The following is a 125,632-nucleotide window of genomic DNA, read 5'->3' on the forward strand; positions in this document are numbered from 1 at the left end:
ATTATAAGTGGAGTAAAATAGAAAAAACACAATTCCGCCATCCTTGTGTGCGTCTAGTTTCTAGGGCGCAGAAACTGCAACAAAAATGACATCACTTTATTCTATGGTCAGTACTATTACTACAATACCAAACTTATGTAGTTTTTTTAAAAACAATTTTCTGCCATCATCTTTGCGCAATAACTTTATATTTCCATCCACATAGTTGTGCGAGGGCTCATTTCTCGTGGGAGGTCTTGGAGCTTGTGTTAGCACCGTTTTGGAATACATACAGCTTTTTGATTGCTTTTTGTTGCATTTTTTTTCCTGGAGAGAGAATGACCAAAAAGCAGCACATTTCTGGTGTTTTTTTTTAAAAACCAGACTATGCGGGGTAAATGCGTTACTTTGATAGATCAGATTTTCATGGACGCAGCGATACTAAACATATTTCTGTTTTATGATTTTGATTCTTTTATTTAGTCTAACCAATAACCTGTAAAAGCACAGTTCATTAATTACAGCTTACTGGTGGATAATCCGCAGTGTTTGCGCCACGTGGAAACATACCCTATATGTTATATAAACCTACCCTTATAGTGTTCAGTCAGCACACGGTCTGTAACAGGGATTGTGAAATAGTAGCACAATCACTTTTGTTATTCTTTTTATTAAGTGAGGTTAATGACGAGCCGACCGGATTAATTGTATCGGCAGATTTCCAAAAAATACAATACAACGGCAACTGGATTACATTATTCTCCATAACTGGAAAACCTCACTTAGCAGAAAAAACTGATATATTTGAATTCAGCGCACTATGGTTACTATAAGCTGCCTATCTGCTTATCTGTTACAAAAATTGTGTTGCACAGTGTAATCGGTTTGATTCCCGTGATCCAGTGAGAATCTGAAGGACTATTGTTCAGCAGAAATGCATAAACCGACTGAACGACGAACAGGAAGTTGTTCGCTTCTCATTCAGTTTCTGCATGCAGAAAACTGAACGTAGCGTTGCGTCTAAACAGGCAGTTGCTCACTTATGAATGACCGCCTTCTTACTGTGGATGAAGGCAGATGGGCCGGAACGATCCCCGGTTCGCTCTACCTCCAGTCTATCGGAATGCTAGTTCCTGTGTAAAAGCACTGGGACGACCTGTCGGTATTTGTTGCCCAACAGATCATTCAATGTAAAAGCGATCCCACACATGAATGGGCTCAGGATGCTTTACTGCTGGCATGACGCAGGACTTGTGGCATCACTCACCTTCTATTCTCCAGACAGTCAGTCTTCCAGATGTCCCAAACAGTCTGAAGGGGCTTCAGAGAAAATCTCTTTAAGGGATTAAACTGCCTAGGATGGGGGCACAGTATTTTCTCTGACGAAGCCCTTCAAACTATTTGGGACAATCAGACTGTTTGGGTCTAGAAAAAAAAATTTAAAGGGCCAGCACTGTAAATATTGAGTCTTTGCAGCCCAGTTGCAATCTGTGACCCCTGCTAGGCCACTGAGCACTATAGAGACATCTCTTTATTTCTATCTCCAGTAACTTGAGGTCCTGGATCCATTGCTGGAATAACCAAGGGACAGAAATCTGATCAGATGTTGTAAATTGCCCAACGGTCACCACGATTCTCACAACTATGCGGACACTTTACAGGTTTTAGAACATTATTGAACTAGAAGACAAAACGTACATTTCAGAAATAGATTCTGTAGCACCATAACAACCAGCCCAAGTTGTTATAGGTTCATATGTATCATAGCTGGTATTAGAAGGGTCAAGTGATGTCAAGGACCAAAAGGTGTCTATCGTGTTTCTCCTTTTTACCCCTTTGCTTCTTGAAGCTCTCCACAAGTATAAAGGGAGCTTTCAGACATGGCAGTAAATGCCATCCTACATGTTGATTGCCTAATTGAAAAACCGCATATGCAACACATGCACATTTTGGTGCCGCTCAGTCCATGTTGGAATTTTCTGCCATGGCTGAAAGCACTTTAATTGTACTGGATTATACGTCTTAAATATGGAGCGACTAAAATAATGGTGCAAAGACAAAGCAGATTTCTTCATACATGAAGTGACATATAGCAGCCGGAATGACATGAAAAGTTAGAGGACGCACCTTACAGATGTTCAATGTGGGTGGTGGTGACAAGGCAGATGTCAACTTCTGCTCAGATGCATCCCATCATATCTTAACGATTCCACTGCATTGCAGATGCGTTGTTTTGTCATCTAGTGTCACCAACAGCATCCACATGAAACATCTGTAAGGTGCAGTAAAAACCTAGTAACATAGTATGTTAAGCTGAAAGAAGACAAATGTCCATCCAGTTCAGCCTGTTCCCACCCCCCCCCTTGTTGATCCAGAGGAAGGCAAAAAAAACCCAATGAGGCAGAAGCCGTTATAGCCCATTTTGGGGGGAAAAAATTCCTTCCCGACTCCATAATGGCAGTCAGAATAATCTCTGGATCAACGTTTGAAAGTATCCTGCAATGTCATAGTACTGTTAAAAATTAAATAAAAATCTACTCCCTTCATAAGCACCTTTATCAAGCAGTCTCACTGCTCTTACAGTAAAGAACCCCTTTCTGTGTGGGTGATGAAACTTTCTTTCCTCTAAACCGTAGAAGATGCCCTCCTCTTGTTGCAGTCATGGTTCTGCGTATAAACAAGTGCCTTATATAGTGGAAGAATAATGTTCTCGTCCCTCGCCCCTATACCTCTTTTAATGCACCCCAAGACTTTATTGGCTTTTGCAGCAGCTGATTGACATTGATTGCTCCAATTAAATCTACAGTCCACTAGTACCCCCAGGTCTTTTTCCATATCACTTTTCCCCAGCAGTACCCCATTCAGTGTATATTGGTGACATCCGTTTCCCCTGCCCATGTGCATAATCTTACATTTATCAATATTAAACTTTGCCTTTTTTCTACCCAAGCCCCCAGCTTATCTATATTCATTTGTAGCCGTACATTATCCTCCTTTGTATTCATTTTCTTATATAATTTTGTGTCATCTTCAAATATTGATATTTTGCTGTGCAGCCCCTCTATCAGGTCGTTAATAAATATATTGAACAGAATGGGGCCTAATACTGAACCCTGTGGCACCCCACTAGCGACTGTGGTCCAATCAGAGTACGAACCATTTATTACCACCCTCTGCTTTCTATCTCTGAGCCAGTTCTTTACCCAGATACACACGTTTTCACCCAATCCAAGCTGTCTCATTTTATATATCAGCCTATTATGTTGCACGGTGTCAAATGCTTTAGAGAAGTCCAGATATACGAAGCATGAACGGTTAATTTTCCAGTAATGAAAGAAAGCGCTATAACAAGGATTTTCTGAAGATAAGTTTTTAATTGCAAATCATAAATGCTGATCTAATAAAATAATTTTGCTCTAACATTTTATTAGGAAATAAATAAATACAAAGGCAAGACCAGTTATGGGGATGGAAAAAAAAAAAGGACTAAATGTGGAGGAATTGGTGGGATGGGGGAGGGCAGTTTTACACATCGGAGAGCTTTGGAGGGGGCAGATAGTAAATGCTGAAAATTAAAGTTGTATAATTTTTGGAATTACATGTGATGTATAGTAAAATGCCAGATTTATATTATATACACAAGAGGAAATGGAAAAAAAACATCATGATATAGAATATAATAAGGTTCTGTAATCATCGGAAGAAAGGGCATCTGGGCCAATCAAATCAATGCCTTTTACATGGTTGCCCAGGCCAGTTCTTTACATTAAAGTGCACTTGTTGCCAGCCTACAGTGGAGGCAGCCATTCTGGGGGCTACACCAATATCCCACCCATTAGGAAGTATTGACATTAGACATGAATGAGGCGACAGGCTGCATTCTCATCCCGCTTGTAGAACAGCTGCCTTCATTGCCGACAGGTCACATGTACATTTAAAGCGGAACAAAAGAGGAAGAAAAAAAAAATGGGGGGACTCTTATTTTGTTATGGCGTGAACGGTGAACATGAACACAATGCTGGCGGGTCACCATGCCCTGCTTGAATTGTCACTCTGTAGAAGTCCAGTATCCCTGAGTAAGGAACCGCTGCAGTGTAAGGGGCTCTCAGCACCACAGGGAAGATCTTCATCTAGAAAGAGGAGAGAATACCTTCCTTTCTGGCCTTCAGATGATACTTTCGTTGAGAGAAGAAGTTCTGCTACAATAGTTCTGTAAGCCACTTAATGCCTGAGGGAAGGCTGCCTCTTCAGTAATGGTTCATCGTAGACCCAGCACTCTCCATCCTCGTGGAAGAGCTAAGAGGAGGAAACACCATTCATTATTTACCGAGCTGCCGACTACTAAATGCTGCTCTGTGCTTATGTGTAGCCAAAGAGCGCCCGTCACGGATGGGTCCAAATACTTCGATTCTCATGAAATGTTGTTCCTATTCATCCTGGAAATGCATGATTAGATTAACCCCTTAAGGAGGCGGGCCAAGGTTTGCTTCAAAGGAGTTGTCCAATCTTTTTTTTCCTTTGAGTTAACCCCCAAACCCACTGATCCCCAACCCAGTTATTAAAATTAACTGACCTTCCCCACATACCCCATTACGTGACCTGTGAGGTCAGTGGGTCTTCTGTCCTAGTGATATCCCATCTACGGGTCACTTGATCCTGTAGTGGATAGGCTCAGCACTGCATATGGCAGGTGACTGCTGAGGTTTCATCGTGAACAGGAGTGCATAGTTTGGACAGAAAATTAGTATTTGGGTTTTATTGGAAGTTTAAACCAATAAAACCAAAATTTTTGAACCCACACTAAATAAACAAATAAAAAAATGCAAATGGGAAGATGAAATAATTCCTCTACAGCGCCACCTATTGGAAGGCAGCATTCCTGCAATTCAATGTCAGAGTCGAAATTGTGAGCCAAAGCCAGAATCTTCTTTATTTGCATATATTTCCCAGAGGAGCATGCATCCTGGTCTCCTTACACCTTCTAGGTGCTCTCCCCAAGGAGAAGCCATACCCTCCCAGACAAAAGTTTTTAACAAGTGCAGCTGCACTTCTATCAGAGTTTGGTTTTTGGCGGATATACTGTAGCTTGGAAGACACATGTGGATCTTATGCCTTTCATGAACTTGACTATGTGCCCATAACAAAGCAAAATATGGACCCATCGTATTGTTATGCCATTGCTTAATAATTTAATGAAAACTCCTCGTAAAGTGGAATTCTGCTTTATCCTCTATCATATAATTAGTGGAGATGACGATCTGCTTGCACTTACCCGAGTTTCCCACTGTACTTCTTTCTCTTTGCGCTCCCTTGCTTCCGCCCGTTGTTTCTCTTCCAGGCGATGCTTTGACTCCGTTGCTTCATCAATATCTCTGATTTTCAAGTTATAGGTTACATCTTTCCATAACCTGAGAAAAACGCAAATACAAAATTGAAGGATTAGTCTGGAATGTCAATTAGTTTCCAGGGATCCGAGAACTGTACTCATAAGTCATTCTTAACGAGAAGCCTTGTGGATTAGTCAGCTATGAACACCGCCAAGCACACCTATTTACATTTGTAATTTTTCTCGTTCACTTTCATTACTATTTCTCCACGAAAATAGGACCCTGTCTTACATTAATTTTTGCCCCAAAAGAGGCACTGGGTCTTATTCTCGGGGGATGTCTTATTATACTTACCTAGCAGGCGCTGTCCGGGTCCCTCCCGATTGTTTCCGGAGTTCTGGCACACTTGCTTGCAGTCCCTAATCGCTGACAGAAGATCGCTTCCTGGTAACTGGGTTCATAAACCCATTGACTGGTTAAGACACAGCGCTGAGAACCAATCACAGCCATCGCACTGGTTCATCGAGCGCAGCATCCACTGGCTCTGATTGGTTCTCGAGCGCCACGGCTCAGCCAATAAGATGCTGTGCTCGATGAATCAATGTGATGGCTGTGATTGATTCTTGAGCGCCGTGGTTGAGCCAATAGATGCTGCAATAAGAGAACCGATCACAGCCATTGCTTGCTGGAGGCGGGGTTTATGAACCCCGTTACCAGTAAGTGATCTTCTGTCGGCGGCTGAGGACTGCAAGCAAGCGTGCCAGAACTCCGGAGACAATTGGGTGGGACTCGGACAATGTAGGGTAGCTAGGACTTAGTTTTAGGGTAGGGCTTATATTTCAAGCCACCCCCACACAAAAATCTGAGTAGGTCTTATTTTCAGAGAAACACGCTAGCTGTCAGTCAAACGAGCAGCTACTTCTCTTGGCTTCTCCATATACATGAACATGTTTGGATGTGAGATTGCGTTATTCAATTTAGGCGAATTGCAAAAAGCCGCTGTCAGACAGATCTGATGGTGGCTTATATACAGGGTGAAATGTATGATTAGGTGGTGAATTTCAATGTGCTGATCCTGTTTTCCAACGCCATTATCTGTCAAGGTCCCCATGCACAGTCAGCCAGCCATGCAGGCGTTGCCCACTATGTATGGGGGCCCTTAAATCTGCACATTCTGTCCTTTTTCGTTAACCGAGATGACTGGAATAAACAAAAGGAATAGCAGCCCAATGTGATACCATCAAGCAAAAAGATTACCTTCTAGATTCGTATTCTAGCTGTTCTTCCAACTTCCGCACCTTTTTCTTTACTATAGGCATTTTCTTGGTATCTATAAAAACTACATTCTCCTGTACAAAAGAAGATACAAGATGTTGTAAGACTAGTCCAGGAAATACAAAGGACACACAGAAGAGAGCGGAAAAAGTTTATACTGGATAAGCAAACATGGCTACTTTCTAACAGAAACTGCGCCAATCTCGTCCACAGGGTGTGTTCAGCATGGCAGCACTGCCCCAATAACGGACAAGAATATTGCAGTTGTGAGATAGCTGTGAGTCGCACCATTTCCCCGCATTGATGACAAAGGAAGTCAAATACCCGTTTGTATTATAGTCACCATTATCTTAAATAATGAAAATAAAAGAAAAAAAGGTGCCGATCCGCACTCATCCGGGTGACATTCAAACCAAAAGCAGACTGGGGATCACTAAGAATATACCAGCCAATGTTCACTCTATAGGACTTTATGGCGAGTTAGGACAGAGAAGTATAACTATAGGAATGCACCAGCCAAAACGTCTATGGAAGTGCGTTGCATTACCCCATTGGCATTTTTTGCATACATGACGCCATTCCACTCTCCTTCCACTGAATAGAACGATTTCTTGTCATTGGGAGAGCTGCAGAAAACAGACACGTTAAGCTTCATTATTTAAGACCACTTTCTAGTAAATGCACAGCCAGTTTGTCAGAAGCCTTAGCGCTCGTTCACACGTGTGGGGGGTTCCCTTCACATCCTCCGGCACAGATTTCCATTAAAATCCATGACGAAGCCGCGCAGTGCCATTTTATCCCAGAAATTGTGAAGGACCCCATTAGAGCCAAGGGAGTCCAGTTGGCACTTTTGTCTTGTGACGGAAAGCGCTTTCCATCTTCCTGGTCTCAGGACGGAACAGGAAAACAGAAATTGTGATGTGAACGAGCTCTTAAAGCTCACCACTCCAGACATGTCTATATTAGTAAATAATGGATTCCTCGCTAAATACAATCGTTCTGGAGAACCTTTAGAACTCTGTGCCGTCGTTCCTTTGTTATTCCTCCTGTAAATATGGGACTAGGTTGGATGTTACCATTCTCTTTTCTAAAGAGGGGTGACCCTTGCCAACTGATACTATCTAGGTCAGTGCTTACAACCTCAGGAGTGTTGGGACACACCCTACTGACAAAGTGAATGGTAGCGCCCAAAATATTCATAGACTTCCGGTGGAGTAATAGAGATGCAGCTCTAAGCAGTGATCGAAAAGTTTCTTTACTTTTTGTTTCCCAATACAATAAAAATTCTACTTACTGAAACAAATGTGTCCAGAAAGTGCTCTAAGGCAAGAGTAGGATACTTAAAGTGTAAGCTGGTAAAGGCGAGGGCCCCTCATCCTTTTGTCTCATGGTTTTCATTTAAGTTGTTCGCCACTTACCCAATTGGGTCTATATAAACATTAAAAGGGGTATCCCGAAGACTTAGAGGGGTTTTCAAAGTTATTTTTTAATACCTTTTTGATGTCCTATAAACATGTCATGTAAGTTTCTAAAGTAGAAGCCATTTACGTGACGTTACTGATGACGTCCTATTGACTGAGGCGTTCACATGAATAAACCACCCAAGTGACCACTGCAGATCAAACAAACCAACCACCGGAGAACCGGAACAGTGGCGGGGCAGCAGCCTGTCAATGGAGAGTAGAGGAGTTGTTTTTTAATATACACTTAATGCCCCCGCTGCATTGATATATTGGAAAACCCCTTTAAAAAAAAAAAAAGAGAGCGAAACATTTAAAGTTTTTACCCATCAACTGAATAGGTGAAAACTGATCGGATTGGTGGGGGTCCCAGCAGTAGGACTCTCATTTATCTGAAAACAGAGGTCCGGTTGGTCTCCAAGGGAATGGAGCAGAAGTCGTGCTGGTGCGCCACCGCTCCATTCATCTCAATGAGTGCTGGAGATTGCAGAGTTCAAGCCCTATACTATGGAGATACTCTCCCCTACAGGACTGGCGTCATAGACAACTATGGGTGCCGTCTTACAGCCCACATTCCTACAACAAGCGGCTGTTTTATACTCACAAGATCTCTGCTGTGATTCTGTGCTTCTTGCCACCATAGAAGGGTTTGGTATGGAACGTGATGATGGCGTTGTATCCAGTTTTGGAACAGTTAATGTTGCATTCTCCTCCCAGCTCCACCCAAGGCACAGTCAGTATGGACCTGAAGAAAGACATTTCTTTATCCACCATCACTATAACAGGTGACACAAGGCCCAAAAGCAGTTTATATCCCAGTTTAGAATTACTTTTACTCACCTTCCATAACCATTGGGGAACGTTAGGATGTAGTGTTCATCATAGTCCAAACAGGACACACAACCTAGAGACATACAACGTTATAAGCACTAGAGACACAATCTTTGGCTTCTTGCAGTTGTGCCATTTGCATCCTTTTAATCGAGAAATAACAATATTGTTTTTGGGTTACCTTGTCCAATATTATGAACTCCAATGGACATCCCCAAGAATTTGGACTTCGTCCATATATGGGCATTGAACTGTATCCTCTTGTTATAACATTCGGCATAAAAGGCTGAAACTATGTATAAAAAAGAAAAAAGTGTAAATGTTAAAAAACAGGTAGATCTACAAGGTCACTAAAAGTTGGATTGTGATTCTGTTGAAATGGTGACTTTAAATGGACTTTACCACATGATTGACCCATTAAATTCGATGCACAATCTATAAAATCAGGTAAAATGATGCGTTCGTCTCCAGTGAGTAAACGTTTCTCTGGTCTTGCATGAAGCCAACGAACCTGCCAGAATTGACAGAATATACTCCGTCTACACCTCAATGCTTGGACTGTGACACAGTGAACGTGCTGGAGGAACGCAGCCAGTAATTACCAGAACCAATCAGGAAGTAGTCTTATAACACATTGCCGCTATTTATAAGGATGCAATGCATGGAGGAATCCAACCCTTGTCCGATTGCCTTCAACAAGCTATTATGATCGCCACAGAAAAGATAATCGAAGTTAAATTGAAGCTTACTTGGCGGGTGATGCGAGACCTGCTCGGCTACAAAAGTCACATTATTTTTGGAAGCCCAAGGAACTGGTCCTTCAGAAACCGGTTCCTGCAAAAGAAAAAAAAAAAAAAATCAGATCAGGATGCATTTATACGCCAATTCAACTATGACAGTTGGGTGATCAGGAGGCTGTCCCACAAATATTCATCGACTCCGTCAGATCCAGCAAGACATACATTTCCATTACAACGATTTTTAAAAGAGGACTCCTGGGTCTGGATATGGCTATTACATACTTGTTATGGCGCTACCTGCGGTTTTGATTTCCAGTCATGTATCCAGTGCTGGTGGCCACATATGACCATTAGGTGCGTCCCATTGCCCGGATCTACTGGGAAGTGGCTTCTTCTCACTAACACATCAGGAGGATGTCCTAAGAATCTGGAGGCGCCATAATAAAATGTGTAATAGCAGTATCTAGACTACTAAATGACTAGTTAGTATTACTTATAATATAGTGAATGACATCATTACTAGAGATGAGCGAGCATTGCCTTTAGCAAGTACCTGCCCGCTCGAGACTACAGGTTCGGGTGCCGGCGCGGGCGAGCGGTGAGTAGCGGCAGTCAGCAGGAGAGAGAGGGGGAGAGAGATCTCCCCTCCGTTCCGCCCCGCTCTCCCCCGCAGCTCCCTGCCCGCTGCCGGCACCCGAACCTTCCGTCTCGAGTGGGCAGGTACTCGCTAAGGGCAATGCTCGCTCAAGTAATTGCCTTTAACGAGTATACTCGCTCATCTCTAATCATTACATGTAACTCACTGGAGGACCTGTGATGAAGGTTGGAGTTGGTCAAAATATTGAAGGACCTGTGATGAAATCACTGACGTGATCAGGGGCGGAGATCAGGGGCGGAGATCAGAGCCCTGGTGATTCAGCTGCTTGCTGAGTGGAAATCATGGCTGGGATTAAGGACCCGTGATGTCACAGTCATGTGATCAGGGGAGGAGCATGTAACTCACTCACTCACGGACAAGTGGTCGTTAGTATTTTGGTTCCTACTGAAAAATTATGTTTTGTGTGATCTTACAAAGAAATTTATTAATCTTGGGATAACGCCTTTAATGATTAGTTTGCACCGAAACAAATGAATCCCACTCACAAAGTCCTCATTTTCCTGTCCCGGCATGTCCCAGTTACACAGGAAGACTTCTCCGAGAATGGGGTTATAAGGCTTCTTTGCGACAGATCCCTTCCTGCCGGCGTGGAATGCAGACAGGTACCATCGGACCACCTGAACCATCCTGTCTTTGGGATCTTTGTGGTCACCGATACTGGAAGAAACCACACAATTCATTACTGAGCTCACAATTAATGCTACACACGTCCTTTCCATTGTGCGTTCACCAGCTTCACAGTTCAATGTGGACTTGTGATCTGTGCAACCTATACTAGGCTAGTGATACAACAGAGCTAGGTCCCTGTTCATACCATATAGCTTTTACACAATGATCTGCAGGCTGTCAAAATGCAACTGTAACCGTATGGGAAAGGTTGTAAGTGTGAACACGACCCTGGGGATTCTGTGTTTTTATTGTATCGTATAAAGCAAATACCTTACAAACAAGTCCGGATGTGCAAAGAAGTCAGCATACATCTCCAGCAGAGATCGCCTCTCAAGGATGAACGTGGGAAGTACAACCTGCAGCAAAGAAATAAAATAGTAGATTATCTAAATGTTACCATATAGACACACACAGTAAGGTGTAGGCCTCTTGTCACATCTGCCAGGGCGGCTCCCTTTAGTGGTTTTCCACCTTTTTCCTTATAAATTCTAACGCTCCTCACAGCCCGTTTCCCCACATACTTACCCATCTGCCAAAACTCCTATTTGTTCCTGGGGTACGTCATGTGACCTGTGACGGCACCATCGGCTTCCTGGCCCCGTGTTCAGGTCACATGACTAGGAGCAAATTCTTAGACGTGTACAAGTGACGTCATTGATTACGCTCTACTTGGGGCTGTATATACAAACATGTCACTGCTGCAGTCAATGTACATAAAGATCAGCCAAGAGAAGAAAGCCGTGGCGAGGGAGCAGCGGGCGGTTAGGAGGGGAGTACTGAGGATATTTTTCTTAATAACCATCTCTCTCCAATTGCCATCATGTTGCAAAATAAATAAGCATACGCACACACTATATATTTTATTTTATTTCCCCCGAAAACCCCTTTAGGATCCTCTATTGCTGATTCCATCATATCCCATCAAACCAACAAACATCTCAGTGGAACTGCATGGACGCCACTCACTTACGTCGTTAGTGTCCGCCAGGTACTACTAAACTATAGCGCAGTGCGAGATCTGTAACACGTTTATAACAAAGCACCGTGCGCATGTGAACGGAGCGTAAAAAAAAATCAAAAAAAAAAATCGCAAGTGTGTGGGAGCCCTTACTGTGATTGCTCAGTCTCACATACTTAGAATCATTCATAGGATCAATCACTGTATGCAGCTTCCTACAATTTGGCAGAGAACAAAGCTTCTATAAGCTGGGATGGTTAGTACAGCAGTTTTGTGCTCAGGTCTTTAAAGAACAAGTAAACTAATTTTCTGCCTCCTAGTTCATTATATAGAAGCTCTTGTAAAGTACTGCAGATCCATTGATGTAGGGACTTTTACAAGCAATGCTCCCTGGGAAAAGTATACAAAATAACTCTTCTTCAGACGGTAGAAAACTGTCTCTCTGGTGCCACCTATAGGTAGTTACCTGTAAGTAAACATCAAATCCATTAAAGAGCTTTAAAACATAACTCAAATTTATCAGCCAAACCAGAGACACTCACTTGGCCAACCACACTCTGTACTGATGATGAGATGCCTTGTAAGACCCTCTGGATCTACGCAAGAACTAGTACTTTCAGTACTGCAGCCCCAGAGTCCTCCCGATGTTTGTTTAGGAATGGCTATCACTTGACTGCTGCAGCCAATCACAAGTCACAGAGGTCAGGTGTCGTTCTCCTGGCATCACCACATAGATGCTGGGAGCCATGATGCCAGAACAACGACGCCCAACTACTGCGGTCTGATTGGATGGAGCCGTCAGGTAGTAGCTGTTCCCAGCGACCACAGAGAAGACAGCTGGGCTGAATCGCTGTGGAGAGGATAGGTAAATACGGACGTTTTTGTTATTTTAACACATTTGCAGCAATATTAAATTTAAAAAAAAGAAAGTCTGCCAACTGGACCGCCCCTTTAATGAGTCAGACACTGGCATACAGGCGCAAGAAGAGAGTTTTCTTCTTTCAGAAGTAGAACCAATTACATGATCCTTATACAGACCACCACAGAAAAGACAAGGTCACCAGGAACGGATTATCATTTTTGTAAAAATTCAGGATTGGTTTCCCTTTCCCGGTTTTTTTCTGCCCTCCTCGAGATTAAAGGGTTAACCGGCATTCCTTCCCAGCCTGATTCTGAAGGCCGAGTCTTATCAACCATATTATGCAGCTGCATGTCTATTTAGCACTAGCAATTAAATCTTCAATTCAACTGGGATCATGTAATCTTATGATAATACTAAATTAAGCCAAGATCAGTGCGAGGAGAATCGGCCGCTGAAGTTGTCATCAGCAGAGGCTTTGGCACGAACGCAAACCTTCCATTAACAACGTCTGCAAGGAACGTGTTTACAGAACAGATCCTGTTTTTTGTCCGACTTGCTCTAAACAAGTGGAACATACAAAAAGTCTCGACATTTTTTGATGACTTGTTTTGAGGGATTGTGTTATGATGAACTAACAAAAAAAAAAAACCTTCTCACCTTAGTGAGGTCCATACCCAAGCGGACCTGGGACAGAAGGTGCATGATAACGCTCTTGTGCTCCTCTACCGATTCTCCTTCCCCATCATCGTCGCGGTCATCCTGAGGGTCAAACTGATCTGTGGGAAGGAAACAACATAGAAGCAACCCTGTTAGACGTCTATTAGATTCCATAGTTAGTTACTGCATCATCCTAGCAGATGAAACTACCCTGACATGATGTAAGCGGGTGCTGCGGCCTTTATAAGGACATTGGGTCAAGAGGTGTGTCGTCTCACCTTAAGGAGAGCACCCAAAAAGTATGTGGAGACACCTAGAGGGTGAGTGGGTTGGGGGATGGAGTAGTCTCTTCCCAAGGTGAAAAGACACCTGAAAAGTGAGTGAGGAGACTTACAAGGTCATGCACGCTCCTCTGGGTAATTTATGCAAATAAGGAAGATGGAATACCACCTCTGCAGCGCCACCTATTGGATAGACATATAAGCCGATGCACTATAGTGGACTGCAGCTGTCATTTCAGTAAATGATGTTACCCCAAATCTCCATGCAGCCACAGAAGTTATCCGGCCATCAGCCACTGCTCACCTGCATCATTGGTCCCATTTGACATGGAGGAATTGAGGGATTCTGTAGTGTCCGGCCTCTTCAGACTGGTCCCCGTGCTGCTATGTGTTAGGGCTGCTGCGGACTCTGATGAGCTGTGCAAGAAAAGGCATTCAGATGGATATTGAACTACTATTCGAAACCCAAGAAATCCGTAACACCCCAATCGTTATGGCATTCTGAAACTAGAAGTCTCAGCATGCCTGCACAACATTGCAGCTATCCCTATGCTAAAGTGCTGGCTGCCAGCATGATAATCCATTATTTGTAGAAGCCAACACAGACGATCAATGCCCAGGAGGACATAGAATAATCAGAAACGAAATACATCTGACAAAGTGATTTTGGCGTTAAGGGAGACCAAAGACGAGGCGGAGAACAGAAGAGCTTGTGTGTAGCAAAGAGCAAGACAGCAAATTAGGGGAGATTTAGGAAAAGTAGCGAAATTTCAATGTTGCTATAATCTAAGATATTAGAGCTTAAAAGGGTATTCAGATTTCAAAATGATGGTTTATTGCTAGAATATTCCACTACTTCATGATCTGTAGGGGTATAACCTCTAGGACCACCACTGATCCTGAGAATGAAGGGTGCAGCAGTATTTTAGCACAGCAGCACCAAGACCCCCACCCCCTGTACAGGGAACCGCAGCACAGCTCCACTCTTGTGAATGGGAACGGGCTGCAGTTCCCTGTACAGGAGGAGGACTTGGATCCACACTGCAGTGGAAGAGAGGAACTGAAGTAGTGCTGCACCCCTTCATTCTTAGGATCAGCGAGGGTCCCCATAAGTCCTAGCGATATGCTGTCACTTTAGGAGATGGGAATGCCCCTTTAACAAGGGGTTACATGGGGTCAAAATGAGTTCTGTAAACTTGCTCAGCCTGCTGCGAAAAAAAAGTAAGAGAAGCCATGCTGGTCTGGGCGAGAATGTGTAAAGTGGGTGATAATAAATGGTACCTACTCTGAATGGGTCGCTGTTACCACAGGGGGCAGTATTGGGCTCTATTCTTTTTAATATATTTATTATGACCTGGTAGAAGGATTGTGCAGTAAAATATACAACATTTGCAGATGATACAAAACTATGCAAGGAAATTAACCCAAGAGAGGACGGAAGGCGGTTGTAAGAGGATCTGGATAAGTGGAGGGCAGAAAAGTGACAAATGAGGTTTAACACTGATAAATGTAAGGTTCTGCACATCGGCAGAGGAAATACATGTCACCATTACATACTAAATGGGAACCCACTGGGGAACACTGACATTGAGAAAGGACTTGGTTTTTCTTAGTTAACTGTAAGCTTAACTGGAGCAACCAGTGTCAGGCAGCTGCTGCCAAGGCAAATAGGATCATGTGGTGCATCAGAAGAGGTCTAGGTCTTTACAAGTCACTGGTCAGACCACACATGGAATATTGTGGACAGTTTTGGGCACCGCTACTCAGGAAGGAGATAGAGCTAGAGTGGGTAGAAATAAGGGCAGCTACAGTAATAAATGGAATGGGCGGACTACAATACCCAGAAGGTTATCAAAATTGGGATTATTTCGTTTAGAAAAAAAAAAGCTGTCTCAGGGATCACCTATATTCGACCTTGTAATACGGCCTCCCTAACCCAAGGCCGGCATGTTCACCAGTCTACAGCAATGGAAGCAGCATTAACAAGGAAATGGAGAGAGAAAGAAAACAAGGGAGTGCTGCAGATCGCAATCACCAATATGCCAGCGTCTCCGTTAAGGCAGGGAGATTAATAGCCGTGACATTTTAATGTATGAAGCAGGCCGTGCTTCGTTATAAAAGTCATTAGTGGGAGGTCAACGTGTCAATACACCTCCGAATATCGTAATATTGATCCTTACCAACTAGATAGAAGTCTGGCAGCAAGAACAAAAACACAGAAATATTTAGAACAGGACAGAATACAACAAACATACATAACACATACGTAAGTGGGACAAGTACAACGGAGGGAGGGTCAGCAAGCATTGGGGGGCAGATGGAAGAGAGTTCGGCTGTAGACTACAAAGTCTGTTTGTAGTCTGTTACCATGGAAACACATGGGTCTATATAGGTGCTGTAAAACCATCACACATAATAGGAAACAAACAAATACTACAACAAACTAATAGGCATCTAATATCCACTTATTTCTTTCGATTTCTTGCGGTGAACGGTCTCCTTATTAGCGTTTTAAAGGGAATGCGCAATCAAAAAATGACCTATTATATTTCAGTAGCATCCATTGGGATGACTAATCTATCACATCCTTAAGTCCGTTGTGATACTCCTATGGCAGAACAGGAAAAAATGGAAGTTCTAATGCTGATGTGAACTCAGTCTTATTCGGATTTTAAGTTCCTGTTTCTGATTTAGATAAGCTGTTCTTCAGTACAAGACGCAGCTCTATCGATGAGACGAGGAGGAGGACTAATAATTAAACTACCTTCAGTAATAAAACTTTCATGTGCTGAACCTTTTAAGTGGTTTACTGAAACTTAAAACATTTCCAGACAACGACATATACAAAATAAAACCTTTCCCTCCTCACCTGCTCCAGCGGCTCCCCGTCCAGGTTTACACCGCTCAGAACCTGGAAGTAGCCAGCAGGCGATCCCGTCCCACACACTGTGCATATAACTGCCCAGCCAATCACAAGCATCGGCGGCCATGGAAGAATCACCACTAAAGCTTGCGATTGGCTGGGTGGTCTCATGCACAATGTATGGCATGTGACTGCCCACGAGGTTCTGAGTGGGGAATATTGGGGTTCCAGGACTGGAACAGGTGAGTGTTTCCCTTCACTTTATAGATTTCTGAGGTCACGGGAGAAAAAAAATTAAGTCCTGGAAAACCCTTTCAAGATCACAACAGATACACCAGGGGCCGCGGGACGCCGTACTAGCAAGCTTGTTTACCAGGAAGGTTTTCTTTGTTATCACGTTTAAGGCCTCCTTCCCACGAGCGTGACGGGCTCCGCCGCGTAATATTACGCTGTGAAGCCCGTCACGGCGCCCCCCAGAGCCCCTATACTTACCTGCGGGAGATAGCGTGAAATCGCTTCCCCGCCCACCGCCGCCGCGTCACCGCCCGTCACCGCCCACCGCCGACGCGTCACCGAGCGTGTCACGTGACGCGGCCGGCCGTGTCACGTGACGCGGCCGGCAGCGTCATATGGCGTCATATGACGCGCGGCGGTGGGCGGGAAAGCGTTTTTTCACGCTATCTCCCGCTGGTTACAGCGGGAGATAGCGTGAACGGACGGCTTCCATTGACTGCAATGGAAGCCGTCAGTGCGTACAGCCCGTCCTCACCCGCAGAAAATAGAGCATGCTGCGGGTGAGGACGGGAGAAATCGCGGTGCGTAATTCCGCGGTGGAATTACGCATCGTGAGCATTGTGCTATTAGGTTCAATAGAACCTAATAGCTGCGGGCAACGCAGCGGATTTTCGCCGCGAATTACGCGGCGGAAATCCGTTCGTGAGAAGTAGGCCTAAGACTGGATGTTTATTTACTCCTTTGTGCTTTTGTTTGTAATCGGAGTAATCAAGGTCAGATCACTCAGCGGAGTTTGTACTTTATCATCAAGGTTTTAGTTTGCATACAACTTTCTAATAATTTACTATTTTGCAGGTATTCTTAAAGGGAACCTGTCCCCTCCCAACAGCACCATAAACTGGGCCATTTACACTCAATTTAATTCAATTGATATTCCTATGATTAACCTGTTAGTGACTGCCCATACACCTTTTTATGGCAGCCATGAGTGGGTCTTCTTCCAACGCATGCACCTTTTTATGACATTGCATCGAACGTCTGGCATGGTTTACCATAAGCTCAACTGTCAGAAGACCGTTAGGCCGGCTTCACACGAGCATGACGGGCTCCGCCGCGGAATATTCCGCGTCGAAGCCCGTCACGGCGCCCCCCAGAGACCCCATACTTACCAGCGGAAGATAGCGTGAAGACGCTTCCCCGCCCACCACCGCCGCGTCACGTGACGCGCCGGCCGCGTCACGTGACGCGCCGGCCGCGTCACGTGACGCGCCGGCCGCGTCATGTGACGCGCCGGCCGCGTCATATGATGCGGCGGCGGTAGGCGGGAAAGCGTTTTCACGCTATCTTCCGCTGTGTTACAGCGGGAGATGGCGTGAACGGACGGCTTCCATTGACTGCAATGGAAGCCGTCAGCGCGTACACCCGCGGCAAAAAGAGCATGCCGCGGGTGAGGACGGGAGATTTCACGGTGCGGAATTCCGCGGTGGAATTCCGCATCGTGAGCATTGTGCTATTAGGTTCAATAGAATTACGCGGCGTAAATCCGTTCGTGGGAAGGAGGCCTTAGACTCCTGCACCAACTGCTGGAATCCCAGTTAGCTGCTATGCGGGCCCTTTAACATTTCTCCATCACCCATCAGATCCCTGCAATGCAGTTACGGGTTGCAGTGATTGCTATGGCACTTAGAAGCCTAACAATGACGCCTGGACCAACCATCTGCAGTGGCCTTGCGGGAGGCAGGGTCTAAGTATGCTTGCAGAATACATGGCAATACTTAAGTACTGCCGTGTATTCTACTAATAAAGAAAAAAACCCAAAACACAATAATTAACACTCTCATTACTTAATCTGCATGGTGAACACTGAGGAAAAATTTAAAATGGCTAAAGTTTCTAATTTTGGGTATCCTGCTAATTTTCGGTATGACAGCAAACATCAACTGGCCGTGAAAAAGGCTGGGCCAATACGCGCTCGTGTGAAAGAAGCCTAAGGCTGTACTGATGTATCATGGCATTAAGGGAAAGTAACAGCAAGATGGTGCCTGATAAGCATCAGACAGGAGGCTGAACTGCAGGGAAGACAGTACAATATACATAGGAGACGTCCAGAGCATGACAGGCAATCAGGCGAGGGGTGCAAGGATGAAAAAAATGTTTTAAGGGGAGTGCTTCTTTATGCTGCGTTTACACAGAACGATAAGTGCTCAACTTAAACACGAGCCGTTGACCAATGAGAATCGTGCGCTTCTCATTCACCGTTCAGTTTCAGCCAGCATAAAGCTCAGCGCCGGCTGGTGTACTTATGCACAACGAGTGGACGAGAACTGCGCGATTCTCAACGCTGCCCGAGTGGGGACAACCTGGAGATGACGTCACCGGCTCGTTCACTCGGGTAATCTAGAATCGGGAGATTCTCGTCCCGTGTAAAAGGGGCATTAAAGATAGCTGCTAGCCAACTGTTTGGCCTAGAGACATATTGTCCCTATAGCCCGCTTTAGGAGTATTAGCAGAAGTGGAGTAACATTATAAACAGCGGAAGAACCAAACTTACTCCATGCAGCGCTTTGGGGAAGAAGTGGTCTGGTAGAATTCATCAGCGTCGTAGAACTCATCCTCACTGCTGGAGTACGAGAAGTCCGGCACGGTGTTAGGAGACAGATTGACATGGCTGGGGGTCGTCAGACTACTGCTGGGAACAGACTGACCGCTTCCTACAAGGATAAAAAAAATAAACATGAAACCTCTACAGGAGAAATAATGCACAAACTTCACTAGTTTTATAAAAAAAAACAACTTTCTTATAGGATGCATTAACAGTCGGTCGTTCTCTTGTATCCCGTTAGAAAGGAGGAAATGATCGAACATCTCACCTGTGCTGTTGGGGGTTGGCGTCTGATGACTGGCAAGGGTACCCACTACTGACCCAACAGCCAGTGAGGATGGACGTGGCTCTCCTTTACTAATCTGGACAGTTTCTGGAATACAAAGGCAAACCAGTCACTGAACACGGCCATGCGGAATAATCCAATTTATTTTTTAAAAGACCTAATGTAAAGGGAAGGGGTAAAAGACGTTTTGCTTAAATCTATCATTTTCAGGGATCATTAAAAGGGTTGTCCGGGTTATACATTTTTAAAAAATTTAAATTAGTCCCACCATGTGTAAAAATAACAGAGCCTATTAGCCTGTGCCCACTCCCCGCTGTCTCCAGCGCTGCTGCAACTCCGGTTCTCCCTGTGATGCTGCAGAAGCCTGTGTGTGGGGGACATCAATGGTTGCTGCAGAGCTGAAGTCTGATTGGCTGCAGCAGCCTGTAATGCCCCATTTATAGGCTGACTGTACCCCAAGATGGTGCCACTAAAATACATAACTGTAAGCTAGCCATCATATGGCTCTGGTTACGGGGAAAAAAAAGGAATTAAGGTACTTAGTGCCAGAATAAAATATAACAAATACTATAAAGCATTTATAAACTATATATTTGGGATCTTTATAACTGAACTCAAAGTTTCTCAAAACATTATATGGTGGCATTAAAAATTTACATTTTTCCTGCTAACCACAAGCTGCGGCTCTTGGAGGGCGAGGCTGACACTGGCGGTGTTCTAGAGGGGTTAAGGCCCTAAATATGCTGAACCGTAAAGACGACCTGTCAAGTTGTAAAGTCAGTGAGTTGACTGAAAAGCCAAACAGACGCAGCTTTGCTGACTATTCCCGATTTCCTTTTCTTCATCCCATTTGCCTGTACGGCCTCCTCTTAAGTTCAGCTCCCAGTACCATGAATCTGCCAAGCGGGCGGTCCTCACTCACTGTCAATGGGTGAGCTTTGAGAGTCTGATGTCACCCATTGACTGAGTGGTGGGGTCTGCCCACTTGGCAGATTCCCAGCATCAGATCTGAGAGGCCATATGGATGGACGGATAAGAGTATGAAAAGTGGTGAAAGTAAGCAGCGCTGCAGCAGCAGAGCTTATGCAGTCATCCCTGCAGTCTTAAGGACATGAGCTCCTCCTTAAGGAGGTTAATACACACTAAGACAATTCTTACCTGGCATTGGAACAGTCTGTGTTGGCATAATGCGGATCACTGCAGGCTCCAATGGACTTGGCTGATAAATAGAATCCACAGGATTTATGGTGCTCTATGAAGATATAAGCAGAAATGCAATTTAAGAGAATGACTGGGAAACTGAATCTAAGACGAACCAGTAAACTCCAGAGCAGAACCATCTAGAAAAGGGAATTGTTCATCAACCAAAACAATACAAAAATTGTGATCTACCAATCACGGTACGGCTAATCCATTTCTAAAGAGACATGAGAAGAAAGTAGGATTGTTACACGGACATACCTCTCCGGAGACGCCATTCTCGTCATGCAAGTTTTCTTTAAAAAATGCATTACAAGTTATTTTTCCGTTATTTAGGCAGATACTTGGAAAAATAATCTGATATTTGCAGCCATAGCGCAACAATAACGCAACTCAAGGCTGACGCCATCGCTGCAGTAATTATTTCATGAGCAAATAAAAAAAAAAAATGGTGAAAAAGCAAAAACTGGGGAATGATTCAGAACTGTACGTTATCAGGAAATTAAGGCACCGCCTTCATTTTGGACACAAGATAGACCTTTTTTTATTAAAGGTTTGTCTACTGTAGGAGTAGAATTAATGGTCTAGCTTTTTTTTTCTAAAACAGCACCACTGTAGCCCCCAGGTTGTGTCTGGTATTGCAGCTCATCTCTACTGAAGCAAACATGGGGTAGCTGCAATACCAGACTCGGCCCACGGACAAGAGTGGCACTGTTTTGGTTTTCAATTTTTTACTAAACCCTTTTTATAAGAAAATTGGCAAAAGTTTCTAAAGTAACGTGAGGTATACAGCAGTAGTATATACACCCCTCGTTAGGATGCAATTCCTGGCAGTCACATGGCGTGAACCTGGCCCATTCGTTAAAACATGCAGCGTTAATTTAGCTTGAAATGAGTAATAATGCACAGAGGATGAAATGTAAACTCCACGGAGAGGTTAATGGCAGGGGCGCACAGGATGGCAGGCGCAGACAAACAGAAGAGGAATGGTGCACTTAATGGGGAGAGATTTACATGAAGACGACAAGAGAACGGATGCGTTGGACGGAATATTGTGACATCAGGGTGATGCAAAAGGAAACTTCCCAAAGTGCAGATGTGTTCAACTGAAGTCCCTTGTGTTATAAACCGATCGCTACTAATGAGATCCTCTGTGGTTTCTATGTGGGGTTATCCCCATCTTATAAAGTGATGGAATATCACCAGGACCCCAAGATGCTGAGAATGAAGGGGATGCGGCTCTGGTGTAGTGCTGCACCCTCTCCTAATTACTCCCTGCACAGCGGTGCCCCCGTCACCCGCAGTACCAGAAACCACAGCCTCCCCTTACACTGAAGTGGATCTGTACTGCAGTTCTCTGTGGCGGGAGGGGGGGCTGTCTTACACAAAAACTGCAGGAACTGCAAGAATGAATCAGCGCTGTGGCCCCTTCAGTCTTGAAGTGGGACCCTTACTGATCATAAATTGATGGTATATCCTAGCAATCCTTTTATTAAATAGGAATAACCTTTTAAATGCGTTTTTGGACTTTTTCTTCTTGTGGGGAATGATAAGGGCACTAGCTCCTCTTAAAGTGGCCCTCTGATCCCAGATGAGCAAAGATTGCCGCACACTTCTCTGATGCACGCTGTGTATTAGTATACATTGGCAGTCTAAGACACTACATGCCGCTATGACTGGCCGATGCAGCTCAGGTGGGTGGCACTGGCCAACCAAAGCAGCATGTATGGAGTCTTAGACAGTATGCATCAGGTGGTCTCAGAAGAGCTGTGGCCATCTTTGTGTATCCAGGACTGAAGGGTCGCTTTAAACAAAAACACACAGTTCTCAGCTTTTAAAAATTCCCACCACTCTGGTCGTGGAAGCTTCTGTAGTGGTCACATGCCATTCGTCATTCATGTGATCGCTGCAGCCACGTGATGTTCATGCAGACATGACTGCTGAGGCAAAGTGGATGCTGATCGACACGACTGCTCTAAAAACGCTTCTAGGACCTGAACGGTGGGGATTTTTAAAGTGTTTTTTTTGTAAATTATATCTTTTATAACTTTATCTGCCATCCATCTCCACAAGTTTAAACAAAAACAAAAAAAAAAACACCCATAAGTGAAGACACACTGACAAGATGAAAAAATAAATAAATTAATTTTAAAAAAAATTCAGAAAAACAGAATTTTGTACCTCCCCGTACCCATGTTTTTTCACACTAGATAACCCACTCTGGTTTTCTGTAAGCAATGTGTTCCTCAAAACCCAGGCTAGATGCTCTTGATGCGCAAACTGGTCTCCCACAGCAGTATGTATACTGGCCGCCTAGCCAAAGCAGAGAATAGGGGCAGCTCCTCCATGAAGAAGTCTGAATAAGGGAAGTGACCTGGAAGATCTCTGGTGGACAATGACGGAGCACACGCGATGACAGATCGGTCATGATCACTTGTGCATACAGGGACAATGAGCAAAGTCCCGCAGATCTCCCATTGTTAAAAAGTCAGAAGACATGGCAACAGCTTAGCACTAGTCATGTTTTCAGTAAGAATTCACAGAGCGCTCTGGTTTTCAGGGTTTCCCCTTAGATGCATATATGCATCCGACATGTTTAACGGATCGAATACAATAGTAACAATTACCATTGTATGGGATCATCTTATTCTATCTACATTGTGCTTGGGAGGTTTCACTCACCATCCCATAACATAAGGTGAGGCTATTAGACGGACATGCATCCCCCAATTCCTGATACAGTAGTAAGAGTGACCGCTATCTTCCAGATGAAGACGGGACTTGTGAATGCACTGCAGAAAGTGCTTCTGTTACACACTGAATGCACTCCTCTTCCTGAATCACCCAACTTCCCAAAAAAGTGGACTGATTTGTGTACAATTCTCTAGGTGCTGTACCAGAAAACACCCGGCAACCACAGCATTAGATGACAAGTAACTTCAGTCTTTCACAGAAGAAACCAAATTCTTTAGCAAAGTGAGCAGAATTAGGATTTATGAGAAGTCATACAAAAACCCTCGTATTTCAAAATCGGGGGGCAAACTGAAGCTCTGAAGTCTGCAAAATTCTGCATGGAGCTCCAGACACAATACAGGCTGTAACTCCGGACCAGTGCACAAGAAATAACGCAAGGCACTTAGGAGTTACTCTATTTCATTAAAGTGACCCTCAGGTTTCAGGACATCATTTTATCCCGGGACCAGAAGGTACGCTATATACCAAAAAGGAATTGGACGCCTGAGCAAGAATCAATAGTATTTACTTCCATATGTTAATACTTAGTCGGGCTCCTTTTGCCCTAATGACATTGGATATTCTCCATTGTATATTTTCTACTAATGTAACAGACTGCAGCTGGTACTTCCCTCCATTCATCCTGCAAACATCAGGCAAGTTCTTTCAACGAAGATGAACACTGTTTATATTTCCTGACCAGACTTCTACTCTGTACAGCCGGTCCAAATGTGGAACATCCATATCCTCAAACTAAAGTAAAACAGCGTTGGATTTGTGACTGGGCCACATAAAGTAGCCTCAGACCAAAATGGAACCTGCGCTGTACTTAACTGTTGGCACAACACACTCAGGCAAAAAAGACATTCCCCAGGCATCCTCCACACCCAGGTACCCGTATTTGATTTTAAGATGGAGTACCGTGATTCATCACGCTCCTCACATCATTGTAGATGGACCAATGAAATTTCTTTGAGAGAACTCAGACATTTGCAGAATGAATGGAGGGAAATACTAACTGAAGTGTATCAAACTTTAGTAGAAAGTACACCATGGAGAGTATCTGATGTCATTAAGGCCAAAGGAGCCCCACTAAGTATTAACATATGGAAATTAATGCCACTTTTGATTCTTGCTCACGTGTCCAATTACTTTTGGTGATATAATGTGGATCTTCTCAGCAGTCTCTCTGCTCCACTGATTTCAGGTGGCAAAGGTGGTTACAGCCATCTATAGACTAATTACACATAATGAATTGGTAGTCCAATGTCCACGGGCAGAATTAAATTGCGGACAATCCGCAGTTCAAGATGCCCATAGACAATCATGGGCGCCCGCAGTTGAATTTAAGAATGCGGATTTGATTTGCGGACCTTTTAGTCTGGAAAGCAAAATCGCAACATGCTCCATTTTGCTGTGGGTCCCGCATGGACGGCTTACATTGAAGTCAATAGAAGCAGTCAGATCCATGGCCCGCCTGCAGCTGACACTGCGGATGGGCCGCGGATCCCACGGGAAACCTAGAGATTAAAAAACTCCACTGCGCATGTGCGGCGGTGCGCCCTCCCACATCCGCAGTGGAGAAAACGGAAGATCCGCACAGCCACGCAGAGGATCAGAACGGGTAAGTAATGTCCACTTAATGCGGGTAGCGTGTGATTCAGCTGCGGGCTCCCGCCCATGGACATGAGGCCTTAGGGCTACCAATGCACTGTATCTGTTCTGTAATTGGCCAGTGCTGGCCAAACGCAGCAGCCATCTTGTTGTTCTTGGAAAAAGGTGCTCAAAAGTAAAACACACTTTAAGGTCTTGAAAAAGATCAGAAAAACAGCTTTCTTCAAAAACGACAACTCTCTACAGGTTGTGTGTTGTATTGCATTGCAGCCAAGTTGCAATACTACATACAACCCAAGGACAGATGTGGCACTGTTTTTGGAAAAAGCCATGTTGTTTAAAGCCAGCTACATATGGGTGGCTGATGGTGAAAGATCTGCTTGCATTGTACCTGACCTTATACATTAGTCTAATGTCAACTGCATCCATCGAGTTCGGCAGTATAGGCAAATGATCTAATGTATAGACGATGGCCCAACAACTCCCCCTACTGTTGTCATTGGGGAAACAGAAGGATCGGACATCTAGAATTTTATCTTCAGCATTTATTTCCATGGGAAATGAGATCTGCCAGGTAGCAGCCCATCTTTCTTTGAACATGGATGCTTGGCCGATGCAAACATTCACATTTATAAGGAAGTCTTGGAAGACAGAAGTTGATGCCTTGAGGTTCCAATTCTAATTTTTATGAGGATAAGGATGGAGGACAAGGCCTGCACGATATCAAAGCCTTCCAGTGCCTGATTTTCGATAGGGCCACAACCGGGCCACTTGCTCTTTGCTAAGCGATTACGGACTTCCACAAATATATCCAACGTTCTCCTTCGTCATTAAGAAACAGATTTCTGTTAAAACAGTTAGTGCCAATGTGGGAGAAGTGATTACTCTAAGAAGCAGGTGAGGTGGAAGCATCTAGAAGAATGATGAAAAAGACCAGGTCTTCCTGAGATCAGGTGATTTTTCTGCAGAAATAAGGGAAGTAAACCATTAGGGATAAACTTACTATAAGTCCATCTGCGTGCTTGTCCTCGTTAGTTTGGTCCTTAAGAAAAGAAACGTTAACATTGTAAACATGCAGCAATGTTTAAGGCCACACACAACAGCTCCTGAAGACTGTGGTACAATAGGACATGCCAGCGCTTCATGATCGGTGGGCTCTGACCGCTGGGAACCCCTCGATCCTGAAAGTGTAACAGCACTGATGTACCACTGCAGCCCCTTCAGTCACCCCTTGCACAGCGGCACCCTAGCCATCCACTGTGTAGGGGAAGTTCAAGTCAACGGGGCCATCTACAACGATGGGCAAGAAAAGACAGTAAAGGAGTCACTGCACTCCTTTTTTTTTTTTTGGAGGATCCCAGAGGTTGAACCCCAACAGATCATAAAGTGATGGCATATGCTAGAGATAGGTTACCTCTTTAGAAGGGGGTTCTACAAAACAGGGTTGGCCTACAAAAAGAATTCATCCCCACGCTGGGACATAACTTTGTGATCTGTGGAACCAACATCAGGGACCCTCACCAATCAGGAGAATGAGGGTCTCAAGCGTCCCTGAATGATAGGGAGCAGTGGTCTAGTATGCATTGACGATCCCATTAATTTGAAAAGGACTGCCAGAACCCGAGTACAAGCACTTGGATATCTCCAGCAGTCCCATAAAAATGCATGCATCAGTAGTGCATACGCTTGACCACTGCTCCTATTCAATTGTGGAAGCTCAGGATTCCAGTTATCCCGATCGATGAGATTCCTAGAGATGGGGACCCCAGCGATAAGATAGTTGTCTATTCTGTGGATAGGGGGTGACTTTTGTGGGACAACCCTTCAATGTCTAACTCCACTTAAAACATCAATCATGTGACTGAAGTTAACCCCCATTCTTTGACTCTGTCCTCTCAGTCACAATCCCAGGGGTCTATTAAGCAGGTATATGGCAAGTTGTCTGCAGTGGTGGTATGACAAAATGCCCACAGCCATAAATGCCCACAGGGAAAGTTGCCCACAAGATTTTGCATCATTGCAGCACGACAAAGTTAAGGAGCTGTGATATTCGAGGTGCAAGGTGAGGCTGTTCACATAATATGCCATCTGACTGCAATTTTGGGGGATCTAGCACAAAAAAAAAAATTAGGATCAGTGTTTTGCAAATACGTCTGTACAAGTCTATCATTATCATCAGTAGATTGAGTCTGGTGTCAAAGCTCACTGCTCCTGCCCAACTCCTCAACCCCAGCCCAGAAGGTGGCAGCACAAACTGACCCCAGGGAAAGTTAGCAAGTAGTGTGATGCCCTAGGAGTGGGCAGAATTTTGTTCTAAATCTTTTTATTTTAAACTCTCTTCCCCTAACCCCTGCCGCTTGGCAAAAAGGTGCCAGTGGAAGGATGGGGTATGCAGCGCACAGCTCCAGAGGTTTGGTGGTTGGGAGCCAGCCACCATTGCCCAGAGGAATATCAGGCCACCGGCTGGCAGGTTATTGTGTTAGCTGGAAGGGGGCCTTCTACATATATGGAGGGTGCAGCAGGTGGCGATCCTCACCTTTCTGTAAGTATATAGAATCCTCATGCTGCAGCCCGGGAACAAAACTGCAAACTGGAGCGAGAGATTTCACAATGCACCTTATTCATCCCAGTGTGTGGTTTGTGTGATGGATTGGAGAGGGACCTGGTTTGCTACAAATTAACGCTGGCTAAGGGACAGGCAGGTGGCCTTGAAACAAAGAAGCAAATCTGAGGCACAGTATTACATTGTTACTACTTCTGTACAGGACTACTAGCGGGTGAAAGATAAACTTGAGATTAGCTAATTTGCAGTCAAGGATTCTATTTCCTCATGTGTGCAATGATAGTTTATTAAGATATGTCTAATAACTCCAGTTTAGGCCTCCTGCACACGGGCGGAAATTCTGCGGCGGGATTTCCCGCAGAATTTCCGCCCGTGGAAGCTGCCATAGGATTGCGTTAGCAAACGCAATCCTAAGCAGACGGCTGCGATTTGTCCGCGCGAAATCTCGCGCAGCAAACAAATCGCGGCCCGCACAGAAATCTCACTCCCTGTCCGCCGGCTCCGGTCTGCGCATGCGCCCACTGCCCGGCAGCTGGCACATCAAACAGTCGGAGCCACGGAAGCAGGCGAGTATGCGCTGGTCCCTGCAGGGGTGCGGGACGGGTCCCACTGCGAGAATAGTAAGCAGTTATTTTGCCCATGTGGGCAACTTTCTGTGTGGGTATTCATGGCCATGGGCACCATCTGGAGTAGATGACCCTATCTGGAGGTGAAAACTATCAGCGGTGTATGAAAGTAGCAGACCTCTAATACTAGTAACACAACAAGCATGGCAAAGTGCAGCCTGCCAAACTAACAATTACAAATGCCTTTCCACCGATCCTCAGATTGAGCCTTCAGAATGATATAGTTTTATACTATCCATAGACCAGTCCACAGAACTACCAGCAATATAAATGAACGCACCATAAAAGTAACCAGCGGAAGGAAAGCAAATTACAACATATTATGAAAATCACTGCAAGTACAAAGTGCAACTGCACCCATCGCCGTCCTTTACGAAGAGAATCAAACATACAAACGCCACATAATCAGAACATAAAACCCTCCACTAGTAATGTGAGCAGCACGGCCCGATAACCAACATACTTCCCTTGACAGAAACAAAGCAGGGGTTACAATAAGTGACCATTATAAGAGGTGAGCGATACAATAGGATGGGGGGGGGGGGGGGGCACATTTCACCTAGAATGAAGATGGTCACTGACGTAGAAAGGGATGTGGTTTTCTTAGAGATTAGAAGGATCCAACTTTCATTAACAAAGTGCAGAGTCAAGATCCCTGCTGCAATTAATGAACGTTAAAGGGTAAATATCATCACAGAGGGATTAGGCGGAACGTGTACTTTTCCAGCCTCAGTCCGGAGCCAATTTTTTCACGTTGGAACCAACAGGACGATAACTAATGCAGTTTTAATTAGTAGATGGAGGGTAATAATCCCATCTTAACATGTGATGCTTAAAAGTGGAAATCATGGTTTTCATGAAAGTTAAAGGGGAAGTACAGCGGCAGCTGTCAAAGTATATATATACGAAGTCACTTCCTTTTGGGCAGTACATATGAGAGATACGTTTGCTTTCATTGAACAGGACCGGTTGTGTCCCCTTACCAGGACCGTCTGCATACGTTTACAGCCACGTGCACGCCGAATCCGCCACTGGTTTTAGCTTTCTCCCAGCCCCACTGTAATGGTTCTGGTGGGCCATCCCCATCGCCCAGTGTTGCTGAAGTGGTCCATCGTCTATTGGGGCTGGGCAGTGGAGGAATCAGCACAGATGCAGTTGTAAAGATACGCTGCACATGAAACTGGACAGGAGACATGCAGCTGCTCCGACTCCGTACATATCTACCATAGTAAATGAAATTCCACCAACTCCTTCTGGGTTTAAAGGGCCACTGCCGTGATTTTTTTTTCCTTTCGTTATGTAGCTATCCCCCCCCCCAATATATATATAATTGAGCTAGTGCTATCTTGGTTAGTGAGTTCCATCTGAAACTTTCTCCTAAGATGGTCATGTGACCTCTTCAGACCAGGTCTACTTGGATTTGTGAAGTTTATAGTCAACATATCATTTTTTGAGGTGGTTGCAGAGCCACTGATGATGATCACACTCGGGATCCTAACTCAACCTCCTAACTGTATACTTACAGTTTGTAGCTTTTTAGGTGAATATAGAAGGTAATGATAATTAAACTTCCCTCTCAGCAGGCAGAATAGTTTAGCCTCTAACTAATGTATCATGGGATAGAAGTGAAAGTAATAAATGTCTCCCAAGGTAGTGCCTGATACGCATCAGACAGGGGCTGCAATACACAGAGGAGATCTCCAGAATGTGACAATTAGGTGAAGGACATAGAGGGCCATTCCAGCAAAAACATTTTTGCATCCCTAACACTTTCAATTTCCACCAGTGTACATTGCACTCAATAAGACCGTAAGCAGTGAGCTCCCTCTAGTGGTACCTGCAAGTAGCCAATATGTTCTCTTTTAAAAGCAGTAGTCCCCAACTAGTGGATCAGGAGCCACATGTGGCTCGCTACCCCATACTGCAAGGCTCTACATCTAGATCCAGAGTTAGAACCCTATGCACTGACAAGTTACATTGTTACTGATGTGCTTACAACTAAATAAGGACGATTTGGATAGCATAACAGGAGTGACAAAAAATGGTAGAGAGACTTATTAAATGTGGAGAAACTTAAATTTACTTTAATTGTGGCCCCAACCATCAAAGCTTCCCGTGGCTTACAAGGTACAAAATGTTGAGGACTTCTATTTTTAAGTGCAACTGTGCTTTCAAATACTTTGACATGTGATAGGGACACAGCAAAAGTCTTGATTGCCGGGGGTCGGGGTGATGAGACCCGCAGTCACTAGAACACATCAGCCAAAACGCTCATCCGAGCGCAATCACAGCTTGCTAGTAGAAGACAGGCCCATAGACTTTCTATTAAGTCCATCTTCCGCTAACAAGCGGTGACAGCACTTTCTTCTAGCCATCCGTGGGGTTCTCGCAGCCTAGCCCAGCGATCAAAACTTTTGACATGTCCCTATAACACGTCAAAAGGTTTTGGAAAGTACAGTTACACCTTAAGTCTACATGTATTCAGGGCATTCGGAGCTCCGTCAGAAGACTGGAGCTCCAACTGCTATAAAGATATAGAATTCTGGACCTAAAAAGGGACAAGGTAGAAAAATAAATGGAGATTCACTTTAAGGGAATTTTCCATTGATAAATTGTGTCTGATTTCACATATAAAACAGATCAATAAAGAGCAAACGATGGAACATACAGCGCTTCACCAACAAAAATGGTCTACAGATGTCATGTGTTGCACAACAATTGACAAATCAGTGAAAATATATCCTAAAAAAGGTTAAAAAAAAAAAGGGGCAGACATAGGACAACTTACCTTTGCAATCTGCAGCAACACGATGCAATGTTTAATGGATTCTACCATGCTCTAGAAGAAAAACAAACATATTGTCCATTAGGGTTGCAGTGTAGTTTTCGCAGTTACCTTGCATTCAATGAACACCACTTCCCGACTACAGGTATCCATGCAGCTCACGGTGGGGCAGTTAGGGGGTTAACATTATTGCAAGTCCTAATAAATCCCTTCTGGGGAAGGTAGACAACCATCATCCTCTTCTCCATACAAGCAATAAACAGAACGCTATGCAGATGACAGAGGATAGAGAAGTAGCAAAGAACACGATCATAGAAAGAGAAGAATGACGGCAGAGACCGGTCTTCAGACCAGTCCATAACAACCCTTTACATATTTTTGAAGAAGTGTCCTTGGTCGTAGCCAATACTAAGCTGGCCATTTTTACTATCCTCTGTATTTGGACTCGTCAGGAATACCAGTGAGGGTGTGCGCTGCACTCCATATTGATATACAGGGCTGTGGGAACCCTATTTATCTTGCTGCGGAGCGAGCTGATGCAATGTGTCATCATGGCAGAAACCGGTCACATGGTCCATCCAGTCCACCCTTATATTTCCTTTTCATTTCTCTATTATGATAGATCTAAGAGCTGGCGGTCCTTTTAAGCCTGGAGTAAACCCAGGAGTCCCATAAACTAAAATAATGGGCTCGCAGGAGCTGGGGCACCATGTCCAAGGATGCCACTCACACTCCCCTTTCTTCCCGTTGCCCTGTCTGCCTGCACACTCGCAGCTCCATAAGCAGATAGTAAACAGGGAATGAAAAAGTATGAGAATGATCACCTCGGACTCAGCACCCAGCTGCAACGAGCCCATAACTTTAGTTTACTAGGCCCACAGGAGCTGGCAGTCTCAACAGGGTTATCCGGTTAGAATTAACTTGTTTTATTGCTTTAACCCTTTTGGCTCTGATTTTACAAAGCATATTTACCAATCCTCAATCCTTAGTCCTGGTGACCCAGCAATGCAGCCCTGCGATTCCTCTAGTCTCTGTTGACAGCAGAAGTCAGGTGGCTGCTGCCTACCAATCAGAGGCCACAGTGTCACTGCCTATTCGCAGGCATCAGCGCCATGATGCCAGGAGTTTGGACCAGTGACGCTGTGGCTCTGATTGGCAGGCAGCAGTCACCTTACTTCTGCTGTTAACAGAGACTAGAGGAATCGCAGGTCTGGATCGCCGGGGCTCAGAATTTAAAAAGTTAATTCTAACCAGACACCTTCTTTAAGTTCACCTCTGTTCAACCATATCTGTTTCAATGGAAACTTTGCATGTAATCGCAGGCTGGGCTACTGCAGCGGATCTGTCCGGCGAACAGCGAATTGGCGGGACTCCTGGGTAACAGATGCCTGCTGATCTATTGATTACCTAACCTAAAGCTAGCCCATCAGTAGATTAACTGCAAAACCCCCTTAAAATGTATCTCCTATCTGCAATCCCTTGGCACAACCCTTTACATAATGGTTCCACAGTGCATACTAGCTGATCTGTCCTAACCAATAATGCATGCTGGGGTTGGCAAGAGGACAATCCCTTTATGGGTAGGAAATAGAATTCACTTTATTTCTATTTTGGGGGAAACCTGATGATGTTTAACAACGCACTACATCAAGACTAAAAAAAGCACATGAACACATAAGAAAATCAGCCAATGTGTATGGGGATGACCTGATGGTATGGGGGAAGGCAGGATCAAGGAATTTTGGATTTCAACATGCCAGATCTTTGGTTCCCAAAGGGGATAAACTGCTGCCAGGAGATTCTGGAGGAAACACGCTTACTACCCTCTCCCCATTGAAAAAAACTAAAATTTAAAAATCTAATTAATTATTCATGTAGCTGAAGGTATACAAGTGTATTCTCACCCAGCCAGCAGCCTTCTGTATACTGAAACAGTCCATCTATGTACGATTATCATTTCCTTCTGCAGAAGACCAGCTTTGGCTTATATTCCCAGTCAAGCGATCATCGCTCCGTGTAAATGGGCCTTTAGACATAACGATTATTGCTCAGAATTCGCTCAAAAGCAATCTTTTGAGCGATAATCGTTGTTTGCATTCTCAAGGTAAGATAAGCACTCAAAATTCACTCAAACGACAGTTTGAGTGACAGTTTTGAGTGATTACTTTGCATAGGCTCTTAAGTAGCTAATTAACTACTTAAAGGGGTTGTCTCGCGAAAGCAAGTGGGGTTATACACTTCTGTATGGCCATATTAATGCACTTTGTAATATACATCGTGCATTAAATATGAGCCATACAGAAGCTATTCACTTACCTTCCCTGCGCTGGCGTCCCCGTCTCCATGGCTCAGTCTAACTTCAGCGTCTAACCGCCCGATTAGACGCGCTTGCGCAGATGGGTCTTTTCCCTTCGGCTCGGTTCGGCAGCAGCGGCGTTCTGGCTCTGCCCCCTTCTACGCCTCATCGCGTAGCTCCGCCCCGTCATGTGTGCCGATTCCAGCCAATCAGGAGGCTGGAATCGGCACACGTGATGGGCGGAGCTACGCGATGACGCGTAGAAGGGGGCAGAGCCAGAACGCTGCTGCTGCCGCACAGACCCGAAGGCAGAAGACCCTTCTGCGCAAGCGCGTCTAATCGGGCGATTAGAAGCTGAAGTTAGACGGAGCCATGGAGACGAGGACGCCAGCAACGGAGCAGGTAAGTGAATAACTTCTGTATGGCTCATATTTAATGCACGATGTATATTACAAAGTGCATTAATATGGCCATACAGAAGTGCTGAACCCCACTTGCTTTCGAGAGACAACCCCTTTAAGAGCTTATTAGTGTATAAATGAAAGCTCCTGCTGTACACAGAAGACAGCTGGAGCTCTGTCTTCTGTATATAACTGCTGTGTTCTCGGAGCGCTCAGCTGGTACACAGCTAAGCGCCCCGAGCAGAGTACGCAGAAGACAGCTGGAGCGCTGTCTTCTGTATACAGCTCCTTTTTTCTCCGCGCTTTCAGTTTGTGACCCGCTGAGAACTGCCAGCGGGATACCAGATGAGAGAATCTTATTAGCGCTGCTGGCTGAGATATCAGCCTGCGCCGCTGATAAGTCATTGCTCATTTCTAGAAAACTAGAAGTGAGTGATGAACGAAAAGTGCACGATGTCCGCGCGTTTAGACGCAACGGTTATCGCTCAAAAGATGGCTTTTGAGGGAATTTTAGAGCGATAATCGTTCTGTCTAAATGGGCCTTAAGTCATACAGTCCGCTTTTCCTTACAGAAAGAGTGCCAATCTCATCCACAGGCTGTACCAGTTCTATTCTAGTGAATGAAGCTAATGGATTTCTGGTGAGATGTGATATATATATGCCAGAGGCCTTATTACACCACTGCTAGATGTAGTACAGCTGAGTATGTCACCACACCTGGGCTAGGGTTAGATGGTGACAAAATAAAGTTTGCACAACCTGTTTGTGACTCACTGTCACACGACTATTTTAATAGCCAAACTGTAGCTCTGAAACAGAGAACTGCAGGCAGGTCACATGGACTTACATTCACGTCTACGGCGGGAAAAAAAAAAAGAAAGGCACTTGTGACTTACAACTGTGGTGTCGCAGTCATGGTAGGTTGCAATGCACCACCATTGACAGTCATTAGATGTGATATCACAATGTGACTCTACAACCTTCATGTCGCCATGTAGCCCAAGCCTGGAGATTACCAACTTTTTTTTTTTGAGCCACATTCAACTCAAAGATGGAGAGAAATATTTAGGCTAGTGCTACGCGGCATCTACAGGTGTGACACTTGCCATGGAGTGAAAGATTGCACCATGGGCCTGCTACATCACAATCTAATGTAAGTGAATGCGACCATGTCATGAGTAGCAATTTGCTGCAAGACGGCAGGTCACAAAAAAGCTGAACCCGACGACTGTATTGACTTGCATTCAGATGCAATGTAGCAGGGCTATAGTGCAATCTTTGGCCACAAGACACTAGTTGTGCCAAAGGCTGCCATGTAGACGCAAAAAGTATTCCATCTAATGTTATGCCATCTGCATTGGCACGGTTCGGTGGTTAGGATACATTTGCAATGTCAGTGCATATGGTTAGAACTCAGGACCTCCAAAACAGCAAGGGGTCACGAGACACATGTGGCTCCTGAGCAACTGGTTGGGGACCCCTGCCATAGTGTAACTGGGGGAGAAAAAAAACTGGAATACCCTGGTGTGTATTGAAGGGTATTCTAACCACATTTATGTGTCTGTAACAAGGATATATGTCTCCTGACCCGAACTCCGACTATCATAGATTCCTATAAGGGACCGGCGGTCAGACCAGGTCACATGTCCGTATTACAGATACATAAATGCAGCTTGCATACACTGGTGTCGCAGGCATTATACTCCTAGAATCCTATAGAGAACTCCAACGGGTTAAAGTGAAGCAGATGGCAACTTACACATGTGGTATCCTTGAGATTTTCAATTTTCTGTGGAAACAAACATATACAGTGGGATTATTCACAATGACTTCCCAAGGTCTAGAGCGGACTATGCCGACAGCCAATTATCAGGACTATGCCAACAGCCAATTATCAGGACTATGCCGACAGCCAATTATCAGGACTATGCCGACAGCCAATTATCTACATAGCTGAATATAAGACTACAACATGTTATAGAACAGAAATTACTGGTCGCGCCATGAAGCGGCATCTCCTGATGCAAGAATCAGGACTAATTGATACATAACTAGTCCCCCAGGAAGATCCTGCATGCAGAGAACAGCTGCAGATCATTTGCTAGTAAATTCCCCTCGGATGCGTTTAACTCCTCCTTAAAGGGATATTACGACTCTGGAGTACATATATTGTCATAATAAGTATATGAGCTTACTACTGCCCCCTGCTGAGAAGCCACAGAAAAGCCATGCTCTACAGAGGACAAGTCCTCTCCAATGGTGGATGCAGCAAATTGTGGGAGATGAAGGAATTCATGAGAATGCAGACAATTCCCAGAGATGACAATGTATATGTAATTGTACTTGTGTAGTTCGACGTTGAAGACAGGAGTCACATGCACATCACGCTTAGGACTTCCTCCGTACCGAGAAGTAGAGATTTTAATCACATTTGTTAGAACGGGGTCTAATAAGAATGGATATTTGGCACAATGCGAATGACTGTTCTTCAAAAAACTAGTCAGGAAACCCGTCCATCAGAAGCACAGGCGGAGATCCGAACTTGGACTTGCCACTGCCCACCACTCCGTGGATCTCCACCTGCATCTGTGGAGAAGCTCTGCCCTGTGTAAAGGTACCCTTTAAATAGTTAACCATTATCTGTGTCTACAGGGGGCTTCAGGCCTCAGGCAGGGGCTGTAGACACAGGAGGAATGTATTATTTACCAATCTGTACCAGAATTCTAGATTTAAAAAAATAACATATTTGCACAAGTTTTAACTTTGTAAACATTTGTAACTTTGCCCTTTTTTACGTTGCAATTGCCACTTTTCTAAGAGTGGGAAGAGTTAAGCAAAAAGTGCGCTGCCTCCACAGCACGTACATTATAGCATACTGTGTGAATTATGGCAGCTGGCATAGATTTCACAGTCTGGTGCACCGGCTGACCAGACATGCGCCTCTTAAAAAGTTTGGCACACGTCACTCCAGGGCATTCTTTACTTAGACCAGAGTTTTATACGTCAGTTTAAGTAAATTTCCCCCATTGAGTACCTGTGGCTCCATAGTGCTTTATATATTGTATTATGGAGAAGTTCTACCGAAGCAACACTTCTAGGGGAGAACTCCTTCATAGGGCTCACACAGGCGTGCATTCGCTGTGTATTACAAGCATAATACGCAGTTAATAAGCATGCAACATGCGTATTTATGGCATATTTTAAATACCCACAGTCTATAATGCATGTAATATGCACCAAAATAGGACAAGCTGGGGTTTTTTTCACGCGTGTGAGAATACCACAGGTCTGAATGGCCTAATGTAGATCAATGGGCTCCTGGCAATGCGTAATCCGCCTGTGTGGGTGAACCTCAAGACCGGTTTTACAAAAGCGTATTACAGCCATATTTCTGTGTTTGTAATATGGATGAGTGTCCCAGCCTGACCTCAGGGTTTACTGACCCGAGCGCAGAGTATCACAGGGACCCATGATGCCCTATGTTCGGGTCACTAGACTCAACGGTCCGGCTGGGACAGACATTAGTTTTACGGACACAAAAATGCAGCTATAATATCCTTGGGTGAAATTGGCCTTCGTTTTGCATGCGACGGTGCAAGCTACAATGCATTCATTTAAATGGAGCTGTTCACACAAGCGTCAAAAGACAGCATATTCAATGCTGCGCTTTGACAGCGATGTATGTTCTATGTTTGCCCCTTCTCAGCCCTGTGTCGCCCATCGAAATGAATGGGCGGCGGTTTCAGCGCTGCTAAAAACGTGGCACAGCTTGGTACAATGTTTTTGGCAGTGCTAAACGAAAGTGCTAGCTTCACTACTTAAAAAAAAAAAAAAAAATCAATACTCACCTAGCTGATGCTGTCTGGGTTCCTGCCGCTGCACTCCGGAGCTCCAAGCAGGCTTTCAGGAACTTATCACGCGCTGGCTCAGTCAATCAGAGCCAGCACTTGATGAACCAATCATAGCTATTCAATGGATGGCTGTGATTGGTGCATCCAGCGCTGGCCCCGCAAGCTTAGCCAATCAGAGCAATCTCGTGCTGGAGACAGGGTCTTCAAACCAGTCACTAGCAAAAGATGCTCTACCGGCGATGACAAGCACCCAGACGCCTGCCCAGAGCTCTGGAAAGCAGCGGCACGGACCCGGACGACGCCAGCTAGGAGAGTATTAATTTTTTTTTTTTCAGTTTCCTTGGCTGCATTTTCGGCAAAAATGCATGACAACGCTGCTAAAACTGCAGTGTTAAAAAACACTGCGTTTCTGTAAATGCCTGTGTGAGGGAGGCCTTAAGTGTCTGACAATCAACCTGTGTAAAATGACCTCTTAATCTTCCGAATCAATGCTCCATATTCATTCAAAGTCAATCACAGAAAACGGCCATTACTTACTGAGTGAGGAGTGCATATAGCTGCATCCTCTCACCATGCAGGTAGCTGACTACCAAATGAGGGCTCATGTATCTTGGCCAACATCCAACCAATGCCTTGCATTTATTATCTATCATTCACATGCAGCGTGGCTTTAAGACTCCAATGGGAGCCCAGGGTGGCAGTACCAATGTGGTTCACTGATGGATATGCAGGGCAACCCGCCAAATTATCATGGCGTCATTAATAGGTTGCTGGTCTGCACGGTGAACTACATATATCAGAATGGTCTGGCACCCTGTATCCACTATGTGTGGGAGTTTACACCAAGCATCCACCCCCCTCTATATCAAGAGGCAGTGTGAGTGGGTGTCTTATCGGTGTCCTGCACAGGTGTCATTAGCTCCCTCATTTGGTAGTCAGCTACCTGCATGGTGAGAGGATGCAGCTATATGCACTCCTTACTCAGTAAGTAACGGCCGTTTTCTGTGGTGGTTTTTCATTCTTGATTTCCCCTTCTGTGACGCGTTATATTAGTGTAGGGACCCACTACAACGCAAGGAACCCTGAAGTGGTCAGTGGCCTCATGTATCTTGGCCAACATCCAACCAATGCCTTGCATTTATTATCTATCATTCACATGCAGTGAGGCATTAAGACTCCAGGGGGAGCCTAGGGTGGCAGTACCAATGTGGTTCACTGATGGATATGCAGGGCAACCCGCCAAATTATCATGGCGTCATTAATAGGTTGCTGGTCTGCATGGTGAACTACATATATCAGAATGGTCTGGCACCCTGTATCCACTATGTGTGGAAGTATACACCAAGCATCCACCCCCCTCATTATCAGGAGGCAGTGTGAGTGGCTGTCTCATCGGTGTCCTGCACAGGTGTCATTAGCTCCCTCATTTGGTAGTCAGCTACCTGCATGGTGAGAGGATGCATCTATATGCACTCCTCAGTCAGTAAGTAATAGCCGTTTTCTGTGATTGTTTTTAATTCTCTATATTTCCCCTTCTGTGATGTGTAGATTCATTCTAAGTAAATGCACCTCATGCAAAAACCATTACAGAAAACAACTGACCTTCCTCTGTTCATCATCCTTGCAGTTTTGGATTTTTTCATCAAATACCTGAAAGCACAAAAGAGATTTCAACTCAACAAAAGGAGCACTTTGGTTCATTCAGACACTAAAAACCAAAACAAAACCCTAACAACAAAGCAAAAAGCAAAAGTAAAAGTACAAAAAAAATAAAATAAATAAATGGTGAACACAGAACTAGAAAGTGGGAGGCCGAAGTTTCTATTGGTCTGCGATGGCATCACCCTGTAAATACACGGAGCGCCGGCTGAGAGATGATTGTTTAGCAGAGCAACAGGAGAAAGATCATTGATATTCCAGAGCTACGAGCCGCTCCGCGGCCGTCCTGCTGCTCCATTAACTGCTTATAGGCCCTCGGCTCGGAACAGAAGCGACTGCTAAGAGCTTACCAGATAATGTGTGATGGAAAATACTTCTTTAAACATTAGTACATACACCAGTCACAAGACCAACTATAGCCGTCTTATACCTTATTATGGACAACTTTTTTTTAACCCATTAATGACCAAGCACTGCAAATACACAGTGTGGTTTTGGGCTTTAATCTCGGCCGATAGTATATATATGGTACAGGATAAACGTTTCTGCAATGTAACAGCAGCAAGTTGGGTCCTTGGCGGTCATACATGGTTTTTAACTGCTTCTGCCTTCTTTCTTACAGGCTACATAGCGCTCAATAAAAGCAATGTAGAGAATGCAGGAAGTGGCACTGTCATTTGCTGCACAGTATCTGGCGATCACATGATCGAGGGCGACCCCCTCACATGTGAAAGCTGCAGAGTCTTAGCAGACCCTTGACCTGCTCTGACAGTGACTACTGTCACACTAGGGGGAGGTTTGTAACTGGGGCTCATATTGATGCTGCAGTTATAGTGGAAAAGTATGAACTAAAAGAAAGTTACAAAAACAAGTTTAAAATATATTTAAATTACAGAAGAAAACGAAAAATAGAACACCCCATAGCTGACGCCAATGTAAACCATCTCTGTATCTGCCCTGTAAACCGAGGTTATACAAATTATATTTCAAAAGCAGCCGAAACAAAAAATTATGAACCCATTCCTGTACTTTGTTTTTCGTTCAAAAATATTTTATTCGTTTCTTTTCAATAGAAAACATACATTTGTCTTACATGTACCGCTGAGAGATAACATGTGTTAGTGAGAATTGATAAACTACAGTAAACTCTTTCTGTGACAAATTCGGGCATGTTTCCTTTTTCCCAACTTAGACAGATTTTACTGTCCTCGCCATACAACACTTAAACCAAATCAACAACAAGACTGACAAACAGGGGACAAGGGGACGGGGGGGGGGAGGTTTGAGGTTATTGGGGGGTGTGGGGGTAGGGGGCACTGAGGAGCGTTTTAGTTTGGTCGAGCTTAACTCCGAGGGGAGCCACACCCAGAATCGAGTCCCCTCAGGAGCGTACCTGATCACCTCTATAACTGTCCCGTAGCCACCCACCTGTACTTTGTTTTAACGTAAAGATCATAAATTTTAAATATATATATTATTTTTTTTACATATTACCCCTAAATAAAGAAAAAAACAGGGGGGGGGGGGAATCCCCCCCATAAAACCACCCCATCTGTAAAATTGCAAAGATGCGTCTGGCCCTTTAAGACCGAAATACCCATGGCTTAAAAAGGGGTTAAGAAACCTATTTGAAAAATCACAGAAAAACTGTACATTAGACACAATGTGACAACACAAGCTGTAACATCTGGGTTGAGGTACAGCCATAGCAACTACAGAGAACTGCTGTACCATAAATTGGAACATGTACAAAACGAACAGCATTTGGATGGTATTTTATAGGAATGTCATCATGGCGTAAAACGCATTATTTTAAATTTTACAGCTTTTGCAGAGGATAAAACGCTCCCAAGTACGGCGGCCGCTGCGGTGCAAAACTCAATAGAAGAATGTATAACAGGCGATATTACACCCGCTCTCCCACCCCCCAAAAAATATAGGACATACTGCAATTTTTAGATCTCTGACTCTCAAATCAGAGAAAAAGCGCTCATGTGTATAACCGCCCTCCCTGCTAGACTGCTCACTCACTGAAAACATGTAATTTCCACAGTTTCTGTATTTTTCCGTCACTATAAACTGCTAAATTCGGTCTTCCTAGACAAGACGAACCAACAGCTGAGATCAGATTACAAACTACTCATAGAAGTATATGAAGAGGATGGGAGCAGACACACCAGACATGCTGCTGTAGCTAACAGGAAGTGTTTTACTGTCTCATGGTTACTGGAAGGTGATCTACACTGCTCAGGACTGCTGTATAATGTCCTCCATGGTGCTGCTGCTTCTCTGTATATGTGAGCGATAGTGATAGGGCAGCAGGATCGCCTCTTCTTTCTGCGTGTGGAGTGTATGAGAGACATCATAGCAGCTAGTCTCCATCCACCAACTTAGGGAAGACTGAGAATTAGAGATGAAGCTTGTAGAAGGGAAAACTGCTGACATAATGCAGGATAAGTCCAGGAGCCAGCAACGAAAAAAAGAGTTAGATGAGAGAATATATAAAGAGAAAGAAAAAAAAAATTTAGAGGTCCTTTAGACCAAAGCTGCATCAGGAGAGAGGTAGACATCCATACATGACCTTCCCCAAATGTTAGGGCTAAACCTACCTACTACCGATGGGTTAAAATCACGGTCAGAGGATCCAAAATGATCTGTGGTTTGCTGTCTGCAGCAGCCGGTTAGTTCTACCAGTCTCCCGAATGGGATTAATTGCTCAGCGGAGGAAGTGGTCTAATCTAATATACGGTTTCATTGCTCGGCTCTGATTACGGGTTGCAGTTAAACACTCAGCTTCTCCAAATACACCTGAAATCTGACCGTCTGATATAAACAGGGAAGGAGCTGTAATGTGCTATATACGGTCATAGTCAAGGTCCATAACACACGAGCCACTGAGTCATTTATGGGGCTGAATGCGTCACTTGTGTCCTCAGGAACACATAATAGCTTTGAAGAAAAATAAAGAAAAAATAAGAAGATGCCAGTGAATAAAGCCGAGGTCTACGGGGCGTTCACGGCAGATCAAAGAGATGCAGAACGTGCGCCATTCACATGACTGTACAGGTGCGGCTCTATACAGAACAGGGAACTATATACAGCACAAAGATTCATTAAAAACGGTATCCATGCTGAAAACCACCAGACCAATAAAGAATGAATAAGAAATTTGCATCCAAGTGTGCACTAACTTTAAATATTACAACATTAACCCCTCGTGCAACCCGAACGCTGTTGAAATGGCAAAAGTGACTTGACAGAGAATGCTGGGTGTTGTAGATGGAGGCTAGAGAAGGTGCAAAAGTAGAAGGACCAAAGATAGTGTGGGAATGGCCGGGGCCAAGATTGAAAGTTATCCACAGGGTAGCAGATAAGGGATTGTTGGGGGGTGGTCTTACCAATAACAGGGGTCACCCTGAGTGGGGGGCATGTGTGTTGCTGCACTCATTTCGACGGTCTTATTAGAGATAGCAGACTTCAAAGCGCTCGGCAAGCATTCGGGGACTTTCAGGGCCCCTGTTTTTGTGCTGTGTGGGGTTCCCAGTGGTAGATAGTTACGCCATTATATCTATGTAATATATACTATACAGTTCAGAGAGCCAAATAATCTTTATACCCAGGATTGAAACAAGGAGACATCTACTACACATAATATGGAGAATCCCTTCTTAGATGATAAGAGCAGCGAGAATATGGAACATTCTGCCACATAATGCGGTGATTGTAGATTCACTGAAAAAGTTCAAAAGGGTTCTGGACGTGTTCTTGTACGATATAGGAGATGATCTGATGGTTACAAGATTATTGGAGACGGGAAAGTCTGAGGAAAAGCTTTTATTGTGACAGATTAGAAAAAAAGTTAAAAAAAAAAAAAAATCACTACAAGATTGCAAAGAATATCAGCCATGCGGTCTGCAGACGGCGCGGGTCGGGGTCCATCTCTACGGCTCTATCAGGTGTTTCTTCTTAGTTTCTGTAATTCTGACAGAAAAATAAAGCCAAACGTTTATTTTGCTGCCGATTTCCATGAGATTCTTCTGACATCGTACACATGTTAGCCTCTGCTACATCAGTGTCCATTGTTTATGGAGGGCAGAACAATGTAATCAGCTACAATGCTCTGCCCAAAAAGAAAAAAACTAATTGAGAACTTAGTGGATACTATTAAAGTCAATGTCAAAATACTGTACATTGGTCAACTATATGGCAAGACTTTTTTTCCCCAAATCAATGTTTATTTTTTATCTTTTTGATTCTATTTTCTGTATAATATTATGGAGGCATCTTGTCCGCACAGACAGACAGAAGAAACCCCAATCAGGAAAGGAGCCATGGACTTCAGGAAAGAGTTCTGGGCATGCTCTGTAAAACTAGGTTGGATTTCCAAAGGGCAGATTGTAATCAACTCAGAAAGAGAGTAGGAAGAATCCAATGGCTGGATGTTCTTAAGGACAGAAATGTCCAAGAAGGTTGGGAAATATTGCGAAATGAGATTCTCAAAGCACAATAGTTAGCAATCCCTAAAAGAAGGAAGAATGGGAAGCATTTAAAGAGACCCGGATGGATGAACACAGAACTTGCACACATGTTAAAAAGGAAGAAAGATATGTTTATCAAATGGAAAGATGGGGGGAATATCTAAAGAAGAATATAATCTGGTCTGCAGAAACTGTAGGGCAAGTATCAGAAAAGCTAAAGCTAATGAATTGAGGCTTGCAACAGAGGCCAAAAGCAATAAAAAAAAGGATGGGGGTGGGGGGGTATGTCAAAAGCAAAAGAAAAATCAAAGATGCTATTGGATGCTTACAAGATGAAAATGGTGAATTGTTTAACATAGATGTTGAGAAGGCCGAATTTTTAAATTCCTATTTTGTATGTTTTCTCTCAGAAAGTACATGGAACATCAATTGATTTCCCTGTGCTATTGGAGGAATAAAAGAATGCAGGCTAGTTCATAAGCCGAGAGATTGTGAGGGAACACATAGCTAATTTAAATAAATTCAAGTCTCGAAGTCCAGATGAATTACATCCTAGGATACAAAAGGAAGCAGCGGAGGTAATTGCTGAACCACTTGCCATAATCTTTGAAAATTCCTGGAAAACAGGAGAAGTCCCAGAAGATTGAAAAAGGGTAAATGTTGGCCCAATCTTCAAATAAAAAAAAAAAAAGAAGGTGGATCCAGGAAACTACAGGCCTGTGAGACTGACTTCTATTTTGGGAAAGATCTTTTTACAAATTACTAAAACGGCATGCATGCAAGTACTTGGAAAAAAAATTGAGTAATTAACCAGAGCCAGCATGGGTTTGTAACAAACAAGTCATGCCAGACAAATCTAATTTCCTTCTATGACAGAATCACCGACTGGGTTGATCAGGGAAATGCAGTGGATATAGTATATCTTGACTTTAGTAAAGCATTTGACAAAGTAGCGCATACCATACTTATTGAAAAAAAGACCAAATATGGAATGGACAAGGCAACTGCTAGAGTGGTCATAAATGGCTGCACATCCCTCAAGCAGTTGTGAATCCACTAGAGCAGTGTTCCCCAACTCCAGTCCTCAGGGACCCCCAACAGGTCATGACAATGTACATCTGGGCAAGAAAAATGAAAAAAGCACATACAGAATAGGGGGGAATTGGGCCATGCAGCAGCACATGTGAAAGACTTGGGTATACTAATAGACCATAGTCTGAACATGAGTCAATAGTGTGATGCAGCAGCCAAAAAGGCAAACACAATTCTGGGATGTATTAAGAAAAGCATAGAGTCTAGATCACGTGAGGTCATTATCCCCCTCTACCCTTTGGGACCTGACCCGAGCGCCTGCAGGGACATGCGCGTACTCACCCGCGCCCGTCGGCTCCGGCTGCTTGATGTGCCGGCTTGCCAGGCAGCCGGCGCATGCGCAGACCGGAGCCGGCGGCGGGTGAGTGACATTTCTGTGCGGGGCTCGCAGAGCATGCCGCGGGTTGTTTGCCGCGCGATATTTTGCGTGGACAAATCGCGCCTGTCTGCATAGGATTGCATTTGTTAACGCAATCCTATGCAGGCTTCCAGCAGCGGACATTCTGCGGGAAATCCTGCCGCGGAATTTCCGCTCGTGTGTAGGGGGCCTTCCTCAGTTATACCTCATCTGGAATACTGTGTCCAGTTCTGGGTCCCCCACTTTAAAAAAGACAGACAAACTGGAGCAAGTTCAGAGAAGGGCTACCAAGATGGTGAGCGGTCTGCAAATCATGTCCTATGAGGAACGGTTAAAGGATCTGGGAATGTCTAGCTTGCCAAAAAGAAGTCTGGGAGGAGACTTAATAGCGGTCTACAAATATCTGAAGGGCTGTCACAGTGCAGAGGGATCAGCCCTATTCTCATCTGCACAAAGAAAGACTAGAAGCAATGGGATGAAACTGAAGGGGAGGAGATACAGATTAGATATTAGAAATAAATCTTTCTGACAGTGAGGGTGACCAATGAGTGGAACAGGTTGCCACGGGAGGTTGTGAGTTCTCCTTCTATGGAAGTGTTTAAACAGAGGCTGGGCAGACATCTGTCTGGGATGATTTAGCGAATTCTGCACTAAGCAGGGGGGTGGACCCGATGATCCTGGAGGTCCCTTCCAACTCTACCAGTCTATGACTACAATCATACTGTGTCCTGTCCCAGTTAGACTACAAACCAAGTCTGCAAGCGGTGGTCTCCATTTTAGCAGGTTTCCATTGATTTCTGGCATTAGGGCCAGACGGAATAGAGTGGATGACTATGCTATTCATTCCAGACAAAGTGCCAGCAACCTGCTAAGGGTACCCAAAGGCCGGGTTTATATGAGCGCATGATTACCGCTGTGTGTGCTTGTAATACACAGTAATTTTGCAGGCAAATGCATTGCCATAGGCAGTTGCGCTCTCATTACTCTGCATTATGAGTGAGGTCTAACCTATGCAGAAGTCACAGTGCAGGGTGGCAGAAGATCCATGTTGTGACCCTGTCTCCAGCTTTCCATTAGACGTGTTATGGAGCCCTATACAACGAAGGCCCATTTACATGTAACGATTATCACTCCAAAAATTCGTTCAAAACGATCAAAAATGTACAATCAGCATTACGGCTAAACGTGACGCTATGGTGCACTATTTGTTCTCTTTTCGTTTGTCACTTAGTATCAGCCTGCATAGAAATCAAGTCGCTGGTTCGCTCACTTCTCGCTACGTCTAAACAATCCCCGCTCACAGTTTTACATAGCACTCAGAAAGGGAGCGGAATCTTCCTTTTTTCTATGTGTGTTGAGACCGATAAGAAATCCTGCTCTGATGTCTGCTGTGTATAGGAGATATCACAGCAGCTAGCCTACACCCATCAGCTCAGAGAGGACAGACGAGATGGAGCCTGCAGAGGGGAAAACTAGTGAAAAACGTCATAGAATAGCCAGAAATACTGCTACGTACGTTATATACACACACGTATATTATGTATACACACTCTGAAGAAAGAAAGAAACTGAAGCAACAGATTATATTGCAAAAAAAAAAGGAAAAAAAAGTTTGCTGGTGTCATGAAAAGTTATGGAACATTTTGATACTATGAATTCTTTTAAAATATGATTAATACTAGGAGTAGTCAGTTTCAACCATTAACCCCCTAGTAATCGGCCTATCGTGGTGATCTCCCTTCGTACATTCCAGGTGCCGGCTGTTTCTTACATCCGACACCTGGCGGCAACAGCTGCGATGAGCCACGTGGCTTATCAGTGCTGTTAACCTTTTAAATGCCCCTGTCAATTCTAACAGCGGCATTTAAATCCCCCAAATGATGTTTGGAGGTCCCTACGGCCCCCCCCGCGATGAGATTGCAAGGAGCTGTGCAGGTGTCATGGCAGCCGGGGGCCTTCTGAAAGGCCCCAGGGCTGGCTTGGCAGAATGCCCATCAAGCCATGCCGGTGGAGGGGCTTAATAGACTGCCTGCTCGATCGCAGTATAATGTAATGCTATAACATTATATTATACCGCAGAAGTGATCAAATCATTGCAAGTTGTTTTAAAAAAAAACAAAAAATACGAGTGAATTGTTATATTTACCCCCCCCTATCCTCTCCCCCCCTCCCCCCCCTCATTTCCCAACTAACCCTCCTCCCTACCCCATCTCTCCAACCACCCTTAGTTACCTTAAATGTAATGTAAATCATCTGTTAAGCAAATCTTTATGCTTAAATCAACAACTCGTTATTTGCTCAATACATGTGATAAATGTTTGACTGATGTTATGTAATCAAACTTGTATTGTTTAAATGCCAATAAAAACCATTGAACAATAAAAAAAACAAAAAAAAAAACAAGAATAAAGTTTTACTAATTATTTAAAAAACAAAACACCCTTTTGCCATATTTGTAAGAAATGATTCTAAATAACAAAACAAAAATACGTTTCGTATCGCTGCGTCCGTAAAAGTCTGATCTATCACCACAAGATGAGCGTAGTCAAAAAAAAAATAAAGACCACCAGAAATGCGCTTTAAGTCACCCTGTCTCCAAGAAACAAAATGCAATAAAAAGTGATCAAAAAGTCGTATGTATTCCCAAATGATACCAACTCAAACTACAGGACATTTTGCAAAAAATGAGCCCTCGCACAACTACATGGACGGAAAAATAAAAGTTATTGCACGCAGAAGAAAAAAAAAAAAAAAATCTTTTGAAAAAAAATACACGATACAAGTTGATATAGTAATCGGACTGACCCATAGAATAAAGTTCTGTCACTTTTGTTGCAGTTTTGGTGCCGTAGAAACAAGACGCACTGAAAGATGACAGAATTTCAATTTTTTTCTCCTTAAAATTTTTCAAACGTTTATCAGTACATTATAAGGTACATTAAATATCACCATTGAGAAATACAACTTGCCCCGCAAAAAATCAAGCCCTCATACAGCGACGTCGATGGAGAAATAAAGGCGTCACTTTTTTTTTTTTTTTTTTTTTTAAAAAGGGGGGAGGAAAAAACAAAAATGGAAAAAAACCATAAAAGCTTGATCACTACGGGGTTAAATATAAATTTCAATGCATGATCATAGCAGGGAGGCACAGCAATATAAAAAATAAAAAAGGTTTTACTGATGGCGTTAACGGGTTACCTTACCTTTATCTGCTCTATCAAGATCTGCAGATAAGCATCTGACTCGGCAAGCTTCTTATCAAAGTCCTGAACACTTGGAACAAATCCAGAATCCACACCCTGAAAAAAAAAGGGAAACCATAGTGTTAAAATTAGTGCCGGAAAATCAGAGTCACAGCTGGAGTATAATAGACGGTAACGCCGAGACCAACCAGAACGAAGCCGGTCAGCGTGTTACTGCCGATCAAGAGCCGACATGTAAGATTACAGCTTAGCCACTGTAATGAGGCTTTAGCAGGAAATGGATACGAGATGGTAAACTGTCTGTGAACCACAATACATCAAGTAGGACAAGTCATTAACACAGAGCCCCATGTGCCAGCATGGAGGTGCATGCACACAGGATACTGTAAACCGATCAATGCCAAGGAGGGGGCATAGCCTATTCCTTGGGGTGGGGAGCCTGAAGTGCGCACAAGTGTCGGACGGGGTGTAACCACAAGTTCAATAAGTAGGAATAGACAACCCATCTTAGCAAACAAAATAGTGTTTTGTTTTTTTTTATGCAGCTTAAATCCACGTATTGGAAAGTCCGAGCCGCCCGCAGTATGTGATCGCCGCATATACTGTATAAGTCAATATGAAATATATGTAAATGAACCTGCCTAAAAAGGTACAAGAAAGCAGCATACATTCACATGGTCCTGGCATTTATATGGCAATGACGAGGAAAGTCACACGGATACAATGTCTTTCATCAAACTCCTCCGAATCCTTCACCTACCTTCTAAGAGCCTCCAATGAGCAGCTTCCTCACCTCTAAGGGGGCCGCACACAGCAGGTTTCATTGGCAGCACTGTTGATGCCACGTCTCTCACATAGGGAGGGGTGCCGCTCCAGACTGCTGTTCTGCCAGCTCTTGGAAGGAAAATGCCCTACATCCTCCGATTACATGGCTCACGCTGTAATTTTCACAGGGACAACACCCTTATGTGCTACCAGGCGCTGCGTTAGACACACACAGACCTGTGGCAACAGTGAAACCAAGGGCCTCCTTGGCAAACACTTGCTGCGGTTACTTTACTTGCATTGCAGAGATGGGGTCCCTGAGACCTGAGGATGCATGAGACCGGACCGCGGAATACATGTCATCCAATGAGAAGGCACAAATCAACCACCACGAGACGTCCGTGAAGAGGCTTTGTAATGGATTCAAGTCATGTGTCACAAATGCCAACCAGTACGTCTGTAGACGGCGGGGGGTGTAAGGGGGAGTGGGGGGGGGGGGACGTATCTATAAACACCATGCAATCATAAAATGTGCTAAATATTAAATGAAAAAACTAGTCAGACATAGTACACAGAGACCCACCATCTCCGGTGCCCCCTTAATATACAGATACTGGTATACTGAAGTCATCCAGAGTTATAGTAACAATGTAGCACAACAGACAAATGCTTCAAGAAAAGAAAACATTCCACATAAAAGTAACACTTGGGTGACTCATTCTAAAACAAATCAGGAAACATAATAGGATAACTTCAGCATTTCTATATACTCTGAGGTGACAAAGACTGAAGGCAGGACAAGGAACATTAACCCCTTGGGATGTAGTGTGACGTCATGGAGACGTGAAATGTGTATGGAGCAGCATAGGGAGCAGATCCCGCTTCATATAATGCGGGTGCCGGCTGTCTTTGACAGCAACAGCCGCGTTGAGAGTGAACATTGATCGTGGCTGTTAACCCTTTAAAAGCCACTGTCAAAATTCTGACAGTGGCATTTAAATGCCCTGATCAGTGTTCCGGGGTTCCCCAAGAACCTTCCCACGATGACATAACAAGGTGCCATTCTGTTGCTGGGCAGCCTGAGCATTTTGAAATAAAATAGGATCTTCTTCATTTCATGGTCACATGATGTAAACTAGAACCTTCAATATCTTTAAAAAAAAAAAGTTTGTTGAATTTTTTGGGAGTAACGCATTTTTGCATGGCTTTGGGATCAGAAATGGTAAAAAAGCAAACATTATATATATATCCCCCCCCCCCCCCCAATCACTTAAAATTGCTTCACATCCACTGCGCCCTTCCTGGTTGCGGTTGACCAGGACATGTGACTGCTGCAGCCAATCACTGGATTAACGCCTATTTGGTCTGGTTGAACAGCTCATTTTTTGGTGATGGTTTGGCATGGAATGACCCAGTAGTTCTCTATGAAAAAACCTCTGGGTCCTTATCATTTAAATAATGCGTTGGTCACCAGCTGTTCAGCGTTCTTGTTCTTCCCCAATCTCATCACAACAAAAATCACTTTTTTTTTTACTAATATTAACAGCTTTATTATGCCTCTCATTCATAAAAGCAAACAAGAGTCTTCATCCATCATCATTAAGGTCAAATGACTGGATTATTCCAGATTGACATCTACTCCTCCTCTAAAAGACCGGAGCGCTACGTGACGGGCCTCAGCATAAGTGGTACTAAGATGCGATAAATGCTGTATATATTGTATACTTTGGATGGGATAGATCTGAATTGTATATCAGGTCATTAGAGCGGGGCACTTGATAGGTCCTTGAAAACCAAGCTGCATTTCCTTTTTCGTTGCAGTGGCGGGGAGAGCAGACCTCGCTCGGAAGTGGAAAAGAAAGGATGTAACAATCCTATACAAGATCCATAGATCAGGCAATGTGAAAGGTAAAACTGTTGATTTCTTAAATTGGAGGGGATCTCCCCATCCTGCAACAATGTAACGTACAAAATCAACGAACTCACAAACTCAAAAGGAGAAAATGTATAAGAGGTTTTGAAGGTACATAAGAAAATGTTAAGGTTACCAGTTTTATACATCTATATGGTCCTGCGAGACCTTTCTGCTATTGTTTATTTTATACTAGTCGCAAAACTTTAACAAACACAAATTAAAACATATGTAATTATACAAAAAAAAAAACCCAAAACAAAAACAACCCTCTTTTTATAGTAATCGTTACATAAAATCATTGCCGTATGGCATGCAGGTCTTGAAACTACCATGGTTAGGCAATAAAGACTGCATGCCTGGCAAGAGATCCATAGACCCGCTATGACCGGATAACATCACGCCGATATAGCTGCATGCGGACCGTTGAACTTTCTACACAGTTGGCCACAAAAGGGAGCCAATGAAAAAAATTAAAAAGATATTCTGTTTCTTATTAGAAAACCTTAAAGTACAAAACTTCACACTTTTAGCTCTTTATTAACAATGCTCCAAGAAAGTTGACAAACATTTGCAAGAGACATTCTACAAGTTCTCCAGGCAACCAGAGCGCCGCTCTCTCCGGTCATCAGTATTAACCCTTTCCAATCCACTGTCTGACCTCTGAAGACATTCTGATTTAAGGCTGTACAGCTCCGATGTTGGTAGACATCCGTCGGGGTTCTCTTACTGTATATTGCCAACTTCTCTGCTGTCGGAGCCTATCCAAAGTGTCACCTCATGCAGTACTGGCTTTAGTCTGTAGAGAGCGCTGTTGTATAATGGCAGAAAAAGAGTAAGCCCCCCTAGGAAAACCAGAATACAAATTGGATTGGAAAGAGTTAAACTTCTGGCTGGAAAGAGGCAGCAGCCATCAGAGGCCATTTTAACTACAAACCATTTCCTTTCGCTGCCGGCCAACATGGTACCATACAGAATATTGGTAAGTCATTAATACTGTGCATTCATATGCTGTTCAGATGGTGCCCTCGCCCCACGGCCATGTTCACACACTATTTTGCACTGGTTTTCATCTCTACAAGGAAATTCGTGAGCAGGAAAAACGGAATTCCCTGGCCGAACAGATCCGTCTTACAACTGAACCGAAGAGCGGCAAGCAGACCTCATTGGCTTCAATGGTGTCCGTCAGATCTCCGTTCAGCTGTCCGGCACTTTACCAGTCCTTCATGCAGGGTTTTCTCTTCCGGCATTTCCTTCCAGATCCGCAACGGGATCCCCTTACGGAGGTTCTGAACGCAGATATGAACTTTGTGCACCACAGGCATGGCTAGAAGCAGCAGGACAGGAGCAAGGACTCGTTCGCCATTTAACCCCTTTCTATCTAGCTCAACACTGGATAGAACATCAATCAGTTCTTGCTGCCAAAATCCAAAAGGGGGGGGGGGGGACTGAGGGATGAATAAGACACTTGTAGTCTCAGATGTAGAGACCAGGTATCGGTGTGATGTCTGGGCCAAGAAATAATTGCTCAGGTCTATTATAAAGCCTCAAAAGTGCCCATAACGTACAAATAATGTACTCCTGGAATGTACGAAGAGCAACGCCAAAGAGTACAATACAGGGGGGAGCAAACAATACCGAAAATAGGAAACGAGTTCCAAGGGCTCGTTCATACCTGCATTAGGGATTTCTGTTTGAATTCTGTTTTTTACTGCAAAAACGAAACATATGAAATTTAAATGGAAGCAAGAGTTGGGTTTTTGTTTATGTAGGGGGGGGGGGGGGGGAACAAACAAAAATAAATTTTGTAATAAAACGTGCAGTCTGCAGCAAACTTAAAGCGTCTCATCTTTTTGAAAACCCGGCAAATTCAATGGGGATTAAGCGGAAACACTTAATTGTTTGAATTCTGTTTTTCTGCTCCAAAAACGGAAAAAAAGACCGAATTCAAATGTAGATCCTGAATGTAGAAGTGAATGAGCCCTAAAGCACTTTTCAGTCCAGACACAAACAACTGCGCACAGAACCCCTCTCTCTTCCTACATTATATCCACCCCATCCGCTCTGTAGCGGCTTTTTCTTTGCCCTTATAATGAGTAGCGGTTTTATGATAGGTGAGCAGTATATCATCTGCTTATACAACGATGTGGTCTCCAGTCAACAACATATACACCGATAGCACTGCGTCCGTCTCACCCTGTATGGACAGTTCTATTGCAGCATCAAGGTACCTTTACATGGGGCGATTGCCGAAATCGTTGCTGGAAACTGCAACTTCGGACGATAGTCATTCCGTGTACACGCACTATCCACAGGGCGACAAATCCCCCACCTCTCAGAGTTACTTGGTTGTTAGGTCACCTACAAACCAAAGGGACTATCAGCCTGTGGGAACAGGCAGACACTATGTAGTGGTCATGGAGTAGCGGTATTATTTGGGCCTTGTATATGGTATTGGGAATATTGGTCTTTCTATGGTGGGTTTTATTCAGTAACAGTGTGGCGGTATCAGTCAGACACTACGGAATAGTACTGGTATTATTTGGGCCTTGTATAACGGTAAGATTGGTATAGTGTGTTTTGTTCAGTAACAGTATGTAGATTACAGTGTGGTATAATAATTTCTTCTAGCTTAGCAGCAACTATGATAGCTGGACAGCCAGGCCTGCAGGGGACTGTAAACAGGACTTCTGAGTACTGGAAAGTGTACTACTCAGCAGGGACAGCTATAGAGGTGTGTCTGGAGGAGCTAAAATCTCCAAATTCAGTCCTTTGCTGAAAGTTGGGGCAGAGCTGCTGCTGAAAGCCAGAGCCAGGCTGGCTCTGAGAGGGAGAGCTGGAGCTACTCCTCAAGAGGGCAACTAAGAGAAGGCTGAAAGCTTGAGGTCTGTGAAAACCAGGCTGTGGTAACGCCATGAGTCTGATGGCGAGGGATGCCTCACAGGAACCATGTTGGGTACACGTAGTGGCGCTAGGGCACTGTGTTGTAGTAAATGAGGAAATTACTGTTCAGTTAGCGACATGACAGGCAAGTATTTATGTTCATAGCACAAAGTGTATGTGCTGCCAGTGGCTGCTGTGTTTTCATTGTATTTTGGTGTTATTGCTGAATATTCAAAAAAAAAAAAAAAAAAAGTGTTATTGGGACTTTTACAAGGACTGAGTGAGCCACCGTATCGTCACTAACCCCACCGATCATAGAGACATTGCCTCAATGGGAAAAAAAATAATTTTATATCACGTATCTATATTTTTTTCCCCAGTGGTGGTAGGAGTGCTACATATGCATTGAAGCTTGTGCCATTAATCGGGATCACTGAGCAGCTCCTGGGTGCACAGTTTACCGACTCCCCACGACAGCATACCTGACTTTAGGCCACTAAGCAGTTCTGTGGGGAAGCCTCAAGAAGGATCTCTGAGCTGCTTATCAAATTGACACTCCAGGAGCATCCCATAATTTTTTAAATTGCATTTCCAACTAATGTAGATGCCATCTTTAGCCCTGCTACTGCCTCTTGTTCTCTCTTAGAATCATAGAATGGTAGAGCTGTAAGGGACCTCCAGGGTCATCGGGTCCAACCCCCTGCTCACTGCAGGATCACTAAAACATCTCAGACAGATATTTGTCCAACCCTTGTTTGAACACTTCCATTGAAGGAGAACTCACCAACTCCTGTGGTAACCTGTTCCACTCATTGATCCCCCTCACTGTCTAATATCTAATCTGTGTTTCCTTCCTTTCAGTTTCATCCCATTGCTTTTAGTCTTTCCTTGTACAGATGAGAATAGGGCTGATCCCTCTGCACTGTGACAGCCCTTCAGATATTTGTAGACCGCTATTAAGTCTCCTCTCCGTCTTCTCTTCTGTGGGCTAAACATTCCCAGATCCTTTAACTTTTCTTCATAGGACATGATTTGCAGACCGCTCACCATCTTGGTAACTTCTCTGAACTTGCTCCAGTTTGTCTATGTCTTTTTTAAAGTGGGTTGCCCAGAACGGAACACAGTATTCCAGATGAGTTCTGACTAAGGAAGGGTAGAGGGGTATAATTACCTCACGTGATCTAGACTCTATGCTTCTCCTAATACATCCCAGAATTGTGTTTGCCTTTTTGGCTGCTGCATCACATTGTTGACTCATGTTCAGTCTGTGATCTATTAGTATACCCAAGTCTTTTTCACATGTGCTGCTGCTTAGCCCAATTCCTCCCATTCTGTATGTGCTTTCCTCATTTTTCGTTCTCAGATGTAGGACTTTGCATTTCTCCTTGTTAAATACCATTCTGTTAGTCGCTGCCCACTCTGCAAGCTTTTCCAGATCTTTTTGAATACTCTTCCCTAGTGTTAGCTATCCCTCCTAGCTTTGTGTCATCAGCAAATTTGATCAGTTTCCCATGAATTCCCTTCTCCACATCATTTATAAAAATGTTGAACAACACTGGGCCTAGGACAGAGCCTTGTGGTACCCCACTCGATACATTCTTCCACTTAATGTGCAGCCATTTATGACCACTCTGAGTACGATCACTCAGCCAGTTTTGAATCCACCCAACAGTTGACCAAATGTGGGATTGACAAGGCATCTGGTCATCTTAGGGCACTTTTACACGGAACGATATCATCCTAAGGGTGACTTCAAACTTACGATAAAAATTGTCAGATTTTTGCATAATGCAAGAGTGAGTGAAAACGAAGAAGTAGGAAACCAATGATTTTCAATTATTTAATTCCCATGTACGGTATTTTCACTTGCACAATTTGGAGTGAAAAAACCAAAAAAAAAAACCACAAAAAATGCATGTCCTATTTTTCCCTATGGAGTCTCCTTTTTTATCGTATCGCAATTGAGTTTTTTACACTAGAAAGTCCTATTGCCTTTCTTTCAAGAAATTCATGGCAAATACATGCGACAAAAATCACAAGTGGCAGAGATTCTCTTGCAAAAAAGTAACACTGATGCTCAAAGATCGTGAGAACAAAGATGTGATTTTCCAGCGTTTTTCCCCTCCCCCCCCCCCCCCCACTCCACTCGCTAGTGTGAAGGAGCCCCAAGGTAATCGCTCTGTTTAAAAACACGTGTAGACGGAACGATCCTCCCCAATCATTGTCACAGGAAAGGCATCTGCACCCAATGTGGTTTGCCTCCCTTGGGCCCAAGGACAGGCAGCAGCTCGTGGCCCTTGGGTCATCAGTTAGGAATCACTGCTTTAAATGGTAACAGGAGCAACGGAATTAGAGTTTTGCAATACTGCATTGTACAAAGCATCACATGATATAAAAGACTTAGCAATGTGGGAACGCGAAACGAGAAAGTAGGGGTGAAAGGCCGACCCAGGATTAAAGGGAACCTGTCAGAACATTCTTGCCGTCATAACCATGGGTGGCATGGAATCCTGACAAACCAGCAGATTATAAAAGACTTTGTGGGAAATGTAGTAAAGTATCAAGCGAGCTACAATGAAATGTACCACATTTAACCCCTTGAGTGGCACGCCCGGAAATTTTCCGGGACGAGCTCCACTGCTCATAGAGACATAGCCCGGAAGATTTCTGGGCTATGTATCACTATGGGAGCTGCAGAGCACAATGCCACAAGCTGTGACATTGTGCTCTGCCTGCACAGACCCACAGAGAACAAAGCAAGGGCTTTGAAAAACCAGCAGAAGATATTGCCGATATGCCGGCAATCTCCTGCTTTGTTTACAGGTTGCCATAGAGACCATCGGCTTGTCAAAAGCAAGCCGATGGTCTCTGTGGCAGGGAGAGTTTGGTGCTTGGCTGTCAGAGGACAGCTAGGTACCAGCTCTTACAGCAGAGATCAGAGAAAACCTCCGATCTCTGCTGTGTTAACCCTTTACATGCTGCAGTCTATGTGACTGCAGCATGTAAAGGGCTGTCACTGCAGCATGTAAAGGGCTGTCACCATCGGACCTTCGGAATGTGATCAGGGGGTCCTGATGGGTCCCTGTGGAAGTCCCCTAAAGGAGGGGGGGGAAAAAAAATTAAAAATAAAAAAAATTATAAAAACACTTGTCTCCCTTTACTTTGTAAAAAATCCAAAATACAATCACACATGTGGTATCCATGTGTCGTAATCATTATTTAACCCCTTCATGACATGGCCCCTTTTTTTCTTTTTTCCCCATTTTTTTTTTCCTCCCCCTGTTTAAAAAAAATCACAACTGGTCCCGCAAAAAACAAGCCCTTATATGGCCATGTCAATGGAAAAATGAAAAAGTTATGGCTCTTGAGACGCAACTGCAATATTTGTTGAAATTCAATGATTAGACCATTTTAAAAAACCTGCCCTGGTGGGCACAACAGGGTGGTAGGAAACCCGCCACTCAAGGGGTTAATAGACGCATGCCTCATAAGAAATTACGTGCAACGTAGATAAGTCTGTGCTCCAGAAAGCAAAATCTACACCAGCTGTGTGCTAAAATCACCCACTTTAATTAAAAAGTGATAGGGAAAGCACAAAAAAGAAAAAAAAAAGGCAAATCTTTACACAAGTACAACCTGGGCAAAAATCTATGACTTTTACACCAACACATCAATACATAAATTCCCCCCTAGGTTGCATTTTGGTATGGGCAGCATGAACTTGGCAGGTTTCCTTCCATCTGCTCCATGAATAGACAACTATTTTTCATAGACCATCAGGAACCTGACCTCACCACGTTGGATGTCAGGAGTGTGTAGTACGGCTTTTGTCTCCAGGTTGTTTTAGGTCCAACATTTGGTGCAGATTTATTTTTGGTGATCAATTTTTCTAATATCTAGTTAAAATGATCAAATTGCATCTCCCTGCAACCACTAGAGGGAGCTTAGGAGTTCATAGTATGACAATATGCGGTAAGCTCCCTCTAGTGGCAGTTTTAGGCAGCTGGGATTTTGTCTTATTTCTGTGCAGGGGATTTGGAGCTGTGTTTTGGATAAATGGCCCACCGATCACTATATAAACATAATGACATTTGAAAATATGGAGCATAAAATTTCGGACATTCACTTTAATTCCAAACTTTAAAAAAAAAATAGATAAATTGCTTTGCGGTTTAAAACAAAGTGTTTGAATTGGATCAAGACAGCATCTAAACTTGATGCAAATTCCAAGCTTTGCCTTGTACGCAGATCCGGCTATTAGTCCAACTAAATAATGCATGGTGCGGTGCGCCGTGTAAATGACTCCCCTCCTAAGGACAAGCTGCTCTCTTTATGGTTCGCACTGCAATCCATCCATACGGCGGTTTATTGCTGCAAAGCTGCTTGGCTTGTGGACGGGAGCGACGATATGTGGAACAGCTGGGAGATCTCAGACATGCAACATGGATTTGTGGGGAAAGAACGTAAGAAAGATTAACAGCTAAGACCCTTGTATTCAGCGGCGCAGGATGAAAGCTATTTTTATGAATTTATGAGCCCCACCCACCGGGAAGTCAATAGAAGTGAAGACAAAAACAAACACGTAACTTCTTAATTTCTCACTTCCTTATAGAGACATGTACGGAATATTTCAGCAAGACGAATGCTTATCCATTGCATGAATGAGCAAATTGGACAATCATAAAATTGTCGGTTGGTTGGCTGCACATCTCCCTGTGTGAAGGGGAAATGTGGAGCCGACCAATGACCGTTCCACAGGGACTGGGACTAACGATCTTATGATCTTTGGTCCCCATAAAGCTGATCATCTGACAGGTGTGAACAGCAGTGCACAGAGCGGCAATCAATATGCTTTGTTAATGGGCACTGATTACAGGGCGCCGATTCTCTGCCTGTGTAAGTGGGCTCTAAAGCTGAATTCACCGCTGCAGTGTCCATTTGGGGAGCTCCCAGCATAGATCGTCAAATCCAACCACAAGTCCACAGCAGGCGAGGCCAGAGCAGTGCATTTAGTCTCCATGCAGAGAGAATAAAATATTTTTTTTTTACTGCCAGAACTTAAATGGGTCTTCCAGGCAAACAAACATAAAGGCCTCATGTCCACGGCAAAATAACATTTAAAATCCGCAGCGTTTCTCCTGCAAGCGTGATCCGCGCCCCATAGGGATGCATTGGACACCCGCAGGTAGTTAAATACCTGCGGATGTCATTTTCCCCTGAGGCGCGGTTTGCGTGTGCGGGAAAACACCCGCAGCATGCTCCCTTTTAGTGCGGGTCTCCCGCAGGCTTCCATTGAAGCCTATGGAAGCCGTCCGGATCCGCGGCACACCAGCAGCTGAATTTCTGCGCTCCAGCGCGTGAGAGCAGAAGTTCAAAAAAAACAAACAAACAAAAAAAAACAATATTGAGTGCATGGTGCATGCGCGTGGCACGCTGCCGGCGTGCCGAGCATATCCGCCGGGCCAAAGAAAGAAGATCCGGCTGCAACAGAGGGCAGATCCGCAGCGTCTGGACAGGTGAGCAATTCTTTTTGGACCTCATATCCGTGGGAAAGGAGGGACCCGTTGCGGGATTCTATATGGAGAATCCGCAGCGGGCCTGATTTTTCCCGTGGACATGAGGCCTTAGAGCTCTCCTCCGTATGGGTCAGCAACAGCTGGTCACTGGGGATCCACCACTAGTCATCCCCAGTAATCAACTGAGTGCAGCAGGGTCAGATGTTGTCATAGGGGGTCGGAGCGGGAAGTCTAAGAGTCAGTTTCACACCCGTAGAATTTCTGCCTGTGCACGCTGCCATAGGGTTGCATTAGATAATGCAATCCTATGCAGACAGCCAGATTTGACTGGGGAGAAAAAAAAAAAAAAAAACGCACGGTAAACAAATCGCGGCATGTCTTATTTCTGTGCGAGCCTTGCACGGAAACGTCATGGCTGATGTGCCGCCTCTGTGCATATGCGGCTGTGCGCCAGCAGGTACATCGCACTGCAGAAACAGAAGACGCCGGACGGGTGAGTATAAGGTCTCTGCAGGGGCACGGGGCGAATCCCACTGCGAGAATTCTCACCGCGGGATCCGACCCGGCCGTCTGCAGGCGGCCTGAGGGAGACACAGAGCTGGAAATCTTCACCAGTAATACCATTGTTTTGGGTTTTGTTATAACGCCATTCAGGATTTTGGTAAAAATACCATGATAATTTTTCACCTGGATCAGCAGGATGACCACAACACCGAGTCTAAAAAAGGTCATTTCTTTCTATTGTGCAAACACATTTAAAAACCTGTTTCTTTTTTACTAACAATTGAATCTTGGTTGTTACATTCTAAGAGCGCATTCAGACGAACGTATATCGGCTGGCTTTTCACGCCAGCCGATATACGGCGTCTCTCTCTGCAGAGGGGGGAGGATGGAAGAGCCAGGAGCAGGAACTAAGCTCCCGCCCCCTCTCTGCCTCCTTTCCGCCCCTCTGCACTATTTGCAATGAGGAGAGGCAGGGCGGGGCTAATTCACGGAACTTAGCCCCGCCCCCATCTCGCCTCTCCTCATTGCAAATAGTGCAGAGGGGTGGAGAGGAGGCAGAGAGGGGGCGGGAGCTCAGTTCCTGCTCCTGGCTCTTCCACCCTCCCCCCTCTGCAGATGAGGACGACGTATATCGGCTGGCGTGAAAACCGAGCCAATATACGTTCGTGTGAATCCAGCCCACAAAAGATTGTGTGAGGATTTTTTTTCTTTTTTTAAAGCTCTCTTTAACCCATTAAGGACCAGGCACTGTAAATTTACGGCGCCTGGTCCTGGGCTTAAAGCACCACTGGTAGTAAAATTACAGCGGCGCTTTAAGCCTCCTGACTCTGCAATCAACTAGAGGCAGGACCTGTTAGTGACAGCTGATAACATGGAGAAGGCAGGAGGGGTTTTTAACCCTTCCTGCCTTCCCCGAGTATACAGTGCTCAATGAGCACTGTGTACTAGAAAGTAAAAGTACAGTGTAACTTTCACTATGGGAGCCCAGAATACAACAACGATATACAGAATACAATATACATACATGCGAAAGAAAACACAAAGCCAACCAAACCGTCGCCATATGCGCCCTGTAAACCAAAACCATACATAGTATAAATCAAAACATGTGAAACAAATAGAGGAACCCGTTCCCATACTTTATTTTAGCATAAATATACTAAATAAGAAAAAATAACTATAAATGTTTTACAAATATTTTTTGAGCATTTTACCCCCAATAAAACAAAAAAAAAAAAAATTTAAAAAAAATTTAAAAAAATGGAAAAAGAAAAAAGAAAGTCAGTGAATAAGGTATTTTAGAAAATTAGCTCTATATGTCACGGGGGGAAAAAAAAACGCTGTAAAAATAATTTTAGTGGCTAAAGGAAACAAAATAGGGCAGTAAAACCGCCACATGGGTAAAATCCCTAAAAGGTTGTCTGGTCTTTAAGGTACAAAACAGCTTCGTCTTTAAGGGGTTAAATTAAAGGGGTTGTCCCGCGCCGAAACTGGGTTGTTTTTTTTTTAACCCCCCCCCCCCCCCCCCCCCGTTCGGCGCGAGACAACCCCGATGCAGGGGTTAAAAAAACAACCCGCACAGCGCTTACCTGAATCCCGGCGGTCCGGCGTCTTCATACTTACCTGCTGAAGATGGCCGCCGGGATCCTCTGTCTCCGTGGACCGCAGGGCTTCTGTGCGGTCCATTGCCGATTCCAGCCTCCTGATTGGCTGGAATCGGCACGTGACGGGGCGGAGCTACACGGAGCCGGCATTCTACACCAGCGGCCCCATAGAAGACTGCAGAAGACCCGGACTGCGCAAGCGCGGCTAATTTGGCCATCGGAGGGCGAAAATTAGTCGGCTCCATGGGAACGAGGACGCCAGCAACGGAGCAGGTAAGTATAAAACTTTTTATAACTTCTGTATGGCTCATAATTAATGCACAATGTACATTACAAAGTGCATTATTATGGCCATACAGAAGTGTATAGACCCACTTGCTGCCGCGGGACAACCCCTTTAAACTATTGATTTTTGGGGTGGAGGGGAAGGGGTCCCTAAAGGAGACTTGAAGATGGAATTATTTAATCAGTACAGTACACTGCATTACTTATGTAGTGCAGTCTACTAAGCCTAAGACAGCACCCTATTAGACCGCTAGAGGCAGGGCCTAATAGGTCAAGTTACATGGCAGACAGACGCCATTGTCACACTTTTGGCTGCCATAAGAACCCATTAGTACCATGCCATCACACTGTGGGGTACCGATGGATGACAGGCGGAGCCATCCCTCCGCATGTCATCTGCTTACATGCTGCAGCTGCTATTGATTGTGGCATGTAAGGGGTCAAACTGATCGGAGGTTTCTCCTTTCCCTATGATTGGAGCAGGATCTGAGCCAATACCTGAAAAAGGCGTATGTGCAAATTTAAAGCTCTATAGTGAGGACAGTAAAAAGGTGTATTGGCCGCCACCAAGGAGTTATACCAAGATCTACGAAGCTATCCTCTATCCACAGGATACGGGATGACTGGTCTGGGTCTGACGGACCACTGGGACCCTTGACAATCAGAACAGGTCCTGCATGAATGCAGCAAGGGTTATGTATTCACACCTCTTCTATATTCATTTCAATGGGAAAGCTGCAAATTACTAAGACTGAGTATTCTGCAATTGCTAGTGCTCCAATTAAAAGGAATGGAATGAAGGAGTGCATGCACATAACCTCCACACTGTTCATGCGGGGACCATCATGACTCAGTGTCTCAGGATAGGTGGGGATTGCAACCACAAATCTTATTATACTCTATCCCGTTGATGGGGACAGTTTTATATTGCTGCACATCCCCTTCAATAAAAGGCATAAAAGGGGATCCTGGAGATCAAATTGTAGTCACCAGCAGCAGTCATGGCAAACTGAATCCGGCGGGAGTGAAGCTTATGCAGAGCCACTAATTAAGGATCCGAACAATGATCTAAACAGTAATCCAGATAGAAGAAGAGGTAATAGCAGCAGTAGCCACTACCTCTTTCTCTAAAGGGGGATCTTGGCGTAGGCCGCTAGAGTAGCTTGAAACCAGAAATAAAATTTAAAAAGATGGATGATACAAGATCAGTGTAGAAAGAGTTAAATTTGAAGAAAAACTACTCATATGGAACATAATAGTTTGTAGAACTTCTTTTGGAAACCCCCAGTGAACATGATGGTGATGATTAGACGGCACACTGAAGCACACGAAGTCCCTGTTCTCAACTCAAAACAACCCCAAACTCTCCTGCTGGCACCGTGCCAACCCCCTTCTTGTAGCTGTTCAAATCTATAATTGTAATAATTGGCAAGTTGGTAATCTGCCGGGCATCGCTGTACAGAACGTCCCTTTGCTGGTGTTACAGTCTCCACTCAAGGTCAGTGGTTGCGTCAGGGATAGAAGAGGCAAAACTCAGTGATCAGACCAAAGAAAAGGCAACATTTACAGGCATTTCAATTGAAAATCCAACTCCACAGTCCTTGAGTTGTTCTCTGGGGCCATGTTGTTAAAGGGACCTGTCACATTTTATATGCAGCATATTGTACAGCAGGAGGCGCCGAGCAGATTGATATATAGCCTTGTGGGAAATGATTCAGTAGAACTTGTATTTTATTTGTTTAAATCCCTGCTCTTTCTGTGCCTAGGAGTCCAGTGGGCGGTCCTATCAGTGACTCACAGCTATGCCATATGCAGTTACACACTGCTGTCAGTGTTAGGAGTCCAGTGGGCGGGCTATCAGTATCAGTGACTCACAAGTATGCCATATGCAGTAATACACTGCTGTCAGTGATAGCTCCACCCACTGGACTCCTATCACTGTGACATCTGTGTCTGTATAACTATATATGACATGACTGTCAGTCACTGATAGGAGTCCTGTGTGTAGTCCAATCAGTGACTGACAGCTATGTCATATGCAGTTATACAGACACAGATGTCACAGTGATAGGAGTCCAGTGGGCGGTCCCAAGCACAGAAAGAACATGGTTTTAAAGACAGTACAAGTTATACGGAATCTATCCCAATAAAGCTATATATCAATCTGCTCAACTCCTCCTGTTGTATAACTTGCTGCCTGCAGATCAGACAGCATGGTTAAAAAAAAATTAATAGAAAATCCACAAATGGCGCAATGGCCTTTAACGACTATATAGTGTGCCAAAGATCTAATCTACCTAATTGAAAAATCTCACCTGTCTGCCTGCAGCACCAAACTGGATTGCTACAATATGGACAATGTTATATGCTTCCTGGACTGTCCACAGTGACTGTGGACTCAAGGATCAGCTGATCAGCAGGGACCCCAAGTTGCAGAACCCTGCCAATCAACTACTGATGGCCTATCCTGGGGACAGATCAATAGTAAAGGCCTATTTAGAGGCAACGATTATCGCTCAAAATTCGCTCAAATGTCAGTTTGAATGACAGTTTTAAGTGATCATTTTGCATAAACTCTTAAGTAGCTACTTAAGAGTCTATTAGCCTGCAAATTAAGCCTTTCGCTGAATGCAGATAACAGCTGGAGGTCTGTTATCTGCATTCAGTTCCTTTGTTCTCGAGTGGGATAGCAGCTGAAAGACTACTATCCCACTGAGAACTCAGCGTGCGGTCCTGATAAGACACATCGCTGACTTTAAGCAGGCTTTAAGTCAGCGATGAACGAATAGTGCACAAAGTGCACGATGGGCGCAAGTTTAGATACAGCGATTGTCGCTCAAAAGATGGCTTTTGAGAGAATTTTGAGCAATAATAGTGGTGTTTAAAATGTCAACCCCTTTGAGTGAGTTTATATTAACGGTAGTATATATAGTGGGACAACAAAACCGGGGTTCCGCATTGGGCAGAGTTATCTGCTTCTGGTTGGATGGCTCAAAGGAACAATCCCATAGACAACTGATTGACCACAAAGTCAAAGCCAAGTAAGCCATTCTTGATGGGACAGTCCAACAATCTGAAGTGTATGGAGGCAACTGGACAACCCTCTGCGAAATGATAAGGGCAAGCTGCATATCAATGGCTTGCTCCTGTGCCTCCTCAGGCTATAAGCCACTCTCAGAGGTGGGCATTTTGCCTTTAGTGCATTCGATGCCTGATGGGGTTTTCCTTCTAGACCACGTGTTATGTGCACAAGTAAGGAGGCCCTGGCCTTTATTCCCCACATCCTGTTTTGCTAAATAAACCATAGCAGCCCTCACTTCAATGGGTTTACTCAGACAGAAGACGCAAACACACATTGTTTGAGCAGAAGAGTATGCATAGGTGGTGGCAGCCATTCGCACACAAAGGCAGCTCTCAGGGCCCTACTACACCGAGCCATTAGCCTTCAAGAGGTCATTTGAATGAAGAACAACCCTTCAGTGTAGACACAGCCAACGATGTACTGTAGGTATATCGTTTGGTGGAAACGGATCCTCAGAAAAGAAAAGTCTGCTTCATATTACCTTCTGGGCTTGTTCACTGCTAAACAATAGACTTCGGCCTCCTGACCACGGACAGATATTTGCTGCGGAATCCACGGCGGGCGTCCGCCCCAACAGCGCCCATAGCATGCTATGGGAAATCGATTCTTCCTGCACACTTGTAGAAGCTAATTGTGGTTTGTGCACACGGAGGGGAAAGAAATAAAACAAAAACACATTGCAGCATGCTCCATTTTTCCGCAAATTCCGCATGGAAAGCTCTCATTGAAGTCAATGGAAGCCGTCCGATCCGCGTCTCTTCCGCAATCACATTGCGGAAAGGTTGTGGATGTCGCGTCATTTTCATATACCCCATTAGGAAATACTGAGTTACTAGAGGGAGTGGGGGGACAGTATTCAGGGCACTAATCACAAAACGTGTCACTTAGGCCACACCCACACACTTTTTACCGCAATTAGCGTGGCGTTCCGAGTGCTGCGCTAACCATGGCACAACGCTCCCATTGATGGGGCCTCACAGACCTGCGCTCGAATGCAGTGTTTGTAACGCCGGGATTTTCGAGCGCTGTCTGTTCTATTGTACGGCGTTTTATGCACCCCATCACCCATCACAATAATGGGGCGAGTTAACAAGCCCTGGCAAAGCGCTGTACAAGATGTTCAGAAATCGCAGCTCGAAATCGCAGTAAAATGTTGAGAGCGGCCTGAGTTTCCAATTAGATCTGCCGATTTCTCGTCTGAGCGAGCGATTGATAGTGTTAATGCAGATACATCGTTAACTCATTCAAACGAGAAATCGTTAATTCGTTCCCAATTGCTGTGTAAGTGAATGAGAACTTCTTAACGATCGCTATTTAAACCGAACAATTAGTGAACGAGTCAATGATGATCTTTATGCCGACGTCAAATGGATGAAGCAAAAGCAAACGTTTTATTGTTCGATCGTGTTAATATTTTAGAGTCTTCAGTCGCCCCCTTCTGCTTGGACAGCTTTGCCCACTCTTGGCATTCTCTCAGCTTCGTGGGGTAATGACACGGAATGGTTTTCCAACAGTCTTGAAGGAGTTCCCAGAGGTGCTGGGTAGAGATGAGCGAGTATACTCGGTAAAGGCAATTGCTCGAGCGAGCATTGCCTTTATAGAGTACCTGCCCGCTCGACATGAAACGTTCGGGTGCCGGCGGCGGGCAGGGAGCTGCGGAGGAGAGCGGAGCGGAACGGAGGGGTGATCTCTCTCTCCCTCTCTCCCCCCCGCTCCCTCCTGCCGACAGCCGCTACTCACCGCTCCCCCGCGCCGGCACCCGAACGTTTCATCTCGAGCGAGCAGGTACTCGATAAAGGCAATGCTTGCTCGAGCAATTGCCTTTACCGAGTATACTCGCTCATCTCTAGTGCTGGGTAGATGATGGCTTTTTTTCTTTCATGTTGCAGTCCAACTGATTCCAAACCATCTCATCAGGGTTTAGGTTGGGCGACTGTGGAGGCCATGTCATCTGGCCCAGCACTCCAACACTCAAATAGCCCTTATATTGCCTGGAGGAGACTTTGGGGTTATTGTCCTGTTGAAAAACAAATGATGCTCCCACCAATCACAAACCGGATGAGCTGGCATGTCATGCGGAATGTCTGGTAGCCATGCAAGTAACATAGTATGCAAGGCCAAATGAAGACAATGTCCATCCAGTCCAGCCTGTTTAACCTCCTTGTTGATCCAGAGGAAGGCAAAAAAAAAAACAGAGGCAGAAGCCAATTAGCCCTTTTGGGGGGGAAATTCCTTCCCGATTCCCTAATGGCAATCAGACTAATCTCTGGATCAACCCCTAATAGTTCCAACCTATCTGTATACCCGGAACAACAACCCGCCCCGCTGGTCACCTAAAATTTATATCTTGTCTTTCTAGAGTGGAAGGATAATACATCTAGTCTCCTCTTAAACTCCACTATGGATTTTGCCATCACCACATCCTCAGGCAGAGAGTTCCACAGCCTCACTGCTCTTACAGTAAAGAACCCCCTTCTGTGTTGGTGATGAAACCTGCTTTCTTCTAGACGTAACGGATGCCCTCTTGTTACTGTCGCAGTCCTGGGTAGAAACAGATCATGGGAGAGATCCTTGTATTGTCCCCTCATGTATTTATACAGTTATTTGGTCGCCCCTTAGCCTTCTTTTTTCCAGGGTAAATAGTAATATATAAAGTGTGCCTTGAATTTTGTAAACATCAGCAACAGTGTCACTAGCAAAGCACCCTCAGCCTATCACACCTCCTCCATTCTTCACGGTGAGGACCACACATCTAGACTCCATCCACTCACCTTTTCTGAGTCTCATAAATAGTGTCAGGAACCTGAAATCTATACTTTGGTCTGATGAGCTAAAATGTGAGATTTCCACTGCTTTCATGTCCATTCCTTGCATTTCTTGACCAAAACTATTTTCTTCTTGTTGCTCTCTCTCAGTAATGAATGTGTTTGCAGCAATTTGACCATAAAAGCCTGACAGTCTCCTCTGAACAGCTGATGCTGAGATAGGTCTTCTACTTGATGTGAAGCATTTATGGGGGCTCCAATCTGAAGTGATGTTAATTTGTATTTCTGAGTCCGGTAACTAATGAACTTCTCTACCGCAGAGGTAACTCTTGGTCTTTCTATCCTGTGGCAGTCCTCAGGACACCAGGTTTAATCATAGTGTTTGAAGGTACACTCGAGTAGTCATGAAAAGCATCCAAGTTGTTGAAGTTCTCCAGACTGACTTTGTCTTAAATTAATGACGGACAATAGTTTTTCTTTACTTCGTTGACTGGTTCTTGCCATAATGTGGAGTAGAATAGGTCTAACCGGGAACGGTCTACCAATCCTACATCTACACAACTGATGGTCTCAAACACATTTAGGTGACAAGGCATACCTCTAAACTGAAAGCCATTCTGGGGGACTACCTCATGAAGCTGATGGAGAGAATGCCAAGAGTGTTCAAAGTGGTCATCAAAAGCAAAAAGGGGGGTAGTTTAAAGAATCTAAAACATATTCTGGTTGAACACGTTTACTACTAAATACACACGTGTACATTCATAGGTTTCAACTCTTCGATATAGAACTTAACAAAAACACGAAGTCAAAAGGTGAAGAAAGCGAGTCCAAAGTTTTGACTGGTCCAGTAACATCTGCTACAATACTTGCCCCCAGTTTTTCCAGTAGGGTGGTTGTCATCCCCTCTGTTGTCTCACATGGAGTGATATAATTAGTGTTTTCCTAAATGAGTCATGTATGCAGCGTGTTGTGTTTGCTGCTCGGGTATTTGTTTTTACATGACTGGATAGATATTACCAGCTGTAACTTCCCTTATGTTTTCTGTAAGTCTAAGTACATTTTCATAAATTAGGTAATTGATATTCTATAATCAAAATCAATATTACGGCTATAATTTTGGAGCATGTTCCTTAGGCCGGGCTCACCGGAGCGTATACCGCAGCGTGCAGGGAGATATACGGGCGCAGTACGCAATTGCATATACTGTCTTGGAGTCTATGATTGCGCAATATGCGTCAAGAAAGAACATACAGCTTTTTTTCGTGTGCCTAGCAGCATGGCGGCCTACGACAGATTGGTACAGCGTATTGCGAGCGCGAACTAGGTGATGCAATACAGCTATAAAGATCATACAGCATAATGTAATGGAAAGTACCTAAGGCAGTAAGGCCGGCTGTCCACGGGCGATGCAATATACCGCCGCGGGGAGCACTAATGTCACCACGATGAACCTATGATTTGTATACACGAGCGGAAAATCGCCACGATTTTCCACTCCTGTACATCAGGCTGCACTTTCCGTAGTTCTATAAAAAACAAAACAAACAAAAAAAACAAAAAACCTTCACTACGTTACCCGTGTGCGGGGTACCCCAGTGAAATATTGCCTGCGGACAGGAGGCCTAAATGAGGCCGGAGAGCCGGCCGTGTCCTCATGTGCTGCTCCGATACGTCATTGCTTAAACACCAGTGTAGAGAACTGATTAATAAACAGATCAACTTCCTATTTCACAATCCCATGACTGCGCCTCGGAGCCAAATGTATCAGACAAGCAGAACAATGCCTGTAGGCTACCATCGTGGTCACCAGCCGCCGACTACAAGTCACAGCAGAGACAGGAGGGGTGTGAAGAATTTGCCATTGTTCTTTGTGGTTTTACTAGTCTGACAAGATGCCGGCCGCATCACACGGCACATGGACGAGGCCCGCTAGGATAACTCACGCTATATGCGTGTTCCTTGGGTCTAGAGACGTTACATATAGAAGTCTCCCCCTATGAACAATACCCTATCTGGACTTCCAAGAGCACTACAGTTGTACCCCTTATAGAGGAGCCAGTTCTCTTTCTCGCTCGCACTCTTGCAGCCCGTTTAGACAGTTCTCCGTGAGATTCGCTCACTTCTTGTTCAGTGTTTCATACAGGAACGTGAACCGCAGCGATGAGCGTGCGAGCAATTAAGCTTTTTTTTTTTTACTCCTGCAGAATCTTAGGAACGAAAAGCGCACAATTCTCGTTAGTCATTCGCTCGCGTTCAAACCGAATGAACGCTGACTTCCGCTCGTTTTAACGATTTTTTTGACATGCCAGATTTACAAAAGCCGTTAGACTATTTTATTATTTCCGCCCGGTCACATTGTTTTACTTTTAGTGTAAATTTGTACCATTTAGGTGGTGAAATTGTTTAGACCACATTCATAACGTTCAACTTTTTCAAAAAGTCGCACAAAAGTTGCACAACTGATCCCATTCCCGAGGAGGTGCATTTCCAGCACAAACTTTCACACCGAAGAGAAGGTATCTGCTCCCAATTTCACATTCGATGTACGAGTTTTTGAATTTGTCTCATAATAGATTTTTTTGTACAGTTTTTGGATGAAGTACCGGTCATAGATGATAAATCTTCCGCTCAGTGCTTAAACAACGCTTTCACAAAGGCCGACAATCAGCTCAATGTTTAAAGGGGTTGTCCGAGACTGAACTATTCCGCTCAGGATAGGTTACCCATAGCTGATCAACGGGGTTCTACCATCTGGGATCCTCCCCAATCAGTTGTTCTCCAGGCCGGTATGTTCAAGCACTGCGCGGATTTCTGCAGCAAGCAGACAGCTCCGATCACACTGCAGTGGCCAGGCTTGGTATTGCCAGCAAAGTTTCCATTCACTTAAATGGGAAATTTGCCTGTAGTACCAAGCCTGGCCACTGAAATGCAAAAGGAGCTGTCTGCTTCCTGCAGAAAACAGCTCAGTGCGGGAGTGCACCAGCCTGGCAAGCAGCTGATCGGCGAGAATCCAGGACGGCGGACTCCCACTGGTTTTACTATTGATGACTATCCTAAGGCTAGACCATCAATATTTTGAGCAGCATAGTTCAGTCCTGGACAATCCCTTTAAACATGGAGCCGATTGTCGGGCTTTGTGAAAGCATTGTTTAATAAATCTCTTTAAGAGCAGCGACCGACATGGCATGTCGATTGGTGCCCGTTTACTGTTCACACACAGAGGACGAGCGATCAGTAATAAGAGGATCTGGCCCCATACTGGGGTCCTTGGACAGCGGCACATCCTTTTACACAGGGAGATATAAGCATTAAGAATGCTCGTCGGTGGCACAGAACAATCAGCTGATGAACGAGTGTTTGCGCGTTTGTCAGCGGATCGTGGGCATAGTTACACGGCCCAGGGAGGAGGCAAACATTGATGCCCAATCATTGGGTTGGGTAAAAGGCCCTTAAGCTTCTGGAGGCTGTGAAGGCACATCAAAAGGGCTGTTCACCAACTAAACGTATACAATTGGCTAGAATGGGATGAAATATGCAACTTTTCTGTATTTCATAGCCATATGGTTTTTTTTTAGTTACTACCTCTTCTTTCCCTGTAAATAGTGCCACCGCATCATGGTGCCCTGGATGGGAGTGCTGATGTCACAGGAATGGGTAGTGATGCTGCGGCCTCTGATTGGCTGCCACGGCCACCTTACTTCCAGTCTGAGCTGACAGCGGGATCATCACGGGGAAGAGCTAAGTATTTCCTTTTGTTTTAGCACAAACCCAGACGGTTAAAAAAAATTTTTGAAAAATTAAAATAAAAAAAAAAACAAAAAAAAAAAAACACAACAAATCCATATATGCTTAAAAATTGCATCGATTTCTAAATGTTATTTCCCTGCACATTCAATGTATGCGCCATTCTAATGCTCATGGCTGTATGCGTAATGCGCTGTGGGTCCCCCCGTAGTCTTTCACCCATTTTGCAGCCATATGCTCTGCCGGCAGCAGAGACCGCGTATGGCACTGCGCAGTTATCACACGCACACAGTGACAGAAAAAAAAAAGTTGTCCTTATACAATGTATTGCATATAGCCAGAGTATCATACTCGGCCCATCCATGTGTATAGGGCTCACACCGCGTATACAGAGAATTAGAGCATGCTGCGTTTCCCCTTTCCCATCGATACGCAGTGTCCACACGCCGATGCGCATGGATCGATGAAAGTCCATTGACTTTCATTGCCTCCATTCACCGTGTATCACGTGTGCGTCGGTGAAAACAGTCGGGAGCCCTACATGTGCATGAAAAACGCGTTGCAAACTACTAATTTGTTCCAGGAGTGCTCACCTCTAGGACACTTGAAGGGAAAACAGGACTGGATGTAGGCTGCCTGCACACGGCAGGGCCGCAGTCCGTGCGTGCGTGCGTGCCTACCTGCTCTGTTGCTGTCTTTTCTGCACTGCGGCTGGACCAGGCGGTTCACCGTCGCACATGGATAGTACAGATTTGCTCAGTTTTTTCCCTCCAGTGGCATTGCTAGCGATGAGGTGGAATCCGCGACCTGTCCGCAGTGTTCATTGCGGGCGGGCCACGGGTCAAACGGCTTCCATTGAGTGGAAGTCGCAATTGATTTCCGTTCGTGTGTAGGAAGCAGCAGCGGATCGCAGTACGAAGTAACAGGCGGTATTTGCTGCAGATTCGTGGTGTGGACACCGACTGCGGATTCCGCAGCAAATATTTGCCCGTTTGCAGGCGGCATTAGGCATTTCCTTCTGTATGTATTATAGTAGTCTTTCTAGGCACAGACCCCCAAGTACAACCTGTGCGGACGCGTCACAACTCATACAAACACAAAACAAACAAAGCAGGCTACAAGGTAACCTCACCGCCACCAGAATGCAACGTACCGGTACCAGAATGCAACGTACCACCGCCGCCGCCGGTACCAGAATACAACGTACCACCGCCGCCGCCGGTACCAGAATACAACGTACCACCGCCGCCGCCGCCGGTACCAGAATACAACGTACCACCGCCGCCGCCGGTACCAGAATACAACGTACCACCGCCGCCGCCGGTACCAGAATCTCCCTAAACCTACGCCAAGTTCCCCTCGCACAAGGATACAAAGCCCCCAGACAATCTCATCCCCCCTCCTCTATAACCCCACAGGGCACTTCCATCCCCAGGAACACTAACGACCTGCGCCCTTGTACGACCTCCTGCAAGTCCCAACCCCGTCCCCCGTTAGAGGGGCCCCTGCAGCCTGCATTTTCCTGCTGCGACGTGCCGCCTGACATGCCAGCTGCTGTTACTTACGCTGCTGCAGCCTTCCCCAGCCATCACACAGCCCTGAGATCCTCATCAGCGACATGCACGCTTGTACTTACAGGATGAGCATCCAGCTACTTCCTCTGCTGACCTGCTGCTGCTCGCCTCCCACCAGCACACCATTGGACGGCTGCGCTTACATACCAAAAACATCAGTGCCCATTGGGCTTCTGCAGATCACATGGCTCTGTTTAGCAATACACTGGGGAACATGCCAGAGCTGATTGCCATCATGCTCTGTAGGCAGCCCTCCGCTGCTAGCAGTGTTAACCCCATTGTGGCTGAAGACATTGCTGCGTCTTCACAAGTTCCACAAGTCTCATCTGCACGTCTTCCCAAGCACATCTAAAGGATTAACTCTTCATTCTGCCTGACCAACAAGGCTGACAATCTAAAATTCTCTCTCATGCAATGAGGCCAATAAACCTATCCGTATGATTTTGGCAAACCTGGAGAATCCACACAAAGATGGGGCGAACATATAAGAGGATCCCCTCAGCCGCATCCGAAGTGGGGATCCCAGTCCTGCGAGGTCGCACTGCGCTACCGTACTGCACCGTACCCATGCGCCACTCTGATTTTACACAGAGGTTCTCTCCCCCCATACAAGTCAGAGTATTACAATATATACACCAGTCGGCAGCAGTTAGAGTAGTGGATAAGAGTTTCCAAATCTCATTTAATCTGCATTAAATCAGTGCAGAAATTGACCGGCGGTGTGGATTTTATATCAGCAGATTTTCCCCCAACCACTGGTCCACAGGCCGGGACGATGGGGGTTTCTTGCCGGTCTGCGGCGCAGTGTCGGCCGCTCACCACGTTTGTAGTGTATACCAGCAGGGGCCGTGGCTCCCCTGCCGGTATTCACTAAGCAGAGCTACTAGCGGCACAGATCCCGGCCACACTGTGTCATCAGTGTACAGCCAGGATCCTCCTCCCCCTCCCCTGATGTCTCCTACTACTTGGTTCCGCAAGAGCAGGGGGAGGTGGTGTCCGGCAGCACACTGACGTCACAGTGTGCAGCAGGATCATCGCTGCTAGTAGCACGCTGGGCTGATAAGCAGCGGCGCTGCCACGAAGTGGTGGGGGTAAGTACATTGGTCCCAGTGGGGGGCACTGTCACTGCTGTGGGGCGTCACTAGTACTAATAGTGTCCCCTATATCGGCCCCGGAAGTAATAGTATTACTACTGAAACCCCGCCCCCATATGACCAAGGCCCCACCCCTGCCCCACCCTGTCCTGCCAAGGAAGGATGGTTGTGCTTAAAGCTGGTCCCTGGTGCAAAAAAAAAGGTGGGGGACGACTGTAATAAAGAATCAGTCAAGAAATGATGTCAAACAAGAACTTTTTTTTGTTTTGTTTTCCTATTGTTTGACATTGTTTCTTGACCGGTTCTTTACTAATAACCTTCGGTGGACACATGCTGCAGTAATACCACAGTGTGTATTCAGTTGCGGATCTGCAACAACTTTCATTGATCCATGCACATGAGTGTGTAGATGCTGCGAATAGACACGTGCAAGAAATAGATCGCAGCATGCTATATTTCTTGGCATATCCCGCAGTTTGAGCCCTATACCTGTATGGGACCTGTATGCAACGCTGTCCAAACGCAATACATTGCATATTGGCGGTGAGTTATACATAACCCCGCTATGAAACAGAGCGAGGAATTAAAAAAGTAAAATAAAATACAGAGTCCCTCTGTGCACGGCCGTGTGCGTGAGATTCACAGTCACGCACATTACACTCGCTGCCCATGCGCTGTCTGACGGCTGAGCTGCCATCACTACCACCAGTGGGATGCTGCGGGACACCCACTAAGTGTATAACGGACACGAGCCCTTGGGGTTTGGTCACATGCCAGAATTCACCGTTCAATTTTCCACGTGAATTTGACCTAAAAACCTCATCAAAAGCCGAAATTTTCAGCTGCTGCATCGGCAGATTCGGCCCTCTCAAATAGAAAAATGTATCACATTTCTTGACATGGCGGCGCTGGTTTCTACATCGGAATCCTGCATGTGGATTTAGACCTGCGCACGGATTCGCTATAAAGCAGTGCCAGAAAAGGGCGGATTTTGTTACGGTTTTTAAAAATGGAATTCACAAGGCAGATTTGGGCAGTGTGAACCCCATGAACTACGTTATGGGGCTCAGAGGTTAGGGAAAGGGCCGTGTTTCATACTCATTGGGCGCCCTGTTCCAAAGCCATGCCCCAGCCAATTGGCGCATGCCAGCATAAAGATGAAAGGGGCATGTCCCCGCAGAAAGAATAAGGCTGGTGGCACGCAGTGCTGAAACGGGGCATCCGGCGAGTATGAAGCAGCTCTCGCTCTCCCTTACCTTTGACCCCGTAACAGTTTATTGGGCTTCTAGGGGATGACGGGCTCCCCATAAGCTGCAGCTGTACTCTGCAGTGCGGATGAGGAGTTGGTGAAATCTCAGCTACCTGATTTGTCCAGTAGTAGTTGCACATTTTCTACACCTCCGCACAATCGGCTGCCTATAGGCGACATCTGCACACCCGTACAATGTCCTGTAACCCGTGCCGATAGGTAGATGTGTGGGAGGCAAAGAGTTTAATGTAACCTGGTTGGCAGTGGGGGGCCAGGGTCTTCATAACCTAAAGAAAAGCTGTAAAGGACGAGACCATCTACCATCCAGTGCAGGGGGGCGCGGATCCACACCACTCGCATTTACACATTTCTGCAGCAAATACATAAGGCAAATCCACAGAACATGGCAGCAACTTTAGTGCAAATTTGGATTTCAATATGGATTTTCATGCAGGTTTCACAGAGAAATTCTAAAAAGGCACGGAAAAAAAAAAAAAAAAAATTAAAGTGTAGAAAAGTAAATCCTTAAACAAAATGCTGATTTTTTTCACCACCGAAATCAACTGGGAAAACCCCACAGCTATTCCTGAGGTTTAGAGGGTAAGGGGCTCATTCACATCAGGGGTTATGGGTTCTGTTTTCCATAATGGAGCAGGTAAATGGCACCCAGTACCCGAAAAGGCACCGCTGACTAACGGGGCCGCCATGCGGTTTCCAGACGTACATCTAGACTTACGGAATGAAGTAGAGCAGCATGCTGCGGTATTTTGTCCCAACAGAAATTAGCAACGGGGGTTTTAAACGGAACCTCCGACGCTGATGAACGAAGCCGGCTTCACACGACCGGATGCCTATTCTGGAATCTGCAGCAAATCGCATGCACTGTAAGGCACGGACTTTCGTTTTTTCCTTCACTCGCAGAAACGAGTTGCGTATGCCGTGAGCCTTGTGACCTAATCTGGGTAATCCCGATTACTCTTCATGGAGATTATTCATTATATACCACCCTGACAATCTCAGCTCTGCCACTTATCTTGGTTTACTCATTGGTTAATTAGTTACTTTAACTTGTTTTCATTTCACAAGCTATTTAACCACTTGAGGACATTCTTGTTTCTCATCCCTCCCCCCCCCCCCCCCAAAAAAAAACCAAAAAACCCCCCAAAAAACTTACAATGGTAGTAGTTAACCCTCGGGAGGCACCATGAGCCCTACTTGACCCCAGCCTTGTACACTGCAGTCCTATCATTGGAGTATGGCCCCACACGGGGGAGTGTAGCCTATAATGTACTAAGAACTATAGCAAGAACATGACAACTTCCTTCTGTGGGTCAGTACCATCACAAGGGCAAGTTTTTCTCTTTTTGCTGTGAGATTTTAAAATATAAAGTATTTTAAAAAGGTTAATATTTACATATTTTATATACACACACAATTTATATTTTTTTCCTGAATTATTTGCCGCCTTCTGACTATGATAACACTTTAAAAAATATATAATTTTCCATTGATGGGGTTGTGCAGGACGGCCTGTGGTTTCTATTAGCACCATTTTGGAGTGCATATGAATTTTGGATTGCCTTCTATTACACTTTTTTTGGAATAGGGGTGACCAAATGAGCTTAAAGGCCTCCATCACACAGGCAACCGGCAGCGATATCGCCACGAGAAAATCGCAGTGATATCGCCGGTATGTTTTGTGCAATATCGCTGTGTTTCTCATGGCCACATCACAATTTTGTGCCGCTACAAAGTCATGACTTTGTAGCGATCTTTCGCTGGGATTTTCGGGGATGGGGGGTGTGGGGGGGGGGGCTTCTGTGCTAAAAGCAGGCAAACGCTCCCATTGACCGCTGTACAAAGCAGCTCCGCCCGAGCACTAATGTTGCGCTTACAGACGAAGCGTTTTTAATATCGGCTGTGTAGTTTTCTGGTTAATATCAATCTTTGTAGATTATTTTGCATTTGGCTTCATCCAAGGGCTCCTTACAGGCGAGGGCGATATCAGGCCGTGAATCCCACCCACATATCGTGCTCCCCCCATGTAAAAGTCCCGGGAATGAGAGGTGGTTTCACGTGAAAACCCCTTCGCATCATTTCGGGGAAGGAGCGATCCTCCGACACAGCGGTCATGGCCGCGGCAGAGGATCACAGAGTCTTCCCATTGCTTTCAGTAGGGCCGGCGCTGCTGCTGTCAGCCCCAGTGAATACAATGGGTGATCGCGAATGTGAATGAACCCATTCAAAAGAACAGGGCTCATATCTGTGCAGCTCTCTACACATAAATCAAGTATAAAGGCAGCTCTAGGCAGTTTTTACATGGCCGATAGCAAGCGGAGCTCGAGACCGCCAGGACGCGACTCGCATTGCGCACAAGTCTAGGATGAAAACCCATAAGGAACGCATCATATGCGTAAGATTCCTCTTTGGAACGCCACATCTGATAAAGAATCTGAGACATACGAGTCACATTCTGTTCAGGCGGCGGGAAATGGATACGTAGTGAAGAACTGGGATCGGAGGCTTTGGAATCAGAAATACAAGTAGAGTCGGGCAATTTGGCCAAAAAATAAAATCTTGCTTGTTTTTTTCCCCCCCTTCAAATCTCTTCTTGATTTTAATCTCAATTTTGTTAGTTTCGTTTCTGAACATTAAGAATACCAAAACAACAGAAACTAAGCCGGCTGCACAGAACAGAGTCAGATCTCACATGCAGAAGCTCACAGCTACAGCAGTCTCTGACCAGCGTACCTTTGCTCTCTGTATTGCGGATGCTCACCCTCAGTCATATATTGTACGGATTTGTTGTCTCAAATTAAAAAAAAAAAAAAAAAATTATATATATATAAAAAAAAATTTATTTTTTTTTTTGTTCTTCCCATGCCATTGCTAGGCAATCATACGGGTATCTGCGGCCTATCCGCAATGTCCATGTGGTATCCACACGAAAATAGAACATGCTGTGATTTTAAATTCGCTCACAGAAATCGCAGTAGCTGTCGGATAGGTGAGGAATACCGCGGATCGTCCGAGCGAGTGACGATCACAGATTTCACAAATGAAACCCGGTTGTGTGTGGGCAGCCTGATTAAGGATTGGCCGTATATGTGGCTCCATTATGTAGAAGAATGGAGGGATGAGCTGTAGTTCCACAACTCATTCATGCACACCCCCCGTCACATCCTCCATGTACTGTCTGTCCCCCAGTTACAGTCCCACTCCCCAGTGCCCTGCACCTTCCTCCCCCCACCCCCGGTGATATAAGCCCCACCCCTGGTGATATAAGCCCCACCCCCAGGGGGCAAGGCTAATCTCAATTTCACCATTCTGATGAAAATTAGAATTATGCCTTAGAAAAATGATGATTAATCAAAATCCGTTAAATTAATTGTGCAGCCCTCAATACAAGATAAAAAAGAGGGACCAACACGGTCGACGACCCCGCTTAGTTGGGATTGGACAACCGTCTAACATGTCAAGTAAGGATGTTCGAACATTTTGTACCGCACATGAAGTCAGCCATTTCTACTTTAGCCATCCCTACAGCTTCTGCCCAGAATATGACAAGCGCCCCCAACAGGGACTCTGTTCACCTCAGGGGGTCATCAGTATGGCTTATGTTGGCGGTTATCTAATGTGTATGGCCCAAGACGACAGAGGAGCTGGCAAAATCTGACAAGTCACAAAATTCAATGTAATAACATACATTCAGATGACAGTCTATAATAACATATCCGTCATTTGTGGTTGTAATACACGGACAGCATAACAAAAATCATCCATGGAAACCAAAGCCCGATGTATAAACCACCGCAAGCATAGAAACGTCATCAAGGAATTAGAAAAAAAAAAGACACAAGAACACCTTAGAGATATATCCAGAGAATATGACAACCCTGTGAGATATCAGATATCTGCTCCTCGCAGGATGGCCGATTGTGTGAGCTGGATTAACATTGGATCATCACCTACATATCTTACCCAGAGGTCTCCTCTGCCGGGACGGGCTGTGCTGATATGAATGTACGGTGATAACCAGTATATGACGGTGCCGTCCAGCCTCACATGGCAGTAGAACAGAGCTGGATGTTATTATGAAGTGCAGGTTCCCTTTTATGGAGGCTGTTTTTCATCATACATTTGGCAATGGCCAGATATTACTACTCTCAGAGGTGGTTTACTTCCTCCTAGTCAAGAATTACTCTATCTTCGCTGGAAACTAGCTCTCCACACACTGCCTATCAGACTTGTACAGTTTATCAAAACAAGCAGCGCTGCAGGGTAAAGTATAGAAGAGCAAGCCTCAGGATGGGTCATCCATAGCAGATTCCCAGGAGTTTACCACCCACGATCAGCTGTTTGTCAGAACCACTGTCCTAGCTTCTGGAGCCACTGTGTGTTGAATACATACAGCTCCATACACAGTGGAGTGGGCCAGAACGGTAGTGCAGCCTCAGTCATAGTAAAGCGCAGCACGCTATGCATCATCAGGGTTTGCCAGGTCTCTGACGCCCACCGATCTGCTACTGATGACCTCCCCCGAGGATAGGTCATCTTTAACCCCACAGGCAGATATACATATAAAAGGAGCGCAACAGGACATTTGTTCTTAAAGGGGCGGTCCCCCAAAGCGAGAATGTTAAAGTGTGCCATTAGGGTAAATGGATATCATATAGAAAAGTCAGCACTGTTAGAGCAGATCCCATTCTGGCAGAGTTTGAGACAGTCTTGTATTATAAAAGGGCAACCATTTCTCTGAATGGCTGTCACGTAATACTACCTGCCTCCTGCAAACAGCTGATTGGCTGCGGATTTCTCCAGGAAAAGTAACAAAATCAGCCTTTTCCTGGGGGGTGGGGGGTGGGGCTGAGAAAGGGACCCTGCTATTCTCCACAAGGGCTCCGTTTTAAGAATTGAGCATTCTTTCTGATGGGACACCTCCCTGGACGCGATTGATTTTGCCAATGAGTGGGAAAAAAATTTGCTACTTTCTTTTAACAGCGCCACAGCGGTCAACAGGTTGTATGTGGCATTGCAGGTCATCCATAGAGCCAAACAACTCATGGACAGGCGTTGTAAAGTTGTTGTTTTTTAAGAAAGCAGTCATCTTTATATAATGCCCGACAACCTATTTACGCTTACTTTAAAACCCCTGCATACAATATATGGTCCAAGTGTAAAAACACTCAACAAGCAAATGTAATTTCTTTGGAATTGCAGCTCCTCTTCAGTCTGCAGCTCGTGCTCCGTCAGCGGTTTATCAGCTCACAGAGCACTGCAGACAAAGTGAAGAGAGCTCTTATTGACTTGCCTGTGAATGGGTTATCACTAGAGAACATATCGACAAGGTTAGGCAGCGGTAACATCTCCAAACACATTGGCCAGCTTACAACTTTATACTTAGGAGTGCAACATATAGCATAGCATTGATACAACAGAGTGAAATCTGCAACAAAACAACCATTTGATGCAGTTTTTGCTGCCATGTATAATTGGCAGATATGCTGCAGGTTGCTGTTTGACCAGTAAATTTTTTGAGAAAAAAAAAAACCAAAAAAAAAAACCAAAAAACTTTATACTAGTCATTAATACCCAAAACAGCGAATGTATTTAATGGGTGACACAATAAATATGCTTTGCTTGCTGAAAACAAAAAGTGGTATTACCATCTTTACATTTATGCTACAAATTCTATGCTATAAAAAGAAGGTAACCGGTGCGGGCTCCACCTCTAACACAAGTTCTGGCACCCTCGCCCCCCCAAGCTTCAAGGAGCGGCTACAAATTCCCAAATCACCTGTGGCAGTTCCAGAAATGGCGCAGCATGCTCAGAAGTGAATGGTCGTTACAGAAGCCGTATAACCTAGCCGCGCTCGGCTGTTAACAACCTCTTGGCTGTCATATATACAGAGGCGTTTCCATCATGGCCTTGTTTGTTTGAGAGGGGAACACCCATTTAACCCCTTAAGGACCAGGCTGTTTTGTACCTTAAGGACCAGACACTTTAGGGATTTTACCCATGTGGCGGTTTTACTGCTCTATTTTTCTTTTCCTTTAGCTACCAAAATTATTTTTGCTGCGTTTTTTTTTCTGTGACATATAGGACTTTTTTTAATATCTTTTTCACTGACTTTTTTTTCCGTTTTTTTTTAGTTTTGTTGGGGGTAAGAAGCTAAAAAAAAAACAAAAAAAAACAAACATTTTTTTTACATTTATAATTGTTTTAAAAATTATTTTTATATTTACACTAAAATAAAGTATGGGAACGGGTTCCTCTATTTATTTCGGACATTTTGATATATAGTATGTATGGTTTTAGTTTACAGGCGCATACGGCGACGGTTTTTGTTGGCGTCTGCTTTGTGTTATTCTCTTTCTTTTGTATGTATTGTTGTTTTATTCTGTTATTTTGTTTTACTGATGTATGTAATTGTGTTTTTTACTATCTGTGTCCCGCATGACGTCATATAAGACCTCTGGGGGACATTCACATATTTTTTTTCTTTATTTGACACTTTCCCACTGTAGCTGGGGCGTCCATAGGAGCCCTAGTTACAGGGGAAAGCAACCCCTGTGGTGACATTAGTCACTTGCAGAGCTGCCAGGGTCTAGTCTGATCCTCCAGCTCTGCAGTAGCAGAGAATCCCACGAGGTCACATGACGACCCCCCCCCCGCCTTCTGCTCCGGGTTATCAGCTGTCACTAACAGCTGATAACCCGTTCCTGTCTGACTGATTGCAGAGGCAGGAGACTTAAAGCCCCGCTGTCATTTTACTATCGGCGGTGCTCTAAGCCCAGGACCAGCCGCCGTAAATTTACAGTGGCTGGTCCTAAATGGGTTAATAGACCTTTTGGGTATGAACTTTATGCCCAAATTTCTACCAGTATATGAAATTCCTATCCACCGACACAACTTCTATTTCTCCAATAGTCAGACAATTAGACTCCGGGAGAAAACAGAGGGGTTGTGAGTTGCTGGAAGCAATAATATAACTTTGTGTTGCTTTATTTTGCTTACAGTTCAGGATGGAAGCAAAACCCTTTCACCGGCAAATTGGTCTGATTAATTCAGCAGCTTTTAAATCCTAAGAGCGTGACCACATGTTGGGGAATCAGTCCCTGAGGGCAGCAGGTGACACTGCGTACCTGTTACCTTCCACACCGTGTACATGCAGACCTCTCTTCTTCCGGTTTCTCTGTACTGTGGATGGTCCGCACGGCTCACTGTCAGACATGCGCAGTAGATTTTTTTAAATTTTTTTTTAAACTCCTGCTTTTGCCGCGGAATCCGCAGACCGTTTGACTATCATTGACCTCAATGGAAGCCGTCCGTGCGGGAACCGCAGGAAAATGGAGCATGCTGCACTTATAAATCCGCGAGCGGAAACCGCAATTGGTTTCCGCTCGTGTGCATGAAGAATCACTTTTGCATAGCATGCTATGGGCGGTATTTGTGCGGAATCTGGAGGTGGTCGCTTAGGATCCCAAACAATCAGCTGATCATCCACCCTGCTGTCCGGTAGAGCGGGCCAGACGTTATCATCAACGGACAGGGGAGGAAGTGGAAGTGCCATTAAAATCAGTGGGAGCGCCTTGCTGCTATTCCACTTCCTGGCCAGAACAGGAGCAGAAAGTATAATAGTAGCGTAACACTCCCACGGATTTCAATGGGAGTGAAGTCGACGCTCCTACTTCCTCGCTGTTTGCTGATGACCAAGTCCAACTTTCTGGACTGGACAGCAGGCAAGACGATCAGCCGATGGACAGGCATCCGGAACGGTGGACCCCCATCCATCAATTAGCACAAGAAGCTGGGCAATCATTTTAAAAAAAAAGGCAGAAAACCCCCTCTAAACAAAAACTGAAGTCCTTACCTGTATTTGTAGCGTGTGACGCAGGATGGTTTCTTCTAATGCATGAATCCACTTTTCTCTCTCATCTGCATCTCGGGCTGTGAGAAGGAGAGAAGGCAAAAAGCGATAAATATATGAGTGAGGATGATGCCAAAACGTGCGCCTCACAGGGCCTCCAGGTAGAAATAACTACTTCAGATACTGCCCCCTCGCAAGAACTGAAGACAATGAAGTCAATGAAGCTAGCAGAACATTTACAACATGATGCAACACACAGTCTGCTGTTTATGTGGAAGAGTCGCGGCGCGGTCCCTCGGCGCGCTTTAATCTGATGCGCGCAATTACATCTTTTATTTATACCATGAAAAATGAAAAACAAGGTTTAAAAGAAAAAACAAAAAACACAGACACTATAATTTGTGAAAGCAGAATGCTGCAATATTTCACCAGCAATCGGCCACGACTAAATCACAAGTTCTCCATATGAATCCCGAACAGCCACTTTATTAGAGAACCCCACCCAGTAACTTGTTGGGCCGCAGCGATTCAGCGCAGCATAGATTCCACTAGGTCATGAAATCAGCAGAAATATTGGCCCCTGCGGACAGGAAGCTTCTTGTTAGATGTAACTACTGACATGTTCTGACCAGCTGACAGGAAGGGGTCAGAGATTCATGCTGCTTGTGCCAAATTCTGACCTCCCATCAGCAACAGAAATCTGGATTCATCTGACCAGGAGAGGTTTTTTCCTGCTCAGTGATTTTTTGTTTTGCGCTCTACTGCCCCTTTGAGTTTTGTCTTTGTTACTCTTCTATAGAAATGTCGCTGGAACTGGCCGCCTGCCAATATAGCCCATCCGTGCTAAGGGACGGCGAGTTGTGCGTTCAGACACGTTACATGGAGCAGCCAGCCACAATTTTCTTGACTGCACTGCCTGTTCGTAGGAACGATGCCCGACATCCTCCCCTAACCCCTTCTCGACGAGTCCTTTAAATCCACGAGATCCCCTTTCGCTGGATGTTCCCCTCGATCGCGCCATTCTCTGCATGCTCTCCACGTTGTTGTATGCGAAAACCCCACAAGGCTGGCGTTGTATGAACTCCTGGCCCAGCTAGCCTATCACCAATGGCCCCCAAATAGCTGGATTTTTCCCTAATGTAGATTCACACTGACACCAATTCACAGAAAATGTGCCCACTTGATTTTACGCTGCCCTCCGGGGTCACGGGTCTAAGTTCCATACAGGGAAGAGACATTTGTGAAAGGGCCGGTGTCTAATAAAATGACCATTCCGTATATTTTATAGCAAAACCCGATGAGAACAGGGGGCGATGGACAACGGCTTGTCATGACTGCTGCCACACTGCCGCAATGAACAAAACCAACTGAGATGACTGGCTCAGCCATCCGAGCTGGAGAGATACATCGCTGTGGAGGAGATCTGCACTACTATCAGATCTGCAGATCAGACGAGGGACAAGCCATTTTCGCAGCATCTAGGCAATTCTCCATCTTGGCCAGGCATTCGTTATTTTCGTAAAATTTAAAGCAGACTTTTAGGGCGTCTTCACAAATGGCGAGAAAAGAAAAACGCATGTTTTTCGTGCAATGTAAGAGTGCAGAATTATGGCTTCTTTCACATTTGCGATGTTGCGAGAAGAAAAGGAGAACAAAAAAACAAACCGTATGTCCTTTCTGCGATGTGCGATTTTTTATCTCCCATATTTCTCTATGGAACCTCCTTTTTATTGCATCGCAAACTTGCCATTTTCATGAAATGCGATGTGTTAACATTAGAAAGTCCTACTTACTTTCATGCTTAAAAAAAAAAAAAAAAGTTAAAAATCACGAGCGGCAGCAACGATAAGAAAGAGCAGCGCTGACTCTCAAAAGGCAAAAAAAACAACAAAAAACACGATTGCCAGTGTGACGGAGCCCTTACAAGTTAATCTACAGCTAATGAGGTAAGCCAAGGACTGACGATCACCGCTGAACGCTGCTGCCCCTCATTTCAGCAAGTGGGGTGGGACCTCCATCTATCAAAACCTCAGGGATTTTACTAAAGTTCAGTCGCTCCAAGTAATTAGGCGATGTGCTGTTAAGTAATTATGTGATGTTCGGCCGTATAGAATAAAATGTGAATCCAAACTTTATGCTGAAGTGTAATTGAATTCCCTCTGTATCAGGTCCAATAACGCACACTCATAATTAAACCCTTTAATGTAGACCTTTTATTTACACTCCCGTCAGCAGATATGCCGCCAACGTACAGCAGTGCTGGCAGACTGCGCTTGCCATTTATTTATATAGGAAATGGAACTCGGGTCTTTTTGGATTTTTTTCGCTGTCCTACTTGGTTTTTCTTGGGTATATAGATGCGCGCTGCTCACCCCTCTTGTCTGTGTAGAAAATGGTGTGCAAGTCTAACTTCAGGACAGCAGTTCTGTGATATCAGCATTTAATCTGATTTTTAATACACAGTCACTTAGGTTTCTTGTTCTTGAATCTCCAGCCGGACACCCAGTCGCCCCGTTGACATCTAACCACCTTATTTGCAGTCCCTGCCGATAGGGAGATTCACTGGTGCCTTCTTGCATTCAGCTCTTGCAGGCTGCTTGTGCATCGGGGTCTTGGATATCAGCTTGTGAGCATCCACCAGGGAGCCTGCACAGGAAGTTACTATCCATGGCCATTCCCTACTGGATTTCCCACTTTAACCCTACTACAGTTTAGGACTAGCTGTGTTCAATCAGCAGAAAAAGAGCATTACAGTTTTGGAGCTACTGTAGCTCTGATAATGGGGGCATATCTGGGACAGGTAGACTTCCCATGGGGTGGATGCCACCGGAGACAGCTCTGGTTTGTGCGATTTTAGTGGAGTAGGGATCGTTTAACACTTCTCCTTGCTTTTTATATGGAAGTCAGGAATCTGTTTTGCGAGGGGTGTGAATAGTCTAACCAAGGGGACCATATTTTTAGGAATTTTTCATGTTTGTCGGCAAGAATGGAGGTTAGTTTTTCGTTTATCAAGTACCAATCTAGTCTACGTTTGACTTCTGTGAAGTCTAAAGAGGCTTTGCTCCACGAATGTGCAATTACTTGCTTTGTGGCCAGGAAGAAGGATATTAGTTTCCTAGAGTCGGGAGGAATATTATTTATGCGTTTGCTTAAAAGCGCTTCCCGAGGATCTCTACGGATGTTATGGTCTGTAACTGAATATACTAGGAAGTAGACTCTGATCCAGAGCCTCTTGACCCGGGGACAGGTCCACCATATGTGAAGCATATCTCCTGAGGTTGAACAGCCGTGAAGACAGTTGGGGGAAATCGCCCGGGAACTGCGTGAGCTACTCGGTCTGGGGTTAGGTACCATCGTAGTAGGACTTTAATGGATGTTTCCAATATTAATATGTTTCTGGCACTACTGTTGGTAGTTTCCCATATCTGGGCCCAGTCTTCATCCGAGAGGGTTTTACCGAGGTCTCTTTCCCAGCGGGCTACGTATGGGAGTTGTGTTCGGATGGAGGAGTGCGTTAAATCTGAGTGGATCTGTGAAATAAGGCCTCTTGCATGTGGATTTTTATAGCAATGCCTCTCAAATGGTGTTAAGGTTAGCAGTGCATTTGTGTTTTTGAGGAGGGAGGATATAAAGTGTTTAGTTTGTAGGTATCGAAAGATTTCTGAAGTTGGTAGATTATGTCTTTCCTGTAGGGTGGGGAAGGGAGTAGGGCCTTTTATTGAATATAGATGGTATAATTTAGTGAGGCCCGAGTTTGTCCAGTTTGCGAATGATTGCGGGGATTCCATGCCGGGTAGAAACATTGGATTATGCAGTAGTGGTGCTAGGGGTAAATGAGGGGATAGCAGTTTTCCTGAATATTTCATAGAGTCCCAGATAGAAAGGGAGTGCTTAATGATGGGGTTATTGATTGGGGGTCTGTGTTTGGGTGGGATCCATAGTATGGAGTCTGTCGTCAGAGGATGTATTTCAGTTGCTTCTAAGGAAACCCAAAGAGGGGTGTTGTAGGAGGAGTGTAGTAGGGCCAATTGGGCCACCTGGGCAGCCTGGTAATATTTTAAATAGTTCGGAACTCCCAGACCTCCTTTCCGTCTGTGTCTATACAGGGTAGACCGTAATACTCTTGGAATCGATCCATTTCACACAAAATCGAAGAGATAATAGTTGGAGAGTCTTAAGTAGATATCCAGGTACTCGGATCGGGAGTGCTCGAAAGTAATATAATAATTTAGGAAGAAGTGTCATTTTCAGGGCATTGACTCTCCCTATCCAGGATATGTGGTAGCGGCTCCAACTTTCCAAGAGTGTTCTTGTCTTACGGAGGAGAGGGATGTAGTTTTGATTATATAGAGATGTATAGGTGTTAGTTAGTTGGTAGCCCAGCGAGCCTGTTGCCCATTGGAAGGGGAAGTTCTCCCGGAGTGAGTTTAATACCTCGGGTGACAGTGTAATATTGAATGCTTTAGATTTCGTTTGATGGTTAGGCCCGATATTGACCCGAATCTGGACAGTTCCCCCATTAGGTTGGGTAGGGAAGTATGAGGGGAGGTTATAAGCATGAGTATATCATCTGCGAACATTGAGAGTTTGTGATGTACTGATGCGATTTCGACTCCTTTTATATTTAGATTGTTGCGGATTTTGATGGCTAATGGTTCTATGGCCATGATAAAGAGTAAGGGGGATAGTGGGCAGCCCTGGCGAGTCCCTCGACGAATTGGAAATGTGTCAGAGCAGAAGCCTTGATATCATATGAAGGCTGTATACTTTAGGTGTTATTTTAAAGCTAAGACTCTTATCGGTAGTTCTTACAAAAATCAGACCGACAGCCGTTTGAAGTGGGGTCGGGCATACTAAATTAACAACTGTAATTTCAGTCAGTGTGAGTAGAGGGAAGGGAAACCAGCAGGCAGCATAGGAGCTTTGTGATTCTCCTGTATACCTCCCTGTCCCAGGGAAGGCATGACATGAGTTTTTCTTCATGTTTCTTACCTCCCCACCCATCAGAGTGTATATTGATCTACAATTGTCACATATGGGATTTTCCCCACAGAAAAGAAGTGAAAAAGTGAGGACTTTTACTCATCCAGCCACTCCTCTACACTGTTTAACCCTACAGATGCTGCAGTCATTGCTGACTGTAGCATCTAAACAGTTTTACAGAGGAAAAATAAAACATTAAAAACACTTTTCCCATTCCACAAGGTTTTAAATATTGACCCCCCCCCCAAAAAAAAACACTACACATAAAATTAGTTACTCCACACATTTGTAAGAATCCATAATTATAAGAATATTACATTTGTCCAGCATGATAAATTCCATACATAAAAAAGGCTTTTTCAGTTCATCTCACTTCCTCAAAACATGAATAAAAATTATTAAAATGTTGTATATACTGCAAAAAAAAAAAAAGTACCAATAAATACTTCGGGTCTTATACAGCTCTGTGGACCGAAAAATAAAAATGTGGCAGCATACAGAGTTGGTTTTTGGTTTTTTTAACAAAAAGTGTTTCTATTGTGCCATTCGTACTAAAACATAATAAACCCCGTATAAATGCGGTGTGGTCATAAAAGTAATAATGATCCGTAGAATAAAAGACAGCATATCATTTAAACCACACTGTGACCGCCATAAATATAAAAAAACTCAAAAAACAATGGTGCCTTTTTTTTTTATGTGGGGGAATGGAGAAAAAGCAGTTATTCAAATACATAATACCTACCCAAAATGGGTTACTATGAAAACTAGAACTCGTCCCGCAAAAATACAAGGTGTCATACAGCCACATTGGTGAAAAAAAATGATATATTATGACCACTAACAAAAATTAGTTACAGTATGTCACCAGGGAGGGGTTAAAAATGCACTTAAAAGCGATTTGAGTTCTGTGCAATTATTACCTGCATTTGCATGGATTGCCCTTTACAAGATTTCCTGCTTCTCCTCTTTCTAACTTTATATATAACCCGAATGGAGGTACTAAAAATGTAAGCTACGTTTTCACTACCACTATATGTTAATACTTTAAATGGGTATTCCCAAGTAAAAAAAACCTCCCCCAGCCCCTTTTATGCGCACGTCCGTGCCATCTACTCCAAAGGGAAGAGCTGGCAATCTGAGCCAGTCCCATTCACTTCAATGAAAAGTTCTAAGCGAAGGTTTAGAAAGGGAAGCTGCAAGTGACATCAAGAAACGGATCACCGACTAAGTTTATGTTCAGACGGCAGAATCGGACACGGATGTTGCTGCATGGGTTCTACCTCTAAATACCGTGGCAAAATGCTGCAGCCGAGCTGTGAACCCCCAGCGGGCATACAGGATCTCTCCATGTTATCACCCCCTTACACATCTACGATATCTGCCCTCCCATTGTCACATGTAGGAATCGGGGTGGTCTTTTCCTGACTAGACCAGTGAAGTGGTGAGCAGTCCCATCGTGATCCTCCTGCACCCAAGGACATTTGTCGACTTTATGACTCAAATGTTTACCCACATGAAGATTGCAGAAGTTTTTGGTCTATTTAGTTCTTGTGAAGAGGTGAACTTTGCACTTCCTGATCTTTTGTTTTTAAGAGCTTTTGTGAGGCTAAGTTTACTCAGGTGAGACTTTAAAAGTATTAAAAAAAAAGGGAATTTTCATTTCTACCAAAACATTACACTTCGATGCAAAATTGCATGAAGGCGCTCACCAAAATAAAGTGCTGGTAGGCATTTTCAAAAAAATACCAAGTGTCTATTAGTCAGAAAATAAACCGATTTGGGGATAGGACTGTTTTATTGGGAGTTGGTCAAGTGTGAAAATGGTCCTGCTAGTGAAATATTTAGAAGTCTGTATCAAATATTAGTTTTAGGACATCATGAAAATCTGACCAACCCTGGTACCGATAATCAGCAGGTGACAGAACATGCCAACTCTTCACGCCAATGAATGCCGTAACAGAAAACTCTGCATATAGTCAGTATTACCCCGACCATCACTTTGTTGTAAACAATCCCCCTGCTCTGTTAACTAGGATTAGCAGTGAAGGGTCCCATCTAGAGATGGACGAACTTCTGAAAAGCCAGTTTGCTAAACTTTTGCAAAAAGTTTGATCTCAATTAGTTTGAAGCGAACAGAGCTCACCATACCCTGGTGTGTACCACCGTCTGAGGTGGGTTTCATCCCTGCATTAAGGTTCGGTTCAGGGTTTCTTGTCTTTCTGCTCAGTTTTTGGAGGATGTACAACTGAAACAAACCGATCAGTTTTTTCCCTATTGATTTCAATGGGTTTGCAAAAACCTGAAAGCTTTCCGTTTATTTTCAGTCCGCCTCAGTTCCGTTTTTTTTTTACTGAAACGAAGACGCAGCAGACTAAGGCTATATTCGCACAAGCGTTTTCATGTGGCCATGTAGCAGCGTTTTCACGCCTGGCCGGATATCCTGATCATCTGAGACATTGGATTCCAATGTATTCATTCACATGGTTGATTTTGCGCCGCGAAAAATCACCCGTCGTGGCAAAATAGCACACACGCTGCCGATTCCGGTGGGTGCTTACACGCGCTGCCGGAAAAGATAGTTCTATCTTTTGACCGCTATACGCTGGCAGTCCCATAGACTCCAATAGGAACTGGAAACATACGGATGGGGAGGCAGTTTAGCAGCGTTCAACGCAGGAGAAAGCTTACAGGGGCCTCTCTTCAGGCATTTGAAGTCATCCCGAGGATTTTTGCTGAGTGAAGGATTTCTGGGCTGCGGCGTATTTTTTCACTAATATGTCGCACCCGGCTGTGTGAATGGAGGAGAAAATACTAATTAAGCCCGGGACTTGATCACGGAAAGTTATCCATTCATGCGAATTAACGGTGCATATGAGTGAATGTAAAAATACATACCATCATGTTAAGGAGCCCTTATGGATTAGTCCCATTTAATGAGGGCAATCTGTGAGCAGATCTGTGGCAGAAATCCACATTTCCATGGCCAATAGGTGTCTAAACCCCATGCAATAGCTGTTGGCCAAAATAGATCTACTTCCCGTGGGAGCAAAAGATCATTCAGGTAAAACTCCAATATGCCCAATCCACCCCACACAGATTGCGGATCCCGATGGGTTTGGCCCACTTTCCTCCGACATTTAAGAAATGCTTTAGGCTAGAAGAACACCACATCTGTAACATATACCTGCTGGAAAGAAGTCCCAATATACATGTCGAACAAGCCCATAGACTTCTTTATCTTAAAGCTTGTCCTTTTTGGATAAGATCGTTCCCAACAAGTCAGGATACAGTTGCATCAATGCATATGGCCCAGTATACTTCGTTCAGTGAGAGTCCACAGTATACAGCTGCATAAGCCTGCGGTATACATTCATTAAATCGTTAGCACACACTGTGCTGCCGAACATAATCTCCCAATGTGGCATGTTCACCGCCTAACAGTCCTGTCTGGAGAATAACAAATTCATGGAGGTGGATAATTGACTTCTATCAATGAGCCGTATTGAGTCTGCGGCCCTCGTTTAGCATCCTGTGATTAATGACAATGGTTTCTGGCCCAGTGTGAGCGTCATTATACTAACCCAAATACAGAAGAATTAATTCATATTACACAGCAGCGCATTGATCAATCTTCTGGCTGCAGAACGAAAGAGAAAATGGAGAGATGTAACATTACACAATGGGGCTCGTGTATGAAGCTGGCAAGGAGAGGAAGTAAGAAAATGTCCGAAATACATCATCCATCATCCTCCCTATTCTGCCAGGCTATTCTCTTAGTGGCAAAACTAAGTTTTCCGAAAAACAGACCAATTACGGGGTTCGCCTCGAGTTAACCAAATTCAAAGCAGGACATGTTAAAAAGCAAAAAAGTCACAAATGCTGTTTGCAAACTATTTTAAAACTATTCTAACAAAAATAGGGGTTGTCCAGATCAGAAAACCCATTGTCATGGGGGGTTGGGGGTAGTGGGAGGGGGTAGGGTCCACCCCTCTTGGCTGGCTCAGAGCAGCTATAATGAGCATCTTTAGCTCTATAGGACCAGTCCTGTATTACTCAGATAACCCTATAATCCGATTGGGCACTGTGTAATGCTTCATTTGTCCTGTGGGGGTGCTGCAGAAACTTTACACCAAGGGTCCATCTACACAGGGTGCTGAATGTCCACAGTGTTTCCAGTAGCTGTATAGCGCATGAGATTTTACTAGAAGACTTCCCCATGCCACAAGAACTCCCCCGTTCAAACGGACCCGCGTTGTAGATTACAAATCCACAGCGTGCCAGTTTATAAGAGATGCTTTCAGGTTGTAAGGAACAAGGGCAGATAGAAACATGGGACACATTTTAGTAGACATGGGCGAGACAGATGGCAGCATCGTCCGGTATACAGAAGCCACGTGACGGCGCATCGCGTTCCAAGAACAGCGTGTAACATCCGTTTTCTTCATTTGCCTGGAGTAACACCCACTGACATTTATAGTCAGTTGAGTGAGACATGCGGTGAAGGTACAGATGTAGCAGTGCTAACGCATGTTGCATTAGCGTGCTACTTAATGAGAGAAACACGGGCTACAAAACAAACAAAAAATAATAATTATAAAACAATCATGGCTGTACAGCTGCGATTTTGTATTCTCGCAATGTAGCAGCCTACAAATCACTACTAATGTGAAACAACCCATTGGAAACCATGGGCTTCACGTACATGCGATGGGTAGCACAGTCGCATCGCGAGAACATCGTGCCTTACACTAATTGCATGGCCAGTGCTCAAAGTAAATACCAGAGTCCGCACTACACAACTAGCATAGCGTGGTTTAAAGGTGCCGGGTGGTCCGGGCTATAGATGTGGCATGCCATCCTTCAAAGATGGTGCTGCTACATCTGTATCACAGGTGTGAAAGTTCAGCACTCATGGGCAGTATAAAACTTTTGATAACTTCTGTATGGCTCATAATTAATGCACAATGTACATTACAAAGTACATTAATATGGCCATACAGAAGTGTATAGACCCACTTGCTGCCGCGGGACAACCCCTTTAACACCACAATCATTTATACTTCACCAATTACCAGAACAGATGAGGAAGGTTAATATGACACATACTATACTCCTGATCAGCAAGAGGTGCCTTCTGAATAACTGGCTGCTACCCAAACCCCGGGGATAAATGATGTCTTACAACAATTAAAACACCTCCTGAAAATGGAAGAACTGAGATGGAGCGATGTGTGGAATCTCAAGCCCCAAAATCTTTCAAAAAGTGGGGGGATTTCCTGGAAAAATTTCTTGGCCACGGGGAAATTATGGAATGTATGTCCCAGTTCACCAACACTACTTGGTATCATAATAATGATAATATGGACCGACTAGGAATATTAAAAGTAACGTGACTGACCAGGGAAGGGAGGAGGGCGCTAGAGGGATACGAAGCGGGATAGTTATATTCAGTTGGATGTTAGATGCTTATTAAAAAATGTTGATTAATAAGGGGGTATGGAGGGGGAGGGGGGGGGGGGAATAAAAGGTTTGAAGACATACAGACAACCGAGAGTTGATCATCTTTACATAAACTATAGAGATTGTTCCGTATTGTTTTATAATCAAACACTGTAATTTATCTGTAAAAACAATATAATATGGTTTTGAGTTTTATTTATAATATGCTCATGTTTGTATACCATGAAAATTTCAATAAAAACCAATTAAAAAAAAAGAAAAAAAAAAAAGATTATTTTGAGAAGTAGCAATACTTTCACCTTTCTTCAGCAAGTTTTTTTTTCTAACGATAATAAATAAGAAATAGAAAAAAGTTAGGAGACCTCATGACCTGAACGCACCTCGTACTGCAGATTTCACCCTTTACAAACCTGCAGCAAATCAGCAGCAAATCCGTGAGAGGTCAGCCTGTAACATGTGGATGCATCCGGTGCGGACACAGCCCGGCAGGTCTCCTGCATGAGTTACTCATAAGATGAAGGACCCGTTTGCCCTGCAAAAAGTGGAGTTTCCCTTCACGCGGACTTTAATTCTCTATCAATATGATGCAGATTTACGATGCAATCTTGGGTGGTTTGGCTGAATCCAGATGCTCGATGCAGTAAAGCAGGGAGGAGGAGGGAGAGATCAGCCACAACACAGGCCAAAGACTGCAAATGATACATTGTAGAAACGGGGAGTTACATTGTATCCATTTGAAAGGTGTTTTCATAACATGATATAAAGTCCTGACAAGAACCCAATCTTGGATGCATCTGTTTTTCCAACTTCTACCACTAACATGTAATTTATTACATAAAAATCACCAAAAGTAACCATTCAAAGAGCAAAACACCACGAGAACCCCTTAATAGCAACACATGAATGATTGTAAGGAGCGCCTGGTTCTATCTGTACATTCAGCTATATCAGGGCTCATCTCTAGTCGCTGACAAGCAGCTGAATATTAATCAGCAGAGAGATCTCAGGACTCCATGAAGGAAAAGAAGTGCAACTGTCTTAAGCAGGTTTTAGCCTTCTCACCTACAAATGGTAACGGCGCCTGCAATCCCTCCATACACAGCAGTGACTCATCTGACATTATGAAGTACCATGCAATACCCGGGAGGTGAGGAAGTTGATATCCGGGCATGATAAGTGCATTTAGCAAGATTTCACATAAAGTAGCGGGATTGCATACATTTGCTGCACGGAGTAGATTACAGGAAGAGTTCCATCTTACCCTTTCTACGGTTCAGCCACAGCATGCAATGCCGAAACATAGCAGTAACAGAAGGCATTGATTTGTGAAGTTATGATCGGAAATGGTTAGTAAAAGCAGAGAAATGGTGACAAGGAGTGCGGATGAAAGAGAGAAGAAAAAGGAAAAAAAAAAAAAGACACTTGAAGAAGTCTTGAAGTAAAACTCCACCTTTAAAAAGGCAACAGCAGGTAAAGTAAGACAAGATAAAAAAGCCAGCTCCTGGCTTTCTTGGCACACAGAGGCTCCGCAGACACTTTCCCCAGCAAGCTCCTCATGTCAAAGGCGAGCAGAGTGGATACGAGTCTGACATTGCAGCGTTGGCATCCGTGAGTCAGCTTGTGAAATAGGAAATGCCTCGAGTCCTGTGTTCTTCTCCACTGCAGGGCACGCTATCCCATCCCAGGCATCTGTAGTCAAGGGGCAGCAGCCGAGAGACGTGGCACAAAACACTAACAAGAAGGAAGATTTTTTTTTTTTTTGCTCACCCTGAAAATGAAATGTTTTCTGATCCACGGTTATAGTAAAGGTGCTGTCGTCCTCATCGTCAATACCAATCACGGCCCCCTGTGGAACAAAGAGCAGATTGCTGAGCAGAGTAGCAGTGACATCAGCAGTACATACGGTATTACTACAGCACTGCAGTACAGCAGCCAGGAGGGGGGACCGGGCAGCGATGGGAAGGAATTTGCAATTATCTTGCTGGCTTCCTGAAGCATTGAGTAAAAGCCAGGAGGGCAGCAATACGACACATGACCACCTTCCTGGGCATAGCGCCACAGAGCTGGAAGCCAAGTGCAAGTCATACGGCTGCAACGTGGTCTCTTAAAACGTCCACAGAATGCATAGGTTTGATTAGATTCTTATGTCTGCAGGCCCCAGAGCAGCACTCCCCCAGCTTTACTAGTCTCATGCGTTATATTAGACTAGTCATGAAACAAGAAAGCATAGAGAGTCTCGGCATAAGAGTGAGTTCACATCGGGTGTCTGTAGTGGAATTTTGTGGTGCAGTGGTTACAGCGAAGGAATCTACGGTACAAAGTAGATAAATGGGAATTTTAGCAAACGCTCTTCACTGACAGCGCAACAAATCCACATCACATTCTAGCCATACTGCAGTTTTTCGAATCCCCGGCCGCTGGAACACCACAAGTTTTGTTCAATTCTATGCAAGAAGTGAATTCCGTGACTACGTCTGCAGGTTATATATGCCGATTACACTTCTGCCCCAGCTCAATCGTCTACACTCCGCATGTGACTCTGTCCTTCCTAGAAAGAGGTGCTGGTCAGGTGTACTGGATAGCCGGGCGGCAACCATAGGCTCTTTTTAGACAAGGCGACTCTCATTTGCACAAGAGAACGAGAGGGGACGTCACCACTTGCTCGTCCGCTCTCATGCAGCCCGTTTAGAGAGATTTATCGTTGACTCGTTCAACAAGAATCGTTCAGTCTTTCACATTAGCGGATAGGAAAAACCGAGCAAGCCTTTTTTAAATGGAACGAGAAGTGAACGAGCCAATGATGATTTTTTTTATGCCGCCATAAACGAACGAGAAACGAACAATTCTTGTCATTCATTCATTGGCTTAACCAAACTATTATTGCTAGTTTTCTCTCATTTGAACCATTTTCCGAATAATCGGTCTAAAAGCACCCTTAAGGAGTGGTAAGATTGGCCATCAAAAAAACGCGGGTTGCTTAAAGGGGTTCTGACATGAATAATTTTTTTATGCTTTAGCAGCCATTGTCCCCTGGTGTGCCTAATGGACCCAGGGAACCCAGGGTTTAATGGCTGCTAAAGCATAAAAATATAACACTTACCTTGTCTTCTGTTGTTGTTGACATCGGGGGGTCAGCTCCCGGCAGGCAGTCTTCTTCCTCCAGCAGCCGCGCCGCTCCGGGATCGCGCGCATGCGCAGTAGAGAGGTGCCCTCTGACAGGAGTCAGGACGGGCTGCGTCTCCACTGCGCATGCGCAGCACTCCGGAGTTCAGCCGGACGGACGGGCCGCCCACAGCAAGCACTGCTTGTGACGTGCTTGCTGTGAGCGGTCCGTCCGTTGACCTCGGAAGTGCCTGACGGACGGAGCAGAGCCAGGAAGCGGTCTTTTTGACCGCTCCTGCTCTGCTTTAAAGGCACAGAAGATGATGCCGGCTGGAGGGGACATGCCTGGCGATCGGGCCAGGCCAGGCAAGGTGAGTACAATTTTTTTTTCTTCATGTCAGAACCCCTTTAATATTGCCGTGATATGTGATATTTTGTAGGCCATGTTTCCTTTCCGATGCAACTTTTACAGTAAGAAGTCCTACTGTTTGTCCCTGGCTGCATTAAAAAAAAAACCCAGACACAATACATCACCTAACTGGCGATGTCGGCTCCGCCGCACTTCTCCTTGCAAGTCCCTTGCACTTGTTTGCAGTCTTCTGTCGGTGTTTCCTGGATTGAAGCTTCAAAAACCCCACCTCCAGTAAGCGCTGGCTCTGATTGGATTTTGAGCCCTGCGGCTCAGCCAATTACTGCAGCGCTGGATGAACCAATCATACCCAGCGCTTCCTGGAGGCGGGGCTTTTGAACCTCCAATCCAGCAAGTGCTGACAGAAAACTGCAAACAAGTGCGAGGAGAAATACGGCGGAGCGGACAGCAGCTGTTAGGTGACGTATTGCGATTAATTTTTTTTCAATGCAGCCAGGGCTTTTTTTTTTTTTTTTCGGGGTAGGGTTTATGTTTCAAGTGGCTCCGAAAATCCCGGCAAAAGAGCACTACAAAAAGTCACGCAACTTTTTAGTGACACTAAGTCGCCGCGAGAAAAGCAGCCATATCGCACAGAAAACATGAGATATCGCTGTGATTTTCTTGTAGCGATATCACTGTCGCCGCTGTAAGAGGCCGACATCTGAGTATCTTCAGGCTCGAATGCAACATGCTTGCTGCATATGGTAAATCCGTATAGCCTATATTGGCGCACAATACGCACCAAAATAGGAAACACTTTTTCTTTCACGTGTGTCATGCATGTGAAAAACCCGGAGGTGTGAATGGCCCTATAGAAATCAATGGGAGTTTAGCACAGCATAATACGCGGTGACAATACGCCCATGTGGGCGAGCCCTTACTGATAGCAGCTTCTGAGTACTGCAGGTCTGTCCGATGGAGGTCAACAGGACCAATTTTAAAAACATGGCATTCTGTAGTAAAAGTACAATTGTGCTCAGATGTTAACACTGAAAAGGCCGTGGCGCCTTCAATCAGCTGATCCTGAGTAGTGGACGCATCGATCAGATAGTGGTGGCCTATTCTGCAGGTAGGCCATCAGCTTGGACCTAAGCATTAATGTCAGCCGGCCAAACATCTCAAGTGTATATAGGGCATCTTGCGTCCGAGGCAAGCTAGCCAGTGTACGGGAATGGGGCAGGGAGGAAGAACACTCTTTGGCTCGCGGCAATCTAAATTGTACAGCAAGTCTTACACACAAGTGCAGTGGATGTAGCCAAGGAGTCGCACTAAGTCTTTCCACGTGGAGACCACTTTCGGTGGCCACATGTGGATTTGCCCCATTGAAAGGGGTTAAACTTATAGATCCACAAATCCATAGAAGAACACCTAAGTTCTGTCTCCTTCTGCCGTGGATCAAGTGTCAGATCCACACTTGGGTAATCCAATGCAGATCTGACAATCAGCCACACAAATATTTATACATTAGGAATGTCTTAAATATTAGAAACAATCCCCACAAATACACAAACGCTCAAATATATAATGCAACTTGCCGAGAGCAGTGTAAAAAGCTTCCTGAGAATCATACTATACAACGGCTTCCATGGTATGACTTGATTCAGCAAATAGTAAGATGGAAAAATACCTCTGCAGCGCCACCTATTGGAAGGCAGCATTACTGCAGGTCAATGCCAGACTTTTTAAACAAGCCTTATAACAATGACCGGAAACTTAAAGCCAAGCCAGAATTTATACACAGACAGCTGTTTTAGTGTTTTTGGCCATCACTGTGCAACAAGTTTCTGGCTTGGCTAGTGAGAGGCCCATAGACGTGGGTCAGGAAGGGTAACATCACTCCTTATAGGCGCTCTCCTTAAGGTGTGAGGAGACTTATAAGGCAAACCATACTCCTCTGAGAAATATGCCAATAGATGTTATTAGGCTTGTCTAAAAAGTGTGACACTTACTTGCAAGAATGCTGCCTTCCAATAGGTGGCGCTACAGTTATTGTTCCATCTTCCTATTGGCATATTACCTAGAGGAGCATGGATGGCCTTAGAAGTCTCCTCACACCTTCTAGGTGCTCTGCTGAGGGTGCATGCACACGGGCGTATTTTTGCTGTGGAATCCCGATCAGGCGTCCACCACCAGGTTCCGCAGCAAATACCCTCCATAGCATGCTATGGAAAATTCATTTCTCATGCACACGAGTGGAAATCAATGGCTGTTTTAACTCGCAGAGGAAGGGAAAAAAATTAGTTAAAAAAAAAACAAAAAAACACAATCGCAACATGCTTTACTTTCCTGCGGTGTCCGCACAGACGGCTTCCATTGAAGTCAGTGGAAGTCGCCTGACCCGCGGCCCGTCCACAATTGACATTGTGGATAGGCCGTGGATAAAGGCAGGAGTTTTGGGGTGGGGAAAAAAAAAACCAAAACACTAATGCACATGTCCGACGGCGAGCCATGGGGACCATCCGCAGTACAGATGAAGAAAACCGAAAGCAGGTACGCATGGACGCCGATGCTGCCAGGGCCCGATTCAGTATGCAGAATCAGACGTGCATGTGGCCTAAGGATTCGGCAAAGCACCGACTGACAAGGATAACTTAACTTAAAGGATAATCTGATAAGCAGAGAAACATCTACTCAAGAAAGGAGTTATTGACCAAGTCTGTAGCATATCAGTAGTCATTGTGGCTTATTATGAATATACAGAGATTCGACAATATAAGAGGAGGGGATAAAAGGAAAAAAATTATTTAACCCATTAAGGACCAAGCACTGTAAATTTACAGCCCTTGGTCCTGGGCTTTAATCCCAGCTGGTTGTAAAAATACAGTGGGGGATTAAAGCCAAAACTTAGTCACATCTGAGAACCCGAAGGAAAAGGCAGAAGGGGTTTTTAACCCCTTTTGCCTTTTCCTTTCCCGAGTACATAGCAGTCAAGGAGCACTTGGTACTAAAAAGTGAAAGTGGAAGTGTTTCTTCCACTATGCGAGCCAGCGGTCACGTGACCTCCCAGAGCCCCCTGTTAGAGCAGAGCTGCAGGGTCCCAGCAGACCCTGATCAGCTCTGCCAGTGACTATTGTCAATACAGGGGGGATGCTTTTCCCTGTAACTGGGGCTCCTATGGATGTCACAGCTACAGTGGGAAAGGGTCAAATAAAAAAACAAACAAAAAATAGGGCAGTTAAACCACCACATGGGTAAAATCCCTGAACAGTGCCTGATTCTTCAGGGGTTATTTTGAACAAAATTTGCTAATTCTTCTGTCCCAGAAGAAACTGTGGAAGTGAAACTCTAGCTGGGCAGAGGAGGGCTCTCCATGCTGGATTGTTTTTACACCGTGTTACTTTGTCATCTGTGAGTATAATAGAAGCAATGTGCTGCGCCCCACTTCCATCCCATGCTCTACCTCTGTACTAGAGATGACGGACGGGTCTAATTGTGAGGAAGGCATCGGCATAGAAGATAGGTGCATGTGTCTGGGATCGGGGCGACGATCACTTCCCAAATAACACTTCATTTTTTGGTTTCCGGTGAAGCACATTCCACAACGCGGGACGGCTGGCGGACACTTTCTTTCTGCACCCAGTAAACCTTAACCAGCTGAGGGGGAACATTATTTGCTTTGCATTTATTTTGACTGCTGTCTTTCAGCAATACTGAAACCAATACTCTGTCAGAAATGTGACCCAAGGGCCCAGTGCCAAGGATCTACGCAGGCAGATGACCAGCAGTGCTCATTAGCTTACACACACATTGCAACAGATGACTATTAAACAACTATCAGCCTTTGTAAAAGGCTCTTAAAGGCCCATTTACACATAGTGATGATCGCTCTAACGACAGTTTGAGTGACAGCTTTGAGCGATCATTTAGCATAAACTATTACAGTAAGTAGCTACTCAGCTACTTAATAGCTTATTAGCGTGCAAATGAAGCCTTAGCTGAATGCAGTTAATAGCCGGAGGGCTCTTATCTGCATTCAGCTCCTTTGTTCTCCAATGGGATACAATGCTATAAGCACTCCCCGTGGAGGACTCAGCATGCGGGCCCGATAAAACCGCTGATAAGGACCATTTTCAGGTTGACCAAAATTTAACAATCAGCTAGCAGTGCACGATGGTCGCACGTTTAGACGCAACGATTATCACTCAAACTATCGCTTTTTAGCAATTTTTGAGCGATCATCGCTCTGTGTCAATGGGCCTTCACGCTGCAATTCCACAATTCACTCCTCTGTCAAACAAAAATCTGCATATGAAAAAAAGAAAAAATTTTTTTAGCCTTGAACATGAACAAACAGTGTTTACAAAGTCCCCCCCCCCCCCCCCTCTTTGAAACGCAGGTAAAACCATAAAACATACAACCGCAAACTCAGCAATAAAAAAAAAAACAACACTACCAGCACTGCTTTCTTTGGACGACCCGTACTTATTAGAAAAATGTATTGACAATTTGGACCCTTTTATACAGAATCTGGATCGCGAGACACAAAGAATCCGTTCATCGCTCAGTTCTAGAAAACTTAAATTGAGCAAGGAATGAGTCGTGCACGAAAACTTCACGATGTCCATGCATTTAGACACAACAGTTATCGCTCAAGAGATAACTTTGAGCGAATTTTGAGCGAGAATTGTTATGTCTAAATGGGCCTTAACAGATCTGATTTCAGTTGGCCAAGACCCTGCAGCTCCGCCATGGCAGGTGGCACCCAGTGTGCACATGATCGACCGGTTGAATAGCGGAAGGGATACTTCTGCTTTCTCCATTCACTACATAATGCTCACTGAGGAATATGTATCAGACAAGAGAGAAGGCAGAAGTGGCTAAAAACAGTTTCTGCCTTCTCCCCCGGATCCTTGGCTGTCAGACAGTCGAGGATTTGACCTGCTCTATTACAGAAGCTTTAATCCTGTGCCATATTTTTATTATCAGCTAGTATTAACCCTTTGCAATCCAATTTTAGCTTCAGGATTTCCTAGGGGGCTTTATCTTTCTGCCATTTTACAATAGCGCCATCTGCGGGCTAAATCCAGTACTGCAGTATGCAACATGCCGGAGAGGCCCCCTGACAACAGAGCGGCCAGTAATATACAGTAAGAATACCCTGCCGAATGTCTTACGAGATTGGAGCTGTACAGGCTTCAATCAGAATGTTGGAGGACCAGTGGATTGGAAAGGGTTACAGCCCAGGACCAAGTGCTCCAAGTTTGCTTGCTCCTTAATGGGATTAAGGGTTAATAAAAATAAAAAGGAGCTGTAAATGCAAACTCACAGATAAGAGCATTCCATGGAAATTTCCTGCAACTATTAGAAGTGCTGACAACGTTTCCTCTACGGAAGAAACCAAGTGTTGTTGCGGTAACGATGAACGTGCTGCCACCTAGATAGCGCTGAAAAGACGTATTAGTGCAGCACACGACGCAGCTTACCCCCAGGATGTTGGCTCGCCCCATTGTCAGGTATAAGGGGTAATGGAGGACGAACATTATCAACATTTCATACCGAGGTGAACTTTCCCAACAGTTATCAGCTAGAGCCGAGCTTCTGTACTTTAACCAGCGGCATGATGGATGACATTCTGAAAGCGGGTTATAAAGTAGTTTGTGATCTCTAAAACTGCGTGCAAAACAGCTGGTAGTTCTCTACAGGTCGGGGAGAGGGATATCTTTAGGGTCTACATGGGGTTGGAGGGGGGAGGGGTGGAGGTAAGAGTCGCAACTAAAGAAAGAAAAAGAAAAAAAAAGGAAAAAAAAGAGGGGAAAGGTCAGGTTGCTTAAAGATCCCAGAGGCATTAAAATGACTGGTGCAGACTGATTACTGCACCCTTTCAAGACTGGACCTTGGATTTTGGGCTGCTTTACATACAGTTACTGCTTTACAAGGGCTTTCGTCCTGGGGGCTGCAGGAAACATCCTGGTCAGATGCTTTTGTCACAAAGAAACTCCAAGCTCTGCAATGCTGCTCTGGACTAATATCCGGCTCTAGAGGAACACCGTAAATAACTATCCTACAAAAAGTAACTGGACACCTAAGAAATAATCAAAAAGTACTATTTACGTAGGTTACTACTTAGGCCAGCTGTCCACGGGTGATGTGGTATCCCGGGGCAAAGCTCCGCCGCGGGAGCCGCCGCCGAATCTCCGCCGGTCAGCCCTATCTAACAGATAGGTTGACCACGGAGAATTGCAATGATTCTCCGTTCGTGGACAGGTGCCGGCGCTTCCATAGTAATGCTATGGGAAGCGTCGACCAGCGAATAAACTGCTGTGGACAGGGGACCTTAGTGGGGCCTACCATGGTCCTAATGACATTGGATACTCTATGTTGCATACTTTCTACTGACGTCTGATACACTTCATCCTGCAAATGTCTAGAGGGTTCTCTCAAGGACACATCAGCCCATTTACAATGATGCAAGGACAGTTGAGCAATGGAAGAAGTTTCTATGGAGTGATTAATCACACTACTCTATCTTCACATCAGATGGACGGACGGACCTGGGTATGGAGGACGCCTGGGGAACACCTTTCACCGGAGTGCGTTGTGCCAACAGTTAAGTACGGCAGATGTTCTATTACGATCTAAGGATGCTTTATGTGGCACGGTCTCGGCATGAACACGGCGGTGTACCCTGACATCCTAGACAATAATGTGCTGCCGACAATGTAGTAATACTCTGTGAATGGTCGGCCATACCTCCAACAAGACAACGCGCCTTGTCACACATCCAATGTTGTTTTACAATGAGGAGGTGGATGTTCCACAATACCCGACCTGAAGCTACTGAACATCTTTGGGACGATCTGCAACGTCAGAGGTCAGGAAATAAGAACTGCGTCCATCTTTGAGAGAACTTTTTAGACCTCTGCAGAATGAATGGGGGGGGGGGGGGGCTGAAGTATATAAGATGCTAGTAGAAAGTTTATCCAATGTTATTGGAGCCCCACTAAGGATTACATATAAATCAATACTACTTTTGTTTCTTGCTCAGTTGTCTTATTACTTTTGGTAGGATGGTATAGTTTTATTTTGCTTGCAGCATTTTAAGGCCTTAATCACACGGCCGGGTTGTGGTCAGCATCTACAAGGACTGTCTCTTGCTCTGGAGGACCCATGATGTCTGAGTATTAACATGGATGGGCCATTGATTTCAACTGTGCAAGCAGACAAAACACTGGATTTTGTATCCTGCTCCGCACAACTGTGGTACTGGAAATGCTGCAGATTTTCCATGGGTAATTTCCCTGCGGTGGGCATAATGTTATCTCCTGCGGTGGATTTTTAACATAGAATTCCATGTAGAGGGATAAAATTGACTGTCAAATCTGCAGCTAATTGTATCTATTGTTGATTACCTTCAAGAAGAATCCATTCCAACAGTCTGGACTCCTTGCTGTACTTCTGAATGTATCATGCTGGTCAATATAGTTCCTGACTATGGTCATTAATCATACATGGTCAGTCCTTGGGGACCATCCATATTGCATATGCCCCATGAACGATCAGCTGTGAAGGAAGCGTTGAGCAGACAAGCAGAAGGCTACTTAGAGTTCACCAGCCAATATAGATACCGTTTTTCCCTGAAAATAGACCCTGCCCGAAAGGGGTGGGGCTTGAAATATAAGCCCTCCCCTAAAAATAAGCCCTAGCTACACTACAGGAAAGAAAGAAAAAAAAACAGCAATACTCACCTAGCAGGCGGCGTCTGAGTCCCTCACGCTGGTCTCCGGTAGGCTGCTGTGTCCTCAGTGTTGAGACAGCAATCTCTTTCTGGTGACTGGGCTTTGAATACCCCACCTCCAGCAAGCAAGTGCTGTGATTGGATCAAGCACCAGCCAATCAAAAGCCAGCACTCGATCATTAAAGGCTGTGATTGGTTCATTGAGCACCGGCTAAGATAGACTAAGCCAGCAGCGCTCGTGATCCAATCAACACACTTGCATGCTGGAGGCGGGGTATTCAAAGCCCCATCACCAAAAAGAGTGCTGTGCCAACACTGAGGACGTGGCAGGCTGCCGCAGTATAAGACCCCCCCTTCCCGAAAAGAAGGCACTGTGCCTCTTTTGGGGCAAAAATTAATATAAAACAAACCGTGTCTTATCATCTGGGAAACACAATATTAAGAGGAGATCTGTGTCATAAAAGCTATTCAAAAAGAAAAGTGACATTGTAAAGAGTGCATGACCGGTGACTTACTCGGAGACGAACGCAGCCGCGCCGGGATCCTCTCATCATTTTGTCTTTTGACTGGAAAAGAAATGAGAATTTCTATTATTTATCGAGATTACATAGCTTCTACATTATAATCTCAGAATCCATTAGGTTTATCTTTCTCTAGTGCTGCTTTGCCACCCTCCCCTTTCAACATTAGCTAAGGTTACATAGAATTCTTAAAGTACTCTTCACAAGGGGAAAATAAGTCTACAGGATCAAAAATACATTATAAAACAAACACAAACAGCAGTCTAAGGCCGGGCTCACCCCAACGGGTCAGATCCTGCTTACGGATATTGACAGTGGAAGACCTGTGAATGATCACGTAAAGGAATTGTGAATGGTCACGTATTACCGCGGTTTGTAAGATTGTGTAATCGGCAATTCAAATCCGGTCATGCAAGTCTGGCCTAACAGCACCAGTTCTCTGATGCATTGTAGTGAAAGCCCAAGAGCAACAATCATAGACAGCTGTCCCGTGTAAGAGCACCCTTAAACTGCACTTTCTGTATACAGCGATATGCAGAAGCTGCAGAAGACAAATGCTGCCAAATTTTTAATCATACTATTGCAAAAATGAGCTAGCCAGCCCAAAATATATGCATTTAAGTGAAAAAAAAATCTGACTCCCCCCCCCCCCCCCCCCCCCAAAAAAAAAGTGTCCATAGCCTTTAAGTTGTGGTGGATTTTCCATTTGGATTCCACCAGGAAAATCAGCAAGAAAGTATTATGGTCCATTACATGTGAATGGAGTTTTCAAAACACATTCCCATCTAGCAGAGTTTTTGGATGGAAACAGTTAATGCTGCCTACAAAACTTACTGGCATTTAAAAATGCTGAGCCCTAAACTCCAGAGGAAGCGACATCTAGCTCACAAGACCACTCCAAACTTGGGAAATAAATGTACAACCCAGCACTTCCATGCATGCAGCCTGTCTTACATTCAGAAATCCTTTCTAAGCATGTGGAGATGGAGAAATATTAGTAAGGCCGCCTGCAGACGGGCGGGATTTCCCGTGGAATTTCCGCCCGTGGAAGCGGCCATAGGACATAGGATTGTGTTAACAAACACAATTCTAGGCAGATGGCCGCGATTTGGCCGCGCGAACCCCGCACAGAAATCTCACTCCCCGGAGCCGCGGAAGGAGGCGAGTGCCACGGTGCTCTCTGCAGGGGCTCGGGTCGGGTCCCGCTGCGAGAATTCTTGCAGCCGGGTCCGACCCGGCCGTCTGCAGGCTGCCTAAGGATTAAAGTCCGGATTATCCATGGGTGCAGTCTGATAGGAGCTGTGAGGAGGGGCGGTGGTCTGTTATGGGGTTCAAAAGTGGCGGAATGAGTAGTCCAGGGAGCTGTTTAATACTCAGTGGGTGCCCCTTACTTGCGCTATGTCCCCATGAAGCAGCAGTTTGAATCTTTTTACCTATACCGCCCATAGAGATGAAAGGGAGATGCGTGCGGAAACAATCAGCTAAATTTGCAGGGAAACGGCGCCTGGCGAGTCTGAAATGCAGCTCCCCATTCTCTCACCTTTGAGCCCCATAATGTAGTTTATAGATGACAGTATCCTTTTAAATGAGGGTTTCCAGGACTAAACTATTACCTTTAGAATAGGTCACAGCCAATAGTTGATTGGCAGGAGTCCGCTGTTCATACAGCTGATTGGCAGGGATCCTGAATAGGTCGGGGCGCTCAGGTGGGCGCCATGGCCTCTTCGCAGGAATGTGATGTCATCAGTCACATGGTCTGAGAGCAGCCAAGTCCCACTGAGCTGTTGTACCAGGCACAGCACTATACAATCTCACGAGGACCACTGTCACTTCAGCCAGTTGATCACTGGGGGTTCCAAGTAGTGAAACCCGGATTACCTACCCTGAGGATAAAGTCATCAGTATTTAAATCCCCGAATATCCCTTTAAAAGCATGAAATATAAGTGTCAATAGGACTTTAACAAGTCATATCTCTAGAATGTGCCATAGCAATAAAGGGGTTGTACCAGAACTACGAGTTATTCCTTACCCACAGGATATGGGATAACTTGCCGATCGGCGGTGGTCTCACCGCTGAAACCCCTGCCAATCTTGAGAATGGGGTTCCATCTCCCAATATACAAGTCAGAATGAATGGAGCGCTGGCCGAGCCAGTGTGGTCGTCACTCCATTCATTTCAGGGGAGTCACCTGCTAATCGATATTTGATGACCTAACCCAAGGATAGGCCATCAGCAGTTTACAGCCGGACAGTCCCTTTAAAGTAACATGGGTGCAGTGCCAAAAAAGCGCAAGTAATAGAATCACCGAAAAAGCATCAAAATGCTGTGTGAGAAGCCGGGCCAAGGCATTAGCTGGGGGTAGATAGATGGAAAGCGAGCTCTCCGTGCTCGCGCTACAAGTAACGGCACAGGAGGACCACCGATGCCATCTGGTGACGTGCCAGGCTGCTACGGGCACCACCTCGTTTGACAAGGTCCATATTTCATGTCGCACAGTTTAGCTGCGGTTCACTGAGCTTCAGAATACATCCACAAATATGTATTACATATGCAAATCGCATTGAGCAAGCCGAAGCCAAAGTGGTTTATTAGCCTATGGAAGGCATGCGTAACCTTTGGGTTGGCGATGACAATGCGTTATGGGTAATCGCACATGAACAATTACCGCGCTGGTCATAATCAGGGGAGCGCTGATGCATAGTAATGAAGGAGAGACGGAGAAATGTTAGCTGGGAGTCTCTAGTCGTCATTATGCACCAGCGCTTTAGGGGTTATTCACACGTAGCCATCGTCGTGGTATTTTTTTTTTAATTACAGCCACCATAAAAACTGCAGAATTTTGCTGCGATTTTGCAGTAGTAGCGCCAAATAAAATGTTTGTGCAACTGAATCTGCAACAAGTCTTATTATTTTTCCACTGCATCCAAAAAAAGAGAAAAAGAAGTAATTCAGATACTTTTTGTAATAAGAACTTAAGGAACTCCTCCCCCGACTCCTGTATCGGCACCATATGTTAGGGGATGGAGCTGGGGGAGGGACAGGTATCCTTTACGCCTCCTGCACACGGGCGGCACGGCATCGCCGCAAGAAAAATTACAGCGATATTGCATCGCTGGTCCGTGCGATATTGCTGCGTCTTGTCGTGGCAATACCGCGACTTTGTACCACTACATGGGAGGATTTTCAGGGGGAAGGGGCTTGAAATATAAGCCCTACCCTGAAAATAAAGCTTTAACCGCAATAAAAAGTATACTTCACCTAGAAGTGCTGTCAGCCCGGCTGCATCTTCTTCCTGGTCCCCGACACTGGTTTTCATCTCTTCTGGCCTGGGATTGAAAAATCCCCGCCTCCTGGAAGCACTAGCTGTGATTGGCTGATGCTTAGCCAATCAGAGCCAGGGCTCGATGAATGGCTGTCACTGGTTCATCGAGCACTGGCTATGATTGGCTAAGCGTCAGCCAATCACCACCAGCGCTTTTAAGAGGCAGGGATTTTATAATCCCCGGCCAGAAGAGATGAAGGAGAATAGTTCCGGGGCCCCGAGAGGAGATGCAGCCATGCTGACAGCACTTCTAAGGTGATGTATACTGGGTTTTCGTATTTTTTCCTGCATAGATTAGGACTTTGACAGTAGGATTTCCTACTGTCCAAGTTGCATCGCAACGCTCGAAAATCATGTTTTCATGTGATGCAACAATGAGAAAGGCTGCATAGGGAAACACGAGCTACAAAATGTGTGATTTAACCCATAGGAAAGCATGGGCTTCACATACACGCAATTTGTAGCATTGCAGCAACACGACAAAATAGCGCCACTGTGGCCCGTGTGAAGGAGGCCTTAAATGTAGTCTGACACCGAAGACACGATCAGCTGTACGTACGGGCGGCTCTCCTCCCGTTATGGAGCGGACCCGGCCGGCAGCTGTGTGATAAGGATCGCAGGTTTGTGGTATAAGGTCTGTGTGATAAGGATTGCGGCCAGTTTGTGGCATAAAGTATACATAAATGTATGGGCCCGTGGCAGCCCAACCCGCTCCTGACAAGCCCTGCCCAATTTAACACACAAAATTACGAAGACCGGCTCAAAAATGCTGAAGAGCTGCAAGTTTTTGCACAAATTCCCTCACAATGTGTTTTTTTTTACTCCACAAACCTGTGTAAAAGACTTCCTATTGGAGTAGTGGGCACAGAATTCACACTGCTGCCGTGTGAGACCCTCATGGAGGCAGCGCTAGAACGACACATCCAGCGAGAATGAAAGACCCCTCACTGGGCGCACCGTTGTGTCCCCCCCCCCCCCCCTCACCGGCCGCCCCCAGGTTGCCCCCCTCACCGGCCGCCCCCAGGTTGCCCCCCTCACCGGCCGCCCCCTGGTTGCCGCTTGTTCTGTAAATGCTGCAGATTTTCAACAACTTATTCCATTTCAGAAAATCTGCAGCATTTCCAAGCAGCGTCACTATATCTTACGGTGCGGGATTGGATTGTGCAGGAGAAAAATCTCAGCTTGAGGCTTCCTAGACACGGCGAGCGCCATATCCGGCCGTGAAGCTCTGCCCAATATCGCATTCGCCAACATGCAGACGTGAGGGGTTTTTATGTCAAAAAGTGTTTCCCATTGTTTTCACAGGGAAACCTCGCATCAGTAGTAGGGCCCCACGCACGCTCCACCCACCCGGGCTTAGGCCCCACGCACGCACTCAGCCAGCCGCACTAGGGCCCCACCCACGCACCCACCCACCCACCCGCGCTGGGGCCCCACTCACGCACCCACCCGCGCTGGGGCCCCACTCACGCACCCACCCGCGCTGGGGCCCCACTCACGCACCCACCCGCGCTGGGGCCCCACTCACGCACCCACCCGCGCTGGGGCCCCACTCACGCACCCACCCGCGCTGGGGCCCCACTCACGCACCCACCCGCGCTGGGGCCCCACTCACGCACCCACCCGCACTAAGGGAACGGGGGGGGGGGGGGGAGGGGGAGTGCCACACGCGCCCAACCACCAGAACTAGGTGACCACATGTGCCTACACACACGCTCTATATTTAGGCCATTTTTGTGTATAATATCAGCGGCCCACTTTAGTTTTTAGACGGACCTTGAAAAGAAGATCTGGAATCTAATTTGCTGCCATTGGCAACGGCTCTACTTTTTCTGCACTAGTTTCTTACTTGTCTACAATGTGACAAAATGCAAAGAATGTCAAACTGTGCAAAGCTGCATGACGGCGCGTCAAGTACTCCGCGTACCGTCTGTCAAACTCACATGGATTCCATTACAAAAAACCCACTTTATTTCACTGTTCTACAGCAAAAACCTGTCAGCAGCGCGGAAATGTCAGAGCAGAAGTGTGGAAACACCCAGAACCAACAAATAAGGGACGAAACAACGCAAAGCCTCGTCCTAGAACAAGCTCTAGGCTCCGCCCACGCTACACTTCAGCCCTCCGTCCGAGGCAGACATTGGGAACATTCGCTGAAGCAGACTTCTGATGGAAGCTACAATGTATGTCACCGTGTGGGCCAATTAAAGAAAATAAATCGTATGGCACACGTAAATACGACTGCGATGTCAGTTGTAACCCTTTCCAATCCAATTTTTTTGCCACGCTCATTTTTCCCAGCTCCAATTTATTTTGTGCGGGAAAGAGGTTGGTGGATTACTTGGAACAACAACATAGAAAACCACACAAATAAATTACCTAATGATTTTATTAGCACTTTTAGATAAATTAAAAGGTTTTTATTTATTTTGACTTATAATTTTTTAGCGCGTGATACTTTTCGAAACAAACTGCAGGATGGAGTCCAGGCTTCCTAGTACATGTTTCACAGTAAGGCCACCTGCAGACGGCCGGGTCGGATCCGGCTGCGAGAATTCTCGCAGCGGGAGCCGACCCGAGCGTCTGCAGAGAGCAGCGCGGGCACTCACCTCTCCCGCGGCCCCGGCTCTCTCATGTGCCAGCTGCTGGGCAGCCGGCGCATGCACAGAGCGGGGCCGGCGGCCGCTGAGTGACGTTTCTCTGCGAGCCCCGCACAGAAATAGAGCATGCCGCGATTTGTTTCTCGCGCGGCCAAATTGCGGCCGTCTGCCTAGGATTGCGTTTGTTAACGCAATCCTATGGCAGTTTCCAGGGGCGGAAATCCCGCAGCGGAATTTCCGCTCGTGTGCAGGCGCCCTAAAAGGTGGTTTCTCTCCTTCCCACTTTCTCATTTCTTTTGCTCACTATTATGTGAATAAGCGAGCTGGAGACAGCACTAAACAGCGCTGGATTCTTCATTTACTGAAAGCCAGATGTTCCTTCTCCTCTGCCCTGCTGCCCTGTATTCTCTGACAATACAGGAGGGGAGAAAGAACATGAGTGCAGTCAGTAAATGAAGAGCCCAGCGCTGATCAGTGCTGATAGTGAATGCCGGAATGTGCTTCCCTCCCCCTCTCTGCTGGAGAACACCCGACACACTTATGTGAATAAGTGAGCTGTAAACAGCACTGGACAGCGCTCCATTCTGCATTTACTGAATGCCCCCCTGTTTCCAACTCACTTACTGACATAAAAGTGTGTCGGGTGTTCTCCAGCAGAGAGGGGGAGGGAAGCACATTCGGGCATTCACTATCAGCACTGATCAGCGCTGGGCTCTTCATTTACTGACTGCACTCATGTTCTTTCTCCCCTCCTGTATTGTCGCAGAATACAGGGCAGCAGGGCAGAGGAGCAGGAACATCTGGCTTTCGGTAAATGAAGAATCCAGCGCTGTTCAGTGCTGTCTCCAGCTCACTTATTCACATAAGTGTGTCGGGTGGCCTTCGACAGCAGAGCGGGGGAGGAAGCAGTGCAGAAACAGCATGTCGGGTCTGTCCCGACATCGGAGCTATAGAGGAAAATTATGATGTCGGGGCAGCCCCGACAGTGGATTGGAAAGGGTTAAGTTTACCCGTTGAAACATGCCGCAGTTTTCGTGTACGTGAAAGTCCACATGCGCTACAATGCGGTGCTTTTCTCATAAAACGGGTCACACTTGCGGGCAAAAAAAAATAAAAGCGCAGATTTAAGAATGCAATATTGGCGCGCATTTCTTGCACAGATACTACACTCACCGGTGTAAATACGAGCTGAGGGAATGTTCACACGGAATGGAGATGCTGCGCAATTTGCGCAGCATTTCCACATTAAAAAAAAAACTTGTCCAAGTCTGATCCATTCCAGTGGATTTTAGCTCAGTCACCCTGGGCAGCGATGCGTGTGCGCCGCGCTCTGCGTGCCGTATTGGGGAGCGCTGCAGATTTTGTCAGGGGATATTCCTCATATTTTCTGCTACGTGTGAACGTACCCTGGGGTCTCATGCCCGCGGCCGTGTCTTCACTACGTATCACATATGCGTAATACGCAGTCAATGGCATTTCATTGATCGACGCACACCGGACTGTGGGCGCTACTTATCGAAACACAAGAGAAATAAATCGCCGCATGCACCATTTCTCTGTATACATACGCAGCGTGAGCCCTATACACGAGTACGGGCAGCGGACGATACGCTGCATATTGTATGCGGGCAGCGGACGATACGCTGCATATTGTATGCGGGCAGCGGACGATACGCTGCATATTGTATGCGGGCAGCGGACGATACGCTGCATATTGTATGCGGGCAGCGGACGATACGCTGCATATTGTATGCGGGCAGCGGACGATACGCTGCATATTGTATGCGGGCAGCGGACGATACGCTGCATATTGTATGCGGGCAGCGTTTTCACACGCTGCATATTGTATACGGGCAGCGTATGATACGCTGTATATTGTATACGGGCAGCGTTTTCATACACTGTATATTGTATACGGGCAGCGTTTTCACACGCTGCATATTGTATACGGGCAGCGTATGATACGCTGTATATTGTATACGGGCAGCGTTTTCATACACTGTATATTGTATACGGGCAGCATTTTCACACGCTGTATATTGTATACGGGCAGCGTATGACACGCTGTATATTGTATACGGGCAGCGTATGACACGCTGTATATTGTATACGGGCAGCGTATGACACGCTGTATATTGTATACGGGCAGCGTATGACACGCTGTATATTGTATACGGGCAGCGTATGACACGCTGTATATTGTATACGGGCAGCGTATGACACGCTGTATATTGTATACGGGCAGCGTATGACACGCTGTATATTGTATACGGGCAGCGTATGACACGCTGTATATTGTATACGGGCAGCGTATGACACGCTGTATATTGTATATGGGCAGCGTTTTCATACGCATCCCCGCCCTGAGCAGAGCGAGAATTTTTTTTTTTTTCTTAAAAGTCACAGCGCTGTACACAACCATATGTAGTCACCGCCGGCGGAGCGTACGGTTAGAAAATGGGTAAACAGCTGCGGCGAGACGGAAACTGGTGGCCGGGATGACAGAAACAGCCAACCTGGGGGTCAGACACTCCGGGTCAGCCGGTAAAAATAAGGCACTTTTTCCCAGTTTACGTGAAAAAAATAAATAAATATTAAAGTTAAATATTAAAATGGAAATATATTAAAAATATAAATGTTCTTTTTTTGACCACATTCAGTTATAAGTTGTTGTGGCAGAGCCGGTGACAGCGAAGCAGCTGCCATGGAGGTCCCACAAGCGTTACATCGCAGCTCTTCTAGGCTCCCGGAATGTGAGGTAAAAAGTTATAAAATAACCAAGTTACAACTTGTATCTAAACTCCACATAAAGTCCTGTCTGGCAGTGACAGCGGGGCGTGCCTCCACCAACATGGGGTGCGGCCGCGGACACAATGCACGCCATATAATACCCGCCTTCACGCTCATTGGCCGGACCCAGCAGGAGGCGTGCACTGATTGGCTGCAGCCATACCTCACTCCTATTCTAATTGGCCGAAGCCAGTCCCTATCTACGTGCTAATTGGCTGCAGCCGGACAGCTCCGCGTACAGAAGCTCAAGGTTTCTCACCTACGGCCATGAGCTGCAATAACCGCGGCGCCTCCAGCGCGGAGAACTCACCGTGTAGTAAGAGAGGAGGCCGGCGTTGTAGTCCAGCACAAACCAGCGGTACTGCCATCCTTTCATTACGTTCGTCCATTTACTCAGCGGGCCTTCCATGATAGACGCCATCTTGGGATCATGGAATAACAACATACGTTTCAACGTGCGTCATGCGTCATCGGGAAAATAGGCGGGAACGGATGTCCAATGGGCGTGGCTTTGTGACTGTGGGGCGTCACGGTATGGTCCTACCCGTTGCTAGGTGACGCTTGGATACCGTCGCTAAGCGAAGGCTGACGCCGGATTGTCCGTTGTTCTATAGAATGAATAAAGCTGGATAAAATGAATAAAGTTCACTGCTTGCAATATGGGCCTTTTTATCATGGTCCCTACAAGTCTTTATATTAGATGTGCATGCTCCCTATTAGGGCATAGTAATACAATGGGGTCTGCTTGAGACCCTCTAAGGGCGGCTTCACACTGGCAAGAAAATAGCGTGATTTTTGCGCGATGAAAGAGTGAGAACGCAGAATTATGAAACCAATGAATTTCAATGGTTTCATTCTCATCTGCGATGTTTCCACTCAGGCAATAAAAAAAAAAATCGCAGCACGTTGTACCTTTTTGCGATATTGCGCGTTGTTTTCAATATGGCGGCAGTAGCAGCGCCAGTCCCATTAAAAGCAATGGGAGAGCTCCGCGATCCTCTGCTGCGGCTGTGACAGCCACCCCGGGGGATTTCTTTAACCTCACAGGGAATCCCTTCAGCCCTGCGGGGAATTCCTTCAGACAGCGGGGAATCCCTTCCTATGGTGGGGAAATCCCTTCTCTGTGGGGGTGAAGGGATTCCCCGCAGTGATACAAGGCTGTTTTCGCATGAAAACGCCTGGCATCCAGGGGTTTCACTTGGATTGCGAGGGCGATATCACAGCCCGATATCGCCCCTGCCAGTGTGAAGCAGCCCTTATGATGGCTGCAGTGGAGAGGCGCTGATAGGGGCGGCCTCCGCTCTGGGACGCTGCGCACATTCCCTGGTGGCTCGTTTGGTTACATTAACAGCTCATTTTTGATGTCCGTTTAGCGTCTACGCCGGAGGAAGCTCTTGACATAAGGCACTTTTGGACGAAATGGCTATCATTAAAAATATCGTTCAAACGAGCGAAAGTGAACGATATTCGTTCGGTCTAAACGCAACCAACGGCGAATGATAATCGCTCACTGTTCGTCTGCTGTTCATTTTATGTAGGGATAACTATCATTGTGACTATAATGGCGTCCCGTTCGGCTGACGCTCAGCTGCCCGGTTTTTAGGCGGAAGAAAAAGCGCTGCATAAAGTGCTATTTTTTCCGAAACTTTGAGCAGGATCCCAACCGGAGGTCCCAACGCAGACGAGAAACCACCTTTATCCCCTTAACGACCGCCTATAGCCTTTTGACGGCCTGCAGCTGCAGGACATGTATGGAGGGAGATCGTGCGGCAATCTCCCTCCATACATAGCGGCTGCCGGCTGTTTCTTACAGCCGACACCCAACAGCAACAGCTCCAATAAGCCGCGCAGCTCATTGGAGCTGTTAACCCTTTAAATGCCGCTGTAAATTCTGACAGCGGCATTTAAGTCCCCCGAACATCGCAGGGAGCTGTACAGGTGTTATGGCACCCCGGGGCCTTTTGAAATGCCCCACGGCTGTCATTGCAAATTGTCTATCAACCCATGCCCAGGGGTGGATTGATAGATTGCCTGCCCAGTAGCAGCATGATGTAATGCTTTGGCATTGTAATGGCAAATGATGTAATGCTTTGGCATCATACTGCAGGAGCAATCAAAGCATCGCAAGTTGTTGTCCCCTCTGGGGACCCCAAAAAAAAAGTGCAAATAAGATCAATAAAGTTTTACTAATTATTAAAAAAAAGGAATAAAAGTTTAAAAAGCCAACCTTTTTAAAGAGAATCTAAATTTGAAAAAATACATAATTGATAGCGCTGCGTCCGTAAAAATTCCGATCTATCAAAATAACATTTTTTTTACCCCGCACAATGAACATCGTCAGAAAAAAAAAATTAAGAACGCCAGAAATTCGCTTTTTTGGTCACCCTGTCTCCAAGAAAAGATGCAATAAAAAGCGATCAAAAAACCATATGTAATCCAAAATGGTACCAATGCAAACGACAGGACGTCTTGCAAAAAATGAGCCCTCGCACAGCTATGTAGTTGGAAAAATAAAAAAGTTATTGCGCGCAGAAGATGGCGGCAGAAAATAATTGAAAAAAATGAAATATCTTTGAAAAAAACTACATAAGCTTGGTATCGTAGTAATCGCGCTGACCCATAGAATAAAGTTATGTCGTTTTTGTTGCAGTTTGTGCGCCGTAGAAACAAGACGCACCGAAAGATGGCGGGATTTCATTGTTTTCCATTTCTCTCCACTTTGAATTTTTTTAAAGTTTTTCAGTACATTAAATTGCACCATTGAAAAATACAACTGGTCCCACAAAAAACGAGCCCTCATACAGCGACGTCGATTGGATAAATGAAGGAGTTACGATTTTTTAAAAGGGGGGAGGAAAAACGAAAAAGCTTGGTTACAAAGGAGTTAAACAGCGAATGTGAACGACTGAATGATTTCTCATTTGAACGAGCCAACAATGTATCTGCCGCTACAAACAGGCTGCCCGGGCGAACTCTGATGTCACTCGCTCATTCAAGCGCTAATCGTTTGGTGTAAACGGACCCATACACATTAAGGGCTAATTCCCTCGGGCGGATTTCCGCCGCGTTGCCCCGCAGCTATTAGGTTCTATTGAACCTAATAGCGCAATGCTCACGGTGCGGAATTCCACACCGTGAAATCACACGTACTCATTGCAGTCAATGGAAGCTGTCCGTCACGCTATCTTCCGCTGTAGCACAGCAGAAGATAGCGTGAAAACGCTTCTCCGCCTACCGCCGGCTCTACTGCGCATGCGCTCCGAAGCATGATGCGGGACGTTGGGCGGCGGATCCGGAGGTAAGTATGGGGTCTCTAGGGGGGGGGGGGGCGCCGTGACGGGCTCCGCTGCTGTATTCCGCTTGCGCAGCCCGTCACAGCCGTGGGCTCTAGGCCTAAGTCGTGGCTCATACGGCCATATGTGTAGTCTGCTTGCGGAGGCCCGCAGCGGATCCCAGCTGTGACCTTGTGTACGGCCACGTAATGTACTACGTACGACCATGTACTCACGCAGGCGGTCATGCGCAGTCCAGCTTTTTTGTTTGTATCTTCCGCACCGTCTCTTAGCGATGATGCAGTTACTTGCAGCCCGTACACAATGTAATTGCATATAGGCTGTGGGTATATCCGCGACCACAATGCACAATGTCGCAGATTCCACGGTAAATTAGAACATGCTGCATTCCATTTTCCGCGAGCGGATTACGCAATTCCGACCCGCTGATGTGAGCAGTATTGTGTAACAAATGCATTTAATTGATCAGCGTATAACGGCGACTCATATGATCGCGGAATCTGCAATTCACATCCGGTTGTGTGAGACCGGCCTAGACGGCTTATCCAGGTCTGGACAATTCTTTTAAGCATGGATGCAAATGTGTTAAAATGATAAAAGCAGACATACTCGCCCATTAGTTCACTGGTGATCCAGCACTGCAGTTTCCTGCGGTCTTCCCAGTCTTTGTTTACAAATAGCTACCACCTGATCGTCAATTAGAGACATCACCAGTCCTGGCATCTTGGCGCCAAGCATCTGAGGTGCGATGCCAGGAGTACGGCACATGACCACTGCCGCCACCGCTTGGCCGCAGCAATCAGGTGGTAGTCATCTGCAAACGAAGACCAGGAGGACGCCCCGACCTCTGTGTATTTGGAGCAGAAACCTCCGCGCCGATCTCCCATGTTGTCATTAAAATCAATGAGAACCGTGCCTGCAGTTACAAGCGCCGGCCACTACACAGAGGTTGGCGCGGAGGCTTCCACGCCTACCTCTGTGTTTTTGTGGCGCTGACAGCATGCGCCCACTCAGCTGATCGGTCGGGACCCCAGTGACGGACCCCGGACGATCAAGTATTGATGACCTAACCTGATGATAGGTCATCAATAGTATTTTCCTGGAAAACCTCTTTAACCCTTTCCAATCCACTGTCTGACGTCTAAAGACATTGTGATTTAAGGCTGTACAGCAGAAAAAGAGTAAGCCCCCTAGGAAAACCATGATACAAATTGGATTTGAAAGGGTTAAAGTAGTTTTATCATTACCAAATAAACATTTTTCAAGCAGAAGGGTCTGTCATAAAATAAAAAAAAACAGACTACGCTCACCTTTTTTCGGCCCCCTTGGACACACATGATCAGTTTCTATGGTCCTGTCCTCGGCTGCTGGGTGTACAGCCGGCGAAAATCAGGTGATTATTGTGGCCAATCAGAGGCAGCAAATTCACTGTCCCAAACTCCTGGAATTATGATGCCCAGGATATAAGTGCTGATGCCAGGAGTTCTGATGGTGATGTTGCAGCCTCTGATTGGCTGCAGTGGTCACCTGACTTCCACCAGCTGTACACACAGTAGCTGTGTCCATGGGAGCCCCTCAGATGTATCTAGGAGAACCAAAGAGAGGTGAGTGTAGTCCATCTTTTTTATCTTACGCCAAGTCCAGCTACTTGCAGTTGTTTTCTGGCAACGATAAAACCCATTTAAAGGGATTTTCCAGTATACAGATACATTGATGACAGGGAAGGGGGTGGGGGGTATGAAATATATGTTAAAAGAAATAATGCCCACCTCTCCCATGCTGCACTTCTTCCCCGCTAACGCTCCGGTCCTCTGATCTTGGTGTTTACTTTCTCTGCTGCGGTCATGTGGTTGTTTACCCACATGACCAGTGCAGCCAATAAGAGGTCCCACAATGGATATCATCAGTCACATCCCTGAACCAGGTCAGGCCTTCTACATTAGCCCACATGACATGTTTATCTAGGGATGCCATCGGGCCAAAATACCCAGTGACATCACTGATCACATGCTATGGTGCTCTGGTGCCAGTTATTTGGTCATTCATAAAGCACAGACAAAAGAAATTGATCTTTAGGTCTTAAGCACATGAGCGTGAATTTCTCCCCTTATACAGCTGTGATAATCACGGGCATATAAGGCCACTGATCTCAAAAGGGTCTCAATGGTTTCGTTTTTACTGCAGGGATTTCTCGGCCGTGATTTGTACATCGTGTACAAATACATGGTGTGGGGAAGATCGGGCAGCCGCTATCTTACAGACTCTTTTTTCAAACTCCTACCTTCTGGTGCAGAGTTTGAACTGCCGGCAAGGGAGAGAAGATTTCCCTCATTCAGGCGCAGCTGCGTTCCGTACTGCTGCAGCGTCCGAGGAGCAGGCCCTCAGCCGAGGAGACAGCGGGGTAGAGAAATAACCTTGTCTTGGGGCTCTACTGTCTCATCCCTAAGGGTAGCTCAGGATCTGACCTCGTTATCGACAGGGGGAGATCACAAATTAGTAACTGAGGTTATCTGAAGGCCTGTTTGTCACTCGTGACCCCAATGTTCCATCCTCTCAGATGTTATGACCTAGAACAAAGTAGTCCACACACAGAGTGTCTTTTCTGGACGAGAACCAGGAACGCTCAGGCTGGGTTCACACAGGGCGGATTTGCCGCAGCAGATCCGCCTGCGGCAAAACCACCCGCGGCCGCTAATCTCGGGATTAGCCAGCCATGTGGACGAGGTTTCTCAGAAACCTCGTCCACACGGGACGGCTAATCCGCTGCGGTAAATCCGGCTGAAAGAATATGCAGCATGTCCATTTTTTTTTCATTCCGCTGCGGCCGCGCTCTCCTCTATGGGAGCGCCGGCTGCAGCGAAAGAGCGAGTGGCCGGGCCGCTTCTCCCGGCGGAAATCTCGCAGTTTTTGCTGCGGCCAAACCGCGAGATTTCCGACGGGAATACGCCCCGTGTGAACCCTGCCTAAGGCCTCTCTGTTTATTTAAACAATTGTAGCAAACAACAATGAACAGCTCCTTACAGTGGTGAAGCAGTGAGGATTCACGGGGCATTTGCACATCCACAGTCACAGTTATCTGTGGGAACTTTCTCTCCCGTAATTCTCTCTACTGTCAGTCACTCACTTGTTCCTCGCTCTCTGGCAGTTTCTTCTCTTTCTCTGGATGCATGCGGTTCTTGTGTGGCTTTTCCCCTTGTCCAGGCTCATGCACTCCTTGTGGCTAGCGGCTATAGGGAGTATCTCTGGAAAGGATAGGTCCAAGCGGGAACAGCGGACCTCCTTTCAGCCTCCTCCATGTCTAACCAGCTCTCCTCTACTTAGATCCCTGACATAGACTCTTCTTTTTTTTCTTTAGACACAAACATGTGACCCCTCTTTTATACTGCACACAGGACAAAACGATACATTTTCCAGACATAACCATACATTAACCCTTTCATGCCTGCAAACATTCAATACACATAAATCTGACTCATTCAACAGGCAAGACCGTGTACAAGACAAACATAAAACATGTATTCTGAGGTGCTGGAAGGGACCCCAAACTCTGGGCCACTACACTGCCGAGTGCAGTTGCGCCCACGTCAGTGTGTTTTCCCCGAATATTTATAATAGAGTGGTTTCTCATCTGCACTCGGGGTTCCTTTTTCCTGCTCCATTCGGGGAGCAGGAAAGGCGAATCCCCATGGTTGAACGGTTCCGTCTCTGGGCGTAACTGATCAGCGCCGGACAGACACCATTGACTATAATGGGGAACGTTCGGTTTCCACTCAGCTTTTGGACGGAAGAAAAAGTGAGGCATGCAGCAGTATTACTTCCGGTATTTTGAGCCGGATCTGTGACGGAACCCCAGACCGGAGGTTCCAATGCAGATGTGAAACTAGCCTCACTTCTTTTCCTTAGCCCTAAAGCCGCTCCCATACATGCGTTCACAAAATGTGACTTTCGAAACCGCTGCGTTTTACCACAATTTCGCACAGCATTTTCGAATGCGTTTGACAGCGTTTTTTTAACATACTCCATCATTGTGATGGTGATGAGGTGTGTTAACAAGTGCGAAAAAAATGTTTGACTTTTATTTAGCTACGACAATCTCATAAGAACCTAATAGGATCGTGTCTAAACTTAGTATTGTAACTAAGGGCGCCCACCCACTGGCGTTTGCGTTTTCCGCGGGGAAAAATGCAGCGTTTTCGCCGCGTTTCCCGCGATTTCCGCGCGTTTTTCGCGGCGTTTTCGCGGCTTTTCCGTTAATTTCCATTGACATTCATGGGTGCATTAGGAGAAAAATAAGGACACATATGCAACTGACAGTTCCTATGTTAAAAACGCAAACGCAACGCAAAAAAAACGCCAGTGGACAGGAACACATGTTATCTCTATGCCTGTGCAGGAAAAACGCAAAACGCAGGTAAAAAAACGCCAGTGGGTGGGCGCCCTAATGCAGAAATTACTACAAATCAGAATGTTGTGAAACCCGGTAAGGCTAAGTTGTCAGCATTTTTGTTATTTTAACTGAAAATGCAAGATTTTGTATATATTGTTATATGAATATGGAAATGCAAGAATTTGTTTAAGTTGCTTTGTAAATGAAAATCTTTCGAATAAAAAGTGATTTAATTTAAAAAAAGTGCTAAAACGCACGAAAATCACGGAGTTAGAAATGCCGCATTCGAACGCTAGTCTGCGAGGCCCCATTGAAATCAATGGCAACATTTTACAGCGTTTAACGCGGAATTTGAAGCGCCGCGCTGAACTCTGTAAAAAGCGAGCTGTGTGAGAGCAGCCTTCATTTTTTTCTGATCGTTGCTCAACAACATTTGCCATTCAGAACTGAAGGAAAGCTGGGTGACAGCCCCAGCAGCAGCGGAAAAGTGATGTAATAAAGATATATATCACATATCATTTCTGAATATTCCCCATGCATTACATTATCATGAGAAATACATCGTGGATGATTGAGACATAATAATAATATACTTAGCAAACATCTTATATCTCGCATCTTCAGGCATGTGGTCTGCTGTGATTGGCTGCCAGGTGCCCCATCCGGCCAATTGGAAGGAGCCATCTGTTTGCGAAGTATCTATTTGCGAAGTTTGAGCAGAATCTATTTCCAGCAGGGTCACCTGGGTCCTGCAGATCACCTGCCTCCTCAGTACCCCCTGATACTTATCTGCAGGTAAGCGCTATCCTTATCACCAAATATCACTTATGTGTATGTTGTATATGGTGGATTTATATACACCCCATCCTTTATTTCTATATTTAGAGATATTTATATGTATGAGGCAGAGCTGAGCTTGTCATGTAAATTTACTTTCTGTGCACTGTGGTCTAAGGTAATGCAGTATATTTACCTGCAGTCCTGTGGAAACCCACAGATAACACTTGATGTGCCACATTACAGACTCAGATCAGCTACACCTGGATACATATATAAGGTTTCAGCAACTGTTTGAGAATTAGTTTGAGATGTAGAATCTATTTCCAGCAGCATCACCTGGGTCCTCAATACCCCCTGATACTTATCTGCAGGTAAGCGCCATCCTTATCACCAAATATCATTACAGTAGCTGTACATTGTATGTGATGGAGTTATATACCCTGTATATCTATCTATCTATCTGATAACTACATATCTTCTTCCTATCTATCTACATCCTTATCACCAAATATCATTACAGTAGCTGTATATTTTATGTGATGGAGTTATATACCCTTTCATCTATCTATATCTTGTATCTTCTGCATATCTATCTATCTATCTATCTATCTATCTATCTATCTATCTATCTATCTATCTATCTATCTATCTATCTATCTATCTATCTATCTATCTATCTATCTATCTATCTATCTAATAACTACATATCTTCTTCCTATCTATCTATAGCCATATCACCAAATAGTATTACTGTAGCTGTATATTGTATGTGATAGAGTTATATACCATGTCATCTATCTATATATTCTATCTATCTATCTAATATCTATCTATCTATCTATCTATCTATCTATCTATCTATCTATCTATCTATCTATCTATCTATCTATCTGTCTGTCTGTCTGTCTGTCTATCTATCTATCTATCTATCTATCTATCTATCTATCTATCTATCTATCTATCTATCTATCTATCCATCTATCTATCATCTACAGTATTTATATATATACAGATGAGGCAGAGCTGAATTTGTCATTTAACTTTTCTTTTTGTGCACTGTGGTCTACGTTAATGCAGTATATTTACCTGCAGTCCTATGGAAAACCACAGGTGATGTGCCACATTGCCGACTCAGTTCTTCTATGCATAGATATTTATATAAGGTCAGTGTTAAATTACATCTGCATCTCTTCTTTGATAGCTGTAATTCTAAGCAGTCCATGTTAATCTCGCATGGTTGCGCAGCAGTGCATGTTACCTCATATGCAGTATATCACAGTGTACCGTAAAGAAGTACAAGAACTATGCTTAGATTAGGTGCGGAAATAGAATATAAGAGAGACACAATATACGTTCTCTATTACGTCCTATATTATAATATATCCGCGGTGTTCATCCTCTGTACTTTTTGCTGTATTGCTCCAGTAAGCACAATATCTGTAGGGTTCCTATCTGCATATTACCATCCAGACTGTATGTTACTATTTGTTGTATATTTTACTGACTTCTCATGGTAATATGTACGGCTTGGGCTACACAGCAACTAACTTTGTTCAAGGGATGCTGCACCCCATTACAGCTCCCAGTAAGCCATGGAGAGTCAACGTGCCACCTTAAAGGGGTTTCCCCATGAAAATAACTGATCGATGAGGGATTGACTGCTGGGTCCCCCAATGATCACGAGGATGGGGGTACTGAGTGCACACATGTGACCATTGATCTATCTTTAATCTTTTCTATAAGGGCCAGTTCGCATCTGCAATTTCTACTTCCGTCTAGCTGTTCAGTCGTGGGAGCAGCTAAGCGGAAAAAAACGTTTCCATTCCATGCCCGTAGAGATGAACTGAAACTGAAGACCTTCAATTTCAGTCCATTTCGCTGTTTCATGTTTCCATTCCGTTTAAAACTAAAGCAGAAGTGCAGACTGCAGCGCTTTTGTTTCCAGTTCAGAAAACAGAACCAAAATGCAATGGTTGCTTTCCGTCTTCTTAATGCTGCGTCTTCGAGCGCTGCGGAATACGTTGGCGCTATACAAATAAAGATAATTATTATTACCACTGTGGTCAACGGGCAGCGGAAGTGAACAGATTGCTGTCTGTTTCCTTTCTACCATTCTGATTCTCTAGCCGTTTTTCTGCCAGAGCATTCGCAGCGGCTCGGAGAGGAGTTATAAAAAAATGTATTAAAAAGGGAAAGCCAACAGAAACTGACGGAAGCATTCTTTCCACTTTTTGATAGCTCTGTCTACAGCAGAGGTCCCCAACTCCAGTCCTCAGGGACCGCCAACAGGTCATGTTTTCAGGATTTCCTCAGTGTTGCACAAGTGATGTAATTATAGTCAGTCCTCAGACATTGCCACAGGTGTTCTTACCATAGGATATCCTGAAAACATGACCTGTTGGTGGTCCCCGAGGACTGGAGTTGGGGACCCCTGGTCTACAGGATCCGCCCAAAAAATGGAAAGCATGCTTTTTATTAGTTTCCACTTGTTTTCTGTTTGGTAAAAGTGTTTTTGTTTCTATAAAGCAGGATCTGTTTGCAAAACACAGATGTTAACTTACCATAAGTACAATCGAAGATTAAAAAGTTGAGACAATGTACATGCATTTCTATGGGACTGCTGGGAATAGCCAAGTACAAAGGCTCAACTATCTACAACAGTCCCGTAGAGATGAATGGAGCTGTAGTGTTACACACTAGAGATGAGCGAGCGTACTCGGAAAAGCACTACTCGCTCGAGTAATGTGCTTTATCCGAGTATCGCTGTGCTCGGGTCTGAAGATTCGGGTGCCGGCACGGAGCCGGGAGCTGCAGGGGAGAGCGGGGAGGAACGGAGGTAAGATCTTTCTCTCCCTCTCTCCCGCCCGCTCTCCCCTGCTCCCCGCTGCGACTCACCTGTCAGCCGCAGCGGCACCC

The 125,632-nt window shown here is 45.1% G+C and overlaps 1 protein-coding gene across 7 annotated transcripts; it reads right to left on the reverse strand.

Moving 5' to 3' along the window:
• Positions 1-3,333: 3,333 nt before the first annotated feature.
• OSBPL9 (oxysterol binding protein like 9) lies at positions 3,334-114,719 on the reverse strand. 7 transcript variants are annotated; one of them, XM_066597601.1, is made up of 24 exons: positions 114,567-114,719; positions 105,537-105,587; positions 95,603-95,681; positions 83,393-83,469; positions 48,542-48,637; positions 39,354-39,401; positions 35,660-35,689; positions 31,207-31,257; positions 26,233-26,271; positions 20,841-20,934; positions 19,665-19,769; positions 19,346-19,505; positions 14,002-14,114; positions 13,417-13,535; positions 11,210-11,295; positions 10,756-10,927; positions 9,622-9,706; positions 9,054-9,164; positions 8,882-8,945; positions 8,646-8,786; positions 7,129-7,207; positions 6,564-6,655; positions 5,252-5,387; positions 3,334-4,275 (listed from the first exon to the last, which is right to left on the reverse strand). In XM_066597601.1, the coding sequence occupies exons 1-24, from the start codon at positions 114,699-114,701 to the stop codon at positions 4,201-4,203; spliced, it is 2,238 nt and encodes a 745-aa protein (XP_066453698.1). In that variant the 5' UTR covers positions 114,702-114,719; the 3' UTR covers positions 3,334-4,200. The 7 variants fall into 7 exon arrangements, with proteins under 7 accessions (XP_066453698.1, XP_066453699.1, XP_066453700.1 ...); XM_066597602.1 differs by lacking the exon at positions 26,233-26,271; XM_066597603.1 differs by lacking the exons at positions 105,537-105,587; positions 114,567-114,719 and adding an exon at positions 96,936-97,010.
• Positions 114,720-125,632: the final 10,913 nt, after the last annotated feature.

Source organism: Eleutherodactylus coqui, chromosome 3 (assembly GCF_035609145.1).
Source record: "Eleutherodactylus coqui strain aEleCoq1 chromosome 3, aEleCoq1.hap1, whole genome shotgun sequence".
Classification (NCBI taxonomy): Eukaryota; Metazoa; Chordata; class Amphibia; order Anura; family Eleutherodactylidae; genus Eleutherodactylus; species Eleutherodactylus coqui.

Excerpts from the sequence above, each read along its gene's own strand:
- OSBPL9 (XM_066597601.1), bottom strand. The coding sequence starts at position 114,701 with ATGTTGTTATTCCATGATCCCAAGATGGCGTCTATCATGGAAGGCCCG. Across the intron at positions 48,638-83,392 it reads GTCACACGCTACAAATACAG|GGTGTGGATTCTGGATTTGT; the intron begins GTAAGGACTTCA and ends TTTTTTTTTCAG. Across the intron at positions 19,506-19,664 it reads GCCAACCCCCAACAGCACAG|GAAGCGGTCAGTCTGTTCCC; the intron begins GTGAGATGTTCG and ends TTATCCTTGTAG.